This window comes from Anas platyrhynchos, chromosome 3 (assembly GCF_047663525.1).
Source record: "Anas platyrhynchos isolate ZD024472 breed Pekin duck chromosome 3, IASCAAS_PekinDuck_T2T, whole genome shotgun sequence".
NCBI classification, from domain to species: domain Eukaryota; kingdom Metazoa; phylum Chordata; class Aves; order Anseriformes; family Anatidae; genus Anas; species Anas platyrhynchos.
The window spans coordinates 24,489,526-24,633,704 of record NC_092589.1 but is presented as its reverse complement, the minus strand read 5'-3'; the positions used below and the strand labels follow the sequence as shown (position 1 = coordinate 24,633,704).

The window sequence follows — 144,179 nt, the reverse complement described above, 5'->3', positions numbered from 1 at the left end:
CCTATTGAGTTTAAGGAAAAACAGCAGCTCAGGCACTGGAGCACAGAGACCATTGTCATGTTTATGCAAAACTTCCTTCCCATGCCACAAAAGCTGTTTGTTCCTGTCTGTGCTGTGCTGCAGATGTTAGCACAGCTTAGCACATCAGCTGTCAGATGAGGAGTATGGATGAAAGATGCATATCTTTAGCTCCTGTTCTTGGGCTCATAGGCATTCTCAAGAAGAACTCTCAGGCAGGAAGAGCTAGAAAGCAAGTGAACATCCACCCTAAATCCAAGAACAACTCCCCTTGTCAAGGGCATTTTCAGTCCCTTACACATAGTTCCCAAAGGTATTACAAGTGGGGAGACAGACCCTGCTTAGCCTGTCACTTTCCTAGGTCAGGGTGTGCAACCAGAAAAAAAAAGAAAACCAGACAAATCCAAACCAGAAACACGAAGGAAGAAAAAACACATTTCAATGAAGTTCAGAGGGGTACATGAATAAGTTCCCCATATTCTCCGGTAAGAACAGAGGGAGATGTTTTGTTAATGAAAAAGGTTTAAAATAAAAGTCAAGAGTCAGGGAGGAAAGACAAGCTTCCTGTTTTGTAAGGTCCAGAAGCCCTTTTTGATCACATCTCCATTTCAATGGTCAGATTGCTTCTGCTTGCAAAACGGTCCTCAGTTGTCCATGCACAAAATGCTCTTTTGGTTTGGATCCATGTTTTTATTTTACTATGTTTGCTTTCTGTTCCCTCTCTGTTCATCTTTTGACTCTCCTTCTCTTTTTCTAACTGTGACCATTGTTCCAGTTTCATTCTGCCATCTCAGTCATGCTGGGATGTGAAATAAGTTGCTTAATTGCAGTGCAGTACTCAGCAGGCAACATCCGCTCCCTCTGACGAGGTTGCTCATATTTGCCTTCCTCATTTACGTTCTCAGCAGTGAGGACAAGAAGGGACACAGAGCTCCTCACTCTGCTGACAAATGGTCTGTGGAAATTGTTAGAGGGGACACTAAGGGGAGCCCACATTACTACACACGTGATGTATCTATCTGCCTAGGCTCCAAGCCTGTCAGCTCACTATTTTTTGTTGGCCCAAAGTTCACAGGTGCAGATGAATGTCCCTATACAAACAAAATAGCCAAAGACTTGTTAAGGATTAGCTCAAAATGCCAATCTAGATTTTAGAGATTTTAAAGACACCCTCCTTTCCTAAAATGGTGAGCTCACAGCTTCAGAAAATGGGTGCTGATGTACTCCAGTTAGGTAGCACAGGGTGTGCAGCAGGTCACTTCATCTGTCCACTGCCTGGTGCTCTGGTATGAATTCCTGATCCGCAGGATAACTGCTAGAATAAAACAGTTAACAGTTGCTTAGCTGTCGGTTATTTTGGTGTTTTGTTTGTTTGTTTTTTACCTAATTAGGCTAGATTTATTTTTAATGCTTATTACTACCACCAGCTTCTGACTTCCGACTATCTACTGCTGAGTACATGCTGCTCTTGCCAAAGCAAGTGTCGTTCAGCAGCTATCTCAGCCCCCTGCAACTGTCCCACCCTGTAGGAGATGGCACTTGCCACTGTTGTCTCTCCTGTTAATTCCATGGCAGCACATGCTGTTAGTCTGCCTTGTTTGGTGCTCTAGTGTTAATGAGTGTGCAATCAGCTATTTCTTTTGTTAACCATGGATGCCCGTTGTTGATAATTCAGGGTTAATTATTTACTGTAAAGTTTGGCAGAATAATTTAGCTTAGCTTTGCCTGTTCATTGATAAAGACTATAAATACCTGCAGTCTATCACTGACATAGATATTATTGAAGTTTGTTGTAATTGGCTTTTATGAAAGTGCTGCAGCAAAAATGAGGGTTAGCTCAACTACCAAAGTCAGCTGTCTTTTGTTTTTTGTACAACCACTTCAGCAACTTAACAGGTTCACTTTCATCGACATTTACGTCATGGCAAGTTTATAGCTTAGATACAGCCCCAGGAGTGCTGAAGCCCAGCATTCAGGACATTGTGGTAGCTATAAAGAGCAAAACGTTTTAGCTGAGCTTATGTTGTGCTGACCTGTCACAAATGCATCTTACTGGAGATAGATATATTTACTAAAAGACTTAGATGATAATGTTCTCTCCGTTTCCTGGAAAAAGTGGGGGACGAATCACCAAGTGGAGTAGGTCTAAAGCCACACCTGTAATGATGTCTCTCCAGTTAGCTGACTGTCCCAGCAGTCTGCTATTCCCTAAAATTTTGAATGTAGGAGCTGCTGCAGACAGGAGGCTCTGTATATACACACTGCTCTCAACTTCCAGTGAAATGGATGGGAACTGGGACTAATGAGCCCGTTTCAGCAACAAGTTATTTCTGAACATGCACTCAGGAGTCCCAGCATCTTGATTCCCAAAAGCAAAAGGAAGGCCATGTGCTCCCACCCAAGGGAAGCTGGGGTTTAGCATTACACACCTGTAGGGCAAAACCAGATGCCAGATTCTCCACCCAGCTCTCTGATTTCACTTGTGTTACCAGTGGAACTTCGTGTGAACTCCGACCCTGTGTGCTTATTGGTGGGGTGCACTGGGCATGAACCTACAGACAACACTATTTGCAGTCAATTGAGGCTGACTGGGTGCATCATACTGCATTTATTTAAGCCTTCACAGCATAGTGCCATGCAACAGGTCAACGAGAGTCTTCAGCAGCAGTGGGCACCGACAGTTGTTCAGCAGGAAGGGATGGTTTCATCAAACCATTCCGGACCCCAAGGTTCCAGGTGATTTCAATGAAAGCAAGACCATTATCCTCTGAGACACCTTTTAAATTCAGCACAGTGCTGTCTTCATCTTCAGAAGCCAACATATCCTAAATATACCTAATATCTTTGTAAGAAATTATGAGTGAGAAAGTGATTAATTGTTCTGTGACCTTCAGTTTCTTCATCTAGACTGTGTCACCAAACCATATTTTATGTCACTAGGAGACAGCAGATGTAAATCAAATATCTGCCTGCTCTAGAATATCTAACAAGAGAGGAAATTACTTCCATGTATTAACACAGACAGATTTTCATGAGAAGATTTTCTGGCTCTCAAACCCAATTTTAAAATGAGACTTTATACTCATAGGTCTGCCTGTTGGTTCCCAGCACAAAGGGCATTGCCACAGTTAGCAGTTGTGGCAAGAACAACCACCTGTCATTCTGTTTCACCTTATAATTGAGTGTGTGTGTGTGTGTGTGGTTTTTTTTCCTACAATATAATTTCAAAACTATAAAATATTTGAAAAAAAAAAAAAGAAGAAACAAGATAAATGTAGGTTTTAAATATCTTAGGCAGGAAAAGTCATTACCATCCTTTCTCAAGAAATTAAATGATACCTTAAAAAATCAGAGTCTTGCCCCAAAAGAAGACTGAATAAGCAGTAAGTAGAAAGGGACATTATTTTCCAATGATGAGGTATATATAGAGAAAAGACAATGGGACGGTTCTCTGGCAGCAGCAGTGCTTGCAGTAAGCATCTGCACACACTGTAGCCACTCGTGTGTGTGGCACAGGAGAGCTGGGAGGCTGTTACCTTGCATGCAATGGGGAGAGAGCACTGCAGCCCCCAGTCAGCCTGGTACATTTACAGTTTGTGGTAGAATGGGTCTCCCCATTCAGTAGTGTTTCATAATTTCTTTTCTTTTTTTTTTTTTTTTGGTGTGTTGGATTATTTTTTTTTTATCAGCAGCATACTATCAGATCATTGTATCGGCATATTCTTCAGTTCCAGCTGTATGAGGTAGTATTGTCAACACTGATGCCAAAGAGAGTACCATTGAAAACTAAACGAATCAAGCAAATTAAAAAAAAAATCAAGTTTAGAATTAGGTTTGTGGTCATGTTGACCCTGCATATTCATTTTTCTGTTCAGTGTAATCATGTCTTTGGAAAATAGAAAGCCCAAAATAGGGCAGACAAATCTCATGTTCAAAATTAGGAATGTGATAAATACCTCAATAATTTTCTCAGACAGGGTCTTCTGTGCAACTATTTTATTCATGATTACAATGGTAGGCTTTCTGCAAGCAGGAGCGCCCAGCAAAAGCACCCATAACCTTATATTCCCTATTACCCAATGACTGATTCCTCCCATCTTTTCACTGGCTAAGTATTACGGGTTCACAAACTACTCGACGCTTATTACGATGCCATATACATACAATTTTGTTTGACCAACCATCAATTTCTCCTTTTCCTTTTTTTTTTTTTTTTTCCTTCTTCTCTCGTGACTAGAGGGCCTGTGATGTTTTGGAGTTTTTGCTTTGACTGATTTCACACTGCTCATCCTGATTTTCTTGGCTATCCTCCTTATTTTGGGACAGTGGAACCTTCCCCTTATCTGCTTAACATACTCCCCACTGCCAAGCCACTCTTGTGCCTGCACAATCACTTCTGAATATGCACGGTTACTGGAATTTTCCACTGCAGAGACATTCTACTGCAAAAACACAACTTTGTTTCGCACAGGAATCTGGAAGAAAAAAACACAACTGTGTTGAAATCTCAAAGCTTAATTCAAGATATGTTCGTAAGTGCTTTTTCTGGAAAGAAGAAACTGCCTCAGCCATGCAATTACATACTTAAGCTCAGTGGAAAAGGTTTGCTTACTGAATGCGAAAGGCATACATCCCAGGCCACTGTTCAGAAAGAGTCATGCATAGTAATCACAAATTGCAACACAATAATTTGAAGACCTTTGACATTTGATTAGTTTTTTTCTGTTTTGCAGAGTGAAGAGAGTGGTTTGGACTTTAAAAGGAAAATGAGCTAAAGCTCATTTAGTTAGTGGGGCCGCAGAGGAAGAAATGAAGAACAAGTCTGTGGAGAGCAGTAAGTATATGCTGAAAACGTGCAGGGGAACTGATGCCAAGCAGATTGTGATAGATTTTAAATTCCAAATGTAGATGGACCTACACATGGAGATGCCAAACACAGCTGTTCCTGTGTGATTCCAAGAAGGAGGCAGGAAATGCAAAAAGCACAAAATTTTTGATAACCACGAAATGCTCTACTTGAGCACTGCTCCTTAGTGTGGTCATGGCTCTAATTTTATGCTGCGATAGCCCGTCTGTACTGAGCCTTAACCCACACAATTCCATCAATGCCAAGGCCCTGAAACAGGAAAGTTTCAGTGGTCTTTTTCAGCTTAAAAAGAAAGGGGTAAGGTCTGAGGTGACACTATGCAGATGGCTGGGCCCAGCCTGCTCCACCTTCTCACTGCCACTCTTCTGCCTGCTGCCTCTCCTGGCTCAGCCTGTTGCAGCAGCCTCCCACAAGGGATGGTGTGACAGCCGTGCAGGCACATCAGCCAGGAAAAACAATAGCACCGCAAGGGTGACAAGGCACAAAATGTATCTCAAATGTACAAAGTAAAGGGAAAAATAAATAAATAAATAAACAGACAAACAATCAAACAATGAAACAGCAACCCGTGGGGTTACTTAAAATGGCAAGCTATTTTCAGACAAACATGATTTCTGAGGTGATGGTTGCTTCATAAGCAGTGAGTCAGAGCCTCTACTCAGCCTCTGTAGCATCCTTCATTTCCTTAGGCAGCACTTTCCATGGCAGGAACAGGTGTAGATAAGAGCAGTACTTTAGGGCCTTTGCTGATAGCACAAAATGAGCAGAAACTGCTGCCACATCAAAACAGATAGGAAAAATCCAAGAAAAGGCCATACAAATGTGAAAAACATTTCATATCAAACAGAGTGGACTCTCAGGTGTGGACACAGTCAGAAGCGATGGGACATCTGCTGAAGTGCCTCCCATTCTAACACCTTTCTCCAGTTATTCCTGTCCAAGAACCTCCTGTCAGCATAAAAACAGCTTGGTTAAAACAGGCACCATGTGAGGAGGAATGAGGGGAAGAAAAACTGCTACGTTTTTCTTCGCTGGCAGGTAAGACCCCTGACAATGCCATTATCTGCTGTGGGACAGGAAGCTGGTTGTAGGTCACTCTCCAGAGAGGGCTGTGGTGCCACCATGGCAGGTCCTGCTACCTACACATCTTCACAATCTATACATTTCTTAACACAGAGTGCGACATACCCACCCTTCCTTCCCTGCCTGACTCTCCTGTAAGGCTTGTAGCCCTCTATTCCAATGTTCCAGCTGTGTGATTCATACCACCACATTTCCATGACAGCAATTAGATCCTAATTTTCTAATTGCACCATGGCTTCCAATTCCTCCTGCTTGTTTCCTCTGCTGCATGCAGGGGAAAACAATGTAGAGGCACTTCAGCTGGGCTATGGGCATCGCCACCTTTTTAGAGAAGTCCTTCCTAATTCCTATAGGATGATTCACAGGTGTTTCCTTGCTGTTTTTCAAAGTACTGGCATTCAGGTGTTTTTCTGAATCATTTATCGGTGCATTCCCTTCCCTGCTGAGTTTAAAGCCCTGCTAGTGAGAAAGCCAGCTTGCTGCCCAAAAAGTCCTTGTCCTTCTTGAATCTATGTGGATCACTTCCCGTTGATTCTTAGTAGAAATGTGAGCTAGTGTCAAGACTTCAGATTATTATTCTGATGCCTGCAGACATCATTCCGTGTGAAAAAAATGCTTTGGCCCTTTTATCTAGGATATGATGTACTTTGCTAAAAACCACTTTGAAGATCCTAGAAAGAATAGTGTTCCTGGAAGTGTAAAAAGTGATTTCCTGTGCTTTTTCTGATGCTCTCCTTAGCCCTTGTGTTTTTGAATGGCACATCATGACATGTGGCAATTCAGCTGTCATTTTCACGCTTGGAAAAGCAGTCAGAATGGAGCAATGCAGCCATCCCAGTTGAATATGCTGAAGTTAAATGATAGATGTCTTGAGTGCAAGAGGATTCACAAGGCTTTCTTGGAGGTGCCAACTTTTAAATCCTAGTTACATGCAGAAACTTGGCATATTGTCAGCATGTGCAATTTTCAATTTCATGGGACATTTCTTTTGGTGTTAGCAGTGGATTTTGTTTTACCTTTATGTTCCCTTTTTGTTAACACTGCAGGAATTATTTTTTGGGCCTCTCACTTTAACAGCTGTTTTACCTGATGCTGCATGCACCGTGTGATTCCTGGGGCATTTCTGTGGGTAGAGACCGGAGCTTGCATGAGCATGTGCATATGTACGCTCACATACAAACGCCGGATAATTCAGTAACAGAAAAGTCATCACAGACCAATTTAGTACAGTCACAAAGTCTGACAGGCATTTAGATTAGTATAAAAACAGCTTTTATATTATGCATTTATTTATTTATTTGTTTATTGCAGAAAAGGGGGAACAGGATAATGTCTGGCTGGCAGGCGTTGCCTGAATGAAGGTCTCCTATTCTGTGTGGCCAGAGGTGGAAGTTACAGCTACATCTGTCTGGCCTGGCAGCAGTGCTCAGAATAGGGATGTGCCCTGTACAACTGTGGAGGTCAGACCATGTGGGCTGTATAGTTTGCAGGCTAGACACTACATTTTTCCTCTTACAATCTACACAGACCTTTGAGAGCATCAGGTGGCAGAATCGTTTTCAAATCACTATCCTTTTCTACATTTTTTGTGCTATTTTTCAGAATTCAAAACATGGTAAGCACACCTCCGAGCTGTTTTACCAAGATCTGACCATACTAGTTTAAACAGATAAAACTTTGTTCTGCTTCCACTTTTCAACGTGTGTTAAAATGAAAATACCCGAATTTTTAAGCTAAAGTGTAATATGTTGAATTATTATAATGTCATGACTGGTAGAGCACTTTTATAAATCGATCAAACTTTATTGGCCTTTCCTTTTTCTTCTTTGCTTATATTAACATAGTCATACTTGGGATTGAACTCAGTGGTAGCCAAGACTATAAAGGCACATAAACACAAAAACCTTCTTCTCTGAAGTCTTCAGTCTCACTAAGAATGGAACTCACCAACATCAGATCAAAATCAGTGATACCTACAACTGAAAAAAAGCATTTGTAGGGGCTCATTTTGGATCCTTCTGTATGCACAAATGGAGCATAATTATCTTTCTACATGTAGAAATGTATCTTGTCTTATTCTATCCATTCTGTGGATAAACTGTTCAGTTCACTGCTTTGATAAAAGCTTTCTAAAACACTTTAATAATTTCCCAAATACTCAAAACAGCCCACGCTTTGGCTTTTTTTTTTCTTTAATAAAAAAAAATAAAAATAAAAGCTGGAGGTTTACTAAGATCACAGATTTGGCTGTTTGTTGTGAAATCCAGGTGGAAGAAAAAAATCAAATAATTCTTGGTATTTAACATGATAATTCTAACTGAGACTCATAAGGCAAAGAGACTTAATCTAATTATCTATGCAAGGTATGTAAATGCGAGTATCCAGAAATAACGACTTTATTACAGTGTTGATCTTGTGTGGGTGGAAGACTGCTTTAGAAGAAACCTGTGGGAAATGATCATGTATTTCACCTGCATATTATACATTAGAGGAGAGCCCAGAGGTACAATAAGAAATACATTTGATAAGAGTCTTACACATAAGAAATCACTAATTTAATGCATTAATCACTGGAGTACAATTATAGACCTTAATTTAGAAGGCATTAGTCATTCACCGTACATAACCTTCTGTGGCTCTTAGAATTTCATTGCCTGACTTCATTACAATTGGCAAATGTCGTTTGCATAACCAGCACACAGAAGGGCCACATTTTTTCAGTATTAGATCCACTCCATTAAATTTAAGGGAGAACACCTCTGGATCTTACTTCAATAAAGATTAAAACACAGTTGCTGTTTAGGATGGTTTATAAAGATTGTACGTTATTAATACATTTTATTAGCATGTTGAAACCGGAGTGGTATACACTGGAAATGTTACAAGCACAACCACAGAAGACATCATAGTTGGTAATAAACCATAACAATAAACAACCTATTGACCTGTTGAAGTCCTTACTAAAATATGAAACAAACGTCTATTTGTTACAAAACCTGTTAAAGCTTTTATTGGATTTCATAAATGAACTTTCATGTAAGGTATTTTCTTGAAATTACTAATATCCTTAAAATTAAGTATCTCAGTACTTAAGGTCAAGAAGTTGCAACTATCTAGGACACAGTGAAATTTTGTAAGTAATTACTTGTATTTTTGGTGTTTTCATGTGCACAGTGGAGAGAACATCTTTTCTTTTTACATCTTTCCTAATCCGTTATGGTGCCAATGGGATCTCAGTCAGAGAGTTCAGAAGTGTCTGACTTGAGCTCAGCAGAACTGCAGGCAGTGGCATTTGCACATAAACCTGCCTACTAGGCATCTAGCTCACCACGTGTATGTGGCTTGCATAACACAAAGGAGGAGCTGGAAACGTATCCATACATAGATACAGCAGCAGAAAGACAATTTTTGGTTTAGCTTCAGTCATTCCTTGCAAGCATCTGAACAACATGACGTGGTTGTGTAGGTGTTCCTTTTGTCAACAAAACACAACACCTTCATCTGTATCATTAAGAATTACATTCCTCTACAATGAAAGCATTTAAAGATGTCAGCACAGAGCTATGGAAAATATGGTGTGTGTTGGGGTGGGGGAGGGGTGGGAAGGGGACTATGAGAAAGTAACAGGCTGCTTTAACAGACAATTTAGCTGTTTCTTTACTCTGACTTATACAGGCATAGGAGCTGAATATACTGGCATCTTTTACACAGTCGTGTAATTTACACATTTTAAACTCTGAGTTTTTTAATAATAGGATCAGAAGGATTTAATCCAGAAGCAAGATTTCACTTGTAACAATAGTCTGTGAACATAGTTCAGTGATAAATCCAAGTCAATGCATCAACCTAAAAATGTCCTAGGTTGGATTTTCAACCAAACCTTGGCAAGAACTTTCACAAAGTGAAAAATTTGTGACTACTTGTTAGCAGGAACTGACTGTACAACAAACAGCACTGAATACTATGTCACTATGCGAGAAGCTTCTGTGCTGAAACGTACAAAATATATTAAATAAAAGATGTTCAAAGACAACATATCCAAGCTACAGCAAGGGAATGATAAGCAAAGTATCCACACAAGAAACAGGGTGAGGTATGTGCAAACATGACTAAATCCTGTCACTGGGTCTTACTGTCACCACCTGCAAAGAAATGCTGTGGTGGCTGGCTGGGTAGACAAGAGACTTAACTACATCCATACTGCCTTTTCCTATTAATTACAGCTTAGATCAGTACTGAAAATACACAGAACTTCAGGCACCCAGTTCCATCTATACAATTATGAGAGAGAAAAGCAGGACTGAATAGAAAATTAGCATTATGTATTTTGGCATAAGTATCTCAACCATTTCCTCACACTGAAAATTTGCACAAAATGGACACTTTTTTAATATCCCATGTGATCTGACAGAATTTCATAGGATTTTTCCTAAACTGATTTATTTGGCTTTGTCTGATTCTCTGTGTTTCATTTAAATTATTCCAAGTTTAGCAAAATTACTTATCTCCAGATACACAAGTCCTGTTTTCAGTGGCCTTTGAGCTATTGCTTCAGTGCCTGGGTGTGTTGCAGTCTCTCACCTGATTTAACAAGTAGAATAGATCACAGGCAACCAAAGAGCTGCACTGATTAAATTAAAACATGTATATGTATTATTACTCATAAGTACCCAATACAAAAGTGACGTAAATATCAGAAATAATGAGAAAAAACAAACAAACAAAAAAGAGCAGTAAGAAGACAGGCACTTTGGTATCATTTCTGGCCCAATCAATTCCACATAAAGCAGAACAGCTTCATCTGTACAGAGGGAGAACTTCCTATCTAGATATCCTATGATCTGATGGGACATCATGGCACATCAGGGACAGAAGCAGCATTCAGATCCTAGTAGAAGAGAGGCTGTGGAAGGAGTGAGGTAGCCATGGAGTGTAGGTGTAGGCGAGGAGTACTACAAATTGCTGGAAGCTCTGTGTGTAGGCTGTCTTAGACATTCATCTCTAAAACAGGTGTAGAGTTGTGCAAACCCCAACAGAGGTGAGACTCATTTAATTTAAGAGGTGAATCTTAAGACATGACCCTTGGTTCCACTCTTCTAACTATCGAGATTAAGTCATGCTTTGGTTAACGTGATGTAATGTGTATATCCACTGTTTTAGGAACCTGTTTCTCCCATGCAATGCAACTAAATCCCCAGCTCACAGCTGCGGGTATGGCCAGGCAGCAGTGTCTAAAAAGTTAGTTGTCTGGGCCAGTGAAAAACTTAAGAAACAAGCACTTTTACAAAGAGCATCAATTTCCAGATGTCTTTAAGTGAAAAATAAAAACTTAAATTACTGCGTATCTAAATAAGTGATAAAAACGCCATTTCTTTTTTTTAGACCTCTTTTCATTCCTGTTGTTTACATTCCTCTTCACGAATTACCGTAACAGGCACATAAATCAGCTTCGTGTAAGGCAATGAAGGAGGGAGAACAGGCTGACCGTCTGAAATGGGCTAAGCCTGCGAGCAGAGGGTCAGCGGCTTGCAGCAGGCTTTGCTTGGAGGCAGCGCACATGGCAGGGCAAGCAGTGCTGGAGGTAAGAGACGGGGGTGTGGGGGTCCTTCTACTGGCAGATCAGCTGGAACAGCTCAGGCACCAAGCAGCTTGCGCTGTGTAGGCTGAGGTGAGGCAGTGGGATCACCTTTTACGCATTAAACTGCTGCTTCGGAAGAAGCCGGGCGAAGCCGGATCCCCTTCCCGACACCTAGCGGCAGCCCGCAGGAAGCCAGTCGGGACTCCCACCCTCGGAGCTAATTCACCTGCCGGTGCTTAATTCCTCCCGGCTTCTCCTGGATGTCTTTCTCCTCTCTTTTGGGTTTCGACACCCCCGGCCCCCGCTGCTGCTGCCCTGCCAGTGCTGGGCACGGCCGGCGCTCGGCTCCCGGCTCTGCCCCTGCCCGCAGCCCCCGCCGTGCCCGGGACGGGACGGGACGGAGGAGGTGGAGGTGGAGGTGGAGGTGAGTGGGGGCAGCTGGGGACTGCGGGGGTCCTCGCTAGGGGAGGCTCAGCCGCAGGCAGGGGGGCGCCGAGCAGAGCCGAGCCGGGCGCCCAGCTCGGAGCCCCCTTCTGCAGTGCTTTGATGCACACCTCTAGCTGTGGCTGTCCAAAATGAGGCAGTGGCTGCCGATTTGGTTTAAAATGCGATCGATGCTCAGCTGTCACCGCACACTGTGTGTACGCTCCGTGCCTTATTGCTAGGAGCATTCAGCCAGGGCATGGGAGAGTTCACGCAGCTCTGTCCTCTGCCTGAGGACATCTGCCTTCCTTCCTCCTGACTGGCAACAGGCTTTTTGCCATTCTTCGGCTTCTTTTTTAAGCTATGCCATTGTGCAAGAACTTCCAGAAGCTGATTGAGACAGGAAGAAGTAGAAACTAGCTTACATGTAACAGGAAGGGCAAGAAAAGTCTCCAGGCCTTCTGGGTGAGCATTTGTGTCGTCAGGCTGTGCGAAATGTGCTGAGGTCGGATCTCTTCCCCCCTTCCCTCGGCCTCTGTGCAGAGCATCACCCCCCGTTAGACAGAAACATGTCTTCAATGAATCTTGGATGTTATTCACTGAGGTGTAAGAGCAGTAACAGAAGAGGAGGAGAGTGCCTCCGGATGAAACTAACCAGTGCTCACAGTTAATAGGTAGGTATTTGTACTACAGGAAGGGTTGGTGGTGCGGTGTATGATTTGAGATTTGAGTTAGCTCCACCGATGAGTTGGAGCTAACTCAAATCTATTCTAATCTAAGACCTATTGCAAAGAAATTCAGAGGTATCATTTCAACATCCCAATTCCAGGAAAGAGGGGAGGAGGTTTTTAACTTCACTGAAATGCTGGGCAGAGCGGTTGTCTGCCTCTCAAGACGGTTGTGGTTCTTTTGTCACTGGCCATTTGCAGCTTGTTATCTTTCGGTTGCTTTTTTAAAACATAGTTGCGAAAGCAAAAATCTTTGTTATCTGCTATCAACACCTGTCTCCACACTCTTCTAAAACTTCCTTAATAAATACTCCGTCCAGATTGGGTCCCAGGAGTGACAGAGTGGCTACTGTGCCATTTCCCTTCCAAGTGGCCATTTAGTCATGTTTGCTGACTTCAGCTACTTACTGCTGTTTTATGCTTGGCCACAATTTCATTGGCGTGACAGTGCTGCTTGGCTTTATAAAAAGATTAGTTTTGTAGATAAGGCTATACCAAATTCTGCTTGTGATCCTAGGATTTAGTCTGAATGCTGCTTCTCCATTCACTGCCCCTTCCCCAAGGTTTTCTGTCAATTCTCTGAAAGCTGGCCTCCTGTAAGTTTAAAATTGCAACCTCCAACTCAGCTGTCATTCCTGATAGTTACTTCCTATGATCTCTTTGATGTTTTCCAGGAGAGAGTTTTAAATTTGGCTGCTTCTAATTATCCTGCAAGCGTGCACACACACACACACACACACACACACACACACACACAAAACAAAACAAAACAAAACAAAAAAAAGAAAAGAAAGAAAAAGGCTCTTTTGTCCCTGAGCTAAATCCTCTGTGTGAGAAACACAGCCCAAAACAGTAGCTACTTTTCTTGGTTTCTCAAGGGAAACGCTGCTTCACTGGAGTGGCTTCTAGTCTAGACCCGGCAGCTATCACATGTTAACTTTCAAAGAAAAAGAAGTCAAGATGGACTCAGGGTATGAGACAAGAATTCTTGAGCACAAGCACTTTGTGCAAGTGAGCAAGTGTCCCTGCTGGGAAGCAACCATAGCAGTGAGTTGAAAAAACAGGAATCTTCACTGTCCTCATTGAAGCCTTGAGAAGTTCATTTCTTTACAACCTGGAAGAGAGTAAGAAGCCTTGCTGGTCCTCTTCTCATGGCTATTTGAGGCTCTCTCTGCCTTCGTCATCCCCCATCAGACACAGTGACAGAGCAGCCTGGGCTGCCTGGGGTTGACAGATGGGCCAGTGCCCAGCACTGGGTCCCTTTGCTGCAATAACCACCCAGCTGGCTGCTCAAGCACAGAAAAGCAGGCTGCCTCTGCTCAGGAGGGAGACACTCAAAACAGTTCCAGGAGCTGGAGTCTGGGGCTGCAGCACCCCCTCTTCTGTCTATCTGGTTTGCTCCTGTCCCCCAGAGAAATGGAGCAGAGCATGCTTTAGTCTGTATGTTCAATTTTTTCCCCTGTCCTTCTGGAGACCACATTGTTTTAAAGAACTGTAATAGCACAAGAAGAATAGAGGAATCACGCTCTCTGAAGTGTGCATGCCTGCATCTCATCATATAATCTGAGGGGATATCAAAATGAATCTAAATGATGAATAGGATCTAGATAATTACATCCAATATGTAGCTTCTGATTACCCAAACCAGTGGCTGGTTTTTATGGCCCTTCTGCTCTGTCAGATCACATAATGCCTTCTTGCCTTAGGTCCCCCACCTGTGAAAAGAACTGTCTCAGTACTCACTTGCCTTATAATATGCTCTCTGATTTTAAGTTGGAAAATGCTGTATTTGAGTTTAGTGTCCTAGCAGCTTAAGGGAGAGGCTCAGGGGCTTCAAAGGTGCACATTCATTAATCATCTAATGAATTATTTTTTTTTTAGGTTGTAATTGACTAGACAGGTCCCATATGTAGGGTTTGTTTACATTGCACAGTTTTTATGCGCACAAATGCATATATTGGGATGGCTTAGAGCCTGGACAAAAGCTTGGGGATTTATTTATTTATTTTTGTTTCAGTGGGTAGATTTGATCTAATTGGATAACAGCAATGATACATATTTTCACAGTACCAGTTGTCCTTTATCTGGTCAATCTAAGAACAAAGGCTTACTGGTTGTGATTTATTTTTTAAGATCTCTATTATGGCCTAGGTGAGTATTGTACACAAACTCCTTTTCAGCAGGCTTACCATGAGATTAAAAGAAAGAGGGTGCTCTTTGAAGGTCTTTTGAAGGTTCTGAGAAATTTTACCAATTAAAAAATACAGATAGCCCTTCACAGTTAGTATGTATAACCAGTCTCTTAGAAAGATGTCTGTAAGTGTCGCCATGAGTGAAGAAAATCATGTAAGAATATTAGATAAGGATATTTAACTTGTTCTGCACTTCTCTGAGAAGCAGAAATGACTCTCTTTGTGGAATTGTGGCATGACTGGATACAGAGGTATAACAGAACAGAGAGGCTCTTTCATTTGTATGGCAGGAAGGGACCAGGAATTGAAGAATGAGATTGGGAAAAGCAAATTTTTCTGTTCACGTGAACTTAGTAGCATATAGGCAGCCAAGTCCCCCAAAATCTGATCCAAAAGGCCCTTCCTTCAGCTAGTCAACCTGCACAGCACCACCATGTGTCCTTCTGCTACTCCCAGTACGTGCAGCCATTGCACAGGTGCACCTCAGGGTGAGGAGCCTTGCACAGCAGTTACAGACCCTCTGGAGACCGATGTGAAAAGACAACAGCTTTATATCCTTGGGGGAGCCTTCATGGAGCACTTTATTGGTACCTTTATTATATATACACAACACTCACCTGTCATCCAGTGGCCTACAGAAAATGGCCTAGATGTTTTTGTGAAAGTTAGCATGAGCAAACAATTTGCATCCTTCTTGTGTGTGTGTGTGCGTGCAGTTAAATAAAAATTTACCAGCTTTACCTCTGTCTAGTCTTTATCTACTGACCACATCCCACAGACCTAAATTACGAGTATTCTTGGTCACAAGACTTCATCTGTATAGAATTACTTCAGACAGTCTGTTCTTGTGGTGGGCAACACAACTTCTCTCACTGACTGAGTCATCATCTAGGGAAATCCTCCATAGGAGGATATCAGGGTCACTGCAATGAGTTACTGAAAAAAATCTTAAACTCTTTAAAGCTTGTTGTTAATTGTATCAAACAGTTCTCTAGAGCCTGTCCAGTTAGCCAGCACTTCTGATGTTTTGTTCCCCAAAAGCTCTGGCTGAAAACACAGAACTATTTAGGTCAGCTGATTATTTTCATGAGTACACGAGTGCCTATCAGTTGAGCCGGCTTGTGCTGGTTCATATTTGACCTAGGTTATGTGGCAGAAACAGGAGGTGCTGCTGAGGAGAGTAAGCATGCTACTAAAAGCTGTGCAAAACCACTTCGGAGACTGAAATTTTCCTTTCGTATCACTTTTTAAATAGCAAGTGAACATTCTCAGCCATCAACAAGGAGAAAAATAGGGTACGTAACCCATTCTTTATTTATGTGGACTCAATGCGTTTTTGCTGGGGACAGGGAAGGGGAAATGGCGAGTGCTTTGCAACTCTCCATGGAATAGCTTTTATTTTAACTTCTTCCTGACTTCTGTACATGAAAAAGGTGACAGTCTTAGTTCCTCTTTTCAGCTATACTGCAGGCCCTGCTCACTGACCGCTTCTGTCAATGTCCTAAGATGTACACAGCTGTGCTGAGAAGGACAGGCAGCACTACAACATCCACTCTCAGGTACTGTCAATTCCCTTCCTTTTTTGCTGTGCTAGGGAAGGTTTCTGGGTGATTTAAAACCATGGTAACAAAAATTAGTTTTTTTTTAAAAAGGTAGTGCAATGTTATAAGTCAGTTCCAGACTACTCTAAGCAGCTGAATCTGCCTTCACTGATCCAGATGCACACTTCCTAGGGAGTCCAAGACGCAAACTACAATATTTGCATTCTGTGTGCATTTGCTTGCTGCTTTTAGATCTAGATTCACCTTGTATTGTAAAAGTTCTTTTCATTGCTTAGAAACTTACCTGCTAAGGGCTTTCCACCCCCAAAGCATTTGCTGTGTTTTTTCTTCCTCTTCCTCCTGCTACTTTTCTCTTTCCCCTTTACTGCTTACCCCTTCTGACATCACTGAAGTAGAAAGAAACAAAACCCCACATGCAGAGCTCTTGTTCTCTAAACTTCATTGCTCCATTTTTCAATAACAAATTAAGCATTTATACAATCCTTCATCTCCAGGAACATGCATATAACTGAATGGGATGATGGCCATTTTGTAGGAAAAATACTCTTCCCAAAAGGTTGTAGGTACTAATGTACCTATATTATTGCTATTAAAGTACCTAATGGTGAAGGGTTGTACAAAGTACTAGATAGGGAGATTCTATTAAATTAAAAATTGTTGCTGTCTTCACAAGCACAGTAACAGGCATTATGCTGCTAGCATCCTGCTCTTCCTCATGAAGAGCCCAGATCTGTGGGGAAAAAGTAGTAGCCTTTGCAGAAAACATTGAGGGAGCAAACAGTTTACAAATGAAACCTTCCTTGTCACCAAACCTGAGCTGAGGTGAAGTATTAGGACTGTTAAGAGATTGATAGAGATTTTTAACTTACAATAACATAGAGAAGCAGATAAAATGTAAAAGCAGAGGTGGTTAAAAATATTTTACCTTTTTTTATAATTATTTTCTGATAGTAAAAATCAAGATAGATTTTTTAATTTAAAAATAATAAACAATGTGTTCTCATAGCTCCACTCTAAACTTTTTGAGCTTTTTCTTGTGGTAAGTTGGTATACATTTATATTAAATGTTGACTTCCAAAGTACTTTCTATCTGTCATCAGTTTTGCTAATGTTATGACTTTGCCAAAACTCAAAACAAAACAAACAAACAAAACAAAAAACAAACAAACAAACAAACAAAAAAGCTATAGCATTTGAGCAGATACCTGGAATGGAATTTAAACATCTGTAAAATAATGATCTGCTTGCTATATGTTTAGCTGTGTCTTCTTTTAATAACCTACAATATCTTGTAGGGACTTAAATATTATGGAGTTGGCTATTTATAATGTCCCCTTTCAACAATGCATGTTAAGTCAAAAAAGAGGATAAAAAGTATAATTATTTTGTAGTATTATGGATAATTTCCTGTAGATGCAGTTAAAATCTCTTAAAATAATTTTGATACTTATTGCCTACAATTTGCTTTTATTTGGAGCAAATCCTAAATATTTGCTGAGACAAAATGAGAATGAAATTTGAATGCCAGAACTTTGGAATTTAGCACTCTATCCTCACCATCTATCATCATCTCTTTCACATTCAAGAACAAGGTCTTGACTCAAACCACAAAACTGTCTTAAAAACTGACAAGATAAAAACATGAAATACAAAGTTGTAGGGTGTGTATTTCCCACTTGAAATTTGAGCCCTTAAGGTGGAAATTTACGGACTCATCTTAGTCATCGTAATGGTGAGATGCTTGCAAGTTCAAATTTCAGTATAACTTGATGACTTTGAAACCATCAACAAAAAATGTTAGGTTCTGTGAGATTGTGTCAAAGTTAATGAGATTTAACTGTACTATTATAACCTTGTAATTCTTATTTGTGGCGTCTATAAAAATGGCTAGGTCTTTCCTTTGGTATTTGAAATGTGAATATCAAACTGGTTTCTACTGACATACTTCCTCATTTCCTAGAAGTCTGTGCACTTGGTATGACAGAAACAAGCATAAGATGTTTTTAGTTCAAGTTCTAAATTCTGCACAGCGTTCTGTACTTGTGCTTTAAAGAATCAGTGTGCTTAAATCATAATAATAATTAATGGGATTTACCTCTTTTCAATTACTGGGTAAAAGCCCAACTCTCTTTCCCCATCTTACATTGGATTGTCAGTCAGTAAATCAGTTCAAATAATGCTGTTTAAAAAGGAGAGGCAGATGGTTGCAACCTTAGCTAACATTGTTTGTTTTGTTTTGTTTTTTAACTACAGTACACAAACAACTACTTTAGTGCTAATAATTTGATTTATTTTGTAACATGCTCAACAAAAAAGACTTTCCTTTCTTTGAAGAGATTTATGTCTGAGAGAGACAGGCCGACAGATGGTATAACGCATGGAAAATCCAGTGTGTGAATAAATTAATAAACGTATTCACCATCGGGTTTCATAAATTATGTTATCTACCTTTTTGCAATAACTTAGCAATTTAAAGTTCAGCAAATGTATTTTTTCACATCTTGCAGCACTGTTTTCAGACTGCCACATTTTTCTTTTCCTTCACTGTTAGCCTTGCACCTGCCTATTCTAAAACTATTTTACCACTCTTTCAAGAACAATTTCACATTGCAGGGTTAATCTCAGAGTTACGGAGCCCCAAATGAAGTTCCCCTTTTAGGAACTTCATGGCTGTTAGGCACTACTGTGTTAGAGCAACCTACACTCCAGATAGCATCATTGTCCTCACAAGGAGAGAGCTGAGGGAGAGGGCAGCACTGGCCTGCCCTGTTCTGATGACTGGACTAGGCATTTGTACTTTAGTAATCCAAACTGTTTAAACCTGTTTGGATCACCAATTAAGGAATTAAGCTAATATACCAGTGTTGTCACTTTCATGATGCAAATTAAATTGCTAGACCAAGACATTGTTACTTAACTATTGGGGTTTTGGTGCTGACCTTAAGATACAGATCAGGAGAATTACTTTTCATATCAGAGGTGCTCGTGTCTCTTTAGGATCCGTTTTCTGAGACTATCAGATGATGCTTATTAGACTTCAAAGAAAGGATAAATCCAAATCACTAGTAATTTTTAGCATGACATTAGTCTTCTATTCTATTATTAAAAACCTGCTATACAACTTATTGCAGATAGTCAGTAGCAGAATTAATGCTTACTATTTTCACTTCTTTCATACAGATTCATGATGTTACATCAACAGCTAGTACTTGTTTTTGGAATATCACTAGCTAGAGATATATTTGCACCTAGATGTTATTCAGAAGCCCAAGTTGCCATGTATAATTCGTGCAACCTCACAGCTATTCCACCTGTGCCAAAGAACACCATGAAGTTTTTGCTAAATTTCAACTATATCAGAGAAGTGAATGCATTTTCATTTCCACTGCTGGAGCATTTGTTGCACTTGGAAATTGGAAGCCAATATGTCTCACCTGTTATCATAGGAAAAGAAGCTTTCAGGAACCTGCCAAACCTCCGTGTCTTAGACTTAGGACAAAATGAGATTCTTCAGCTGGATCTTGATGCTTTTGTGGGCTTGACAAGTTTGACTGAACTCCGGCTGTTTCACAACAACCTTGGAGCTTCCATCCTGGAGGAGCATTACTTTCAAGATTTGATCTCATTAGAAAAATTGGATCTTTCAGGAAACCAAATAACAAAACTTCAGCCTCATTCCTTGTTTTATAATCTAACAGTCTTGAAAAGTGTGAACCTGGCATTCAATGACATATCCAAACTGTGTGAAAGCAATCTTACCAGCTTCCAAGGAAAACACTTTTCATTTTTTAGCCTCCGTGATACTTATTTGTATAAGATTAATGAAACCGTCTGGGCCAAATGCCCAAATCCTTTCAGAAACATTACCTTTAACTTACTGGACGTTAGTCATAGTGGCTGGAGCGCAGAGAAAGTCCAGCATTTCTGTACAGCCATTAAAGGGACTCCAATCAATAATTTAAGTTTTAGCTTTCATACAATGGGCTCAGGATTTGGATACAATAACTTAAAAAATCCAGATAATGATACATTTACAGGGCTAGCAAAAAGTGATCTTCGTGTGCTTGATATTTCCAATGGTTACATTTTCTCTCTCAATTCATTAATCTTTAAAAGCCTTGGTAATCTGGAATCACTAAACCTTTTCAGAAACAAGGTGAATCAGATCCAAAGGCAAGCATTTTTTGGCTTGGGAAAACTAACAACTCTCAATCTCTCAAGTAATCTTTTAGGTGAGTTGTATGATTACACTTTTGAGGGGTTACATAGTGTAATGTACATTGATTTGCAGCAAAACCATATTGGTATGATTGGTCAAAAATCATTCAGTAAATTAGTAAATCTGAAAATAATCAATCTGAGAGACAACGCCATTAAAAAACTCCCTTCCCTTCCACGTCTGACATATGCCTTTTTAGGTGAAAATAAATTAATGTCTGTATCTGACACAGCAATAGCTGCCACGTATCTTGAATTAGAAAGAAATTGGTTGGCAGATCTGGGTGACCTGTATGTTATTTTCCAAGTTCCAGGTGTGCAGTATATCTTCTTAAAACAGAATCACTTCTCTTACTGTGAGAAAAGTGTTACTGTTACAGAAAATAATCAGTTAATTTTTATGGATCTAGGAGAAAACATGTTACAGCTTGTGTGGGAGAGAGGTTCATGTCTGGATGTGTTCAGGCCACTGTCCAAACTTCAGGTTCTATTTCTGAACAACAACTACCTTAATGCTCTTCCACAGGGAATTTTTAGTGGCCTAATATCTCTAGAAGGACTTAATTTGGCTTCCAACCTCTTGTCTCATCTCTCTCCTGGGATTTTTCCAAAAAGCCTAAGACACCTAAACTTGTCTGGAAACCAGCTTTTTTCCCCTGAGCCTGAAGTCTTTATGTCTTTGAGAACTCTGGATATAACACATAACAGCTATGTCTGTGATTGTACTTTAAAGAGCCTACTAGTGTGGCTAAATGAAACCAATGTAACTCTAGCTGGCTCACAGTTTGACAGGTACTGTGTGTACCCACCTATGTTGGCAGGGGAACCACTATCATTTCTGACACATGATTGCGATGAAGATGAACTCCAGCAGGCACTCAGATTCTCAGTATTCATCTTCACGTCCACCACCCTTCTAATGTTTTTAATGGCAGTCATCATTTTTACTCGCTGTCGTGGGATTTGTTTTGTCTGGTATAAAACTATCACAAAACAATTGATAGACAGACATCCACCAGCAGCAGGTACAAGTGAATACAAGTATGATGCATATTTGTGCTACAGCAAAAATGATTTTGAATGGGTCCAGAATTCTTTGCTAAAGCGCCTGGATTCACAGTATTTTGATAAAAACAGATTTACCTTGTGCTTTGAGGAACGAGATTTCATGCCTGGGGAAGAACATATCAACAATATTCGTGATGCCATTTGGAACAGCAGAAAAACAATTTGCATTGTGACCAGACAGTTTCTCAAAGATGGGTGGTGTGTGGAAGCCTTTAATTTTGCCCAGAGCAGGTACTTTAGTGATCTGAAAGATGTCCTCGTTATGGTAGTAGTTGGGTCACTTTCTCAGTATCAACTGATGAAGCACAAACCAATTCGAATCTATTTACAAAGGAGTCAATATCTGCGATGGCCTGAAGATTATCAAGATATAGAATGGTTTTTAAATAACCTTTCTTACCAAATTCTGAAGGAAAAAAAAGTGCAAAGGAATGTCGATGGTATAGAGCTGCAGACTGTAGCGACACTCTCACATTGACAGTGTATGGGTTGTGGCTTTCCAGATGCCCTTTTTCTAGCTGTGCCAGGGCAGGAAGAAACAGAAGCTTTGCTTCGTTCTTCCATGAAGAAGCAGGTAGAAACAAAACTGTTTCAGTTTTAATCCTACTAAATGTAGAAACAACTTGAAAGCAACCAGCAAATACGAGGAAGTGCAATTATTTTATGGACTATGGCACCCATTTTCAGACAAATTAATGAATCACAAATGCCTCACATTTCTCACATTTTGGATGCTTAGTTTCAAACAACTTAATACTATTTACAGACTGCTACATACTTACAGGTCTCTGTTTCAGTGAGAGGAGGAAGCCCATTTTTTTTTCCCCCTAAAAAAAGAGTCCATTATACTGTACATGACCCGCGTATGTTTTCATGTATAGCCTAATGTGATCATTGGTTTATTGATTACTTGCTCCTGTGCTTTCTCAACTCAGTAAGTTTTCATGCCCTATTTCAAAGTAGCATTAGTGTTTTACACCTTTATGCTTTAAATTGGTGATGCACAGATCTTATTTATTTGTTCTCTATTAAATTATCCACAGCTTCTCAACTGCAATGTACAACTTAAGAATTTCATTCATCCCCTTCCCCTCCACAACTTCTGTTTGGTGGTAAAACTACAGTCATTGGGCTACTTCATTTGCTGCTGTTTCAGTCTGGCACTTTCTCAGTTGAGCTGCCTCCAGCCCTGCAGAGAGAAATGAGCATCACCTACAGATCTGAAGCAAGCCTGGAAAACCAAACAAACCATCTTGAAAAACAAACAAGAAACTACCTCAGCAGCCATGGGGGCTGTACACCAGTGATATGGCCAATAGTACAGTATCTGCTAGGCAGTTTTCACATTCTGTGGGTGGAAAATGAAGATAACTTTTGTGTGTCATTTGGGTTTTTCTCTGTACATCCTGTGTCCTGATCAACTCTAAGATTTTTTTTTTTTTCTGGTTCTTATTTAAATGTTTTTTCTGGAATCATAATTGTCTATTTACCCTCTAAATATTTTATCACTGTTTTGCTCAGGTGTGTATCTTCAGGAGGTTGCTCAGGATCATTTTAATAAAAGTCTGAGCTGTCACTAATGTGGTGTAACCTCAGCAAGCAGCTGAAGTATCCCACAGCCACTCGCTAACTCTCCCCAGGTGGGTTGGGGATGAGAATTGGAAAGGTACAAATGTGATACTCATGGGTTGAAACAAAGCCCCCTGAAAAAGCAAAAGCCACATACACAAGCAAAATAAAACAAAACAAGAATTTATTTGCTACTTCCTATCAGCAGGCAGGTGTTCAGCCACTTCCAGGAAGTGGGCTTATCACGCCTGACAGTTTCTGGGGAAAACAAATGCCATCACTCCAAATGTCCCATTCTTACTCCTTTACCCCAGCTTTTGTTGCTGAACATAATATGGTGAGCCTCACCTCTGTGCCTGGCAAGATCATGGCACAGATCCTCCTGGAAGCAGTGTCAAGGCACATGCAAGACAAAGAGGTGATCCGAGACAGTCAGCATGGCTTCATCAAGGGCAAATCCTGCCTGACCAATCTGGCGGCTTTCTACAATGGAGTGACTGCATCAGTTGTCAAGGGAAGACTGACTGATGTCATCTACCAGGACTTCTCTAAAGCCTTTGGCACAGTCCCACCTGACATCCTGGTCTCCAAATTGGAGAGAGAAGGATTTGATGAGTGGACCATTCAGTGGATAAGGAGTTGGCTTGAGGGTCGCACTCAGAAGTGTTGGTCAATGGCTCTGTGTCCAGGTGGAGGTTGGTGACAAGCGATGTCCCTCAGGGGTCTGCCTGGGGACTGGTACTGTTCAATAGATGGTGGGATCGAGTGCAGCAAATATGTAGATGACACCAAGCTGAGTGGTGCAATTGATACCAAAGAAGGAAGGGATGTGAACCAAAGAGACCTGGACAAGCTTGAGGTTTGGGCCCATGTGAACCAAGTTAAACAAGTCCAAGTGCAAAGGTGCTGCACCTGGGTTGGGGCAATCCCAGGCATGAGCACAGACTGGGAGAAGAAGTCACTGAGAGCAGCCCTGCAGAGAAGGACTTGAGGGTTCTGGTGGATGAAAAGCTCGACATGAGCCAGCAGTGTGTGCTTGCAGCCCAGGGATTCATGCCAGCTGCATCCTGGGCTGCATCAACAGAGGAGTGGCCAGAAGGTTGAGGGAGGTGATTGTGCCCCTCTGCTCTGCCCTTGTGAGGCCCCACCTGGAGTGCTGCATCCAGGTCTGGGGCCTGCAATGCAAGAAGGATGTGGGGCTGTTAGAGGAGGATCCAGAGGAGGGCCACAAAGATGGTCAGAGGGCTGGAGCACCTCTCCTATGAAGAAAGGCTGAGAGAGCTGGGGGTGTTCAGCCTACAGAAGAGAAGGCTCTGAGGTGACTTCATTGTAACCTTTCAGTACTTAAAGGGGGCTTATAAAAAAGATGGAGAGTGATTCTTAGCTCAAACAGGTAATGAGAGGACAAGGGAGAATAATTCCAAACTAAAAGAGGAGAGATTTAGATTAGATATTAGGAAGAAATTCTATACTCAGAGGGTGGTGAGGCACTGGCACAGGCTGCCCAGAGAAGCTGTGGATGCCCCATCCCTGGAGGTGCTCAAGGCCAGGCTGGATGGGGCTTTGGTCAACCTGGTCTAGTGGGAGGTGTCCCTGCACATGGCAGGGGGGCTGGAACTGGATAATCTTTGAGGTCCCTTCCCGCCCAAGCCTTTCTGTGATTCTATGATCATATTGTATGGGATGTGTCTTTGGCCAGTTTGGGCCAGCTGTCCTGGCTGCATGCCCTCCTGTCTCCTTGTGCACCCCCAGCCTCCTCACTGGCAGGGCAGCAGGAGAAGTAGAAAAGTTCTCGGCTCTGTGCAAGCACTGCTCTGCAACAACTAAAAACATCAGTGTGTTATCATCGCTATTTTCATTGAAAATTGAAAGCACAGCATCATACAAGCCTCTTCAAAGAAAATTAACTCTATCCAAGCCAAAACAATGACAATTGTGCACTGTTATAAAACCTGCACCCAGTTTTTTTGATTGTGACACAGTCTTTGAAGGTATTGTTCGTCTGATTTTATACATGTGTTCAATAAAGGCTTACCAAAACAAGTTCAGTACGGGTTGGGTGAATTTTTCACTGTAGCGAAGAAGCAGGAATGGACTGGTTTATAAACTGGCTGTCTTGATCTTAGCTGCAAACAAATAGTACCATCTTAACTATTTTCACAGAAGCAATAAAGTACAATATGCTTCATGAGAACGCAGCTCTTCAACTAACGAAGTGCCTGTGACTGATATAATTTACTCTCAATGTAATAATATGCATGATTTCTATTCATACAACTGCTACAGCAAAATATTACTTTTTTCTCAGTCGGTGTAGTCATTCAGAAACAGAAAAGGGCTAAACTTTGGGAAAAGTTCCTGTTCGCATGGGGCAGGGGGATTAAGAAAAGGGACGGGACTGTGCTTTTGAAGCCCTGGGTGTCGCTGTTGGCTTGGGTAACAGCTCAGGCTGTCCTAAACTCCTCCTGCCTCCGGTCCTCTGCAGCTGCTGACATTATTAGGGACGAAATGCTGCGGCACAAAGTCAGAAAAAGAACTGGCAGCCCCGGCTTCCCAGAGACCCCGTGGGCTGTAACGAAAGCCACCACTCCGTGCATTTCTTACAGGTCTCTGAAAGCATCCAACTTTTTCTATTTTCCCCAGCCAGTGCAAATATTTAAAGACATTCTCTTCAGTCAGAGGTTATATATATATATATTCAATAAAAGCTTACCAAGCTACTGACAGCCAAAGCAGGAATCAATCTGTACAATCAAGATCACGTGCAGGTCTAGGTGATGGATCTGTATGCAGTGTAAGAGATGGGAATTTTAAAAGCATGTTTAAGAAATTATATTTGAATGACTGTCACAAAACTTTTTTAGGTCAAGTGTTAACTGAGAGCCCTCTCCAGTAAGGACCTTATTGTGTACTTACCAGACACTCCTATCACTTCAGGTACTTAAAACTTATTTCAGCTAACCTATGTATGCAGGAACTAAAGCCAAGATGGCTTTAACAAAGTCTTTGCTTTTTTGTTTGAAATGCTACTCTCTACTGCTTATGGCACTGGTGGAAGGTGGCTAGATCAAACTTGCATTTACTTCAGTCTTCTGACTTTTTACATAAAGGTAATGAAACCTTCGGATGAAATTTCATTGTCTGCCCCATACCTCCATATGATATATATACCATTTTGGAAGCATAAAGAAAGTAAAACTGTGTTAGGAGCAGCTGGGAAAACATCCTTATACCACAGAGGCATCTTAGAAACATGAGTAGCACAGCCTCCATCTGCTCCTTGCAAATTCTAGTGCAAGGGATTGGCAAAAGGAAGTAAAGAGATTTTTGGAGAACATGCTACTGAACCGTTCCTGATTGTGGAATGGTTGATAGGCATATGAATAATTCCAGTGTGAAATTTTCAAGAAATCTGAAATAACTTCGGTTTTTACTCACTGTGAAACCACCCCAAGCCTGAGACACTCAGAACAAATGCAGTCGTCCCAGCTGGTACAGTCTGTCCTATCCAATGAAAAAAATGACTTCAAATAGATCATAGGACTTCAATCACCACTGCTGTGGAATCACCTCCTCTTAAATGACAAAGCCTGGGGAATTGTCAAGAAAGGGCTTGTGCAGACTTTGTACTGCTCTGCTCAGCAGGAATCACAAAGGTGTCCTGTACAAAAATGGAGAATGACTATGTTTGATGAATTAATGTCATGCATTGAGCCTCAACCTCATAGCTATTGCTCAGATTCCCTTAAGGCTCACCGGGAACATTACTGCTCTATTAGAATTTTATGGCTCTTTAGTTAAGGATACTCTCATTGGTTTTATTCACCTTCCCCAGTGAAAGACATTAACTTGTTGTTGGAGAGTGTCCAGAATAGAGTGTGAAGTGTGACACTGGCTCTAAAATAAGCTATTAGGATGGAAGCTGGTGAATTTATTCGCAGTAGGAACACATGGAATATTCAGACAGTGACTTAGTGCCACATGCTATCAGCTGAGATATTTGATAGTAAGACCCTGCTTCAACCATTGCAACATGTATTATAAACATTAACTGGGGAAGCAGTCAATGCAGTGGATCAAGAGTTATAGCTAGCAAACTTGTCAGAGTCCAGTGAAGCCAGGCTTCTGCTTCCCTTCCCATCCAATATGCACACTAGGCTTACCAAAGTATTGTCCAGTTATATTTACTAATCCCACTTGCTAATCCCTCCTCAGACACTGTTCAGCATGCTGCTGGAGCTATCACCTTGTTCATTTACGGTTAGCATCCATTGTTGCTCCCACCGCAACAGCTGTACAGTAGCTGTGGAGAATGCTACCACAGATAAGACTAGAAGAGAATTCATTCTCTTGAGTGGGACACTCATCCTTACGTTGCTCAGAATCACACTGCCTTTCTTTTTCTTGGGCAATATCATTAATTCAGCTCATTTTTTGACTTCTGAGTCTCTCTGAGCATTACAGCTCTCCTACTTCCCACTGCCAGAGACCATCTGGGTTTCAGATTATTGTACACCACTTTCTCAATTTCATGTGGTACTGATTATTTTACAATGGCTTTAACATGTTCTCTTCTCACTGGAACTGTGAATTTCAGCAGTCCAGTTAAATCACAAAGCAAGACCCATACATGGCAAGATACTTAGAGATGAGGAGCAATACACAAGTGAGTGGCAGGAATGGGAGGAGAAAACACTGCAAGTGGAGCAGAAGCGGCACATGTGAATCTGGCAGATCACCAAAGTTAGGAAGGGCACATATAGCAGTCTAAGCATCTTGCCATTAAAAAGGTACTTCCATTCAATGGAAAGTGGAAACTTGAAGCAAGCAAAGATAAGACAAGGAACAAAATCTCTTTATCATGAAACTTTGTATCAGGAAGTGTATTGATAGAACAAGGAATAATGATTTTAAACTAAAAGAGGGTAGGTTTTAGATTAGACATTAGGAAGAAATTCTTTATTCATAGAGTGGTGAGGTACTGGAACAGTTTGCCCAGAGAAGCCGCATCCTTGAGGAACTCAAGTTTGTGCCGCATCCTTGAGGAACTCAAGGTCAGGTTGGATGTGGCTGTGGGCAACCTGACCTACTAGATGGTGTCCCTGCCTATGGCAGAGGGATTGGGACTAGATGATCTTTGAGGTCTCTTCTAACCCAAACCATTCTATGGTCCTATGATAAGATCCATCTTTAGGGTCTGGGAATCCAAACGTGATTAACCAGAATTCTCATACAACAAGCAGATTGAGTGGAATTAGCACTAGCACTAGCTATATTTGCAAGGTTTCTTTGCACTATATATTGCTGCCAACAACAAGCATGCAGTTATATGAGTTATATGAGTCTGATATTCAAAACAAAAGAAAACAAAACACCACAGGTTAGAAAACAATTATAAATGTCTGGTATTTGACCCTATAAGACCACATTTTAACACTTTTTCTATGATAATGAGGTGGAAATTCATGTAGTCATGAATACAAGAACTAATGCTTTTAGAAATTACTCAAGTACTTCAGGACCTCCATTTAAATGGGAAGTGTGAGAAAATTAATCAGACTTTGATTAATGAACAGCTTAAGGAAGGTGGTGAAGATGACACAGGCTGGGCTTTCCAGATCAATCTTGGCCTCGACTGCAACTAAAAGACCTGAAAAAGTGACAATATGAAAGCTTCAGAGACAAACTTAAAACAGTAGTTCTTACAAGGTCTCTGATGGTGGCTATTTCATTAGGCTGTTTGTCGGTCTCCAAGAAGGTAGCTGTGGGATGACAAACAGGTTGTTCTGCTTCTGGGTACAAGCACTTTTGCACACGCATCTTTTAGTTACCTGTTTTCTGTTTTGTCCCTTGTAAAGATAAGCTGAGCATCTTGGTCTTTAGTTTCACTGTGCTGCTCCTGGCAGCCATCTGGATTCCACACAGAGGAGCAGAACTGCAGATGCTGTTCAACCAGTATCTCTTTCAACAAAATGAAGTTGCAAAAGCAAAGTTTAGGAGCTGAGATTTACCCAGAAGGCCACTGTGAGCACAGACACAAACCACAGAGAACACTCAATGCCAAGCAAGTACCAGAAATATTAAATTTAGCCTTGTTAGTCAACCATGTATTGTATCTGTAGGCATTACTGTTGGGCCAATACAACTCCTCTCTGATTCTCTCTTGCTGTTTGCACAGAGATTGACAGGAGGATTCGCTTCCCTTTCTAACTTTGCCTTTGCTTTCTGAATTGTGTACATACAGATGCCAAAAATAAATCTACATTTCCTTTCCTGATATGCAAAAGTCAGTATATAGGTGTGACATGAATTATTTTGCAACGCAAAGACTATCAACTGTCTATTCATAGCAGACGATGTTTGTTTCAGACATGCGGTTTTCCTTCCTTTAAGATAGCCTATTGTTTGTCTTTTCCATTTGTATTAAAAATAAAATCTTTGAAAGCTGCAAGTAAGAGAGAAAAATGTATTCCTTTTGAAACTAACAATTCTCCAAACAGGAAGGTTAGTTTTTCCTGTTTAGACATGATGTTCAAAGAAAGGAAATCAGGATATTCAATGATAATAATAATTACATGGTATGTAAATATCAGTAAATACCAAAAGAGGTTTCACTCTATTTAGTGTCTCAAATGCTACAGTGCTGTTTAGAGTACCTTAATCTTTACCAATTCACCAGCTTCTTGGAAAAAAAAAAAAAAAAAAAAAAAAAAAAAAAAAAAAAAACAAGAGCAATGAGCAGTCATTGCACTGGGTTGATCACCTATAATTTTGCTTTTTGCAAGCTTCCAGAGTATAAGAACAGCATTATCGGCTGTGTCAAGCCTGCATGGAGAGCAGTGGAGCAAACACAATCCTCATATAACACAACAAACTGCAAAGAGAGCACATTCCAACTCGTGATGAAAACATCTTGCAGTTCTCAGTGTCAGCTTCTTTAATTTCAAACTTCAACTGCTCTGCAACTCCTTTTTGTCTCCTCTCTAGTTCCATACTGTGGACCATCTTTTACTGTAAATGGATTTGCACCAACCCAACAAAGAACTATTCTGTTCTGCAAGCCACTTATGCTGCATGGCAGGAACATGTGTATGGTGATTACGAGCTAGGAAAGATCTACAAGCCATTTACCTGGGTATGTCTACCATACTAATTACCCAGATTTCTGAGAAAGCTCACGGATTCATCATAGCTCTTCCTCATGTCTCAGCTAGGAAGTTTCTGAAGTCTGGACTATGCCTTTCCTGCCAGAGGCCTGATTTCTAATGTGTCAGCACAACCTTTAACTGTAGCAGCCAGTGTTGTCCCTGGCAGAACTCCTGCCAGGAGGAAAAATACAAGATCCTGTGAATAAAGAGAAATCCAAAATGATACCTTTACCAAGACCCCTCTGTACTCTACAAGGACATATCCAGCAAGAGCAGGGAGTTGGTGGTAGATGCGTATAAAGCTAGTTGAATTTCACTCACATTTATACAGTTCTTTGTCAGGAGTAGTTTGGAATCTGACTTGATGGAGAGCAGACTCTAGCTGAGAATGACAGAGTTTAAATAATGAAGGAATTTCTTCTTTTTTTGCTCCTAAAACTGGAAGCAGGCTTTAGAAAAGCCCAGTAAGATTTCTGCCCTGTTTCACATTTTTATGCAACTCTCCTAGCCTAAGTCCTGGCTGAAGAGGGAAACAAATCACTTAATGCAAGGAAAGACAGCTTACATAAGATCTGCAGTCTGATCTGAGAGCTGAAGAACCAAGATAAGGAAAAGCAAGCAAGAAAATTGTATCTGAAGCTAGTGGAAGTTTCCAGTGTGAAGGAAGAGGGGAGCTGCATTACTACAGAGGGCACAGTCCCTAGCAACTCACTATCCTTTCATACTGTAGATGCAAGGACTAAATGGAAGGTAGAGAATGGTATGAGAAGCCAATAACCTGAAACGCAGGTGACAAATTCAACTTTGAATGCATCCTGGGCAAGTCACCATCTTTATTGCCTTGTTTCTTCATCTTTTTCATGGGGAAACTAGCACATCCATCTATCCTGGGGTGCTGGAGTGGTAAATAAATTAAAAATTGTGAAGCTTCTAAGTATCATAATGATGGAGCAATGTAAATAAAGATGACAGACAGAAGCTTAATTTTAAAAAATTATTCCCCTGTTAAGAGAGTTCTGCTTGTCCTGCTGTCATGGAATTACATTTCTGCGGTACTTATCTTCACACCCAGAAGAACTTTAACTGAGGGCAGGCTTTATTTCAGGTGAGTTTTTTTGTTTCGGTTTGGTTTGGGTTTTTGCTAAAACTGGAAAATCTTTCCTATTTAGAATGACTTGCGAAAATAAAATAATGTAGTTCACTAGAAAGTGGGAACCCGCTCCCCCTGGGTGTTCTTCCTTTCGAGTATTTGCTCATACTTCTGTGGTCATTCTCGCCAACAGTGTCCTTTTCATCAGTGTTCTACTCTGAAGAGACTCATTCATAATATTCTCATTTGGGTATATACACATTCGCCCCCTTGACACTTGAGCAATCCGCAGTTCCATTCATACCCCAACACACACATCAGAAGGCTGTTTAAAAACAACAAAAAAACAACAACAAAAAACCAAACCCACAACAGGAAGTTTGCTCAGACATGTGCTATTTTAAGAGTCTTGGACAGGGTCTTGGAATTTTACAATATTTAGAGGATTTGGCAGTTTCCACACTAGGACATGTGTGCAGTCAGAATATGTACCGTACACTTTGTGGGAGAGGAATAAGCTACCTGCAACTAAGAGATAGAGAGGAAGGCCTATAAAATGCTTGAGAGCAGCTGTAGTAAATCATTTTGGGAAGACTGATCCAGTCATCCGCTAGCTTGTCCCTGCAGAGAGAGGCAGGCCGGGTTGCAGCTGGCTGACCACAAGGTGCACACTGCCCGTACTGTGTCTTGTGGAGGAAGGGCCCACATATACAGAGAGGGTTAGCGTTCACATTACAGCATTATAAAATACACAGATACCAAGCCTGTCTGACACTTCCTCTGCATGACTCCACTATGCCAGCATATGTGACACAGTCCTAACGTTATCAGAAGAGAAAAGGGCTGCCCAGTCACAAGAAACCTGAGGAAGAAAAACGTATAAGATGCTGCAGTCCTTACGCAGCTCCAGCATACTTACTGGTAGCTGCCAAGGGCACCTTTTTAGCACAGATAGCCAGGGTCAGCTTTTCCTGCTGATACTGTAGTTGCTAGACATAAGAAGCTACTTAAATAAGAATTTTAAACAACTTAACTAGGAGGTGAGAGTGGCCACTCTGCCAGCTTTATCCTTCTCGCTCAGCATGACACTTGCTCAGACACTGCCGACTGACTTCATGTAGCACCGGGGACACTGTCCTTAGGAAACAGCAATTCCTGCCATTCAGGTACCCTCCACAGGCTACTTGCAGAGTCCAAAGTTTAGGAAAGATCCTGGGACTCACCTCAGGTTTCCATGTACTCATTTATTTGCAAGCTTATGAAAGTGACTTGGCACTAAAACTTAGGGGTATACCAGGAATAGCTACAGAAAAAATATTTTAGAAAGTAGATAGTTGCACCTAACCACACTGGCTGGGTTGTTCTCCCTTCTCATTTTCCAGAGGAAGGTGATATTTCTCATATGTCTGTTCTCCACCCTGGGAGTGGGCCATTTATCAAAAACATGGCCCATACTTCACATGCATGAGGTAAAACAACAAGTGATGAAATCCACAAAAAAGCCCTACATTTTGCAGAAACACAGCAGTAATTCTTCTGGACAAAGCCTCACCCTTCCTTCTGCCATTCTACAGGCTCTGTTGCTTTTCAGATGACCGCAGAATACTGAACTTCTTAACTTAATAACACACTGCTCTTTGACCTTGGCTTTACCCCTTTGCCTAAGATTCAAGGAAGAAGCTGAGGAGGAGCCCCTCTGGAGGGATACAATCTATACTTCATGTATAGAAGAAATTTCCAGTGACCCTTCGGTAGCCCTTAAATTCAGGTTGGAGTATTTTCCATATCCTGTTGACTATATTTCATCGGCATGACAAAACAGCATATCCTGCCTGAACCTCTGAACCTTCAGCCAGACCCTCATCTGCAGGGCTCCGGGATACGCCCATTGATAATGCTTGATGAGCTATCACAAAATATCATTCTGTTCTCTCAAGACATGTATCTGAAGCCAGAATCTTCACTGAATGCTGCTACACCACCAAAACACAATCCACAGCAAAAAGAGCAGGCATTTTAGACATCAGTTTTCAAAGTAGGATCTGGGATCAATGCAAACTTTTGTCACACGTGGCAAGACTTAGGCTTGCCTCCCACAGAAACCCAGCAGTTGCATAGATTTTTGTGATGCTGATAAATATATTTGCAGTAGCAAATATTTCCATATTCAATCTATTCACATATTAACTTCACTTATTCAGAAATTAAATATACGTATTTGTATGTGTTTATGTATATCAAAAAAGAGACTAAGCAGGCTACATGATTCTGTGTGTTTCTTCACAGTTTGATAGAGAAAACATGACCTAGGAGGTTAAGAGTCTGAGAAGTGAGATGTAATGGCTTTAGCAGGAAGGTTATCAAAATAAAATTCCCAAATCCTAAAATTCCTAAAAGGACAAATCCCTCCTGTCTAGCTCCCACTTGTCTTTTGCCACTACTCTCTTTGTTTTGAACTACCCACTGAGTAGTGGCTGCAGGGGATAATGGTTGCAGCCCACCTCCACTATATCTACTGATTTTGAGGATGGGAAGAGCATGTTTGAACAACTTTTCTTCAGTACTAATACACGTACCAGAAACAAACCTAATCAACATGGTGACTGTTTAATGAGTGCTTTGGCTTTGATGAGTCACCTGTGATGAGATCCAGAGAAAAATCTTGATGGATATAACCTGGATGAACTGGAGAAGTCTTATACAATTTTGTGGTAGTAAAATAAGAACCAGGGACCACAAAGCAGAAAAAGAAAAAAAGAGAAGAGAAGAGAAGAGAAGAGAAGAGAAGAGAAGAGAAGAGAAGAGAAGAGAAGAGAAGAGAAGAGAAGAGAAGAGAAGAGAAGAGAAGAGAAGAGAAGAGAAGAGAAGAGAAGAGAAGAGAAGAGAAGAGAAGAGAAGAGAAGAGAAGAGAAGAGAAGAGAAGAGAAGAGAAGAGAAGAGAAGAGAAGAGAAGAGAAGAGAAGAGAACCACTTGAGAATCAGAGAAAACTTGAGAAAAACGCAGAGAAAAAAAATTTAGCTTTTTTTTTTTTAGTGATCCAAGATCTGACCCAGTTTCATTAATAGAAAAATAACCCAGAAATTCCATAAATCTTTTAGTTTTAGAAAAAGGCATTTTTACTACATCTTAAGTAAATTAATCCCACAGCAAGCTATGAAGTAGTATAAACTTTATTTTCCAAAATCTCAGCCCTGAGAATCTGATGATCTCAGCCCTAGACCAGCTTCTGATTTACAATATCCACAATGATAAGGATGACTCTCCTGCCAGTGTGGCTTTAAGCATTTTTAAAATATGCAGCTGCCTATGGATTCAATATCTGAAAAGAAGAATTTACCAGAAAGAAACCACCATGGTGAGTCACCGCTCTCAAAACTCCCTTGCAAAAAAGATGTCTCTGTGCCTTCCCAAAATATGAATCACAATTTTTCTGATGTGGGCCAGAAACCTGCCTTCCAGTTCTCAGAAAACAGTCTTTATAGCATTGCACTATGATTCAGGAATTACAAGGACTCTTTGAGAAAGACAAATTGCTGCTACACCCAGGTTACAAGCAAATATCATGACCCCTGGAGAGAGAACATCTTTGTCAATGACTGTGTGGATGAGAAAACAAGGATCCAAGGATTGCTCTTGATAAGCCACCGTCTCTGTGTTTTCCCTGTAGCAACCACACACTTCCACATTCATAACTGGAATTCATATGGTCACAGAAGATTATCCCTATGTATTTTAATATTTTTTTGTATGCCTCCAAGAACTTCTTCAAAAGGCACCTTAGCAAATAGCTCTGTTTGTCAGTAAATCAGAGTATCAAGCACACAGGAAAATTGACTACCCAGGAACTGCTCTCAGCAGGAGTTATGAGCAACATCTGCCCTTGTTCACTACCTTCTCCATTAGCCTTTTGAAATTAGATTTGACTTTGCAAAAAGGAGTATGCAGGTACCCTTGTCAGCTACAGAGGGATGAGACAGGAATGGCACTTTAATGACCCACTTAAAAGTAATGAAACAGCCATTTATTCTAATTGGAGGAAGACTAATTATGTTAGAAAGTGGCACATTCATATATGGCAAAGCGTAAATGCTATCTAATCAAACTTAATGAACAGGTGAAGTATCCCGACAGAGCATCTGTGCATCACTCATGCATTCCCGCAAACAGAAAAATTAGTCTGTAGGGAGCTGATCTGGAAACTGAGATTTTAGAATGGAAGGTTAATTATGGCGGCTGAATATCTGTGCTTTATCTAAAAACAGGTTTGCACCATGAGCCTCAGGGGAAGTTTTCCTTTCAAAGTAAATGAATGTGGCTGACAAGTGGCTGGAACATGGGGGAACATCTGGCGTGGAAGGGCCTGGGTACTGAGAAGACAGGAGGGACTCCCACTCTTCATTCATGTAGCAGGAGAAGGTTCAAGGCAGCATGTGAATAAAGCTTCCACTGATACCACTGCTGCTAAGTCACAGGGGTAAATCTGATGCTAAAATGTCTTTGTTTTCTCTCAAATTGGTTCCCAGCTAGCTCTGGCACTGCTTCTGGGATGGAAAATCTCATTGCCAGTATCTTCCCTGCCAGGCAGTCAAGAGTGCAGCAGTGTTCAGCCCTGGGCTGACACAAGGGCTTCACATTGTTCAGCACCAGCCCTTAAGGACAACAGAGGGGCTGCTTATGCCAGGCTCAGAATGGGATCCCATTTGCTCTGAATTAGCCAGGAGAAAGGTGTTCGAGATGCAAGGACTGAGGAGGGATATGAAGCAGGGTTCTCCAAGCACGTCCTGTAAAGCACATTGGTGTCCAGCACCCCTGGAAGAGGAGATTATTATTACAGCAGGAGCGTGGAGGTTCAGCAATGACATGAATATGCTAATGCATTTCTAGGAGACCAAGCTGGGCATTCTATAAACTGTTCACTGACAGGATCTTAACACCTATGGAAAAAAAAAAGATTAAAAACGTTGCCACTTATTTAGAAACATCTTAATGAGGAATAGCAGTGAACTGACAAAACTGAGACTTCTGCCAATGAAACAACAACAACAAAAAAAAATCAAAACTCATTCCTGCAAGGTAGAATGTTAAAGTCAGAAAATATTTATTCTCAAGCTGCATTAGTCAGAGCCTTAAAATATTAGCAGAACTGGCTACATGGAACCCATGTGAACAGCACTAGTTTTATATTCTGAAGAAGCCAAGTAAACACACAAGCCCTGACCAAACAAGTACTGCACTGACAGCACAGCTAAAAAAAAAAAAAGGCCATGAGGGATGTAATAAAACTCCAAGCAAAATGTGTTCCCAACCAAAAAACAACAACAAAACAAACCCCAACAACTCAGGATAAAAAGACATTTGCAGACTCTGAATGCTTACTGAGATTAGACATAAAAGCCTCTTCAACTTATCTTGAGTTGTACTTCCCTCTTAATGTCAAAGGGTACCCTGCTGCATAGGGAGATGTTTATACCCTTTCATGGGAAGCCAGAGGCTTCAGATAAGGGAGTGTCTTCGGAAGAACAGAGCTTTAAAGTCTTGGGAAGATAGCCTTTATTATCAGCCAACCCTCTATTAGGTTGGTGAGATTCCTGTTTGATTTGGCTGCAGTCTCTAGCCTCAAGTTCCTGCCCTGGCTTTTAAAATAGTACACGATCTCCCTGCAGCTGAAAAAGGGCAAAGGGAAGAATGTGCAAATAGCAATTAAAACAAAAAAAAAAAAAAAAAGAAGATACCCTGTGGTCTTCCCTAGTGGCCGAAGTTGGCAGGCTGACAAAACCAAACATGACACACAAGACAGTTGAAGTTATATGCAACTTGACCAGCTATCTCCGACTGTGGGCAACAACTCAGTTGTGACATCACCCTTACTTGCTCTCACGGTTAGGTACCATTCAGCCCAAAGGACTGACCTCTGGGATGGAGCTCATGATGCTGCAGGCTGTCCCAGCTCCCCTGCAGACCTGCTAGTTTGGTTATATTTGGGCTTCTCTGTTGATTTACCTTTTTGAAGTACTTTTGAGACCTCTAAGTAAGAAATTCTGGGTGAGGTATTATTATATATTCTTACTATTGGTAGTTTTCGCTCCATATATGCTGGTAAGACTACACAGAAAAATAAAACAGCTATGCAAACTAGTCTTGATTTGTGGAACAAGAACTCGTGTCCTCCCTTACCACACACCATATGATCACAGAGCAGCCCTGTCAGGCCTGTGCTTCGCAGGAGCTGAGCATGCTGAGCTCCCATTCACTGATCACATTTTGTGGCCCTACCTCATCTGTTTCTCAGTTTTCCACTGTCCTGCTATAAATCATGAATTTCTTGCCTCTCAGAGTTTCAATCAATATATAAAATATCAGATCAGATAACTGGTACTCTCTCAATGAAGACTAATGTAATTTCATTATGTGACTTCATTTTTCAGAGAAAGAATCAGAGAAGCTATTATTGGAACAGGAAGAATCAGGCAATCGATCAAGGACACTTTAAAGGCAAAATTCTTTGAGTTTTGAGTACCATATTTGGCTTTGGATTATACATTAATAGCTTCTGTTTTTGACATACTACAAAATTTGTACATACTACAAAACTTTCTAACAGCTAAACACATAGGTATAGGAAAAGGTAGATTCACAGGATAATTAAGTGCCAGTACCTGGAGAGAACAGTTACGTCCTGGAAGGGTTTCAGCACCTATAATTTCTTTTTATATAGCATTAGTATCGTGTAGAAGAAGTCAGACTCCAGCCCAGTGGTTTCTGTCCGAGACGAGACAAGACGAGACGAGATGAGACGAGACAAAATGACAAACCTCTTCAACCCCCATGATATTGGTTTGAATGCTCCAATGGAAGTCAAATGCAAAGATGTAGTCAAAACCAAGCTTAGTCCTGATGACTCTGGGAACAAAACTATGCAATAACAAGATGAAATTCTGGTCACATCTCTATACATTTCTTCTCCATTCCTTCATAGCCACATCATTCCATTTGTGTGATAAGATTTTGGAACTTTTCAGCCTGAGATTTTTGGTAGGTTGCCTTCAGTAACTAGGGAGTGTCTGGATGATTTCTGGATGAAACTATCAATGATTTGTGCTATATAACAACCTACAGTTCCAGACTACTTTTTAAACTTTCCTCAGTTCTCTGAATTGTCAACATTGTCCTTCCCACTGCTCAAACTTGAGAGGTAAGGCACAGAGAAATTAAATAGTGCAAATCTCTGGAGAGGCCAGGATCCAGGCCAGAATTCACAGACCTTCTGATTCTTCTGATTCTTGCTTTAACCACCCCTTGGACCATCCAAACAAAAAGAATTTGGAAGAATAATCCAATAATTTACTTTTTGCGTCACTTAGTCATTGAACTCAGTTTTTGCCAAGGACTGGGTGGACACACAAAACACATCAGTAGGGAATATAATTTTCTCTGATAGCAGTTTCACTGTATGGTTTTCATGACCTGTCTTTTCTCAAGTTCTAAAAGCTTTTGCTTCACAGGGAAGGAGGCTTTGTTTAGAGAAGAAAAAAAAAAAAAAAAAAAAAGGCCAAAAAAAAGCAAGTTTTTCTTATAATGTCTCAAATTTCAAAGTGCTTTTGCTAAGCAAAATATCATAAACAATTTTTGTATGAAAAATGGAAATTAGCAAAGTAGCAGACCTACTGCTACCACAGGGATGGTCTAATTTTAGATTAGAAAAGATGGTAATTGAAAATAAAAATGCAGGTATAGGGAAAACAAGAATACAAGGAAAATAAGAATACAAGGGAAATTGGCACCATGTTCTGAACATCTTGATGAGAATAAAAAATTCCAGATAACCTCACTAAAACTGCATAGTGATCTATGATTTTTTGATAGGCTGTGGGGATGCCATAACCTAAAAGAAGATGCAACTTTTCCTGAGGAAAAAAAGAAGAAAAGAAGGTAAAGGATTCTGGAGATTTAGTCGTCTCCACGTACAAAGTTCATCAGTATGGTAGAAAGAAAGATATTGTTCTTCAAATCCTACAGTGCTAAAGTTGACATGAATTCAGACCTCACCGGAGCTGTATTTCACCTGTGGTCTTGGTTTGTGGGGACTCATGTTGCCACACACACAGCAGAGCAGTCTGGGCAGATACTGATTTTAATCAAGCTAGCTGAAAAAAATCATCTTAGAAGGTGACTTTACACTTAGAAGAGACAGAGCTAAAACAGATACCTTAGGCTTTGTGACACAGAGGCAACTTAGTGCCAGTGTGAGCCTTAAAGCTGCGAAGGTTATGTGGACAATTTGACACAGGCATACCTGACATTCTTCTCAAATTGGAGTGAAAAGACCAGGCTGTGATTTATACAAAGGGGAGACAAAGCTGCACAAAGGCCAGGGGCAGAAAAGAGATCAAAGTTCTCAGACAGAACAAGCTAACCTTATCAGATTGAAGGTTTTATTCATTTCAGAAAATGTGTAAAATATTACTTTCTACAGCAACAATCTGATCGTTATAATCATCTTCCTATAAAACTAAACATGTTTCAGCCTTATAATCCTTTTTTGTTCAGCTGTGTTTTCTTAATCACTTTTCCTTTCTTTTACTTTTTCTGAGGCAAAATGGAAGATTCAGGAAAAGAGACAAAAAGAGAAAATGACACACAGCCACACAGAAACCTGGGCATTTTCTGTGAAAATGTTGGTGAAAATTTTGAATTATTAAGGTGCTTGTGCTATACACAAAGGTCTTCAAAATTAAAACATTTTTTAAAAAACATTTTTCACCTATCATTATTTTTCTACTTCATAAACACTAAAATAACACTCTGAGTTTTACAGAGCATTTCAAAATTTTCCAAGCTGTATTTGAACAAAATCATGGTAATAAAAGCTTAAATATTAATTCTGGAGGTCCAAGTATCCGAATTTGAGTATCACTCAGCATTAGTTTAAAAACCAAGTGGGTAACAAGACTTGTATTTCTTATTCTCTCTTCAGCTTCTCTTTTTAAAGGCAACATTTACAGGAGCACAGGGCTTATTGTATTTCTTATTAGTGCCCAGTATCCCATGCTGAATGGCAACCAGACTAAAACTAGCACTTGCTACTGCCAATCTGTGGCCAGTTCCACTGAAGTCAGTAATTTCTAGGGCTGATGTACAGAGTTAATTTCTCTGTCATCAAGATTTCAGTGTTGAAATTTCTTTTATTTGTGCTTTCCTTAAGAGTTTTCTACTTCAGTCATTGTGCTGGGGTTTTCTCTTACAGCTCAGACCTCCCAAATACTGAGATTTCTGACAACTCTATGCACATTCCAGAACTTTGACTCTGTTAATTCTCTGCAGGCTGATGGAAAGACAAGGTAGAACAGCAGTCAGTCAGCAAGACACACTTATTTTCATCTCTCATGCAGCTGGTATCTGAGAGCATCTCAGTGAGGCCCTAAGGGCAGCAAGGATTTTGATTTACTCCAGAAACTGCTTTATTAGACAAGTGGCTTTCTTGGCAAAATTTAGAACAATCTCTTAAGCTATAAAGGGAAGCTCAGGGAAGGTTTTGACTTCCTGTGTCACTCTAGCAAATATTGCTTGCAGTGTATTTTGTATAACCTCCCACAGTGACAGCACTTAAAATTTCCTGATGGAATGTCAATATCTTGCGTGTTTAAAACCTTCATTGTTCGTAATATCAATAATCATTACACAAACACAGTAATGACTAATTATTTCAAATCTTCATTAACTTCAGTACCAACAGGAAGGGGAAACCAGGGCAGGAAAAACCTGCAAGAGCTGTTACACATTGCCCATAACATCAGTCACATCGCATCAGTACACTGTCTTCCTTGTTCTTCATTTCTCTCCAGCTCGGATATCCTCTGGCAGAACCAGCTCAGAGAACAAAAGCTGCGTTAGACATTTGTATGAATAAGAATAGTATCTAATATTATACTAGCTAATGAAAAATGACCAAAGATAGCAGCTGTCATGCTTCAAGGGGATAAACTGATCGCCAGCTGAGGTCAAGAAAAAATAGCTTCCCCACCCTCACCCCCACAACACTTCAATGCAATTACAACAGGAGCACAATGAGAATTTAAACCTTTTCTGAGGTAGCCACAACTGGAAGCACTGGAATTGAAAACATTTTCTCCTTTGCCTTGAAAATTCTTATAGCAGAACAAAGAGTAGAGATGGTGGCAATTAAGGTAAAGAAGATTAAGGTAAAAGAAGGAATTTTCTCTTTCCTCTTTAAGTGCTGGCAGATGAGACACACGTGGTGGTTTGATGTAATTCTTGCCAACACATTTATGAGTGACTGTTAATGAACTACAGGTAATTCCCAGCATATTGTCTGCTTATCCACCAAGAACCCATAATGCAGTTCCAATAATTTTCTGCACACACTGTTTAATTCTAACTGTTCTAACTGCAGGTCTTGCAAGGCACCTTGTGAAGTCTGGCTTCCTAACTCAACTTTAAAGCACTGAAGCCCACTACTCAACAAGGTAGTAATAAACACTCCCAGAGGCACATGTACAACTCATGATCTCATGAACTCATCTGCCTCTGCATACACCCATTTTATTCCTGTTCAATTAAACACTCCTCTGAGCAGCTAGTTCTGTCTCTACTTTATTTACTGGGCAGAAGAAAGATTCTTCTCTCTGCCAGTGCTGTAGATTTAACCCATCATCTGAAAATTAGACTCGTCTTTCAATTTCTTACATAATTTTTAATAAAAGTAGTCTTGCGATCACAGTTAAGACGTAATTTAACTCCAAACCTTCTCTTGGAGCCATGTAACTTCTGAAACAGGAGTAGTAAATATGTATATTATTTACCTGGCTCTCCTTACTGCATGTATTTATGCCTCTCTGGTAATATCCTTGCCTTCCATAGTTGATCTTATATTTATGTTTAAAGTCTAGAACTACCACAAAGAGCCGTAGAAGCAATGCAGAACAAAAATGCTGGACAACCAAACTACCAGCCTTATTTTGGCACTCTTTTTATTGTTGTTCTATCCATAATAATGCAGAAATCAAGCAAATACCATTTAGTGCCTTGCAGTCTTCCCTCTTGAGGGACAGCATTCTTCTGTGCTTGGGGTGAACATTTTAGTAGAGAAAAGGTGGTTTGGAGATTTAGAAGTACTAGGAAGAAGTTCACAGTTTAAGTACCCAAGTATGAAAAAGCTTTCTAAGGAAGCTCTGAAACCTATCCTCAAGGAGTTCTGAATCTGGATTCATCTGATATCTTTTGAGAGGTTTTTCCTCTTCAATCATCAACAAAATGCATACACCTGGGCTGTGTGCTTGGTGTGGTCCTAGAAGAGTACAGCAGTTGCTGTGCTCAGAAATAGATTAATGTTCACCTTCTAATGTTGCTGAAGCTTGAACCATTTATTCATTTAAAAACTAGACCAATACCGTATGTTGGTATTGAAATTAAATGGGAAGAGACCAAGAGCAGGCTTTAGGTGTCCACTGTGGCTTGAAGCCTAGAGAAGAGGGACAAGCAAGCACATGGTTTCTCCACTGAAATCTGTGCATTGTCCTCAAATTCAGCTTTAGATAAAACAAATTAGCATAGCACAAACTGGAGGTAATGAATGAATTGACATACTGTGGCCAGATCCGCATAAGGGAAAAAAGGACAAACTTTCGTAGAAAGCTGGAAGTAAAAGATGACATTTTTAGAAACTGATGTAAACCTAAGCTTCCTCAAGGAAAGTATGCTGATGTCTTTCAAAGCTTGATCTGCATAGGCACTTTAAGTAAACACCATAAGAAAAGGATTTTTTTTAACAGCTTCACTTTTATGACCATATCTAACCTTTAAAACAAGCTGAGTTTATGCCTGCTTATTTATTTTCTATTTTTATACAGACATTCACATCTACATATATGATGCTAGAACTTTACAAGAACTGTTTTTGACTTGAAATTGCTCACTTCATCCCTTGTTACAAGAAAAGATGACTGTAAATTCTGTGCTCAGAGAAGGTTTGTTCAAAACCTAACTTATTAATCTTGTCTTGTGGTGACAAGAGGAACAGGGTGAGTATCCCAAGTGAGAATGGCAACCCTTTCCGTTGCCTGTTCAAATAAAAAAATTCACAGAAATGGAGTAACCCCTTTGCCAAGCTTGGTACCTCAGAGAGGAAAGAAAATACTTCACCTGTTCTTCAGCTTGTTCAACTTTCCCATGTTACCCAAAATCCAGGTTCAACCCACTGATACATTAGTTTACGGGACAGAAAAAGACTATGTCACACGGTTAGTCAGAAAGATGCTGCAAGCTTCTGGGGCCATTCCAAGGGAGATGTTCCACATTAGGTACAATTCACTGCTCCTAAATTAGGATTCTGGGCTCCCTGGATCATCTCTGGGAAGAGACACAAGTGTTTCCAGAAGGTTGCACCTGGACTGGATGTCTGAAGAAGACAGTGTGAGTACATCTCAGATTGTTATGGCATAGTCAGTAGCTTCTGTTCCACCTTTAATTTGTGTGTTTTCTACAGTGAGAACAGGGGGGTTTCAGGAAGGACATCACAGCCCAGGATGCACACCCACATAGCAGCAGTAATCAGCTCTAGGTGCTGGCATTCTTTTTGTCTGTACGTCTTATTTCATTTTACTGAACTATTTCAGCATATAGCAAAAATTCCTACCAGGGAGCCAGATCTGAGCTCAGATCACCAATTACAGATCAGCGACTATCCTATAGGAAAGGAATATCAGAGGCTGAGAACAAGAGTGTTTTGGCACAGTTCCAGTTTGTGTTCCCCATTTCCCCTCAACTGTAGGAGAGGTTACAAATGAGGTTTGTCTAGTTAGATACTCTGGAAACAAGACTTCAGACCTTCTAAAGAATAAAATAAAATAAAATAAAATAAAATAAAATAAAATAAAATAAAATAAAATAAAATAAAATAAAATAAAATAAAATAAAAAATAAAATGGAAAAAGAAAAAAGAAAACATCATTCTGAGGGTTGTGATAGCTTTAAGGAAATCCAAATTCAGTTAGGCACATCTAAATGTAAAAACACAAAGAGGCTGTGGCTTCCTTGCTGTCTGGGTTTCCTAAGGAAGGGTGGACCCATTTCCAGATAGCATGAACTTGGGTGGAAGGAAGGGGGAAGACACTGGCAGTGACATCCGACATGGATCTTTGCTCTCCTTATCTTAAAATACAACAATGTGAAACAAGAGCAAGTGTGAAAGCCGAAGACTCCAGCAGGGTTTCACATCAGTCAGGCTTTTCAGGCTAAAGTGTATCAAAAACCAGGAATGAGACAACAAATGTTAGATGTCAGGACGATTTCTGAGCTCTTGCATAGTGAGAAGGCAAAACAGATTTAAATCTGCAGCCTTTTAGATTTACAGTCTCTCCCAGAAGCTCATGCTGCCCCTGCTCCATTCCCAGTCCCCAGGTGGCAGAGGAGGTTACAATACAAACAATAGCCATCACTGGGGCAAGGACACTTAAATAAATGAGTCCTGCCAGCTCTCCTCCACTGACAAGAGGCTCCAACAAGGCTGTACACAAGTAGAGGGGGAGGCTTCTCCTGCAGCAAGGCCTTTTTGCATGCATCACGACTGCAAGGATTTGAGGAACACACGCACCAGGAGGGAGCCGCTCTTGGATGCCCGAAGGAGGGGGAGTAACACACAGAGCAGCACAATGACAGTGGACAAAAGGCAAATTTAGACCTAATATCAGGAAGATAAATTGCTGAGAGTTCTCAGGACTGGAGACTAATCCTCAAGGGGGCACAGTGCCCTCCCTCCCCACACACACGGCCCCATTGCATAGGCTTATCACACCTGCTCTGCTGCTTGAGATCAATCACTCTCTCATGGTCAGAGAACCAGGAGAGAGATAATAGTGCCGTATTCAAGGTCTGTGTCTGGGAACGTATATTTAAAAACCAGGCACACAAAGGCATAATTGCAGCCCCTCTGAACGAGTTGGCCCCTCGCGGTGTGATAACCAGCTCGTGGCCTTGGGGCTGCGTGGTCAGGCACTGCAAGGGAAGCTGAGCTGGGCCGGGAAGGAGAAAAAAGGTGGAGGTGGTCCTGACGGGAGGGCTGTGAAAAGGGCAAGTTAGACATGAGGCACGCGTGTAGACACTCACTAGCAATGAAGTATATCGTGCTTTTGTTTTACTGCTATGGGTCAAGTTGTTATTTTTTCTGCCAGTTGTTCCAGGGAGTTTTAAATCTAAATGTAGATACTTTGAATCATCTGTGTGTGCAGACCTGGCATTTACACTTTTTTATTTTAAAGGCATCATGAAATACAATCATGAAGCACTAAAAATGGTAAATGCAAACAGAGTTTATAAGTCCCTGCAGTGCTGGGCTATATATAAAAATACTGAAGTAATGATAACAACTTTAAACATAAGTTTATAATAATAGGAGTTTAAGACCGGGGAATATTATTTTAGATTTTATATATTCAAAGTAAATATGAATTTAAACATAAGAGCATAGTATTTCTCTTAGCACACCAAAACAGAAACAGATCAGGACACTTTTTACATGTAACCTGGGTGAAGTGAAAAAATTGGACAATCAGTTTAAAAGCCAGGAACTTACCTATGAACATCCAAGTGTGTATTTGGACCACCAAGATATCCAAGCACTTAGACGCAGTTTCAGCTACATCTACACAGCATCACGAGGCCTTTTGACTTTTGAAACATCTGTGCAAGTCAAAGTTATCAGCTTCTTTCTTCAGGGGATAAACACAAACACAGATTTCCTCTGCCCTCCTACACTGCCCATAACAAGTAATCATTGTTATCATGCTATTATTAGCTACTGTGTTTAATGCTTATTAATCTGAGATCATAAGAGTTCTTGTAGTCTTAAATATTATGGCTTATACACATTTTCAAGTTATTTAGTCCCTCTGTATTATCTACAAGAACATTTCAATGCAAACAAAGATTTGGGGTACCTCTCTCTGCGTCTCCCACTCCATCTTAGCTAGAATAATTGAAGGCTATCAATCTAAGCAATTCAGTGCACCTATGGAGCTGTCTCAGACTCTTGTGTACAGGCTTGAGCACCTTGCAGTTAAAATATATTAGTTCAAGTCCCACATTGCTTTTCAGCTGCAAAAAAGGGAAATACCAGGCAGAGCTACAGTTGAATTATAGTCTTCATTAGGACACCTTTTGGCAAGGTATCTTTCTCCAGTGATGTTAAAATTATTTCACATATTCTTCTCTGGAAAGTGATACCATCAAGAGGTGTCAGAGGAGAATTTCTTGAATTCTTCTTCTACAGCAGTATGCTGCTCATCTGGGACATATTAAGCAAGGTCCTTATAGAATTGAGAAAGTAGCAGAGCTTATCTCCTGGCAAGCCACTGTAATCCTAGCATTTTTCAATTTTATGATGTTTTGTTTAATACTTCTTGAATTACTTTTTTTTTTTTTTTAACTTTCTTTGTGTGAAAATAAGGTTACACAAAAGTATATGAGAGTAAGTCATTATCTGTCATTTATGTTACAATTCATAATGCTTTAGAACAGGGACTCATCTCTTTTTGAGGATTATACCATTTCAGTGCTATGCCAAACAAAGCACCTCCTAATCATGTAACTATGACTGCTGTAAGTATTCAAACTAGTGTCAATGTAACACTGCACTCTTTATTTCTGCCTGTTTAGTGGTGAAATACTGCTATGAACTGTTAAAAAAGCTGAAATTTTGTACTCCCCAAATGTAAATAAGTTTCTCTAGTGAAAAAGAAGCTTATGATATACAAACTGTATTTCAAAAACTTCAGAAAAAAAATAAAGGGGAATCAACAAAAGGAGAGGAAGGCCTGCTACATGCAATTTTATCAGTACAAGAAATAGAGAAAAAATACTTGCCATCAGTGTATAGTAATGTCAAAACGAACTACATTTGCCACTTAACAGATTCAGTATTAAGTCATGAAAGAAACGAAGCTACTAATGCATGTAAGAAAAGGCAAAAATTTTAGTCAGATGAGACAGATCTATAAGTAAAAACACAGAATAGAAGAAAGGGTGAATAAGGACATCGGACAGCCTTGCTTCTATGACAGCCATGAATTTAATTTTTGTCAGATTGGAAGGAACATATAGTAGGAAACGGATTGATATTCAACCATGCCATATCAGATCACTTGGAAAAGATCTGGGGCAAAGTTCGAATGTATTATAAAATAGATATTTGAAACAAGGATTGAAAACATAAATAAAGTACATATATGAGCACAGATTATTCCTGTAAGAAAAAGTGAAGGAGAGTATCTAACATTGTATTGCAGGATGGCACTGACAGAACTCCCCACTGAAAGCACTGCTACACCCATTCTTTCTGTATCGTGAATCTTTTCAGCACTGAATTAACGTGCTGACGATTTCTATTCATTTTTGCATAGCACAAAAACATCTCCCTTAGAAAGTGGGTTTAGGCCCAAACATTAAAGTGTACTAAGTTTTATGAGAGCCAAAACCTCAGCATAATCATATTCAGAAAACACTGTTTATGATTTTGCTTAAAACATAATGTGTTCGGAGGATCAGGGCACTGTAAAATAGAGTCAGGAATGAATGATTTGCTCCTTTCCTAAACCATAGAGAAATACGCTAGAAATGATACTAAGATGAATCTAGGAACAATTCTTAGTTAAGTGTTTACAAGGGTTTAAGAAAGTTTGTTTAACCCCCAAAGAAAAACCATCTATCTGCTCTGAAGACCAATTGCTGGAAGAGTTCATCTTATAACACTACAGTCATGGTGGCCAGCCCACAGCAAGAGAACAAATGCTATCCCTGTTGCTTTTAATACAAATCAGCACAAGTTTTAATTAACAGTAAAGGTTTGGGAACTAGAATCAACACACATTATCAAACAGCACAATTTCAATAAAAGCATCACCACCTGCTGCTCTGAAATGTGTTTACCTATTTGCAGGTAAATTGACATCTATCAATACCTTAAAAAATCAAATCCAAATACAAGTTGGGCATATTATCTTTAATACACTTCAGGAATCAGATGAAAATTTCGTGTCTTCAGAATCACAGAATCACAGAATCACAGAATTTCTAGGTTGGAAGAGACCTCAAGATCATCGAGTCCAACCTCTGACCTAACACTAACAGTCCCCACTAAACCATATCCCTAAGCTCTACATCTAAACGTCTTTTGAATACTTCCAGGGATGGTGACTCCACCACCTCCCTGGGCAGCCTGTTCCAGTGTCTAACAACCCTTTCAGTAAAGAAATTCTTCCTAACATCTAACCTAAAACTCCCCTGGCGTAACTTTAGCCCATTCCCCCTCGTCCTGTCACCAGGCACGTGGGAGAACAGGCCAACCCCCACCTCTCTACAGCCTCCTTTAATGTACTTATACAGAGCAATAAGGTCACCCCTGAGCCTCCTCTTCTCTAGGCTGAACAAGCCCAGCTCCTTCAGCCGCTCCTCGTAGGACTTGCTCTCCAGGCCCCTCACCAGCTTCGTCGCCCTTCTTTGGACCCGCTCAAGCACCTCGATGTCCTTCTTGTAGCGAGGGGCCCAAAACTGAACACAGTACTCGAGGTGCGGCCTCACCAGAGCCGAGTACAGGGGGACGATCACCTCCCTAGCCCTGCTGGTCACAGTGTTTCTGATACAAGCCAGGATGCCGTTGGCCTTCTTGGCCACCTGAGCACACTGCTGGCTCATATTCAGCCGACTGTCCACCATCACTCCCAGGTCCTTCTCTGCCTGGCAGCTCTCCAACCATTCCTCTCCCAGCCTGTAGTTCTGCTTGGGGTTATTGCGCCCCAGGTGCAGGACCCGGCACTTGGCCTTGTTGAACTTCATACAGTTGACCTCAGCCCATCGGTGCAGCCTATCCAGATCCTCCTGCAGAGCCTTCCTACCCTCGAGCAGATCGACACACGCACCTAGCTTGGTGTCATCTGCAAACTTACTGAGGGTGCACTCAATGCCGTCATCCAGATCATTGATGAAGATGTTAAAGAGGACCGGCCCCAGCACCGAGCCCTGGGGGACGCCACTAGTGACTGGCCTCCAACTGGACTTGGCTCCATTTACCACAACTCTTTGGGCCCGGCTATCCAGCCAGTTTCTAACCCAACGAAGTGTGCGCCAGAAAGTACTTGAGTCTACAAAACTTTCTAAAGTGGAGACCTTAGAAAAAAACCCCTCAGAACACAAGCTGCCACATAAAGGGAGACAGCAGAGTCCTCAGCCTGTGAGACTACTTGGTGCTCAGTAGTTGTGGCACAGTGGTACCTAAAAACTGCAGTCAACACCAGGGCCTGTCTGAGCTCTGCATCATCTATTTTATGGGCTCTCCAGGCTTCAGAGACCTTATTCTGATAACGTAAGTGAGAAGGTGAGATATAGGAGGAGAGTGGAATGACTGATGCCAGGCTGATACTTACTATGAAGTAAGCAGCCAAAGGATAATGACATTACGTGAGGGTGGCTTTGTGATAGTGACACTGGATCCAAATTCAGAAGTCTGAGCAGGTATATTACGTGCTCAGAAAAGCTATTGTCTTTCTTGCAGTCTCTCTTACTTATTTAGACTGATCTTTTTTGTAAAGGCAAGCATGATTTAACACTCCGGGAGTACTCAATACTTAGAGAGGTACAGCATCCCAGCTGACCACTGTAAATCAACCGCTAGATGTACAGGCACTTCAGATATTACTGGCAGAAGTAAAATTTAATATAGTTTGCCAGCATGTGGAAAAAATTTAAGGTCTGATTCAATGAAGTCAGTGTGAGTTTGGCTTGAATCAGCCATCTGCTACCTATATTAAGTAGTATAACATTGTCTGTATAAAGAAACTCAATTCTGATCACATTTGACATTTCTTACAGTGCTAAAATTTTGTCATTTGTCAACTTGTATTTTTAGACCTCTCTTGGACTGACTGCCAGGGCTCCATATGGCAAAATTAGAAGTGTTCCTAATCCAAAGCATTTTAAAGGAACACCACCACATTAGTTAATAAAGAACAAATTAAAGCGATTGCAGATGGTTGTAAATTGATGGATTTTTTTTTTTTTTTCTTAAAAAACACGATGGAATAATAACATAATAATTCTAAAAATCCTTTATGTTAGTATACTACCTACTGACCCATCTACAAACACTTTGTATGAAGTTGCTGCATTCAGAGTGATTTTGACTATGGTGTAATATTTTAAAGGGCTTACTTTAAATTACCATATCTTTTGTTGTTGTTGTTGTTAAACTAATCAGCCTATTACCCATACTATAAATGTTATTGTAACCTGAGTAACAGAGACTAAGGCCAACACAGACAACTACAGTGTCTAATATGTTAAATAGTTTCACGGAGGAAATGCTAGGTAGTGACCTGGCAGCACCCTTACCCCAAGTGAGCAGGCTGCAAGAGAAGCACGACCACACTTGGGCACCACACCGCATGCACATCCAGATGCACTGCGAAATCCCAGCAACAGCAAATCAAATCCTGGAAATTAGAGTGCCCAAAGCTCATCAGCTTCACTTGGGACTTGGTAATCTTTGGCAACTCTTAAAAAGGCACGTCCTAGCAGGATACAGTGCTCTTTGCTAAGCTTGCATGCAGTGGAACAGGATCCCACCTATCCTTGCTTGCTCATAAAACCTATAAAAACTTAATTATTTTTTTTTCTCTCATGAGTTTCCGGGTATAGGGTAATACATAACATCACTAGCCTTCCCTGGAACCAGCTTCTCTTCTCTTCTCTACCTTTCTCCAAGAGTCTTGTGCTGGCTTGAATTTTGAGTCTGTGCATGAATGGACAGAGACGACACATGCACACACACACACAAACAATTATTAAACTTGCTCTACTTCATTGATTGCTTCTTGTCCAGCTATGTGATTTAGAAAGATAAAGAGGTTAGTAGGGAGGCAATGGCAAAGTCACAAAAGACAAATACAACAGTGATAATGTTCATTAGCCAAGTACACTAGCTCATTTTAAGCTCTTCTTAGAGTACATCACAACTCCTTATCTGCCCCTATTATTTTTTAACTATATCAACCTTTAAGAACCTATAAATTATAATGAAAATACAACATCAACCTTCATTGCTTACCTCACCATTATAAAAGCATTTATTAAAATAAGCCATAGGAAGGGGTCTCCTTATGCAGAACGCTGTTATGGAGAGCTCACCCAGAATAAATCTCAACTTTGAGCTCCCTAGCTCAAAACGTCCCATGTTCTGTAGAGGTAGTAGCTGGGATGTCCCTAAGGCCCATGTCTCAAAGGCACAGCTGTGAGTAACAGCTGATGTGACAGGCACTACGTGAGTGTTAAACTATCAAAACACTGGTTTATTTGCGCCTTACTGTTGTCTAATGGATTTATTGCCCAGCATGTTACATACACCCCTCACAGCAATTGCACTCGGTCAGGTGCAATGGTTAAGGAGAAAGCTGGATAATAATGCATGGCAGCAGCACAGTTTATTTCTTAACCTTTTTATTTTCTTTAGATTACTAGCACTGCAAGTCTTAGCTCTTGATAATTAAAGGCCTCTGTGGTGCACAGAAATCCTCAAATTGCTCTCGTTACAAGCATTTAGAAGGAATCTGGCTCTAAATTCAGTTAGGAGTTTTAAAAGACCTAAAAAATATTTCATTATATACTTAGGAAAGAATGCTACTCTACTTAAACCACGTAAAATCAGTTTATCTTTTTCTGTAGAGTTCAAGCTTTTACCCTCTTCCAGTCACTGGGATATACATGTAGAAGCAGTAACATCACTACCCTCAGACAAACCGAAGTGGTTTGATAGTCATCTTCTATGTCCCTTCACTATGAACATCAGAATAGAAAAAGCCAGGCTTTTCCTCCAGTGATTCATAGCACACCCAGTATATGATATCACAACACTCTATGAAATCTATCTTCTGATATCTATGTCACATAAATTAACACAACCAGCGTAACCGAACCATTACACAGATTCGGCACAAGGGTACATACCAATTATGACATACTATACAGTTCCACCTCTCAAATTCAGTTTCTCTGAATGATGATGTAGACCAGCTAGCATCTCCATGACCAAATGGTTATCTGTCATTTGAGTAAACACTGTAGTTAGACAAATACAGTGTCTGAAACCTATTTTCTCAGTAACAGGGTTTAGATCAATATTTCTAACTACATCTTGGAACTTCTCTGGGTAAGCAAAACTCAGAGCACAATGCTTTACTTTATGCATTTGAGCCTTCTAAACTGACTTTGTCTGATACTACTGAGAGTAAGCCTGGAACTCATGCTTTAACTATGCCTTTCTCTACACTATTACTTCTCATTTATATGCTTTGTGGGAATAAGCACAGTATTACAAGGCACTTTATGCCCATTTTTATAACTCCTGATGTTACATATGTCATATACATGAATTATTCATCTCTCGTCATCATTGAGATGTAAATAACTTTCACTTACTGCTGTTTCAATCCGTATTCTCTAGTATTTAATAGTAGGTCTAGAGAGTAACTGGCAGAAAGAGCGGTTTAAAATGTTTTACTGCACTATATACATAGATTCATAACAATGGCAGTGAGAGCACAGCTGACCTCCACAAGAGTTTATTTTTGTTAGGATTTGGATAGGATTAATAGTTAAAAATATTCCCAAAACACGCTCCACTGCTCCAATCCTGAATGAACAGTTACAGCCCTGCCGTTGTTCAAGGTTCACACAATGGTCTGAACTAAAGCCTATAAGACAACAGCGGAATAAGGGAAATGCACTTCAAAAAAGTGGCAACCACGCTTCATCCCAAATGTTAATGACCTGGCTTCAGCAAAGGGAGAGTTTATTTGCAATACTTTATATTCTGGAGATGGTTTATATGGAGAAAAAATCTAGACAACATCACGCTTTACAACATGTAATGCCTTTATGAAATATATAAAGGTTACTCTTCTATAAAATATATCTTTTTCATTCCAAAATGCAAATTTTAATTCATATTTACTCAGGACTTTCTTGTTTAATGTTTAAAAATTACTTCTATAAGAAGGACACAGTGGCCAAAATAAAGATTTATTATAGTGTTTTTATTAACAAACTTTCATTGGAAAGTTCTGGGCGCATTAACATAGGAGGCACATTGGCTTCGATGTTTGGCATTTGACAATCAACAGAATTGCACTTCACTGTCACAGCCTTGCTACAACAGTGTGAATTTTCATGGCAACCTTCACAGTGAGCCTCTCCCACTGACCTATTCAGCAGGTGGTTTTCATCATTTTGGTCAGCATTCGAAACCTGGTCATTCTGCAAAGAACACTGATCTATCATCTTGCTCTCAGCTTTCTTTTTCTGCTTTGACATAGAGGCTTTCTTGCTTTCAACCCCGTTTGCTTCTGTGCCGCCCTTTTCATCACACTTGTCTGTCTTCTGGCAGAATCCCTTGTGGTTGTTGGATACGCTGTTCTCACATTCGGAGCAATGCACAAAGAGGGGACCTACACTGCGGCAGAGAAATTGCGAGGAACTCATTACCTTTGGAACTGTTCTAATGTTTTCCTCGGGGTTTTGGTGAGCGTGTGAATCTGTCCTGTTTATTCTCTGTTGTGCCTGAAACTGTTGCACTGACTGGAGGAAAAAATTTTTAGGCAGCGAGTTCTGCGTCATCGTTCTTTTGAGCCTTCCTTGGAGGCAGCTGCAGTGGAGGACATGCTGGACTGGGTGCACATAACCTTCAGCAGCTTGCTGTAAAGCATTTATGGGACCCACAGGGTTTGGGAGCTGTACAGTTCCAGGTGAAGGAGAGCACTGGTAACAGAAGGGATCGCTTAGCTGTTGACAGGAGTGAGGACTCCACTTGACTGCTACTTGTTGATACGGATCTGGACAGCTGCACTGCCTGTTTTGAGAGAAAATTGGGCATAGAGCATGTTGGTCGATAGACGACTGTAACACAGCTGAACCAGCAACGTTTTTTATGCTTTTGCTCACTTCACTATTATATACCGAATGCATAGGCATACAGGTGTTTTGGGGCATGCTACCGAAGAGTTCTGAGCAAATATGAGTTTCCTCATATGTCACTTTCTCTGCAGGGTTACAGATACCAGCTTGTGATGCCAGCGGCTCAAGCTCATAGTGCTCATGCTCCATTTCTGGTTTTTGACTTCTGGAGTCCAGCTGATACTTGCTAATGGGATGCGATTTATTTTGACCTCTGCCTCCTTGGGCTCCTGAAAGGGTCTGAGAGAAGGCATTACACCGCAGTTTTTTTGGTAGCGGGATTTGGCCACAAGTGCCCTGAGGTCCAAGGCATCGGCACATGCACTGGAAGAAGAACGTTGCAAAAGCCCAACTAATGCACATTATAAGCATCATGAAAGTGCCAAGCTGCGTGTATGCCAACACTGTGGAGGGCATCATCATTGCTCCAGCTACAAATGTTGTCAATGCAGCCATTGCAATAGCAGAACCCATACGGCTTAAAGAAAAAATCACTTTTCCCTCTCGGTCAGGGTCAGGAGCAAGGCGATAAGCCACTCCATAATGAACAGCAAAGTCTACCGATAAGCCCACAGCCACTGAAATAGTGACGGATTCTAGCACATTCAGCTCCCATCCAAGAAGAACCAGAGAACCTACAGTGACAAAAATAGTTCCAGCTATTGAAACTATTGCATAAAGGCTTATAATTATATTCCAAGTTGTAAGAAGCATTACACTAAATGCAACAGCAACTGAAAGACCCATGGCGATAAGAGTACCATCAGAAAGACTGTCCTGAAGATCATAAAATTCTAAATTGCTCACAAACCAGCCATTGCTAAGGCCTTCAGGAGCAGAACTAAGCTCATTTGAAATCCATGAGTCAACCTCTTTGTAGAACTGATGCATTTTCTCATAAGCCAGTGTGAAGAGGTAGGTGCTTTGGAACTCCAGCACCACTGCCCTGATGGTGTCATTAAGGTCGAAGCGAGGCCCTGGGGTTTTGCTATCTAAATGGTACCCTGTGCTTCTTTCTAGCTCCATTATAGCTCTCTTGATGCATAACTCAAAAACTTCTTGTTTGTATGGAAAGCTCCAGTGGCTGCAGCAGGGGTAAAGAGATGGCTCATCACAGTCCTGATTTTCCATCCACTGCTTAAATGTTTCAATAAAACAGCTTGTGAAGTCTTGTTCCTCAGTCTGATAAAAGAATGTTTGATTTCTTAACTTCTGACAGAAGCGCAAAATCCAAACCTGTGAAGCGGGGCTAGCAATATTAAAACTGCTATCTAGCTGCAGCTTTCCTTTACTTTTAGGATTTAAAGGGTCGCCATTATCTTCAGGAGTGACACCCCAGATTACTGTAATAGGCATGTGGAGCTCCTCTCCGTGGTGGACACGTTCAAACATAAAAAGTTTTTTGTATTCTGCATCATATCGTTCAAATGGGTGAGAAGACCTAAATACCTGAAACTCAGAGAGCTCCAATGACGGCAGTTTCATCTTTGGATTTACACACACAATATATGCTCCACCGATTGTTAAGGCAAGGAACCAGAAAAGCCAAATGTAACGGAATTTGATAACAATGCATGGCAAAACTTTTTCAAAAAATATCCTGGATGCTTCTGAGACTGCAAAAATAATCTTGTGGAACATTTGGCACAACACTGTCCAGCAGTTTTTGTTGTTGTACACCCTCTGCTGAGGTTTTTTAAAGCAACTGAAAATATTGAGAAGATACCGTTCATGTAATACAACTACAGCAGGTAGCCAGGTAACCATCAGAACATAATTTACCAATATGGCAGTGCCGGCATAAACACCAAAACATCTGATTGCTGTGATATTGCTGACATAATTAGCATAGAAGGCAGCAGCGGTAGTAAAACTGGTGACAAACATGGAAAGAGCAGCGTGCTGCAATGTGATGCTCACTGTCTCAGAAGTTCCAGCATGAGGTTTATCAAATTTTGTGTAGTTCCAAACATCACATAATACAAAAGCATCATCCGCTCCGATCCCAACAAGAATAATTAATGCTGTGAGATTCATGAATGGAAAGAACTCAAAATTAAATACTACCCGATAGAGAAAATAAGAAACAATCAAGGAACTAATTATTGCAAACATAGTCATCAGCGTGATAAACATGGACTTCGTGTATACACACATAACTAATAAAACAATTACAATGGCTATGGCAGGATACACAGTATCCATCAATAGGTAATCTTGAAACAAACTATGTTTTATTCCAAACTCAATCCCTGTGACAGTTGTTACACCATCAGAAGAGTTCCAGTTCTCGAAGTTGTCTAGGTAAATACTCATCATGCTTTCTCCTTTCTCAGTTGGAGAGAAGAGCATGCTATATTTTAAAGCTGGTAAGACATAGTCAGCTGTCTTTGGGCTTAGGAAATCCTTGTCCACTAGATAGTGAAGGATCTGGTAAACAGCGTTGTACTTGGTACATTTGCGAGGCACGTTTGTACACTTGAGTTGGTCCTTCCTTTTGGCATTCATATCCCAGCAGTCCGGCCCCAGGGTCCCATTGTAGTAGTATTTGGCACATGTGCGAAGCAGCTTTAGGGTGTGAGAAACATCTCGTTCTACGATTTTTTGACACGATGACCTGTTGTTTAGAATGGCAATATAGTTGCCCAGGGTCCAGCTGGGACAGCACGAAGCAGCAGTGGCTCTCTGGCAGAGATCGCCAAACTGGGAATGGGATCTGATCTGTATAAAAACAGGCAGAGCCAAAAATTCATTTTAAAGTAACAATCTGAATTTTTAGAAACACTCAGACACACAAAAAAATCCTTAAGTGATAAAAATTCAGTTTACAGTCCTTTCGTGTTAACATTTTAAATTCCTATTTCTGCATGCATTGGTTTTGATCAGTGTCCTCCTATATATACCAGACTGAACCAGCAGTAATTCAGTGTTCTGACTTGCTGACGCAGCACAGATTTGGCAGAAGAGTTAAGAATACTGTATTTCTATTGTTTGAAGATGTCTTTTTTCCAGACTGAGGACAGTTAATTCTCTTCTATTATCTCATACTATAGTCCTGATAAGAGACCATCAGCTATACCTTAACAAAGCTTCATTCTGCTTTCAATCACATACTGACGTTCCTAGCAGAAGCAGGGATTTATGATCCAGAAGAAAGGATATGACAGCTTTTACAATGACTACCACTGCCTGACCTATCTTCTACAATCCTCACTTGAGTTTTTTCTTGCTCTCATATAGTTGACAGACATTTCTCCCGAACAGGTCAGCGTGCTGCTGCTTAGGCATCGCTTGTCCAAGTCATGCAGGGATTTCCAAGGTGCAACATAATTCACCTGTGGCATGAAGCCCCGTAAAGTAAGCGCTGTTGCACAGAGATGGCAGTTGTGCCTCTGAACATTGCACCCACCATGGGATTCTTCCCATGTCCCATGGGTCAGCACAAGAGTGAAAAAAACAGAGAAAGATGCAGCAGGAAGGCCAGAGAAGTTACAGGAACAACCAGGCACCAGTGGCAAATGCAGACAAGGCATAGAGCTAGGTCACAGTGAGGGGAACTTCTGTTGTCAGCTCAAGTGAATGCCCCATGCCATGGAACTTCTACCAGAGTTTTATGAAAATGATAGCAATTTTAACATCTTGGTTAAGGAACCTCCTTAGCTAAATGAGTGTTAATCTGGTATGTGGATAGCTTCATTTCACTTTAAGAATATGTCAGATTTAGTTGAAACTACTAAGTGCAGGACTTAACTAAACTGCCATATGACGCTTTTGGCAAAACTAAAGCATCTTTAAGTAAAATTGAAACTGCTAAGTAACAATGTTAGATCATGAAAATTTTTTCAAGTTGGTAAAACTCGTCCTTTATCCAGCAGAGGGAATTTAAGTCTTAAAATTTTCATGTCTGTTGCTACACAAAACTTTCTGGCTTGTTGTATGTGCTGAACTAGAATTAATCCTTCAAATACTTAGATATATGTAAAACTTCAGTCTTAATCAAGTTGCCTATAATGAACACATTTTAATAAAGTTACTAAAGCTATTTGCTAAAGAGTTTACAGGACTGGGACCAGAATTAATTAACCATGTATATTTTAGATCACCTCAATTCAAAACATTCTACTTTGCTTTTCTAACAAAATTGCATGGGTTTATTATTAGCCATCATTTATAATGCAGACAAAACCTTGCACTTGGGGATTCTCGTGATGGTTATAAAAGCTCTAATATGGACTTAATTTTGTCAACCAATTTCTGAACAATAACAAACTGGCATTCCAAAAAACCAGGATAATTCACATTTGATTGTTTCCAGATAAAAACACTCACACATGCAAACACAGGAAAAACTGAACAACCTATTAAATAAAAGGAAGCACTGGAATAGCCTATCTGTGTTTTTCATGGCACACCTCCAGGTTTATCTTATGAGGATATAATAGGCAAACCCTTGGGTCAGGCAGGCAAATTGGTAGGAAAGGATTGTATTGTCTTCTCTGCATACTCGAGTTCAAAACAGGACAATGAGGGTTATATGCTGTTCTTCAACACTTGCTGCAGGCCATAAACATTCACCGGTAAAGTAACTGCTGCCAAAGATAAAGTAACATGAGCTGGCAGCTGGAAATGAGAAATTAAAATGCAAAATTTAGCTTGGGATAGCTTATTAAAACACTATGTAAAATGTTAATATATTGTAGCACTGGGCTTTGTTAGCGATCCAAAGGTATCGCAAAGGCCATTTTGCTGTTGCCAAACTTGGTCTGCCACTGGCAAGACTTCCATTTATTTTGGAACAACTAAAGAAACCAAGCAGTGCAACCTGCGCACATGCTGCGTCTGTAGGCAGGTCTGCCCAAATGGATATATGCAGTGACGGAAATCGCAAATACATGTTTTGGGGGAAGCAGTCTGAGGAGATAATTTACGGTCTTTGAAGTTTATAAAATAACTGTTTATGGTTTATAGGGAAAACATCCTGCAATTACCAGGTGAAAGAAAGGGCTCTTCTCATTCAAGTAGTTACAACGTTTCTTACAGCTATTTTGTATATAGTATTTCCATGAAGATTATAGGACTATCATATGCTGAGCAGCTGTACAATGAAGCCCCTGACTGTCAGTAAAATATACAGTTGAAGTAGATACAAGCAGATGGGAATAAAATTATCACATGGGGTATATTGTTAGCTCATATTAAAAGCAAATACTCCGTGGTGCTGAAATCCCACTTATCATTCAAAAATTGCATAAACACTAAGGTTCACATTTCCAGAAACCACTGTCCAATATTGGAATACAGAAGGTTTTGCCACTAATTTGAACAGAAACAGAATTTTGACCCTCAACAGTGATGAATTCAACAACAAAACTGACAACAGCCAGAGGAGATTTGGTAAGACTGGAAGGCCACGGGAAGTGTCAATTTCTTCTGATAGCTACAGTGCAAGTCAGCCTCCTCTCTAGAGACTGGTTGTTAGCTGAACTTCACATTTAGAAGTGGGACTTAAGTCAGCACTTCATTTGAGTTCTAAAAAGTGTTAGAAATGCTCAGAAGTTGCTAGAATTGTTTAGAAATGTTACTTGTAAATAGCAAGCATTAAAAAAAAATAAAGAAAAAAACTTCAGGCTTTTCTCAATCCCAAGTCTCTTATTTTTATTACACATTTACATATATAGACCAGCAATAATTAAAACACCTAACCATATCAGTTTATCAACTACCTAGCTAAAAGACCATACCACTATCATGCTGCACTACTGCTGTCCTCAGCTGATGTGCCTGATTATTCTCAAGTAAATACATAAATTACAACAAAGATCCATAGAAACATTATCTGCAAAAAATACTCTTTACAAAATTTACATAATTCTGGATATAGCTGGAGCAGACAATATTTTATTTTCTCAGGTGTTCTTATTCTGAAGGATGAGCTACTTTCATGGGTCAAGATGTGTGGTGCTTGGTTTTTTACTTTCATGCTTCCCTCAGAATGTAAAGCCATACTTGAAATAACATTTTACTATAGAAGTATGTGTATAGGGAGGCAAAAAGTCATCAGAAGTAATGAGAGCATTAAAACAGTATTTTCCAGAGGTAATTAACTGTCTTTATTTTCTTACACAGATATATTATTTTTTATTCAGACAGCAGTGTTTTGCAATGATCTCTATCATCTGCAATTTGCCTGCATCAGCTGTGACTGAACGTCTACAGTGAAACACAAAGATTAGCATCTCCTCCCTAACTCTCAATTTTCACCCTTGCAGAAGGTTATTCTCAACTATACCTCCTGACTGAACCAGCCATCTGATTACTCCCTAGCTCAAATTATTCAAAAATGGAGCTGGACTAATTTAAGTATTACACTTTCTTCTCCTGGCTCATTCTGACCAAAAAAGATAATGGCTAATCACACAAGCCATCCTGGTAGTGCAATGATCTCTGATGGGGAGATAAAGAATATTTCACAAGCATGTGAGGACAAAAACCGCTTACGATAACAGAGGCCAACCAGAACAAAATGCATGTCAGCAGACTTTTAGGGAGGTTCATTATACAACATTTCACTACAGCTTTACATCTTAAGCAGACAAATGCGAGCTATTAGTGAAAGCAGTTTGGGAGATTTGCTGAATTAAGACAGTTGTCTGAGGTGCAATCATAAATTAATAATAAGTATTAATAAGTATTCCTCATTGAAGAAATCTGGTTTATTAATTGTTATCATTTTTGTTCTGGAGGAGAAAAAAAAAAGTATCTTACCAGGAAATCAATGCATTATTATTAACAGAAGAAAAACTTATTGCTTAATTTCCATATGAAATCACCAAAATTTATAGTTACTCAGCAGTTCAAAGAAAAAATGTACTCATATCCAGCAATGACACTTACATTTTACAAATATATCACCTGAATGCCTACTTTATTTCAGCCTGTGTCAGTTAACTTCTATCAGTTGAAACCAGACATTGATTTAAATCAGTGTGCTAAATTATTTTCTAACACGTGTTAACAGAAGCTATGGTAGCCTCTGAACTTGGTTGTTACAATAGTTATTTTGGCTATGCAAGGCACTGAGTACAAGAAAAGCCATACTTATACTGCCCAAGAAAAATTACAATGGAGCCAGACAGACAAGTCCAAAATATCTTTGTCCTCTTTCTAAATTTAAAGAGAAAACTATTATTACAGTATCAGTATCAAGAGGTAATTAACTGGGCTATATTTCTAGCTACTGTATCCATGTTCTTTGATGTCCAGATGCCGACATCTTTTCTTTTGACCCCATAAATCTGAGTGACCCACTGGCTGCATATACTATAAGGATTTGAGAAATAATTTATGGGAAAGAAGAACGAAAATCCATGGAATAATACTCTAAGAGGAAACACAGAAAAGGTTATGATAGTCCTTCCTGCACAGAAACTTCTAAAGTAATCCTCCTCCACCCCATTCTGGATGGCATTAGTAGCAAAAACAAATTCCTCTGTATAATCTAATTGTAGAGATCGTTTGATAGCTTCCTCTGTACACAAACTGACAATTTTACAAAGATGTGAACAATGTCAAATGCTCTCATATACTGCTGGATGACAATGAGCAGCAAAATAAAGCTCAAATAAACACTTTCTATCTGCATATTAAATAAAGGTACAACATCTCTACTTACCCTCAAGTTATCTACATTGCACATTGACTTAATTGCATTCAAATTCCATAAATTCTCTCCTTCTGTTGATGTAAACACCACTCGTGAATAGCGATCACCTGAAATTACAGAAGGATGGTTTATGGACTATTTGGTTGTGTCTAACATCAAATACTGATGTAAAATCCCACCATTCCGATGATGCCAATGAATTTTTTTTCAGGTTATGGGAATCCACCTCCTTTTCAAGATAATATATTTATCTGTAAGACTTAATCCACATGAAAGTTTCAGTTTCCTTAAAGTGCTGATAATAAATATGGCATCTTAAATATTACATACCACTTAGAAGCTCTACACACTACTATTCAAGCAAGCTATCTTCTGAACTATGACAAACAAACAAACAAAATCCAACAACAGAAGATCTAATCAGCAAACTACAAAATTCTTGGCACAGCATAATGGCAGTGCATAGATAACAGAAATCAAAGGCTGATTTAGTAAGACATTCGGGAATATAAATAATAATTATAAAGATGTTTCTATAAGACTTTTTGCTTTAGAAGCAAATGACTGCAGTGGAAATTGTGCTATCTGTAAGGCCATTTTAAATAATTCTACAGTTTAGATACATACAGCTTAAAATAAAAATTAAATCATATTTATTAGAAGACAGCTTTTAGGAAAAGAAATCATTACTAAGTGGCAGAAGTCCTTTATGCATAGATGACAAGGGAAACGTATATTCATGGACATACATATGGTGCTGAGGAACAATATATGGTACCTTGGGTTAAGAAACATTATCACTTAATTATAGTATTTCCAAAAACAAAAGGCTAATTTTTTCCCACTGCTGATAATATGCAGAGTTGTTGCCCTTCACAGAACTGCAATGAAAAGACTCAGTGGTAGTGCCTTATGATCTCTGGCTGTGCTTTAGGATCAAGGAAATGGAAATCTGCTGATCCTAGAGCAGACATAGAAGGATACCAATGACCAATATGGGTCAAGAGGAAAACAACTGTTTTCTTTACATAACAAACTGGAAACTCCCATAGAAGCACAATTCCTTCACAACTGACACAACTGAGACTATGCAGGAACAGTAATGGAAAGAATGAGACTATACAGAAATAGCTGGCAGGAGTTAATTCTGCTTCAAGCTGTAGTTAGTGCTCAGTAGTGTTTCTAATACATTTCCTCTTCCTTATGAAATAACTTTTCAGTCTAATTTGGTTCTGCTCACAATGATGACATTGTTCATATTGTCTCACTTTACATGTAAAACCTCAGTGTAATTGAAAAATAAATAAATCTGGTTTTCACCCGTTTTTACTGCTCATTGCTCTCTCTCAGGTCAATAATATAAACAAATAATTTTGTAACTATATTTTTGTGCTCTGTTGTCAATCCTGACATATACAAGTACCAGCAACAGAGCCCATGTAGGCATTCTTTGAATAAAGGTGAGATCTAGATGACATTGTTTTGTCATATGCTTTGTAAAAAGTTCAATAAAGACTTCTTTGTCCTCCAGTTTAATTTAAATCTTTTCAAAAGCCTTTACTACTTTAAGAATTTGTGTGATTTTTGATTGTTTTTGCGATCTTTTGGTTTTGTTTTTATAAATAGCCTAAATTCTGGGCAGGATATGACCTGTGGATGTCTTTTAGGAAAGAGTCTCATATAAACATCTAGAGGAAAAGTAATTTGTTTTAGGTGTTTTTTTTAGAGTTGATGGCACAGACAAAACACAACTTCTTCCCCAGTGTGAGTTAAGTGCTATGTCTATAGGCATACATAAAACACTGCCCTTACAGTGATTACAGCATTATCAACAACAGGATATCTTTACAGGAAATGGAACCACTTTAAGGATGTAATTGCTTCCTAGGAAGAACCAATAGAATATAAAATTTTAGCCCAATAACTTCAAAGGCTTCTGCACACATAAAGAAGGTGTTTATCATGAATATAAGCAAAAATATTTTCCTAATCAGGCATACAATAGACAGAAGAGCTCAGATATGATTCAACTGTCAGAAGCTTATTCTCCTTACATTATTTCTCCACTTACTTGGAATATCACAGAAAAAGGTATCCTTGTGAAAGTTCCATTCTGCTTGCCTCTTTTCTCTTTCGTAGTGATCATCTGACCATCTGTCATCTTGATGACTGAAATGGAATAAATGGCTTTAACTTACTTTCCCAAAGAAACTGTTAAAAGACGTATCCAAACAAGTTACACATCTCAGTAGCTCTTCTATTACAGTGTGACCTCTTTATTCAGGAACTGAAACATTCACTGCATTTTTTGTTATTAGAGACTTCAAAGGTTGACACAATATTTCAAAAAATCTTACCATGGGAAGTATCTAGGTCCTTGAAAATTGTAGACGACTAGAACCAGTATGTATCGAAACCACTGACACTATATACAGTAAATTCAGTGGGTATTAGAGCAAGTGCTATGTACACACAAAAAAACATAATAGAATAAAATGAATCTTTAATATAAATTCTTACCTTTTAGCTTGCTCATCTGCATATTTAAAAGGATAATTTGCAAGCGTTGCTTTGTACCCTGTGTTTTTCACCATATTGTTCCATGTAACCAGTCTCTGTCCTATTGCTGTCCCTCGTGGTTCAAAACCCTAAGAAAGAGTGTTATAAAATTCCATTAATACTTTTCATTGTTTAGCTTAAACAGGAAAGTGGAAACATGACCAAAGTGATGCATAGTTTTCATTACAAAGCATAGTTACTCCGGGCATCTGCTCTAAATGTAAAATGCTTTATGACAGGCCAGTTTGACAAAATAATGACCAACTATATAAACTGACAAGGGATTATAAATTCTTGCACATATTACTTATCTCCCCAAAAAATTGTGATTATTTAGTCTACTAAATGTTCAACTTACTTTTCAGAGTAAGGGAATTCTGTAACGTCCTCTTCTGTATCTTAATTACAACTCTTTACTGATTTTTATGATCTTTATGATCTTTTTTTAAAATGATATTTATGATTAAAAACTTTCAAATATACATATTTCCCCCAAAACTAGGCAGGTCTTCCATTTCAAAAGTGACTTTGAAATATAATTAGAATAACTTGACTGTTTTCAGTAAACAGCCATTCCATATGGATATGTACAGATACATGCTACTAAAATACAACTAACAATAAATTACAGGAGTAGTATAATCATATTTGAGGATGGAAAAAAATGTATTTTTTCCATAAAGCTACTCATGGGTAAAATAGCTGAAGAAAAATAAGAAATGAGCATAGTATTTAACAGAATCTGATATAGATTACTTTCAGTCTTTCAATATGGATATCATTTCATCCCCAGAAGGCACTTAGAATACCCTTTCCTTTAATGGATTCTGGCCCTCACTCTTTGAAACTTGATTTAGAACGTATGGTCTGTGTTGTACTGTGCTGTACATCTAAAACTGGGATGAATTTACATTATTCAATGTACAGCAGTTCTGTTGTGGGGCACATGAGATTCGAATGACAACATGCAGAACTAACTGAAACTCATGGATAACACACACTGATGGCAACTGCATCTTTGTTATCACTCTTTGTTACCAATGTCAAAATCTAATACTTTGAATATTATTTAGGCTCTTTAACATTTCATTTCTTTCATGGATCTATTAGACAGCTTGATTTTGCAAGCTTACTGCTGATGGAAACTCAATGGAAATTGGTTCCCAACGAGATCCAAAGTACAGGGAATCTTTTCAGGCACATTAAGTGTCAGGGGAATATATCAGTTGCTGTACTTGCATCCACTGTTTACCGCTAATATTGAAAAAACAGCAAGCCAAAAATACTTATTGGACAGTACAAGTGACTACTATTCACTTACCAGCAATGGATCAGAGAAATCTGGAAGATCTGGAACTAATATTCCAACCAGTGCACACACCACTATTAACACAGTACACATGCCCAGGACCACCACGGGCCAGTCAGCTATCAGCGCAGCATAGCTACATGGAGAGGAGCAGAGAAAAATATGTTACATAAAAGAAAGTCATGCACAAACAAACCTCCTCCCTCCTGAAGCACTCTACTCGTATATGAAAAAGCTTTTCACATCAGATCCAGGAAAAATGCAGTCTTTATCTTAGATTTTATTTATATTGCTACAGAGGTGATTAATTATGGGCTACTGAAATAGATATTTCTGTTGTTCAGTACCCGTTAGGAATTTAAACTGCCATAGGAATCATTTATGTAACATTTTTATATTAAAAATGAAAACCAAACATATGTGAAATTAAACCTCTAAGTCTAAATACAAGTTTTTGAGATTAGTATTTCTTCCTTAACATTACACTTAATTTCTGGCATGGATATTATCCTTGTTCGGGACCACTAGAAAATGAATGTTTTGTTAAAAAATTCAGGATAGAAAACATCAATTTCTTCTTTGAAAGTTTAAGCTTTTTTAAGAAAAAATATCAGAGGAAAAACAGATTTTTAAGCAGAACGCAAAAGAAAACATTTCCTCTATATTTAAAACTACCATTTAAAAACTATACTCAAAACCTATATCCTAACTATCCACGAAATCTGTTTTAAATTCAAAGATGAAAGGAGTTGCAACATGACACAAGCTAATCAGCATTAATGTTTTAGTCTTCTAGAATAACATGTATCCTTGGACTTTAACTCCCAGTATGTTCTCAACTTTGAGAGTGCAGGAGTTTTACAACCAAATCTAATTTTCACTATTTTTGGAAGATATTTTTATTTCTGTTAAGTTGACAAAAGGTATCAGGAAAGAAAACAAAACCCAGAAACCTTAATTCCTTAACATTTTTTCTTCAAGTGAAGAGTTGAACTCATACAGCTTATGTTTCAAGAGTAACATTGTCTAATCTGGGGATCAAAGAGTACTGAGAGTCCCACAAAGTTTAAAAGGCATTTAAAAAAAGAATTGTAGGCTATGAATCATTCTGCACTGATTGTCTCTGTACACGCTAAATATTGATCATGAAGATTTATACCCCATTTCCTCCTCAACTTGGCTGCAACGTAACATGAAAGCAACTTTATAGCAGAGCTAGATTATTGTACTACCTACTACTATTGTATTACTATCTTAAAAGGTTGTTTCTTTTTCAGTTTTAGGCCAACCCGTTACCTAATCACAATTTGATCATCTGCTCTAGAGAAATTTCCATCCCATTCCTAAAATGGGATGTAATGCCCAGCTTCTCGCTCCAGCAAAAGCTTCCCATTTTTCTAAGTGTATCAACAGCAACGAGCAAGCTCATTGCTGACTTTCTGTAGCATGTGGAAGTCAGTATGCTCCAGGGGTCTAAGCACAGCTTTAAGGAGCAAGGGAGTCCAAAGCACTGGGTGTATCCCAATATCCCATTTGGTAAATGTGGAATCATTCTTACATTCTCACACAAGAGGTTAATTAGTAAAAGCTTGAAAAGCAATCTGAAGCATTAGTTTTTATTAAAGTGAATCACAAGGGGGCAGCTTGCCAAATGAGCAATTGTACAAAGTAGGAGTGAAGGGAAGTAAATGACCTAATAGAATTTTCCTATTTATAGGATTAAATGTTTTCATAAACACCAACTGCTAGACTGACTGGTTATTACAGACATTTGCTCTGCAGTCATAAAATTCTACCTAATTTATTTATATTTTCCTATTCACTAGAGCCAGATATCCCTTTGTCATGTTGTTTCTGTGCTTCCATTGTCACCTGAGCAGCCCTTTGGACACTAGCAAAAGAAAATGTGTCCTAGGTGAATTGTTTAGCAAGTTAATAAGTCACATACAGAAGACAGCAAGTGTTTGCTTACACTTGTACAACTGTCCTGCTTCTGACAACATGCACTGAAATTCAGACAAACTAGGCTGACCTGAGATGGAACATTAAAAAAGTCCTAACCATGCTACGTTTTGATTTTATCTGAACATAATTCGGTGCCACTGAGGGCTCTGGTTCCAACCAAGGTGCCTACAGGCAGCCCAGATGTTGTCTCCCTCTGAGTGGCTAAACACATGGCAGTTCCTTTAGTTTTCACCCATTAAAAAGCCAGAAAATTAGTCTAATTACAGCAAAGCCAATGCCCTGAATTAGATTCTGTGTCTGATAATTTTCAAATCCAAGAGAAAAATCTCTTCCAAATTTATTCCTCAGTTAAGGCATCACTCCCATTCAGAAGGCACATTCTTAGTGCCACGCATGTGCCTTAGCACTTTGCCATATCATTGTAACGCCTCATGCTTTTTGATGCCTAATTAAAACTACTCTTGCACAACAAATCAGGCATATTGTGACATTACTACACTAGATTTTTTTTTCTCCTTCTAAGTATTCAAGCACTACATGACCAATTTTTTGTATCTATGATGTTGACTGAAATCTTTTAGGCCACTCATTCACTGCTTTCCATCTAGTTGTTAGAATGGCTGTAAATATGTGCAGTTTCCCCTTATTTCTTTCCTCCTGATATTTCACACACATGACGAAGTATTTCTTCTTCATGTTTTAAACAAATACAAATGCTCAGGAGATTCAGTAAGTAATTCAATCTAGGCTAATTTCACAATTTTGGCACCACTAAAGACTAGTTTCTAGCACTTTACTCCAAGGTGATCTAGACTCCAGGCATTTTCTTAAAAAGTAGGAAAAAAATAAAAAGCATTTTGCTTTCCCTTCCATTTTAAGCAAAAGCATAAAACTTGGATAGTGTCAAGCTTTTCAGTTCAGCACTTATATGCAGACATACTCAGTTTAAACCACTGCTCAGTCTCACATAGAGAGACAGAAACATATCACATACAAATTCAATACAAGTAATCACGAGCAATGGCTGTTTGTGTGACTGCACTCGTATTACCACAGATTTATGCAACTCACACTAGATAGTCAGTGAACAAGCCTGTTTTTTACTGAAGATAAATTCTACAGGTGGATTATGTTTTTAACGTATGTTCGCTTGCAATGATTTCTTGTTGCTATTACTGATACGTGAACAGTTTAGGTGAGTTGCTCTACTGTTTTCTAAGATCCCGCCATTCCTCAGAGCACATGCTGTCCAAACCCAGCATTCTTGATCGTGTGGGTTTTCTGCTTTGGTTTTAGGAAGCAGTGAAGATCGCTACGATGAAATTATCTGAACTCTTCTGTCAGGTTATCATTCTCGCTGACACAACTAAGCTGCTTCTCAGAATAACCCTTCATCAGAACAGTAATAAGCCACAGAGTTTTTAAGCTTCTGCTGACAGTGTACATGTATAGAACAAGAATGGCATTGACTGTAGTAAAAATTACAATAAGATATTTGCCAGAAAAGCAGTCTGCATAGTTTTAAAATTCTGGCCTGGTATTTTGTCTCTAAAAGCCTCTCCCAAAGCAGCTATTTACAGAAAGCCTACTTAGGCCACTTTCTGTGGTCTATTCTCTTCCTGCTCCCACCGGATCCACAGCTGTTTGATTACGGATGTCAAGGGGCAAGTCCCTGGCTACACCTTTCTGTGTTTATGTAGGGACCCGTTGAAGACCAGTTCTCCTAAATGCTTCAGAAATCCACTACCCACTGTGTGAAGAAATACTTTCAATATAAATGTTTTTAATTTGATGGCCTACTATTTTTCTCAAATGAACCTCATTCTTGCATGGGGAACAACAACTTCATGATCACTTCCTGTCTTTATGATTCTGTAAATGTCTCAAGTGATGGTATTATACCTTACCTTTTTGGTAACTTGAATGGTCTGGCTGGCCTGGAAAAGGAGAAAAAAAGAGTAATTGAAAATATATGAAATATATGTGCACATGCCAATTTGGTTAATTTTTCTCATACATGGATAAGCAACTAAATGATAAAAATCAGCTGTTTCAGAATATGAATTATTTTAGAAGGCATACAATCATACTCAATTGAGCCTTTGCAAACATGTAATTCAGAGAATAATTATAGCTACAAAGACAGCTGGGTTTTCAAAAGTGGAATTTTATGCAGCTGATTTTTGGGATTACTATTTAAGAGGCTGTTCCAGTTTTCAACAAAAGACCAAATAAACAAGATAAAAATTCAGTACCATTAAAAATCATGAGAAAGTTTGCATATGATGGGAAAGGACAACCAAAACACCATGTTCTGACACTGCAGTTCATGGACCTTCTTAATTGTCCTTCATAATTCCATTACAGAAAATGATTTTGGCCAGGATTTTTGTCTTACCATAATACAGAGAATAGCATGACAAAAAGTACCTACATAAAATAACTTTTCTATGCATGTTTCTGTTTTTTATTAAAAATGTAATATAAACAACTTGATGAGGAGACTGCAAACCCAAATGCAAATTATTTAAATTATTTGTCAGCTATTGATCAGCAAGTCCAGCATACATTTCACTTTTAAAAATTCCCATGAAGTCCTTTCAAGATTTTCCTGTCTATGAACATGACATACAATCACTCTGAAAATGTAACCATGCTCTAGCCTGATTTAGTTATGAACTTGCTTTACCGTCATGGCCATATTTAATACTATTTCTTTAAAAAGTATAGAGAACAATTTAAGAAACAGCTGCTTGCATAAAATAGGGCACTTGGTACTTCTGCACTGTGGTCTCCAAAAGAGTGAAGATTTGCATATTTTCATACCACTGGATTAATAGCTCAAACTTTGGATCCCCCAAAGGTTTTCACACAAGTTTAAAGCTGAATTCAGTGCTCAAAATTTGCCATCATGTGAGGAATAAGATTTGTCACATTGGGTTGAAATTGTAGTCCAGGGGAATAAACATTCTGACATAAGCACTCTGAGGTAGCTACAACCATGCCTGTGCTAGGTGACAGTACTGCTTAGGCTATTTCTAATTCAGAGCAACTATAAGGGTCAAGGGGAAATAATTCATATAAAACTGAGCCTCCAACTCTACACTCTGTTACAGCAAATAAGAAGTATATGATCATGCAAAACAGCTCCTAACACAGCAGGAGGTCACTTCAGACATACATTCAAAGTGTTGCAAAATAACATGATAGCAAAAGGTATGATAAAAATATAATTGACAGAGTAATATAAATTCTGCAATTCATGTTATCCTTTTCTTCAGCAGAGATGATGGAAGAAAAAGTGAAATTAGCAAAGGTAACACTGATGTTAAGCCCTCTTTTATTCTATATCCTCATTCATTGTATATCTCAGGCAATATAGCACAAATACAACTGCGATGTAACATTTCATCAAGATCCTGGTCTGTATCAGGAATGGTGCAGCCAGCAGGAGCAGGGAGGTGATCGTCCCCCTGTACTCTGCTCTAGTGAGGCCGCACCTCGAGTGCTGTGTTCAGCTTTGGGCCCCTCACTACAAGAAGGACATCGAGGCCCTGGAGCATGTCCAGAGAAGGGCTACGAAGCCGGTGAAGGGCCTGGAGCACAAGGCCTGTAAGGAGTGGCTGAGGGAACTGAGGTTGTTTGGTCTGGAGAAGAGGAGACTCAGGGGAGACCTCATTGCTCTCTACAACTGCCTGAAAGGAAGGAGTGGGGAGCTGGGGGTCGGCCTCTTCTCACAGGTAACTAACGGTAGGACTTGAGGCCATTCGCTCTAGTTGTGCCAGGGTAGGTTCAGGTTGGGAATGAGGAGACATTTCTCCTCAGAAAGAGCAGTCAGGCACTGGGACGGGTTGCCCAGGGAGGTGGTGGAGTCACCATCCCTGGGGGTGTTCAAGGAAAGGTTGGACGTGGTGTTTGGGGACATGGTTTAGTGGGTGATAGAGGTGGTAGGGGGATGGTTCGACCAGATGGTCTTGAAGGTCTTTTCCAACCTTAATGATTCTATGATTACATATATATATATATATATATATATATATATATATATATATATATATGTATTTCCTCGAGAAAATTTAACTTTGAAAATAAATAAGAATTAAAACAACAACAGATTTCTATCAGTTCTAACCCACTGCTGCCTGGAATTGCTCCAACCTGCCAAGTAGTGGAGATGCTAAATGGAACACGAATGTAGGGAGCAGAGTAATACAAATTGCTCCTAGCAGCCAGGAGGAAGCTGGAGAAAGGGATAAGGAAAGCAGAATACACAATTTGCAGTTACAGTAACTCAGTTTGAGGAAGTGTACGGACAAGAATTTTCTCTTAAGTTTAGCCACAGAAATGAAGGCTAAATTTATGAAGTATCACCAACCTTTAGTTTGTAGTCTAACATGCACTGATCTCTATTTCAGAGATACTGAACACACTAATTCTAACAACTAATACCAAAAAATTTTCTGGTTCTCCTGGTGCCAAGAGAAGAACAGCATACTTGTCAGAAACCAAAATTCACAGAAGCCCAAACAAACTGATTTCTGAAATGATTTTGCAACAGTAAGTTACCTGAGGCTGAAAGAGAAGCTGTGGCAGGCTCATGAGGCTTCTCATCATCCTGACTAAACCTTTAACCACAAAACAAACTTTTCTCAACAGAGGCTAGACTGGACAAAAAGAAAGTAGGTATTGGGGTTGGAAACCACTAAACCTGAACCTTGAGGGAGTTGTAATGGGACTCTATATGAAGAGAAATGCTTAAACAGGGAAACCTTTCACGGACAAATTCAGCACCAGTGAAGAACATTAACTGAGTCTGTGCTTCCAAGCCTGCATGGAAAGGGATAAAACGACAGAGTCAGAAAACAGATTTTTGTAATTACAAGATATGCTTTTTGGGTTTCCAGATTATAGAGGAACATATCCACACATTTACTGTTAATACAGTGACCCAAAGATTAATTTCTACCTTTTATTTTTTAAGATCTGCATTTCCACATATGCTCAGTTACTTGTGAAAGCAAGTCTCTTTCTCATCTGTGCCGTAATGCAGTTCACCACAAGCAACAATACCATGCAATTATTTAGCACAAAGAACAGCCAAGCAAGGACCACAGCTTCAGCACTAGTGGCCATAATTCAGGTCTCTACTGACCTGTATAGAAGTGTATACGGCAATTCCAGTTTATATGGACAGATAAAATTGCCTTCTGTATGCTTGGATTCTGTCAATTTTAGTGCCGCTTTTCCAACAAAGTTAATCTACAAGGCTGAAAAAAACCACCAGGTTCTTTAGTTGATTATTAACTCCCACAGAGGGAATGTTTTCCTCTGCACAGACTGTAGCACCGCTCTCCACATCACCTCACACTATGCTGTATGATTGTTCAGTGGTCTGCATGAGCCTGTAAAGGGTTATCCGGTTCATCCAGAGAGCTGTGTCCACATCACGATGCAATCCCCCAGATCTGAGGGTTTGCTCAGACTGGGAGGTACAGATCAGCCACAGAACCATCTGAGCTCCTAAAAAAGCTGGTGAGATAAAATATAGTTGGAAAGGACCAACATGTAATTGATCCTGCTGTGGGGATGATGCAGGCACCTTCTCAATGTATCTTTGTGTGTATTCTCTTTTTCCACTGCTCTCACAGTCCCTTCTGCATGCAAAATCTTAGTAAACATGCACATCTTAAATCTTCACCCAACTTTATCCCCCATTTTAATTATGTCTCTGTAACTATACGGCAAAACAAGTTTTCTCAACAGAATCTAAAATTTGTTTTAGATAGGACTTCCAAAATTAACTTTGGCTGATTTGATTTACATAAAAAGAGTAAAAACACCAACATAACTGTTTCCTATCCTCTCTCTTTCCCATCAAAACCAAACTACATTTCCCTCTGTTTCCTCCACCTGCAAAATGTATTCAGTGCTGAACAAATGATGATGATTAAGTTCTTCAAAGTTAGGGAGGGTTAAAGGTCACACCTGCTATCAAACTGTTTTGTTTCGAAAAGCGTGCATTAAAAAAACCTGTGTGTACTGGAGTGAATTCCAGCAGTGTAACCAATCCCTTGCAGCTGTTGTGATGACTCTATTGTATCAGTCAATAAGAAAAGTTATCCCTGAAAACTATGCACAAAAATTCTTTAGTTATGCTCTAAAATACAGAAATGCATGGTAAAACCAGATCTTTCCCACTTAATTAAAGCTGCTGTGTCTAATTTTTGAAGTATTATACTTCCACTTAGTTTAAATAACACCCCCAAGCTCTAAAAAAAGTCTAGACAAAAAAAAAAAATAATAAACAAGAACAGCAACAAAAAAAAAACAGTTTTCATGAGAAAGAAATGGTGAATTCCATAACTGTATTGGGACAAAAGCCAAGCTGATGTTTGTATTGAATTACCCTTGTAGTTCTCACAAGTTTGATACCAGAAAGTGACAATTGCATTTGTTTATGACATGACTAGCAGAACAAAGGTATTACATAAATTACACTCGCTGATTAAAATCCAGTATAAGCTATGCCAAGGGGAAATAAAAGGATGAGCAATATTCTACTACCATTACTGCAAACCTCATCTCTACTCAACTGACACTTTGCTTTAAGCTTTTCTTTTCTAATGGCTAGTTTAGCTTGAGCATCACACAATTAGGAAGTACAAAATGAAAAGATAAATAGATTCGCTAAAAAGCTCCTAAGTTCTTCAACATGAAACTCATTTGGTTGACCAGCATCCTTCTGTGCGAGATGGTGAAAAGGAGTGGTGTTTTTAAAAAGTGTTGCTATAATATTAGACTGCTTATTAGGCAAGCATTATTGTCTAAAAGCAACGTGTCGTGAGCGTGTTCCTTCAGCATGGAACTTCTCCAAATTAATTTAACACTTAATAAAATTGTGGATGCCTTATTGTTTACATAGTGCATTTGTTTTGCTTGTCTAGTGAGATTCAGAGGAATACAAACCTGGATGTAACAGATGACAGTACAATTACCTAGATATGCCAAGGCATTCTTTTTGCAGTCCTCTCTCAACAAATCTCAATTGTGAAAAAACTATCAATTAAAGTAACCACTTTCACCTCACACCAAAAAGAAGCAATGCCAGCTGCTTCACGAGTGGATGCAAGAAAAGCTGCAGGAAGTAGCTATGACAGAAAATTACAAAAACAGACTATGTTTTGAAGCATACTTTGATGAGAGCTTTTTACCTACTGTGGAGTAAGCAACATGTAAAAATGCATTGGTGGCTATCAGTAAACTAAAAGGTAGAAAAAGATACTAATACAATTTTTGACCACAAGCATTCCTGCCTACTTGTTTTAAGTGTATTAACTTGTTTATACAGTAACTTGTTTTATCAAGTCAGTTAAAGAGGGTCGATACATTTCAAAACATGCTTTTGTATTAACTTGGCTAAACGGGGTACTCCTAAATCACATTAAATCCCTATTATAATTCTGGATAAAGCCCTGGTTAAATATTTGGCTTCTGAGTTATTTCATGACACTTACACACAATTAATTTCTGTTACACTGTGTGCAGATAGAGACTGAAGCTCAGATGTAGAGGCACTTTTCCCCTTTGTTCCTTGGAGGAACCACGAATGAGTCAGACTAAGCTGAAATGAATGCCTGTCGGGCTATCACCCCAGAGACGAAGCAGCACAAAGGCACCGACTGGGACTGCTGCACCCTGTTCTAAGGAATAAGGCAACAACTACAAGAACCATAGATAAAGCTAAAAGAACCATGGATAAACCTGAAACTGCCAGGGCAGGTGCTTCCTGGGTAAGAGAAGCAGGAGAACTTCCAGCCTTGGCTAAAAGGTGCCGTTGTACAGAACCACACAACAGCTGAGGCTTGAAGGAGCCTCTGGAGGTCCAACCCTCCCTGCCCAAGCAGGGACACCCAGAGCAGGTTGCCCAAGACCACGTCCAGGTGGCATTTGACCATCTCCAGGAAGACTCCGCAGTCTCACTGGGCAACCTGTGCCAGTGCTCCATCACCTGCACTGCTAAGAAGTGATTCCTGATGTTTACGTGGTTGCTGCTGGTACAGGCATTTCTTGATGACGCACTGTTCTTCTTCATCCCGTTACCTGCCATCAAGCAGTTCATTGATGACTTTCGGATGGATGGGCAATAAGCATCTCAAAAAGGTAAACACCAGTATTTGCAGCCACTTTTCCTACTTCCCTGTGGAAACTGGTCTCAGATGAAAAAGTACCAACTGCTGAGAAATGCAGCACATCCAGCAGAGATCCACGCTCAGCTGCTTTTAAATTACAAACAGCAACAGTGGACCATAATTCCAGGGTTCAAACGTGTGTCCAAGTGTAGCACACAAACGGTCTCTGACAGAAACTTGGCAGATGAGGAAAAGCCCAGTTTTCTAAACAAGAAAACTAACTGGTCAGATTGCCAGCCTTTGTCATTTCGGCTCTGAGCTCCATAAAGTTTTGAAAATAAAAGCTTAGCTTGCAGCTATTTATCATAGAAGCAACTGAAGAAATTGTCACAGGGATGCAAAGTGATCCCCAATGGTACTGCAGAGTGCAGAGCCACAGGGGCAACCACGACAACTGCTCTAGTAAAATGGGATCCGGAGCAAATGCAGCAGATCTGTAAGAACTTACCTTCTGGCAGCATGGACAAACACCGAAAGTTTGCTTAGTCTTAATTCTGCTTTCCTCATGCAGCTATTCTTAAAAGGCTTGCATTGTTTTTCTCAGTACAAATAATAGCATGTCCATAAAAACACACAGCATATTTGTGAAATAGTGTACTCCACAGGACACAAACTGTACCTTCGTTTTGAAGCACCATGTATATACCACAGGTGTCTAAACATAGTGATACAAAAAAATCATTAAAAAATAATTTCATCTTGTATTTAATTTAAAGAGGAGTCCAAAATGTTAAATTAACTGTGCTTACTGAAAAAAAAAATAGTATCAAGAAATTATCTGTGGAAAAAAAAATGAATTTCAGTTAAATAGAAAAAAAAATAGAATGGAGAAATTAGACTTTCCTTCTAGCAAGCAACTCAAGAAGTTGAAGAAGCTTTAGTTTACTGAACTTAAATCATTCCTGGCTGATCTGGAAGAAACTGAAGATTTCAGGCATTTCATCTAAGCACAAAACATACTTTTCAACAACAAAAACAAATCATTTGCGTCGGGGCCAAGAATTATGAGGTGCCTAACCTCAATGCTTTGCTTTGCTAGAGGGACACTATTCCATTTGTTTGTAGCTCTGGTTACAAGAAGTGATAAAACAGCCTTTTGTCATTATTACACTCAAGAATAAGCTAAATCCCTGCAGGACAGAACGAGATACGCATCACGGTGTACAAGCTCCATTAGAACATACAATACAAAGCAAATTTCTACAAAGGAAGAAAATCCTACGGTTTTTAGGATGTTCTTGACCCATGAGAACCATTTCAATTGCTCTAAAGTATCGAGCTAGCTTTTGCCACTTTGTGAGGTAACAACACCTACCTGCTTTATCATTTTAACAGTCAGTGCAACCACTCAAACAAATGCAACTGCTTAAGTTGCCAAAAAACTTTCTGTAAGCCTCCAAATTAAGTTTTTTACTATGATGTGTGGTTTTCCCCAACTCTAACCATGAACTTTCTCTAGATATTCTTTAAACATGCAGTATTTATTGTCTTTGCATGTAGTTAGCTTTACTTATTTACATCTGTAAAGGAAACAGGACAAGCCACAGCAGAGGGATGCTGTTAAGATGGAACTCTTTTTTTTGATGGACTATTGGTTTTCACATCTTACCGAAAGTGAGAAAAATGCAAAGAATTTTCTTGTTCTTTCCCACATAAAGTATCAATAAAAACCCATAAGGATTTAATTTTATCTCTAGATTATCAGGGAGAGATGATCTGAAACTAACTGCTATTTCATCCCATCAAAAAGCGTAAAATCCCAGTGTTGCATCTTTGCTTAACGTTATATTTACGAATTATGTCTGCTAAAACTTTATTCTTATAAATTATTATAAATTATTATGAAATATTCTTATGCATAAATTTAAGCAAAACGGAAGATGTAGAAGAAACCAAAAATCAATAAGCTGTCAATTCACATTTTTATAGTTGAGGTATCAAACTTTGTAAAGGTTTTGTCTCATCTTCTTGTATTCTTACGTACCTCTTCAGTCCCAAATGAGGATATGTTCTATGTTTACAGAAGTATGAGCAAATAACATTGCCTTTCTGAAAGGAAAACAACTATGAAGGAAGGTGTTACCAATAATAAAATCATTGTCCAAGTGATTCTTAAACTGAATCATAGAATGGTTTGGGTGGGAAGGGACCTTAAAGATCATCTAGTTCCAATTTGCCTGCCATGGACAGGGATACCTAACACTAGATCAGGTTGCTCAAAGCCCCATCCAACCTGGCCTTGAGCACCTCCAGGAATGGGGATTCCACAACTTCTCTAGGCAGCTTGTTCCAGTGCCTCACCACCCTCCGACTGAAGAGATTCTTCCTAATATCTAATCTAAGTCTAACCTCTTTTAGTTTAAAACCATTACTCCTTGTCCTATCACTTCACTCCCTGAACAAAGGGACCTCTTCAGCTTTCTTGCAGGCCCCCTTTAAGTACTGGAAACTTGGGATTACCCTGAAACATGTGCAGGACCTTCCAGAATTTCATGAGGTTCACACATGCCACCCCCCTGGATGGCATCCCTTCCCTCCACCATGTTGACCACATCACACAGCTTGGTGTCATCCACAAACTTGCTGAGGGTACACTTGATCCCACTGCCCATGTCACTGACAAAGATGTTAAACAACGTATGTCCAAATACAGACCCCTGAGGAACACCACTCGTCACTGGTCTCCACTCGGATGTTGAGCTGTTGACTGCAACTCTTTGAGTGTGACCATCCAGCCAATTCCTTACCCACCAAGTGGTCCACCCATCAGATCCACGTCTCTCTAATTTAGAGACAAGGATATCATTCAGGACAATGTCAAATGCTTTGTACAAAATCCAGGTAGATGATGTCAGTTGATGTTCCCCTATCCACCAATGCTGTAACCCAGTGTAGAAGGCCAACAGACTCATCCTCCTATGGTAGAGACACTGATTTAAATTTACCACAAAAGTGCCTGCTCTGCTGGCCCAGAGCATGCACGCTGTGCAAAACCAGACTCTTTTAACATCAGTGGCAAAACCCTACATAACGGAGATGGATTTTGCCCACTTTCTGCTTTGAAAACATCATTAAACTTTATGAACCTACTTTGCAAAAGTAAAAGGTAGTTTTGGCATCTCCCAATCACAAGTTTCCAGCTAATGGCAGCATACAACAGATTGCTTTAGTGGGAAAATGCACTTCTGTCAAGTCAATATATGGGGGAGGTCAATGCAATATTAACATCTTATCTGTATGTGCTTTAATTTGGAAGTTACTTCTTGAGTTAAATATCCCAGTATGATTTATTCTATGCTAAAATTATAATACAATTTTTTAAACATAGAGATGACTTAAAATTGAAATGCTCCTACAAATATCTTCAAGGTTTGGGGTTCCTGGCTATTTTTTTCCTTTTCTTTTGCTGCTCCATAGGGACTAATACATTGCAGGAGCCTGTGTTAACTGAAAACCTATGTGTAAAGGTTCTACAGAACCTCATTTTTGCAATACTGACTTCTGATTGCTTCCTTCTTTCATCTTGAAGAACTGACTAAATATTATCAACTGCTAAGAAAGCTGGCTCTGTTCCTTAATAGAGTCCAGCTTGTTCACTTGTCTTCAACAGGACGTAAATCATCTCCTCTGTAGGAAAATCTGACAGTCTATGAGGGACCTAAATAACATACACCCTAAAATATTTTTTCTTATACTCTTCTTTCCCTGAAACTCTTCTCCAATGAGTGCAGCCAGTTTTGAAGAGTTCTCAGTCTACCAAAAAGAAAATTGCCAAACATACTTAAAATGGATTGTCCCAATTCTAAATGGCACTGTTAATATACAATTTAAAGTATATTCTTCTTCAAAACGTTTACTTGAAGCTATATATACATAAATATATATTCCTTTAATTTCTGAAGCAATAAAGGCACGTATAGTACTGCTTGGCAAGTTAAACAAAAGTTCTGAACTATTCAAGACAATAAAAAAGCATAGTAAAATACCACCATGAATCATTATCTGAAAACAAGCCAGCAGCTAATTTGGTGCAGACTAATATTATTTCAAGATCCTTCACAAGTCTAAAACCATTAGTCTTTTTTCTTTTCTTTGAAATCACAGTGAAATTAATAGATATGTTCTGGGATTTAACTGATGACTAGAGTAGTTTTCAGCAGTTTAACTGGCAAAAATTTCCTTCCTGAGAAATATTCTATTTCAAAGCTGTTTATATTACACTCCCAAGTTGAATGGAGCAATGCAGGGTCATGGTCACATCTTATATTTCTCTGACAGATGGGAAACTAACGTGACCCAACAAATCACAACATACATACACAAAAGGCTCCATCAGATGATACCAAAGACAATGAGAGAGGTGTACAAGAGCACCTATTTTCATAAAGGTATTTCTCTGCAAAGGCTGAAGCCTGTGTTTTTATAGGCATTAATGATGTTAAGCATATATAAGTTTGACTCTGGAACAGGGAGACTTCAGACTGCTGTATACCGTGCTTCAACTGGTACATGCTTCAGTCTTCCTTCCTGGGCAGCTACAAGAATTTGTGACTGCAAGTCACCAGAGGGTTCATTTTTGCTCTCAGAAGCTTGAAAGATACCCTTTGAACAAAGCTTTTTTTCAAGACATTTGTTTATTCAACAGATATACTGAGCAGAAAACTCATACCAGAGTAACAAAATTAATGTCAAATTGCTCGGGTATATTCCCCCTCTTGCCACACCCTCCTCCCCCCCATCTGTGTTGTTTTTTTTTTGTTTTGTTTTTGTCTTTTGTTTGTTGTTTTTACTGCTCAAGCACAACTGATTACTTAAAAGCATGTACATCGATTATTACTTCCTAGGAGATGAAGAACACATTGAAATATCATCAAAGAGGAAGGACAAGTGATTTTAGAATGACCTACAGACAATTACGGAAGCTTACAAAAACCTTTGAAAAAGTCCACTCCTCATGCAGCACATTTCCTCCCATTCAGGAAAACTGAAAGCTTTCAAGAAACAGGAATACTCAAGTATTTCGTTTCTTTAATGATGTGGAAAATGAGGTAACTGGCTATGTTTAGTTTAGACTTCTGTTCTTCATTGACTATTATCTTGTTTCACACGTGAACCTTATCACAACCCAGTATTAAGTTAACGGTGCATGAGAACAACTACACATGGGCAAAGCACTTCAATGAACTGCCGCTGAATTTAGCTGTTCTGCTGTATTTTTTCTAAATATAATGTGTACATAAATGGTCAGTTTTAAAAGTTGTCTCAACACACAGGCTAGTCCTTTTCAAGAGGAAACACAGCTGATGCTGTTTTTCCACTCAATTTAATTCAAAAGGAAGGACTTTTTTTTTTGTATGTTTCTCTCACATTACCAGCTAATTACACCTTCTGAAGACTACAGTTCAAAGGCCCAGCAGATTGCTAGTTTAAGTACTAGCTACCCTATTGTTCAAGGAAAGGTGAGGGATGCAGGGCACGGGAAATTCATTTTTCAAGCACACCGAACCTGGAGTCGGTAAGTGGCAGGGACTAAAGGTCACAACACTGCCCAGCTGGTACTCAGCTGCACTCGGGGCATAGCACAAGCTTTAGGCATCTTTTTTTGCTGTTGCATTAGTGCTTGATTCAAAGCAATGCTTGGTAGACAATTACTAATGCTTAATTAATACTACTAAAAGCCTACAAGAATCCCTTAAACTGCCTAATGAATTTGATTTTAAGTGCACTTATTTTTTTCCCTACAGATGTTATTATTAATGTGGTCTGCCAGTAGATTATAAATAACATTTTTTATTCTCTGCATGTTGTTTTTTGCTTTCAGCTCTGTGCAATATTAACCAAGTTATTTCATGTTTGCAGAACTGACAATGAACAGTAATCATCATGGGAATAGTAAATGAATTAACAAAACCACCATAAACCTCTTAAGTCATTGGTGAGCACGGTACCTTAAGGCTAAGGAAAACTGAATAAAATAAGTCAAAATGAGAAAGCACAGCTCAAACTGAAAGCAAAATCCAGATAAAGAATGTATTTGGTCACAGGCAGAGCTCTTCCTGCACATCTGCACAACAGAGAACCTGCAGTCGGACTCGGATTCAGAAAGATGCACCAAATTGCTATACATTCCCTTTCCGTTCATCAACTGTATTAAAATCCAGGTACGCCGCTGGGCTGTTAATACTGAGACACAAAAGGGAGCACCTAATTTGTGGTTCACATTTGCCTCCATCCTCTTCATTCTGGGAAACCATGGGATAAAGAATTCCTATTTTACCATGGAATAAAGGAGAATAAAGTCAGAATTGGAGTGTTTCCATGCAACTTACTAACAACGCAGGTATTCCCGATCTACAGCATGAATCACAATATTTGTAACATCGTGTACCTTGAACGAAACAACAGGAACAGCTTCTGCCTTTCAGCTAAAGAAGGTTGATAAAATGGTTCAGAAACAACCTTCAAAAATCTCACCTAGAAGATTTTTTGTTTTAATATACATATTTAATCTTCCTATGGGAAGGAAGTTAAGCTTTTAATTAATCTACAACACAGTACATGCACACTTATTATACAGAAGACATTAATGCACATTATGCGTATATATAAACATATACATATACATTATGCGTAATGCATATAAATTAAAACAAAAGAATCCTTGAATGTGTTGAATATAGTAGAAGCTAAGAATTTTCAAAACAGAAAATATTTATATAGGTGGAAAACATTTTGTTTCAAAATCTCTATGTAGGAGTTCTCATGAACAGTTAATGTTGCTGAAATGAGAGACTATATTCAAAACTATTATATACGCATGTATACGCATAATCAGCTCTGCGAGCCCTGCAGAATGTACCAGATAACAATTATCCTTTTCCTGGAATCAAGCAGGGAGCTGTTTCATAACAAAGTCTTGTTACAACGATTGGTATTTGGCAAATATTCCCTTGCTTTTTGAGGAAAAAAAGAAAAGAGCTTTTTATTTCTTTCTGGTTCTAATATTTGTGCCAAGTAACTAGAAGCAAAATAGAAAATGGGTAATTCTACCTTCACTTCACAGCCTTTTCATTTTCATAGCATCCCTTTTTAAATTATCAAAATAAAAGTACTGAAGTGTAGCTGCAGTAATGTTTAAACAGTGTGTGGCACACAACCCTCTGAGATACAGCAGAACTCAGAATCCCAGAGCCTAACATAAATCCGCAATGTCAAAACAGTTCAAAAGAAGGCTTAAATCTAACTGGAAGGAAGATGCGCAAGAAAATCTTAAGATACCAACACTTTACCGTTTTCCTGACTCTGCAGTACCATGTTTTTGCCTTGCTCAGTCTTGCAAGTGAAAATTTGGAATCCAGCAATTCAGATGTGAATTGCAGCCTGGTTATTTGTGCTGCTCTGCTCACCTCACAGGATTTTGGGTGCTCAAAGAATTTTAGTTCATGAAGACAGGAAATTACATGAGCAGCTCCACTTCTCTCATTCTCTGATGATTCTCCTCATTCTCTGATGGAGGATGAGGAGCAATTCACAAATGTCCCAGTTTTCAATGTTAGCCAAACTAATGATTCTGTAAGGCTTCAAACTGATTTTATTTTCATGTTCTAGCTTGATATGACTATATGGTCACGGAGAGACCATTCCATGTGTCCTTTCATCATGGTCTTTTTAAAAGAGATTATTCAGATGTTTCACAGAGCAGTTTTCTTTACTTATCTGCTTTAGTCAAAAGCATTAACATTATAGTCCTGAAATGTAAATAATGGTAGATGATATAAAGCAGGTCTACTCTAAGAAAAGAGAACTTGTGTGAATTTATGGGTCCAATACTGCAGAACTGCAAGCAGTACATGCCCTGGCAGATTGGAGCCATTTCCTTATCACCACTTCTTACAGCTCCGTGACCTTTTCTCCCTTACCTTTTGTCTCTGAGTTCATAGATTCAAGTTTTCTAAATTGTATCACAAAACACAATTCCAAAAGAGTTATCATCAAGATTAGTAAGGATACAGTTACTTTTTAATTAGTGTTTTCCCATCAAAAAGTGCACATACAAATCTGAAAGAAGCAATTTAATTGGGTAGCAGACACAACAGCTATAGACAGCATTGTTACCACATGCTTTCCACAAATCTGTGACAACTTACTGAACCATTTCTGCACATTCTTCCTCTTCTGCCCCTATTTACATGTATACATTCATATATAAATAACAGATTTTGAAAAAGACCAGGAATGCTCAACAGTTTTCTGGTTAGACATTTCTGCACTGTTTAGATCTGCTGGAATATGGAATTGTTCATTATTTATTTTATCCTTCTTTCATCCCAATAAACATGCTACTAGGCTGCATGGTTTCACTCTTCCCTAGTGACTCCTAACTCGGTCCTTCCAGTTGTCAAACATCAGTCTTCATGATTTTTCCACTTCTTTTGGGTAACAACAGATTAACAGCCTTGCTTGGATCCTCTTTCTTATTTCTACTGCCTACCCGGTGAAGGTTGCTGATAATTACAGAAGCAGATGGAAGCAAAGGAGAGGCAATAACCACCCACCTTCCAGGGCCACACATTTGTTGATACGTAAGCACTTTCAGACATAAAGGATTACTTCAACACGAGCCTTTTTAAGGGACATGGTGGAAAAGTCTTCCAGTAGTACCTGAACAGAAGAACTAATCACACCATGTTCCCAACTGGTAAGTTGAGAAACCATTTGTTAGAAAGCAAACCGAGCCCCTTCGACCATTACATTCTGATATGAACAGACAGCTGGAATTTCACAGGGCGTGTTTGTGCTGTCAAGATATTCTGCCTACTGGAAAAGAGGTATGAACATGTTAAAATGCATAGCACCTTAAAAATGTACACAAAATAACACAAAATTTTGTTCAGTATCTTTCAACCTCAAAAAGATCTAAAAATCAGAATCATTATGGGCAACAGTTACCTACTTTACCTGCTTTCATAATAGACTTAGAGTTGTTTGCCACCTTTACATCGTATACCACCAATCACTACAAATGTTTTGTTTAATTTATGTTACAAGCCTTTTTCACCCATCTGAAAAACTACCAGTTGCCTAGACATTCAAGTTATGGTGCACAGTTGACATTTCTATTTAATTTAGTTTACACTTCAAAGCTGAACACTACAAAATTCCACATCTAGTCACCTTTAAGAGGACAGGACAAGCGTGGCATTATTTCAATTTGTCTTCTTTATATACTACAATCCCCAATGATACACCAGACCCACATTCCTTTAACATTAGGTCACTAGCAAATGTTAAGCCTTGGGCTTAAAAACCTGACAAAACCTGTCGTGCTGAAATAATTGGTTACCTGCCCGGAGCTGTAAGCATTAGTGATATAGTTTGCAGAAAGCATTCGCCCCCCTCTATCAAATCACACCCCCCAGACCTAAAACTTTAACAATACTCGAATGCATATTTTTAAATTATGAAGGACCAAAATGAAAGCTAGTTTGACTGCATTCTGAATTTAGTTAATGTATCATATGAGAACCTGCATTTTAAATAACCATGTTAAAACATGCACATATTATAGAACTGGATGATTTCCAGTTAGCCTAGAAAAATTAGGAAAAATATCTAGAGAAGGAGATGTTGTGCAGATTATAGGCTCAAAATATAATAATATCAGAGTGTGGAACAAATCATTTAAAAATATGTCATGTACAGTGTTAATCTTCTCTTTAGCACTGCAAAGTAACTACTGATGAATAAGACTGCTGCTTCTTGAGCATAGAGCCATTCCTCTGCAAGGCTGCATCCAGTTGCAATGCCCCCCCCCCCTTTTTTTTTTTAACATCTACCAACGTACTTTCATTGGCAATGGTCTTACAGCATGATAAACTGGATTCACAATGCAACAGAAGGCTGTAATATTCAGACACACTTTGTAGGCTGTTCAGAGAGAAAAAGTGGTTGGTTCCATGCTAATAACTGATGCATGCATTTTCCATCAGTGTAGATACTGCCAGTTTAAGGCGGTAAAATGTATGTGAAAGTCCAGTTTTCCCAGCATGGCAAGAGACTTGAGTCCTATTTACCATGTTTAGAGCTAAAAACAGGTGACAGCAACTATAGGCTGGGTGGCATTTAGAAGACTGATGAAAATATTTAATTTGCATCTTGCAAGCATCTTCTTGATGACAAGATTCAGTTCTAGAAGGAATTCCAGAAAATAAACAAACTTTTGATAGCGATATGTAGAGTATGCTAGTGCAGATAGCTAATAACTACTAACTACAAGTGCTTTAAAGGCCAGATTCTATCCTTATTTTGACTGTGTGACTGCTAACATTAAGACGAACATTTATCAAATGATAAATAACGTATGTACATTTATGTACTAATGTATGTCATGGTAACGTAGTGCAAGATTAAAAAAGCATCTTGGTTCAAGATCCTAATCAGAATAGCTCAAACAAAAACATAGTATTTCTGAAATACTATGGAAATCATTATTCTATCATATCTTAATTAACTTTTCAGTGCTCTTATCTGGAGTAAAAACAGAAACACAGATTCTGCATCAAATTTGTTCCCTTCCTCAAGACCATGGAATACAGATGAAGTTTAACAGACCTGTTTCAGAATGAGAAAAACAGCAAAATTAGTGCTGCCATTTTGACACTAGAAAGTACAACTGACCGATTCAATAATAGTTCAACTTCCCTCCATACCTCTGCATACAGAATTATATGCAAGTTTTCAACTTTTCTTAACAGTTAAACACATATGGAATGGGGGATTGAAGCAGTTCCAACAATAAAGATTTTTTCCTTTTGTAAGAGGAACGACTGGCAGGGGAAAGCTGATTTATACTTTGTATTATCCTTATTTTCATCTGCTTTTACCTTAAGGAAAAAAGCTTTATTCACTTTGACATTTTCCACATTGGATATCTGTCCCAGTCTGTCCCACTATTCTCAGAAGTTTAAAATTAGTCCATACATTCCATTGAGGCAAAATGCATATAACTGTCTGAGAATAACTTGTAGCTCCAAGTTTTAGAGCAAGGATGCAAATGTTGGACAACAGGAAGACGGGTAGCTTTTATTGCTCCTGTGAAAAATCATCCAATCTGGCTTAAGTGCAACTCAGAAAAAAATAAACTTGCATAAAAAGCTTAGAGGTATCTTACTGCAACAGGGAATTTGATTTTTACAAACTGCCTCTTGGACTGACAGTGATCTCCCCCAGAACCAGCAGGCTGTAGCAGATTTTCCTTGTGATCGTTGCTCCCCCTAGCTAGGATTACTGTCACTGGATCTCCAAAACTAACAGAAAGGGGCAAGTTTCTCTAAAGTGGAGGACAGAAAGGTTCAAAACATGGAACAATCCAAAGTTTCTCAGTCCTAGCGCAACTTTAAAGTTTAGCAGATAAGCTGAAAACACATGAAGGCAACTCACTGAGAAAGCTGATTTGACAAAGAGAAAAAAAAAAAAAACAGCCAATACATTTATAAATGGTGATGTTGAAAATAGTTTCTAAAGCACCTTTTGAGGTAAATATGGGTTTTGTTTAGACAATGTAGATATGCCAGTTCTTTCCGTGCTGTCTTAGCTATCTCTGCATTAGTTCATTTCACATAACGCAGGTGTTTATTGTGTCTTCGAAAAGAGTTAAAGGGCTTCCAAACAATCCCCAAGAATTAAAAACAGCTTTTTTTTTTTTTTTTCCAGAAAGAACTCATTCATTTCAGTAATATCCATGTAGCAAAACAAAATTATTTTCCTGACTTGGATACTTCCAAAAAAAAACATGCTGTTAACAAATAAAAGATTAGCTTGTAAAAACACTAGAGAAAAAATTTTGTTCATCTTCCTTTTCTGATGTGTTTTTTTTTGTTTGTTTGTTCTTAAGAAAATGACATATTTATGGAAACAGCTACCCACCCAAAGAACTAAAAACAATCACAAACCTGCAATCTGCTTACCTTATCCTGGCTATGTGTTGCTGCACGGGCTGATGCTGAAAATGGTCAGGCCACTGATGGTGAAGGCAGAAGGATGGGGAGGGCTGAAGACAGCAGGCAGGTTGATATATGGGTGGGTGTTTTTGGCAAATAGATGCTGAGTACTCAGTGTGTGGCTGCATGCAGCACGAAGTCATAGGAGATGATGCTGAGCTGCCAACCACCGAATGACATTCTTGCTTGTTATTATGGCTACTTAAAGAGTGATGGTATGGGCATGGGTGGCAGCATTGCGACAACATCTGCTGAGTTCTTTGGTTGTCTAAAGGCAGGAAGGAGGGTTTGATTGTACCGTTGAGTTGCAGGCAGCCGTTTGGACTTGCTTTTGTTCTTGGTGTTTCCTTGGAAGAGAGCTGTTGGACAGCAACGTCTCCATCATTAGCTGCAATGATGCCTGGGCCAGAAGCATTTGACAAGATGCTGCCATTGCTCAGAATCACCGACTCGCTGACATCACTCATTGCCATGCTCCAAGTTCTTGATGGATAGGAGATGTTCCTGAAGAAACAAAAATAAAGCTTACAGAGCTGCAGTGTTTTCAGACGCTCAGAAATAGCTTTAGCTTTAAATTAGTAATGCTCTTCTCATCTCTCTTAACACAGGGCAACGGTCACATGTCATCAGGAAGGTTTTGAAGGACATTCTTGTTCAACTAAAAGTTACATTAAGTAATTAAAGCAAAACGCAAGTCAAATGACAGTCTCTGGGTCACAGCCAACAAGTAATGGCTGAGAAGCAGGGGAACAAGATCATTTTGTGTAAGACTAAGTAATGGCCACTATTTATGAAAGCAGACTTCCGTATAAACTGCCTAATGATCCACAACTTCGCACTGCAGCTTTGCCTGTGTGCTTTGAAAGCCAGCAGGAGAGAGGACCACACAGTATAAACTGTTTAATCACCACTAATGTGTGGCTTTGGTAGCTTTCCTTCTTATCCTCCCATTTCTGCTGAAAACCGGGCATGTTCATATCTTTGAAGATGTTCTTTGAAAAATCCTTATTTAAATAAATCAAGCATCTGTCAAAATTGCTGGGTGGTAGACTACCTCTTTAGCAAAAGTTCAAAATGAACTACTACAAATAATAAAAATATATAATATGACAACACGCTTTTCCTAAGCTTAAAAAATAAAAATCCTAGCATTCATTTATGGCGGATTGAGAAGCTGCTCCTTACAAGTGACGTATTCTATAAGCAATCAAGAAATGCACTGTGCTGAAAATAAAGGATATTAAAGATTTTGTTCTAAAGTTTTTTTGTTTGTTTGTTGAGGAAAACATAAATAAGTGAAAACTATTAGTTTTGGAGAAGGAAACTATTGATTTTGAAGGAGCTTGTCTCAAACTCAAAACTGACAATAGATAATTTCCCCATGTTATCTCCAGTTGTATTTTACTAAGATTTGGAAATAAGCTAGAGATGATTTTGATAAATAACAAGAAAGTTCAAACATCACACTTATCTAGGGTAAGAATTTGTTTCCCAAGTTACATGGCTTTCTTGAAGGGGAAGGAAGGAGGAGTAAGGAGAAAGAAGAATGAAGGACAAACTAATTATATGCTATTTACACTAACAACCCAACATTTGCTTAAAAATTAGGATCAGCTCATTATAACTATTTTGGCTAGTCACATTAACCTTCCAGTACAGAATTCAAACAGCAACATTCCAAGTTGAAATTACAAGGCTTGCATTACAGAGGCTGAACTTTGCAGAGAGACACAACACAAAGGTTAAGACAGATAAGCGAGAAAGTTTCTAACTCATTTTCTTCTCTGTTACCTTTTCCGAGCGCTCAGAGCTAAGCCTTCCCAGCCAGCTGAGCTATTTAATTGCCTGAATGCTAATTCTGAGCAGAAAGCGCTCTGCACAGAGGAATGCTGCCCCCAGCAGCCCCCCTGCGCAGGATCTCCCTGAGACATAACTAAATCCTTCGCTGCTGAAACAAAAATTAATCCCGCGCTATTTGTTCTAGATCATGTGCGGAGTCAGATTCCCTGGGAAGTCACTTTCATTTAGATAAGCAGTCAGAGCAGGAGAATATGTGCTAAACAAGGTGATTTTTCCCGAGTCCAATTCCACACATTCCTGCCCGATACCCCCTCCCGGGGCCAAGTGAGTCAAGCCCATTGAAGACTTTTCACAGAGCACAGAGAGTAAATTCAAGTGCTTGGCTAAAGTTTGGTTCAGCCTGAAGAGATGCATTAGTCATGTGAAATGGTGCTGTGTTTGAACAGTCAAGTTTTGTCGCAAACTGGAGGCAGCTTCAAAGGCTGCTGGAGTGGACGAGAGCAAGACAGAGGGACAGCGAGGCAGAGAAAGCTCCCATTGAGTCGGCTGGCAGCATTTTAGGAATTTCTGCCTGATTGTTTTCATTCGCTCGTGTAACAGATTCATTGCATGCTGGTGTTGTCGCATTTCTTTTTCTATGTTAGTTGGACTAAATATCATTATTTGAGACTGCTGGAAACTGCTGAAAGCTACAGCTCTGCAGGCTATTATTGTAATTGAAAATCAGGTATGGAGATCCTGCAGATACTGAGTCCTTGGAGATGAAAGACCACATTCTTTTTGCTTTAAACCCAGGACATCTGTGCACGCAGCAACTGAGATAACACTGCATAATTTTTAGTGGCTGTTTCGAATCACTTTATGAAGGAATCACTTTACGAGGTGTGCCTGCAGCACGGAGATGCAAGTGTTACAACTCACACCCTTGGGAGCTGGTGCTCTCTGTGCAGAGACATTCGCAGTGTCTGTGCTGCTGAACACCAACGCAGGGATTATGACTTTAGTTTCAGACAGCGCCACAGCCTGCATTTAATGTGATGAAAAATAAAATGTCTTATTTTCAGTGGATGTAATATCTACCTGCATCTTTTTCAGTTTAAACTCAATTTTCAGAAAATATAACTACAGATACTAGTAAATTCCAAGAAATGCCAGAAATCACCATCAGCAGTACAACATGAGCGATATAACTCTGCCTTTGTTCCCCTGGTGAACAGATCATCCATGAACTATTTCAAGCTATAAAAAAAATAACAGGTTAAACTGATTCTTCCTTCAGAAGCATTGAAAAGCGCTTGAGCTCTACCCATTTTCATCGAGTCTGATCAAGACGTGGAAGTATCTGCTCACCCTGAGCCTCTTTCCATGTTCTCTTAAAGTCAGCAAAACTACTTTGCATGCTTAAGGCAGTCCCATGATTAGGTGTTTTATTCCAACAGAGCTTAGAAGAATTGTTGCTAAAACTAATCGCCAAAAATCGGTTGAACCGCTTGTTTTCATTTGCTTTGGTAACATTGTGTGCTCTGCTTTTTTTTTTAAACGAAATGTAAGATGGCTGATGTTACTTGACAAGTCCAGTGTTATCTCAATTCGTCTTGCCCATTTGAAGGTACTATAAATTATGTCCTGTGATATTCCCTGTGTCATGCTTTATACAAGTGTGCTGCTCCACTGGCACCAAAATTTCACCAGCAGTTGTTGTATCTCTGCTGCGTTTTGTCTCCGCTACCCCAGCTGCAATGACTGGGAAGTTTACTGTGAAACGGAATGGCCCAAGGAAACAGGTAACTGAGAATCTCGCCTTTAGAGGATGCACAGATAGGGAAGTTAAATGCACTATGTAAAATAAGAATTTATTAACATGTAGACTTGGGAAAACAAACCTCTGCATCCAGGGAGGAAAAAAAATGGAGCAAGAGTACTTTAAAACAGTCTCTGAGAATGAGGGTTGTGGATACATTGTGGATATAACATCGGTTTTAATATATACAGCCCTACTTAACAGAAGAATACGTTCAATTAGAAAAAAGCATAAACCTTGATGTTTAGTATACTATACTTGGTTATCCACCCTTCTCTTCACCTCTCCAGCTGGACACACATTATTTTAAACACAAATGTGTATTGAGAAATTATACCAGCTGGACTGCTAGGGAAAGAAAAGCAGAATTACCCACTACTACTGGATGCTTGATAACAGTAACTGCTAAGAAAGCACTTCAGCAGTAAGTTTGGAAGAGTGTCATATCTGGAAAGTACCACAGTCTGCAGAGGCAATGTGACATAGTGACAGTTTTATGGAGTAATCCCTCTATTATTTGTAGAGCTAACAACGAACACAGCCTACATCTGCCATCTGTATTGTGAGCCCTTCAGGAAATAAAGTAATGCTGTACCATGCTGAACTATGTAGGATTTGGTGTTCCCTAACTAGCGTGTTCATTTGAGACTTGGATTAAGTTCACCTGTTCCTTTGGCTTCAACTGAAAGATTTTTTCTTCACTTTAAAGACTTAAAAAAACATTGGTTCAACAAATCCCATCTGGCCTCATAATGCCTGCAATTGAGAATGACAGAAGTGCAAGTTCAAGAAGGAATGATGTAGTGGAAATTTAGTATAGCCTAGCATATTAGTATAGATAATGTATAGATTGTTAGAAGATGAAAAAAGTTCACTGCTGTATTTTTGGTATTTTTAACCACTTAAGATACGTAATCTAAAACTCTGCATCTTGCACCAAAATAAAACCGACTATAAGACTATTTTCTTTTCATTTAAGGTAAGACACAACTCAAATCTCTTTTTAAAGTTATCAAAAGCCTTGCGGCTCTACCCAGCAGCATGCCACCTAGCCCACCAAACTGGTCTGGGTTTTCTGGCCCTTCCAGCCCTGTCAGCCACAAAGCACAACGGTTCTGACGTGAGCTTATGTCTGGAGGGAAGCCGGGGGGCAGGAGTCTTTTCATGTCAAAAGTTCATCTGAAGCAGTTTCACTCCAGAAGCAGTGCGTTCTCGAAATAAGCAACGTTTAACAATCCCACTGCTACCCATTAAGTCTCCTTCCAGATGAAATATTATAACGGGCTTGCAGTCCCTTAAGCAGCTACAAGTTTTTTCATGTGGCAAATGGGTTGTGCAGTCCCAGTGTAAACCCTCTCCAGACTGGGTTCTGTGCCAGTCAGTGCACAGCCACCCGAAGGAGGGTTTTCTCCTCCTTCACTTCACCAGCATTCCTCGCAGCTTTGCTTTTTCTCAGCGTTCCCAGAAGTAACAGGTGGTGCCTGGTGTTTGATATTGGTTTTTATGGGAGACGTCTAGTTATCTATCACCGCAGTGTTCTTTAGCAAGACAAACAGCTTTTTAATGTTTTATGGTTGTTGATCTCCAGTTTGGCTCTCAGCTAGACATTTTTCAAATTCTCCAGCTCTTACTCCTATGCATTCATATGTGGTGCTTGGTTTCTCTCAATACCCTGCCTCCTGCTTTTCTATTTCAGCTGTTAACCACTGTGTCTTCCTGAAAAGCTGTCGCTATACAAAATACAGACACTTACTAGAAAACAAGCACTCTCTGTCCTTTCCACTTCGTTTTCAGGAATTTAAAGCATATTTTATATATACACACATATGTAAGTGTTTTTATCTTCTGGAACAATCTCTAAACCTCACCACGCAGGTTTATGTAATATACTTACTAACAAATCTACTTCACTTTGAGGATCGATACAATGCACTTCCCACTTTTGAGAAATGCAACTACGGTCAGTTTATTTGCTGAGCAGTCTATAAATATAGATTTTCTCAATGTCTCCCTGTTAAGCAGATTTTCAACCACCTAAGCATTTTTGCCATGCAGCAGTAGTTAGAATACAGTTGTGAAGCAGAAGAGATTTGCAGAATGGAAATTTCTCCTCCTCCATTTTCATTTTGACTAGGTTTTGAAACCCAGTGATTCAAAAAAAAAAAAAAGTTAATTCTTCCATTCCTCCCGACAGCTTGACCTGCTAAGAAGCCATCCCGTCTTGAACCTGAGACACCAAGATTTCATTTCCTGCATCGCAGGCTGGCTCAGGAATTGCAATTCCCGTGACAGGGAGTTTCCAGATGTCCCCATGCCAGCACCACAGCTCACGCTGCAGATGGGCACCGGTGAATCAGTGTTGCCGAGCTGGCACACAGCATGACCCCCCCACCAGCTGTGGGGGAGGGAGCTGGAAAAGACTGCCGAGGGTGGGAAAGATTTTGCAAGGACTTCAGAAATACACTTTGCTTTTAAGCTGAAGTTACTTTTCCTGGCACAAACAGTAAAACAATATTTACAGAAATCATTTGCCAAGCTGTGTGTAAAAAAAAATAATCAATTGCAGCGCTTTAACTACAAAGTCGTTCTAAAGTCAGAGTTCATCGTGAAGATAATTCAGCTATCAGTAGAAGTAACAAGGAGCCATGAAAATTCTCTTCCACAAGTTTTGTGCAACCTTTAAGTTTCATTTAAAAACTCGTAAATATATATGCACAGGGAAAATGGAAAAAGGTATTAAGAAAATGAAAAGAAGAAAGCTCCACATACGTAATCAGAATTTTGGAAAGGGAAAGAGAGAGCTACAGACAGACGTGCTTAGAGCAAAACACAGTAAGAAAGGAATGCACAGCTCTGGAAGGCAGGTATACCTCAGCACGGTTTAAGAGCACGGAAATCTGTTAAAAAACCCCAAACATTGGTTACAACTGGTAGGCTCTCATCACACTAAATCTTACTTACTTGATTTACTGACTTGCCATTACCACGTGAAAGATATTTAAGTTTCTGTAGCTGCAAATATTCTGAACCAAAATAGTTCTGATTCAGTTTACAAAGAGAGGGGAGAAATATGCATCCTTCTGTGTGTAGAAGGTATCAGCTGTATTGAAAACCTTTTTTTATTTGTAACTCCTCTTGCTGTGGGATTACCATTCAGGATACTATAGGATGGCACAGCGGAGACAGCCAGAAACGCTCTTCGGGCACAGCCGGGGCTGCACGCTGTCACCCCCTGAGCAGGCTGTGCCATTCTGCACTAGCTTAAGAAAACTCCTGGCCGTCTATTTAGAAACAGGGCTTTTGTTCTCCTGGTTGCAAGCTGTGCAGGAGCACCCGTCAGGGCTGCCACCAGCGCTAACCCGCACCTGCCGGCAGCACGGGGGGGCTCCCATGCGCTGCCCGGAGAGCCGAGGCCCATGGCCGGCGGCACACCTGGCCGCACAACGCGGCTCGGCGGCCCTGCACGCCCAGCCCGGCCGCGGTTGGCTTCGCACGGCTGCCTCGGTTTTACTTCAGCGCAGGCACGGGTCCCTGTCTGTCCCTCACAGCGCAGGGGGCTATGAGGGACAGAGCACAATGGCGAGCTGCACCCGCGCCCCCCCCCGCTCCCCGCCCGGCCCCTCACGCCCGCACTTACCGCCGGGGAGGCTGAGGCGGCCGGGCGGGGAGCGGAGCCGAGCGGAGCGGAGCAGAGCAGAGCGCGGCCCGGGGCGGGCAGCGAGCAGCCGGCGGCCGCCGCGGCGCTGAGGGGCCGGGCCGGGGCCGGGGCGGAGCCGGAGCCGGGGCCGGGCCCCCCGCGGGGCGAGGCCTCCCCGCGGCCGCCGGCTCCCCCCTGCCCGCCCCGGGAGGCGGCGTTGGGCCCGGCGGGGCCTGCCCGGAGCCGCGGCCTCCGCCCCGCCCGGCCCTCGGCAGGCAGCAGGCAGGGGAGCGGGAGCTGCGCCCGCTGTAACTTCGTTAAAGCGGGTTCTGGGCTGGCCTCGGCCCTCCGCGTCCTCCTCAGATAGGTTTGGTGGTGTTTTGGAGCCCCCGCTGCCATGCCCAAATGTAGGAAGCAGCGTGTGGCGTGTGGAAGGAGCTCAGCGTGGCACTGGACGCACAGAGCTGTAGCACCGGGAGCTTCTAAAAACAGTGCTAGGGGAAATGCCAGGGGCAGGCTGCAACCTGCTCTACCAGGGTACGCTCCTATCGGCTGCAAAGCCTCAGATGGTGCCAGGCAGCTCCCATTTTTTCCTCAGCTCTGGGTATCTCTGAAGCAAACCTCAGAACTGGCATCCTCCTGATGCAGATCTTACAACCCAGCCGCCCATCAAAAAATCTTCCTGAAAGAAACATGGGGACTCAGTTTCCCTCACAGTGACCTCAGTAGCTCTGGTCCAATTCTGACACGAGACAGGTCCCTCCGGCTCATTGGATCCAGTCTTAAACAGGTGGTGAAAGACTGCTCTGCTTCCCTACTGTTTTGTTTTTTCCCCCTAACAAAATTGCCTTCAATGTTGCTTGCCCTTCTCGCCTTCAAAAATAATTTTACTGGCATCAGCTGACCTTTCTCCACCCCCCACACCCCATCGGGATTGTATAGAGAGCATTTTTTCTGACGTTAATGGATTCTCCCATAGAAAACTTACTTTCCACCAGTGTAGAGTCACTCAGTGCTAATGATGCAGGACTGTCTGTACAAGGAATTCATATTTATTAAATGAAATACCCAATACTGAAAGACATAGCTTGAAATCAGGTCAAAATGGAAGTAGGACTACAGAACTGTATTTACTTTCTGAATATCTGAAATATATAATAATTGCTTAGAAGTATCACAAGAATTATCTACTGGACAAAACTACTTCTCCAAAGTCAAACTTCTACATTTTTTTCAAATCTATATTAATGAAGTTCTTAATTATGCAAATATTACTGTATATCAGTTCACTGCTGATACTGTGTCATGCCTAATTGCTAACTACCTCGAAGAAGTTACAAAAGGCTCATTAACATTTTCTCACTGCCTCAATATCTGGAAGAGTACTCCAGAAATCCACAGGATCACAATCTATTAAAGTTCTAAATATTTTATGTACTACACAAAATAGCATTAGTATATCTTGGCTCATCAACTTTCTGCAAGCACTTTGTTCCCCAGGATGATAGTAAAGTGAAAATATGATGCATGTTCATAGGTTATGCTTAATAAAATGTTTCCTGTACGAACTGGATTTGAATACTTTATCATATATTTGAGTTACAGACCTAGTCAATTATTGGCTTTACAGCATCTGAAAGGCAAACTCAACACTGTGAGTGGTTACAAGAAGAAATCTTTTCCCCATATATTACACTGTGCCCCCAGAACCTTGTTTAACGCCTGCCGGCACACTCCCAATTTTTGGCATCACCATACACCCTTCATCATCCACTTCTGTGCTACGTTAATGTTGCTGCGTGTCCCTCTGTGCATCTCCAGTGACATCGAGTGCTTACTTCATCACTTGCCAATGAACAATCAGGAAATAAAAGCAAGCTCTGCACCATGTGGAACACAGGCAGAGGAAAAAAACAGGGGAGGTGGAAAGGATGGAAGAACTTCGGATGATTAAAGACAGATCACGGATGTCAGATTTGATCTGAGGAGGCCCAGAGAAGATAAATGAGTAACACCGTGCCATCCACCATCTGGAAATGCATGGATGCATAGAATCTACACGTCGTCTGCAATACTAATTCGGTCTTGCTTTAAGTCAACATAATGCTCCTCAACCCACCAGGAAGTTCTTACCTATCTAGGTATCTGTCAAGACATTTTACAAGCAACAGCTTCTATCAAATACAATGAATTTTTAACTCCTCACCATGCACAAATAAGAAAATGAACAAGAACTTTGACTGAATTAATCTTCAAGATGGTATAAGTCTTATATAATCTCTTACAATGTTATCATTCCAATCTCTTATCAATCTAATCATCTCTTATAATTTGCCATACGGATCCGTTAAAAAATATGATTTAAAGTAATGTTTTTCATTGTATGCTTAACTTCAGTATAAAATCAAATACTAATGAAAATAATAATGTAGATCCCAGAATTCTACGTACATCCTTCAAAAATTAAAATACTGTTATGAGGATATCCACATTAGTGTCAACTGAATTATAGTATAATATATACATATATATATATATAAATATAATATATTGTGTAATATATAAAAAGATAAGCCTAAAGTGAATTCTAGCTTAGACTTGTATTTACAAAGCATGGCTGAGCCTGTGTCGCAGGGTAGGAAGTCTGATCACTCTTCTATTCAAACAAGCTACAAGGAGCTGGCAGTCTTGATCACACAATTCTTTCCTGAAGACATCAGGCAAGGCCAACAGGCACCATCCCCTCCTGCTAGCTTGGGCTGCCCACAAGCAAGAGCTGCTACTGAGCTACCATTTTTCCAACACTGAAGCCTCAGCTGTTCCCTGCACCTTCTCTTGGCTGGGTATCTTCACATGCCTCCGAGCTTAACATGACATTAATCACAGATGTGTATTGTCACAGCAGGCTCTTTTAGAGAGATTCAGAAGAGGCTGAAGGACTTCGACAATGTTAAACTTTAATAGGAGAGCTGGTGGCTTTTTCTGGGTGCTCTGGGGACAAATTGATGCTGGATTACGCAAGTGCTCAGGGAAAAATCTCAGAGGCTTTTGAAATCCTTGAAGGCCAGACAGGGCACCACAGGTGCTGCAGAAATTCTGCTGAATTGCTAATAAATTGGAGGGAATAATGGAATAGAAGAGCTAATTAGAGGTTAAAATGACAGCACTAGTTCTGTATGTGGTACATGCACTCCACAAGCATTTTATTACAGCTACAATGATTTTTTTATTACAATTCTTATCCATTTACAGAATTTCCTGACTAGCGATTTTTCTTGGACAAAATATTCGCTATTGCACCTCAGCTGCTATGGTCTGGCACTGCAGGCAGCAGCTTACCAAACAGCATTTAAAACAATCAACACCTTTGGGAAAGACATTATAGAGCCAACCCTATACTTTTCATAGTAAAACCCTATTCTTTTCACACTAAAGTATGTTTTTGTGCAACATTTGAGGTAATACTGAAACAGCATCAGCTACCTTAATTATTCAGAGGCACCCATTGGGAACTTCCAGATTACAGCACTACCTAGGGGACATGCTAGGAGCACAGTACTCAGGAAGATGATCAGTCTGTGGCAGCTTAACCCATCAGAGATTACTAGATCAGCTCTGGCCCCGTCATACCATACAATTTTACAGAGATACCCAACTGCCTACACAGTGCTCCCAAATGCTCTTACGTCAACCAATTATGTGGCAAAGAAACTGACTTGTAGGGCTGCAGTCTCAGACAAGTGCGATGGCTTCTAGACCTAAACTGAGCCTAAAAACAAACAAACAAAAGAAATAACTGTGTTCAGACAGTATTCCTGCGATGGAGACTCAAAACTGGCATTGTGAACACACAGCGGAGCTAACTCACCATCTGTGCTACCCATCCACAGACAGAAAGAGTATTTTAAAGAGAAAAAGCAGACAAGTGAAGAAAGTACTTAAATCTGTGGGTTTCTTTGTTTGAGATACAGGAATATACAGGATGAAGGGGATGAAATTCAAAGTACTAAGTATCTAAGTATAAGAGCTCACTTCCTCTTATGCTGGCATTGTTCTATACATTTTATTTTTCCTCAGGGGGCAGAGGAGATAAGCTTTGATATAAATATAGGTTGCAACATAAGCAAAGTGGATTCAGTATCATCATATCCCTATAGCTGAAGCTTTAAGTACTGAGCCTTCCCTTCTGACTGGTAATTCCACAAGGATGAAATACTGTCTGATCAATAGATGACGTGAAGTAAATTGTCCGTCCTTCTCCAGTTTCCACTCATCCCTGAGTTCATCACTCTTCCATAATTGATATGCTTAAGAAAGGCTGAGGAGGAAGCGAGTGTAGACAGCGAAAAGCTTTGAACCCAAAGGGGACAAGAGGAAATGTCAGATGCTATTGCTGGGGTGTGGGGGGTGGTTCTTGGGTGTTTTTAAGCTTTCAAGATAAACAAAGAACTTCTGACTTGTAACTGTGTGTGTGTGTGTGTGTTCGTTCTTGGATGTTTTTACACTTTCAAGATATCAAAACTTCTGACTTGTAATTGGGAGATTTAAACTCTACAGACTTCATTCTATGAGACAGATACCAACACATCCTTTCAATGTTCTGGAAACTGGATGCTTAAGGTCACATCATCTCAAATAACACTGAAAGTCAAAGCACAGAAGTAAATTTCTGGGGGCAAAGAGTGAGTTTCATTGTCCATAAAGCTCTTAGGACAATATCATCTCAGTCCCTTGTGTAATTAAAACGTCAGTCCAATATGATATTGTAAACAAAGTGGGATTCTTAAGTATTTTTTATCGATTTTTTAAAATGTTCCTAAAGTAGAATGGTGACATTTTCCAGGCTTTCCACCCCCCACTAAAAAAAAAAAAAAAAATTAGACTCGCTAGCAGTATTTCTTAAAACTCAGTATCTAAATGAAAAAAGTATTCACAATGTCATGTTACAGCTGAAGTTTATGAGATGTAAAACCGTCTAGTTCTGTCTACTTACAGACTAGAAATACTAACATGAATTAAATTATTTTTCAGTGAAGATCTAACAGAGGCAAGTCTTTTACTTTGCATGTTTCCAAATCACCACACTTGCTCTGAATTGAAATGTGTATCTGAGGCTCCAAAATAACTAAAGTCCCATATCACACGATCTTCAGAAGCTAGTAAGTTTGTAAGTCCCCTACACTGACGTGAGCATTTAGGCCATTTATTTACACCACAAAGAGTTGTGTATTAATCATGACAGATTTAATACTCTGCAAAATGCTTTAATATGGAAAGTTCACAAGCTAATTGTACTACCATCTGAAAGTTTCCAGATACTACTATGAAGACATCTTGTTCAAGAAGTACAACCACATCTGGAAGCAGAATTGGAGATGCATATTTTCTGATTTATCTAAAAACTTACAATGTTTCTGAGAAATTTTTAATAGCTTGTCTTCAGTTGTACAGTTTTATCCCATAAAGAGAGCTCTAATAAGTTGCACTAAAATGCAGCTGCATAAACATGTTTACACAGTTCCATTTTCTCATCCACATTCCTTTCCCACAGGTGTACCTTTTCCACTACGAACTGCACTGAAGTGTACCTTACGTAAGTGCACACATGCAGAATGTCACTTGTAAAATAGGCCAGACTGACCACGGAGGGAAAAACTAACAGGATACTTTATCTGAACGTAAAATACACATGTGACATAAGAAGTAGTACTAATTCCATCACTCTCACAACACCAGTATTTAAATTACAAGCACCATCTTGGCATTGCAGTGAAAGTCACTATCACAATATAAATTTTCCCAAGTGACAGGAGAAATGCACTTTGCCAATGTTGTTACAGTAATTACTACATTAACTTGTCTGTAATCAAATAATGAAGCACTGCATTTTTCCCATCGTTTGGGAGAATCCATACAGCTGTAGTCCATAAAATGTTTTTCCAGTTAAAATAGAAATAGCAGTAACAACAGAAAGGTTGCTTTTTCAGATTCATGTTCTTAGTTCAGGGAACAGCAAGGTATTGGAATTAAAATGATTTTTTTTATTTTTTTTAAAAAAAGGTATAAATTGCTTTTAACATAGGGATCATAGTTTTGCAGTTGTCTCACGGAAACTAAAAGTGTAACATTAGTATTTATCACAACTGCAAAAGTATTGCTAATTCATAAACACCAAGATAGCAGAAAGTTACTCAGCCAATGAATATAGAAAGGTACTTATTAATTTAAGAGCAAATTTGGTTATTGCAGTTCTGAAGTATTTCTCCCACCTATTGAAATTTTAACCTAGTGTACTGTTCCTTTGCTTCGTAAAAGGTGAGAAACATCTACAAACATATTGATTTTTTTCCAAAGGATTTTCAAAAGGAATTGCCTAAACCTTTAAATAACATAAAAAAGCTCCCTCTCCTTTTGTACACAACCTCTATCACACCTTCACCTCTCCTCATTAGGAAAGTGAAATAAGCGCTGAAGTTTTTTCCTTCACAAAAAAAAGATCCAAGTGTTTTGAGTAAATGAATATTGCTGGAGCCCATAGAGAAGGTTTTATTTGATGTGAGCTTTTCTGACACGCTAATGAAGGCCTGACAGACAAGGCAAGAGAAAATGTTATTTGAGCACAAACTCAATGTTTGCTCACTAGACCGCTTGCCTTTCAGAAGGTTACCCAAACACAACTCATGCAATGTGAAGTCAATCTTTTCTTGCTGTCTTTTGGCAAACAGATGTGAGCCTGGGAATTTCTCATACATTCAGATAAATTGAGAACCAGACCTTTCACTGCATTAGCCTTCATACCTTTAGAAGATGTCAGATTTCTCTGGGACTCTCTGATTTCACACTGTTTAGACTAAACCCCAATTACTGCCTATCGTACACAAGTCACATCAGTTCCAAAGCTGCTAACTAAAGTTTGAGACATGTTTGAGACATTTTTAATCTGCTTTTCAACGTTGGAAACCTTGAGACAAGTCTAAAATATGAAACATCCGTGTAACGTTTTTCTACATGCTTTTTCTAATGCTATCTATTCCTCTTAATATTACAACGAAGGATGTTGGAATGTATCTTAAAAACCTGATTTGGTGTTTTCTGTAGCAGACAGATTCCCTGGAGCCAAACAGTCCTGAGCTACATTCTTGTCAGTACAGAACTACACTTGTACACCCTCCAGATCAATTCTCTACTCAAAAAAAAAAATACTTTGGAAGAGTGCAGGGTATACAAGAAATTGCATTCCAATTGTATTACAAACCAAGAAATCTTATTTTTCCATATGATGCCATTTGACAAACTCCATTTTTATATTGAAGATGTCCAGTTTTGACTGGGTATCTACAATGACGTACCAGCAGACTTTTCAAACCCAATGATACCTCTTGGGATTTACATTCAAGTGAGTATGGTTAGATAGCTATTTAAAGATTGAATTCAAGATCAGGCTTCAATTTGATTACTTCTCCTACAGTGTCTATGATGTATGTCACCAATTCGCTTACAATACATTGCTTTTTCCTGTGACTACAGACTACCCATTTAAAATGCATTATACATGCTCTGTTTCTAGGAGATTTGTCAAAACAGTATTTGGCTCTAATGATTAGACAAAACTGTCATATCACATTACCTCTCTTCACATAAAAAATAAGGAATCAGAAGGGGATTAGTTGCTGAAATATATTTATGAGTATTGTTTCTTTCCATAGCTAGGGTTTGAGGAACATGAAATACTCCAGGACTCTGAAGCAACAGGGCTGAGCCTGGTCTTCTGCACAGGAAATGGGGGTATGGGAACTAAGAGACGACTAATAACTTTTGGTCATTACAGAGTAAAACTGTGGAGAGCTTTTTATACTCTGGCAAGCCAGAATGGCTGGGTATATGCCAGCTGGGTATACGCCACAGCTGCACAAAGTCACCACCAGTAACCCACCTCCAAATCCAGACAGACAGGCATACAGCAGCTGCTGAAGACTTCTGGCAGCCTTGTGGTGCAGCAACAGCTGCAAAGCAGCTCAGCAGCTAGGAGAGGTTCGGTCCCTCTGCAACTCTCTCCCTTCCAGCTCACTTAATTGGGCTGCGTACCAGTCCCAGGGCATGGGCACTGCTCATTTTAATAAAGCTAACAAGTCTGTTTATTACTCTGCCATTGAACCTATATATAGCAGTGTTTTAAGTATTAAAACCTGAATCATTTTTTACAATTTTAAATCTTATTTAACAGAACAGACTTGTTTAGTCTACAATATTTAACAGTCACCAGTTAGATCCTACTTTAATCTGAGCAACATCACATCAGGTAACTCACCTTCCCTGCAGAACTCAGGGCCCAACCAGGTACTGAAAGCTGATGAGCTTCAAGAGGAAGATCACCCCGTTTGTCAGAAGATACTCATCTTTGTATACTATGCCCTTTCCAAAAGGACTTCTGTATAAATGTACCAGGGATTTCTATAAGCTCAGAAAAGCAAACCAAAGTTTGGACTAGTTGATCCAAGTGCAGAGCAAATTGTTATTAAAAAAGCAAGAAAATATCTGTCCCAAAGAGTCTGCTTTAGAGACTAAGATAGAAAACAACCTTGAGGAAAGCATCTTAATCATTTTGGGATGATTTGTTCTTCATACCTGTTTAATACATACTTAGTTTCTTCATACTTGTATGGCATATCCACTACCCTTTTTCTCACCACAAATAAAAGGCATCATGTGGATCTGGTAATACATGTAGGAGAGCCTGCAATACCCACCAGTGTTCTTCCCAGTTTTCCAATACAACTGAGAAACATAGGGCAGGATCAGCACCAATACGTATGGGAAATGGCAACGGGCTCCTCAGTTACTAGCATATAAGCAAGGAGTGAGAGCAAACCACGCTTTTCATGGGGGTAGGGCACAGGGAAGGAGGGAGAGAACGGAACCAGAATGCTTGTGCTAAGTTAGAGCAAGAAATTATAAAGCTAGGAGATAATTTGAAAGGCAAGAGCCTGCCTATCATGCTAACATGCTAAAACACTCACCCTTCCCTCCTCACAGATTAGTTTTAATCCCAGTAAATTTCCCAAATTCAACTCACCACACACCTGCACAAGCATGTTTGCTGGTGTAAGGACAGTGACTATTAGGCAAGAATGACCAGCAAGGGGGGTTAATTTTTTCAGTGGCACCTGCTCAGTGGCTTTGGTGACTGAGGTCCACTTAAAAGCATACGTGCATACAGTGTGTACATTATGCATACAGTAAGAGCAATAGCTTTAGAGTTGATATTTTTCACTTAAACTTTACATGCACTTTTGAGCAAGTTTTTAGTAAACAATGCAACTATAACGTGACTGCAAATGGAAAGGATAACAATAAGCAAGAATCACAACTACTGGCTTTAATTTTTCAGTAAAACAAGTTACTGCTGAGCTAGCTTTGAATTCTCACAAAGTAACAAACCAAGCCCAAAAGGCTGTGTTTCAAATGTTAACAAACTGAAGGTCCAGTCCCCTACATGCAGGGATTTCTGTCATTAGAACAAGATGGAGAAGAACTAAATTATTCACAGTCCAAGTCAATACTAAAAATAGTTGGGGCACAATTTGTAAGGCCACTGAAAGGATTTTACACCTCATTGCTTCCTTGTTGAGTGATTGCACTTTCCCTTTCAAAGCTCACCATTACAACAGCTCAACAACAGCTCTCTTACATGACTTTTCTTCACAAGTGTGGCATTACCATCCCCTGGCACAGCTACCACAAACACCAACCAGAAGCATCAGTACTCTTCAGACTACCAGGCAGAGAGTGATTAACATGGTCAGGATTCTTATTCACATGACACATCTATAAAAGATACCAGCCATCACAAGCCAGTTTGCAAGGCCGAGTGAACATGTGAAAACAAATGGTATGGGTAAAAATCACAGCGCTACAAGGACCTCCATCTGAAGTTATACAAGAGACGTGCTGTGTGTTACTGAGTTCTGTACAGTACCTAAGAAGCTCCCCACACTTCAAAAATAAAAGAAAAGCTACCTCCTGTTAAAGTTACTACATTCAACCCCCTTACATTTTAAGATGGAAAGAAATATTCCCCTCAGGGAAAGGGGCCCAGCTCATAATTTCTGGATTAAAGCCGTTGCTATTAGCTGCAGGATGAAATTATTAGTGACAGGTTCACTGAATTACCTCTTTACAGAGGTCACTAGAGCTTCCTAGAAACCTAAAACTGCCATTGTAAATTTAGCTAATAACAAGTAAGTTTTTTGAACTATCAAAATTAGAAGTAAATATAACAAAGACCCTGTTTTAACACCCAAATTTAGTCATGCACTGAAGTAAAATACTTTCTCATTTCTCTTCACTTCAAAGTTACAAACTGGAAAATACATGACTGTTGGCATGCATCACTAGTAACTCCACATTTTACATCTACAGATGTGGACACAGAATGCATATTGGTTTTCAATATGCTCATTTCTCTCTTAAAATGATAAAACAGATCAAGAATAATTTCTGACAAGAACTGCAGCTTGATCGGCACACATAGAGTAAGATTAAACAGAAGTTACTTTTTCATAACTGAGAATTTTGCATGATGAAATAAAACAAATATATCAAGAACTTGGAGGGGAAAAACATCTACAACATCTTACTTCCATTCTGCATTCATTAGTCCCTTTCTAAATCTTTGCACAATTATTTACAAAGCACCTTGGACAGAAATTGTTCAGCCCATCATTTTGCAGGCTTTACTTAGTTCTGTTTATGCTTGCAAGACTGCTAATAAACTCTGCACTGTTTCATGTAAAATACATACACAGTCCTTAAAGTGCAGCCTGTGTTTCCTCCCTCATAGGTAAGTGACCTCATTATTGGATTACAAAGTCCTGTTTCTTTTGCTTGTGCTCTCCCTCACCCTGGTCCTACAAATTTTGCTCTCCTAATTGTACAAAGGATGCTCCTGATCCCAATCCAGTGAACAGCTGAATAGTCAAGTCTCTGCTGCTTGGTGAGAAACCTGAGCTAGAAGTCCTTCAGGTGGAATTGGGCATAAAATCCAAGTCTCCCTTGTTTTGGAGGCGTCTACAGTTGTTTATAAGGTCATATGAAAGTGTTAAAAGGCATTCAGAGACACTTCTGTTGCAACAGGACTTGGACACTGGAGCACTGGTAGGAAAACCACCAAGCACAGCCTCTGCTCTACAACACGACAGGATACCTGGCTGCTGACACTTCAAGGGTATTGAGTCATATAACTCCTTACCGCAAGCTCTCCACTCCTCCCCAAATCCCCCACGTGATGAGCACCTTTGTCCCTGTTGGTTCCCCTAAATTCTGACATACCTTGTTGGATGCAACCAAGAATCTTTAGAGACAATGTTTTATCCTAGATAAAAGCATTTTGGAGTCCCCACTTTTAAAATAACCACTTTTAATTCCACTGGTTCATAAGACTGGCTGGTAAAACGTTGTTGCAGCTGAATTACTGGGGAAGAAATGTAACCCTCCCCAAAATGGTCACAGTAAATCCCACCTCACAATGAATGTCCCCTTTGCTATCACAACTGTCCCATGTTCATTACCACTGAACAGGAACCTATTGAAGTTCTGGTAGTTCCACATGCCTTATGTAAATCTAAAGTGTGCTCTTAGTTATTGGTGAAAAGGTAATGTGCAAAGATACACAAATCCCACTGACCTTGGTCACAAGATCTCTGAAATACAACCAAAACTCAACTGTTGTCATATAGATCCTGTCTGTAGAGTAAACTTCGCAGTCAAGGCTGAACTACCACAGGGTGCAGAACTCAAAGTCTAAATTCAGTTTACAGTTCCTTTTGTAATTTCCCTTTCTTCTGCTTAATATTTTAAGGGGCATTGTTTAAACAATTAATACATCTCATGCAATAACTAAAGATACCCCGTAAGACAAAGTGACTGGAAAAGTGCTTTATTAATCAACTGTGAGATTCGCCATCACCTTTTGTGCATGGCACATTTGTTTCTGAACAAAGCAGGCAAACAACCTCTTCCGTGCTGTGCCAGTTTCCATATTGCTGTAGCAAAGAAAACCACATTGTTAGTTTACCTCTTAGCACCAAGTGTAGCTCTTCAGATCTCTAGGTTGAGCAAATGACCTTACTGAAATAAGAATGAGTTGTTCCACTGTGGAGAATTTAAGAGTAAATTCAGTAAGATTCAGGCAAAATGGGACAGGCACTTACTTACCGAAGTGTGTTATTGCCACAAAACAAAAGCAAAACAAACAAACAAACAAACAACCACACCTTACAGATAAAAAATAATCATAGAAGTAGATATCTAAGATACTGAGAAACTCATAAGGAAGCTCAAGCCCTGAAGTCCTGGAGTGGTCTAAATTACTCTGTTACAGATATTTCACTATAGTTGCATTCTGTGGGTCTAGCTCCCCTTGCAGCAACTGTCACCTAAATCTCTGCTAGCCTTCAAGACATTAGGTGATCTGAAACTCAACAAACTCTGTCAGGGGCTGCATTGAATTACCTACCATCTGGAAACTGTAAAAATCAAAATTATATTAAGGGTAATGAAAAAATATTAAAGCACAATGGTAAAGTTTGACAGCCTTCCAAGAGAACTAACTAGAAACCTGCCTCTTCTGATGCCCCACACTGCTCACTGCGATACAAGTGAGAGCTATGAGCCCTGAGGCATCAGAAGACTGAGTAGGGTCTCCTACATGCAGACAGTTGTCAACCAAGCACCTTGAAGATAAACTAAAAAATTGTGGATTTCTTTATAGAAAGGAATAATTTTAACTTCTAAATCAGAACACCTTAAAAAAAATGAAGTTTCAAAACATATAAATTCTTTGCAAAAGCAGTTACCTTTCTCCAGCCAACTCTATGGTCTTTTTCTGAAAAGAAAAAAAAAAAAAAGGAGTGTAGTTCAAAATGAAGTTAAAGGATTATTTGGAGTTGTCTTGCATAAACACAAGCCAAATATCAGCTTAAGTTATTATAATGGTCTTTATACAGGCTCATAAGTCACACAGCAGATTTTGGCAGAAACAGAGCTCAAGTCTTTACAACATGCATGTTCAGTTATTTGAACACAGTGCCAGAAGTTTCCCAAAGATAAGTTAAATATACCAGGAAAAATGTTTTTAATATCTGAAGAGTTACTCAACCTGAACCGAATGCATCAAGATAAAGAAAAACATTTTTCTCTCTATTCTGAGGACAGACGAATCTTGCTGCTCAATATCTAACAGCTGCTGCAAACAACAGATGCTGGAAGTTCTCTAGGACTTAGAAATCTTTTAGAGTATAAAAGACTTTGCAATCTTAAAAAGAGTTTCTGTAACAAACTCTTACAGTTTCTGTGCCGTAGTTTTGATTTCGCTCTGCTTCATTTATTCGTTCATGCTACAGCCTCTGAACCTGATGCCCAAGAAGTACTCATACCAACAATAGCTGTCCATAAAACTTGTTCATTTCACAATACTGGCCTTAACTCCATGAAATACCAGCTCTCATGGCTTGTCACAGAGTAGCTGAACAACAACATGCTCTACACTGGCAGAATCTAAAGAAAAAAAAAGATGAAGAATTAAAAATGCTTCCCTTTCAAAACATACTTCTTGCCTGGGAAACTGCACTTGATTCTACATAGAACAATTCTGCTTATTCCTTAATCCAAAAATGAAAATCATAACCTTTAACCGATTTACTGAAAAGCTTTTTTTCCTACCCACAATTTAAGCCAAATGCATCTCAGCACTGGATCCCAAACTTTAATTTCCTTCTACTTCTGCTATTGTTATGCCAGCACTTTAAATATTTACCCTTCCCAGATTCCTAAAATGGAAGGAGACATGGCCCTTTTGTAGTGCAGATGATTTGCACAGACCACAAGTAGTGGAGAAATTCTCACGCTTTCGTGGGAGGGAACTGGATTTAGAGGACACTTTGTTCATGACAGGGTAAACTAATCTTTAATAAATTTCAATTGAAGGCTCTTTCTAACACAGAGGGATTATGTATACCTTCCTTCCTCACATACAATGACAGGCATTGAAGGTATTAATAAACATTCCTTAGAGAACTGAAGAGCCACATTTTTCATAAAGCATAGATGCGAGTCAATTGCATTTGTATCTGGAAACACTTAGCACGAAGCTGATGAAAAGTTATTTTACCGTATATGCCATTTCAGCTTATCTTCAAAAACACTAAACTTATTATAAATAAGGACTCGGTAGAAGTAAAAGCTGTACAAAAAAATAAGAAACTAAACACAAGCATTAAATAACAAGAAAGAGGAAAAATAAGTTCCCGTTTCATGGCTAATGAATGTATTGGAATCTGCAGAGGCAGCTTAGCTACTGCTACCAAGGTGGAAAAACAGCCAGGTCTCTGCTGACACCACAAGCATTCAAAGCTATCTACAGGAGAAATGCTCCATATCCTATTTATTAAATCAAATCTAGCATCTAACAAAAGTAAAGCTACAGTAAAATCTAAAGGAGATGTAAACAAAGGATGCTGTGGAGTAATACGAGACAAAAACAAAGTCAGTCTTCCTTTTCTTCTTTTGTAAGCACTGAATTACCTTCTACTTCACAGAAGTCTGTTGCTAAGGCGTTTATTCCCCCTGCTGCAATGTAACAGAACATACAGAAGTCAAATTAAAGCCTGCTAAAGCCATTGCTCATGACATCTTAACTGAAACTGAATACAATTTTAAAACAAAGAATGCTATAAAATATTGATAATTTTCACGCTGTGCTTTAACTAAAAAGAAATCCCTCCAGAAAAATCTTTGATCGCTGAGCCTCTTCATTATCCAAGTAAACATTTCTTTGCCTCTCTATTCCATAGAATGGAGTTGGATTTCTCTTCCCTCCGTTAAGGCTGCAGAAAACCTGGGGGATCAGAAAATCAATGAGATCATGACTATAGATCCCAGAATTCCCTGAGGACCTATAGAAATAGAAGCAGTAATTGACATGGGGAAATAATAAAACAAACAGTTTTCTGCAGAGGGTGGACATACCATTCCTAACTACCCAACTCTGAGCACTACTGGTGTCGGAGTGCTCTGTGCTGGAAGGAATCTGTATGGCCAATTCAGAAAAGAGAAAAGAAAGCAGAGACTATCAAAACCTGCTCTTCAATTTAATGGAGCAAAACTATGGAAAAAGTTAATTTCTGTGAAATCTGCAACAAAAAAAATCAGAGATAGTTGCCGCCACCTAGCCCATTTCACACAGCTCTGACACCCTACACACCTGTCTCCGTACTCTCCAGGTAGGGCACCATTTCTTTCACTTACACATTTCTCTGTTTTTTTCTGAACTCCGCCTGTCATTTCTGTGTTTAAGCCCTTGGTTATTAGGAAAAATAAGGAACAAAAAATAAGGAAAAAAAATAGGAAAAATAAGGAACAAAGTCTTCAACTTCAGTACCAGAAACTCAGAAAATTAACTTATAAGCAGCAGTATTTAGATAAAGAAAGAGAAATCTCTGCATCTGTCCTGCAGGCAGTCTTACTCTCTGCACAAACACCATTTGTCATTGCAAAAAGTTTACATGTGCAGGAGGGTTTAAACCTGGAACCAAGAACATCCTGTGTGCGCCCAGGTCCTCTGGATTCCTGTGACCAGTCTCACCCCCTAATCATTGCAGTGAACTGCACTGCATTTGCATCTTCCACAACAGTGAAGCGTCAGGCACCAAAAAGCTCACTTACGAGTCACGTCTTGAGTTTGGAAATAGCTTTAACCTAAATTGGCAAACTCTGCGTCCTCCTAAGTGAAACAACTAGGAGATGAAATCAAATTTTGTTAGTGAGATTAGGGAGAAACTAACATTCTAAGTAGTCATTAAGTCTCCCATCCTCCCCCCCCAACTGACTTCACCATAAAAATATTCCAGAAAATTGTTTCTAATTTATTCTCATTCAATTAGTAACAATACAATTACCTTCACCAACTCCAGATCGAAACAGTCAGCTACTTTAAACTGTCAAAAGACCACTGCTATTCCTCACTGAAGCCCCTATCTTTTTGAAAGAAAACAGGGGAAACCAGTGCTAGAGCTTTAAGCCCACGACAAAAGAACTTTAAAATAGCAGCGAATACTGTGAAATTGGAAGTAAAGTTCTTTCTCAAATCTTTTTTATATACTTAAAAAAAATGTGTTGGAAGATGAATAAAAAAGGAGCAGAAAAATTCTTTCTACCATTTAAAATACAGAGCTTGACAGAATCCTGTACTTTAAGCTTACTGAAGGGGTAAAGGCCTAATTGCCCAACCCATCTGTGATAGGATTTATGGCCAACTGTGAGTACCAGAATTCAAACTGTCTGGTAATCATGAAAGATTTCAGATTTTGCATTTCTTTCAATTATCTCAACCCCGCAGCCATGTCAAACCCTGTTCACAACACACCGTGGCTCAGAGTCACAGAACAGCTGAGGTTGGCAGGGACCTCTGAAGTTCATCTGGTCCAACACTCCCCCGCCAAGCAGGGTCACTTAGGCAGGACAGGATGGCATCCAGACAAGTTTTGAGTATCTCCACAGAAGGAGACTCCACAACCTCTCTGGGCAACCTGCGCTCTGACACCCTCACAGCAAAAAGTGCCCTCTCATTCAGCCAGAACTTCCTGTGCTTCAGTTTGTGCCCGGTGCCTCTTGTCCTGTCACTGGGCATCACTGAAAAGAGTCTGGCCCCATCCTCTTGACACACTCCCCATAGATATTTAGACAAATGGGTAAGATCCCCTCTCAGTCTTCTCTCCAGGCTGAACAGGCCCCCTCAGCCCCTCCTGGTATGACAGATGCTCCTGTCTTCTACTCAGCTTAGAGAATGCCGGTAACCGTACGATTTGGAAATAACTCACATGCATTCACATGTTCCCTAATAGCACTTAAGAAGCCTTTTTTAAACCAGGTTGACCTTGTATTCTTCTAGCTTGAGGTCAGAAAGAGAAAGGAGAACAAGCCTAGACATTGTCAACAGCCATCCTCTAAGCAACAACAAAAAGTGATGTTTACTATAACTTGGTCCTAGGACATAAGCATAAAACACTGGTCGACTCTCACTTGCCTTTGCTTGAAATCAGAAACAAAGACATCACTTGTCTTTCAGTCTCTGAAAGACCACGATGGACAAACAAAGGGAAGTTAGTAGAAAAATCAAATATCCCCTCTCAATTTATCTCAATTCATGAACAAGCTACAGAAGGTAGGCTCTTATCTCAGCTATCTAGAGGAAAAAAAATAATGCTTCTTAATAGCATTCATGATTGTGATTTTTCTAAGCAATCACTAGGATGGAAACAGTAGTTACTAAAGGTTACACGGAACAAATTTTTAAAACATTTGTTGTATTCAATGATGTGCTTTCCCATTTACTTGGTGTAAAGGGGAATACTTCAACCACATCTGCCTTAAATGCAGACAAATTAAGGCAGCTAGCAATACTGGAAAACTGTAATAGCATCAGTTATGTGGATACATGACAAAGAAATATGCTTCTAACACTGAATGGCAAGCTAAACAAATATGTCTTGTCTAAGCTGAAAAGCAGTTTTCAAGAGCAGCACAGAAGAGCCAAGGTTAATTTGCATAGTAACAATCAGCCTTAAAATGGGAGATGTTTAGATATAGTTAACAATCCTGTATATATTGTGAGTAGTAACATCCCCAAACCAGGCCACATGATTTGCTTTGAAAGGCTTGTATGTCTGATATTCTCTGGAACCTTGCCCTCTCTTAAGTGGACTGAGAGCAGACTCAAAATGGGACAGTAGAAAAGACATCTGTAAAGAGGTATCCTAGTCCTAGGCAGGGTGATGCCCTTCTGAAAGGGGCTGCATCAGCAGAAAAGCTATTTGAAATAGCTCTGTGTTACACTTGAAGTTTAGATTTCGGTGATACTGAAAATTTTCAGTATTTAGTATATAAAAAAAAAGCAAGCTTCAAGATCCATATAAAAAAAAAAAGCATTCACAAGAAAAGGTGCAAATACTTCACTGTTATTCCACACATTACTACAAGCCAACACTATGCACAGATTTCCTGCAGTCTAACTTCTGTGGATACTAGGATTGTCCCTAATGTCTAGAAAAGATGGCACTCTGGCCCTGGATTAGTTACCTTAAGCACAAGTGAGCTGACAACTGTAACAGAAGCCTTCCGACACAGATGAATGTGAATTAGGAACTTCCCAAAGGCTGCACAAAGCAGTCTTCACCTTCCTTGTCCAGCTCAGAGTGTGACTCAGGAGAAACAGCTGACTGGGTGCATAATGAAGTCTCCATTGGAAACCACATTCATGTGTTACATTTGATGTACTTCGGGCAAGTGAAAAACTTCATTAGAGCATTTTGAACAGGTTTCCAGAAACAGGGGCACATTGAATTAGGGGCTAAAGGAAGAGGAGCTGTCAGTTGTAACTGCATCAGAAAGAAAAACAGGAACACATTTCCTGGGGTTTTTTAAATTACACTTCAAGAGCTATTGTTACTAATAGCTGCCCCAAGCTGTAAAAACTGCAACCACGAAGGGCAAAAGTCAAAGAAACCCTACTGATTTTCCCCCAACTTCTCACAGAATTAATAAGATCATTTGTGAGCCAGCCTTGAGGTTATCAGAAATCTCTTCATACACCCACAGTATACTTTTGCAGCATTTCTGTTTACAGCTCCTTAATGAACTGCAGCACTGAAGCGGAAATCCTCTTGCCTGCTGGTAGACAGTGCTGGAATGCAACTTGGATATCTACATATTTTGTATTTCCAGTAGCAGTCTGCAAGAAAAATGAAGCAGATTGGTCTTTTTAGTACATAGTCCTGAAGTATCTTTACAAAAATACATTCCCCACAACTATAAAAACTTGCATATTGATGTGATTGATAATACAAGCAAATTGTCACGATCATTCATGATATCAGACAATGCTCCATTTCAGAGTGCCGTAGAAAGTTTTCTAAGAAATATTTTTAAAAGAATGAAGTCTCAGGCAGATAGAAACAATGCAATCAAGAATTACATAGTTTAATTGAGCATCGTTGTTTTGACACAGGCTGAGAAAACCTAAATAGCATGGGAATTGGATGAAGGTTCAAACATGTTCTTGTCAAGAAGGAACCATAGTTTACTACAGGTATGCCTTCACTACACTGAATTTAGTTACTTACAGGGTTCTACCCCAACCACCACCATGATTCAAGCACAAGTATCCTACCTCATATATGAGCACTTGGTTCCCCACATTCCTACCTAGCCAAAGTAAGACCGACACCGATTTGAGTATCACCTTCCAGCATCAAAACATGATTTGCCAGCCAGAAGCTCAGACATCCACTGCAAATTCATGATGGGAAGTCAGCAGGGTTCACAACCAGAATCTGTATGCCAAAAGTCACCAGCTACAGGATGGCCTCTCAATAAGGTGAGAGGAATGAGCCAGAACAGAGCAGAGAGTAATAAATCTATGACAAAGCAAGACCTCACCATGCCCTTAATGTCAAGGGCTCAAATATTCAGCACTGCCAGACGTGTTGCACATCTGAAAGTGTTATGCATTTGGAGAAGAAGTTCCCAGAAGAGAACAAAAGGACTTGAAGAGACTTAACTGACATAGGAAGCAGAGTAAGGTTACAGAACAGCAGAGAGACTCATCATCATCATCATCAGGTTGGAACGCAAGAATCTGGCCAAGATACGGGCCAGGGAATAACAATGATAAAAAACCTTCACTCCTTAAAAGAGGGAAACATAACCAAGGCAGTCAATCACAGGTAAGAAGTTGGCTTTCTGTTATTAACTCGAAAGAAGTTACAGTATTTGTGGAAGGCTTCTGTTTGTTCAATCAGGGCAATAATCATCGCAGAGCATTAAGATAAGGCTTTCACAGTCACAGCTTGAAAAAACATTTTGGAACATTTGATTTGACTTCTCTTCCTTCCTACATATCAGACAATCCAAAATGGATTCCAAGCAAGCAGAGAAATTAATGCTTTTCAGTCAGCTCTGCCTGTTTTACTTGAAACAAGTTGAACAGAACAAAGCCAGCACATCAAGAGAGGAAACACAGATGTACGCAAACTCACGTACATTTAGTGTCTGAAATGAAAAGTTCAGCCTGATCATGGGCTGGGGTGAGGGGTGCACACTGGAACTAGCCTTAAAGCACAGAGACATCCGAAGTCATAAATCTTACTGCATGACGTGCAGTTTTAATTCCCAAGATATTGCTGCCAGTTGTTATCTAGGCACTGCTGATTCACCGTTTGCTTGCATGTGTTGAAAAGACCGGTGTCATGTGCAACATTCTGCATCCAAACTCAGCATCTTGTTTGCATTAGCGTGAACTTTCACCCAGTCCTGACTGATTGTGCTTTTTGCACAGGAAAAGCTTCAGATGGGTTTTAGAAATTCCTTTGTCGGCAGATTCTCCCTCCCCTTCCCCTGATGTGTACATATGCACACAATCCATTGTACTTGGGGGGGTGGGGGACAAGAAGAACAAAGCGTTCAACTGATTCTCAGGACAACAGATAAACACGGCTGCATGGAGTTTTGATAACTACCAGTTATCTACACGTTTCATCCCCAGGACTGGAAGAACAAAGGGTATCTGTTATTTCCCCTGTGCTTCGACATCACCCAGCTGGTAGAACTGCTCCTTCTGCCTTGAAATCAGCTCATCTATTTGAGTCCACCCCGAAAAGCAACTTCTGGATCCCTTCTACTGTGAACTTGACTTGCCATCTGAACAGGAGGGCAGCAGCACAGTTTGGCTGCCAGACATCACTACCTTCAGCTGGCCCAACATATTTTTTACAACTGTTCAGTCCATAGAGTATTTGGGTATTGTTCTGTGATTTAGAACAGCAAAATGTCAGCCAAACCCCCTAAGTAACGGGACGTACATACACTGGATAGAGCTACCTATGACTGTAGGGCTGAAACAGACAAGTTGTTGGTTATACCTTACGTAGATTACAAAGTCCACCAGCTCGGAGAAGAGTTGCCTCAAGTGGTAAGATGAGAGGATAATTCCCATCACCTGGCAATGACATGTAACTTTTCTCATCTGCCAATCCTGACAAACAGATAAGAAGTTCTTAGGGTATGGAAATCAGGCATCTGTCCTGGAGCTACTGGGACTGACATCACAGAAACGTGTGGTAAGAAGGGACATTTTCACTGCCTGGAAGCCTTATGGCTGGTAGCATCTGGAGGAATCTATCAGCTTTCTACATAGTTTTTGTAGACTTTGCTTAGGTGTGGTGACCACCTTGGCCCCAAGAAACAGCAATTTTTCTGTGAAAGGAGAAGAGTTTGGGGTTGTAGTCATTCTCTTCACATACTTCCAAGTGAACCAGTTATATCCATAGTGTTTCAACAGAAAAGTCCCATATTCTTTTGATATTTTTAAACCAACTGTACAGTTGCAAGTAATTTCACCCTGTTATCCAGAGTTCAACTACTACAAGCTCAAGAACTTTGAGTCCTTGAAATCTTCCTGCAAACACCTCTATCAAACAGGTAACACTGACTTCTTCCTTTTGTGCTGATTCACCAGTAACCTCTTCTTTCAGTTTGCCTAAAACATTTTAAATCTCACTTCTACTTTCTTTGGTTGATGGCTTCTTGTCAGAACTGTTTTAGTTAAGACTAAAGTTATGCTAAGGTGAAACTTTTACATGGCAGGTTTAGTAGGCATAATATTACAGCTTCCTTCTAATAGGAAACTAGCAGAGATTTTTTATTTCACCTACCATAACTTCAAGCAAAAAAATTTCATCAGATCTCCCAAAAAAACTATAGAGGACCACATCTACTCTGTATTGTTTTGACAATACTGACAAAACAGCAATTATCAACAAGCAGTTATTTAAATACTAAATATTGTGGATAACAAGAATTTTAAATGTGTTTCTAACTTGAAAACAAGTATTGAGAATATAACAAGATACCAAACCACTAAATACCCAAACCAAGGGTCAAGAATTCCTAGGCACCCAGGAGGCCATTTCTATTGCAGTTAACCATATGTGTGTGTTTGTGCGTATATATGGTTAGAAACCAATACATAGATCAGTAACCTCATTTTTGCACAGAAAAAAGTTCGTACTCCGTAAAAACCTCAGAAGTGATGGGAAGGGAGTAGACTTGCTCTCAAAACAGCCTAAAATTACTTTAGCACACTCTGAAGATAATCCCTAGGTTAGAAGGCTCCCACGCATACTCCAGTGAGAGTCACTTGATGCATTTTGCACTGGGTATAGAAAGCCACACGAATTGGCAGTATGAGGAACCTGCAACTGTCACGCTCATCTCACCTACCACATGAGTATAAAGTTCCCTACTCAGCACCCAAAATGTAATCCAAACTGTAATTTAAATAATCAAAAGGTAAATGTTTGTGTGTAAGCCGATGACAAATTTCTAATAGTCTTAAAACTAATTTATGTCGGGAATGTCTCTCTTGTTTATACGTTCTTGAGATGGAAAATCCAGTACGAACTGTTTGTGAGCATTTGTCAAGACCACATCTCTGTAAAGGATACCTAGGGCAACAACAGAGGTTCAGAACAAAGCTTCTCATCAGCACTATCGGAGCATCATGCCTCCTAACATGTTGTAACTTTCTCCTATAAAATCCAATTTTTCTTAAAACTTTGGAAGAGCAGTAGTTTTTACCTGGCTTGACAATAAACAGAGCCCGTTTTATCAGCCTCGCAATGGCAGGGAGGGATCCCAAGGGAGTTTCTCAGTGGAACTCTGCGTGGAATTTCAGCAAGGTAATTAAGTGTAGACCACTTCAAAGGGGGATGTGTCTACACTGATCACTGTAACGTGCAGTACTGCAGAAGGGGAAGTCAGTACTTCAAACAGCATTTGAGTAAAATATGGATTTAAAAAAAATGTCCTTTACATGAAAAGGCACTGACAGAATATTCTAGCAGGCCTGCTTTTCATTTTTCAGTTAACATTATTTATGCCCGTGTAGAAATATTTCTACAGACAGCAGAACTTCGCTGTTAGCTCCAAATACCTAAGCATAATTAGAATGGTTTTAAAAATTAGTTATGCCATGGCTCATAATCTTTCTGTGCAGACTGCAGGGCAGAGCAAATTCAGTTTGTCTTCTCTCTAGGTTACCTTAAGTAACCACACCTGAACTAGTCCCATTCAAATTCACAAGCATTTGTTTAGTGTCTCCAGCTCACATCATACAAACTACTTCTGTTGATGTATCATGCATGCCAACATCCTGGATTCTTTGTTTGCTAATCTTCTACTCTAAAATCCCAAACTTCTGCAGACAACCAAGAGAAAACACTTTTCTGTGCAGTACATATACTACCCTGAATGTTGATTTCTCCTAATAAAGCCCTCCTTCATGCCCACTGCCTCCCCACTAAAGATTTGCAAGTCAACTTCTCTCCACAAAACTAAGCCATCAGGATATTAACTTTATCCAGTTTGTCTGGTGCAGAAGTTAGGCTTGCACCATTGTTTGTCCTCAATCTGCAAGCACAAATGAGAAATGTTTAAATAGCAGTATCAGAGAAATGACAGTATTAGAGAAGCTGAAGTTAGCTGATGCTGCAAACTATTAACCAACTTAAGGAGTAGGGCAACTGACCACTATTTTGGCAAACAGGGGTTCCAGTCCTTTACATACAATCTGGAATTTCAGAAGAAGAAATGGAAGTTAACTTACCTTAATCCAAAAATGGATTTTTTGCTTGTTTAAACTAACGTGTACCTCTGAATTTATAGCAACTACATCCCAACATCTTACAGACTGACAAGAAAATATATTTTGGGGACTGAGGTGTGAAGGCTCAGTGAATTGAGCCTTTGCCTAAGATGACATCATCCAGTTGCAAAACAATTCTAGGTGCAATGTCAGAACTGGAAGTACAAGCCAAAAGGTCTGGCTCCATCTCAAGAGATCTAGACAGAAGGCAATATTCCGTTTGTAGGATGGAATACACAGAAAATATACCCGTCTTCTACAACAGGAAGTCTTTGATGGATGACCAAATAGGTCACGTCTCCAATATGTATCAACAAGATTCAGGGAGGTGTTTATTTGGCTTTTTTGTTTGTTTTTAACACATTTCAGTCGTATTTCGTTCGATGAGCTTCAGACAAAGTATGCTATACTCTGCAGATTTCCAAACTTCAAACATATGCTAGCATCATGTACACCACAAAAAAAGAGAATGCTGCCTGTTCAATCGGATATCTCTTCCTGCACTTAAGTACAGATGGAAGCAAAGCAGCTGCTGCCACTAATATCACAGAGCTGAAACACATTTGAGAAACTCTGCTCTGTTCTCTAGGCTGGGTATTCTCTTACAGACTTCAGCAAAGCCAGGCAAGGTAGAAAGTAAACGCAAGTAGTGACACGTTTTGTTGCCCCCCCAACTTTAAGAAGTTAAGATTTATGCAATTACCACTTTGTCCCATAATTGTTAAATAATGCATTATAAGTGCACGTTTTGTTTTACAGCACACAAAAAGTATGTTCCATGCAAGGAACCAATGAACAATGTAATTTGCCAACCAGGTCACTAAAAGAGTAGTTGAAAAGAGTCCTGTCTGCAGCAGTGGCTAATATTGAAAGAACAAGGAGGTGGAAGGATGAGGTAATGGAAATAGGGAAAGCAGTTTATCACTCCTCTCTCTCCCCCTTCCCTTGTAGAGGGACTTTAATCTGAGCACACAGGAACAGTAGAAGACTATGTTCCTACTCATGACCTTTCCTTGAAAAAGTGCAGTACAAAGTGTCAAGAAGCAACAGAAAAGTTGGGGGGTGGGTGGGATGAAGAAGTCTGGCATTCCAACACTCCCACTCCCAGTTTAAAACTAGGAGGCAGACCAATTGCTATTTCACAGTCTGATGATTTGCTCTACTTTCCACGAACCAAGAATGTTTCAGAAGATTAAGCTTAATCTCTGTTTAATGTCTCAGGTTAATCATGTTAAGGAATTGTTTCTGGAATCCAATGTCATCAATGGCAGCAGTGGACCTCTTAAAGTGAACGTTCAGTAAGAAACGGAAAACTAAGAAACTCCTCGCTTCAGAAGACAAGCCAGAAGTCTTTTTTCCTTGAGGATTTGAGACAGGTTAGCTTTGCATGTTTTATACATGCACATGTACATTCAGAGAAGTTACAAATCAGGACACAGATCACATACTTCTCTCCAACATCTATCAATAATGAGAAACCATTAGCAATTGTACCAAAGCATACTTATTTATGGATTATAAAAAGTATAGCTTGCTCGCATTGATTATAAAAAGTATTGCAGCTCATGAAGTAAAGAAACTACAATATCATACACAGTTGGATAGACAGCCATAGGCATTTCCTTTTTTGTGACTGAAATACAGGAATGATTGTGCTGAATCAACCCACAAGATAATGGATTTCCTCAATCCTCAGCAATGAGGAAATAGATTATTCTTCAGAGAAAAGCATACAACTGCCACAGGATGGACAGTTTCCCTATGGGAAATTGTTTCTCCATCCTTTTTACGTTATTTGAGCCATCAGCACCTAACTATGATGAAGGTTTATTTTTGACTGTTTGAGAAAAGTTCCACATTTGGAGTCCATGACTTACTTGCATTTAAGTCCCCGATATGGCAGGGGCCCTACTTCTGCAACATCAACTTTGCAGCCATACAGCCAAGTTTTCTGATATCCAAATAAATCACACCACTTATAATCCCATACTTCCAAAAACTGCAATTTCTGCATTATAAAGCAAGTGCATTTGTAGAAATAGTTGGTGTAAGTAAAGAGGAGACATCATTAAGGGGATAACACTTCAATAACAGTCCTGAAATACTGCCCTCCTACATTTCCAAGCAAAACATGCCATTCTGAAGCTCCACATTGCTGTGGGCATCTAGTCTATAGAGGAAGAACTCGCTTCATAGAACTGCAGAATTAAGAAGTTGAGGGACCCCTGGCTGAATATCCAGCAGAACCACACCAGCAGGGCCAACTCAAGGAGGCTGCTCAGAGCCAACACGTGACAGGGCAGTGCCATCTCCTAGAGTGAAGACTACACGACCTCTGAGCAACCTATTCCAGCGTTCATTCACATGCACAGTAATAACATTTTTTCTCTTTCATTGAAATGGAATTTCCTGTATTTCAATCTGTGCTTGTTGCCTCTTGTCCTTTCACTGGGCTGGGATGAAAGCAGCAGGAGAGCCACAAACGGAACTGCTACGCATCCAGGCAATGAAGCAAATGGGGAAAAAGAAAACAAATCCATGAGTCATGTATGTTAATTTGCTTTCAAGGGCAAGATCAATGTTTAAATTAAGCACTGGTGCAACCTTAAAGGCACACCCTGCCCTGTTACAGAACCTCATGGGCCACAGCTCCCACTGAACTTCCATCCCATCCACCAAGGGAAAAGGATATTCACTGAGTTTTCACCTCTGCAGGAGGATGCACTATATTTAAAATTTGTATTTGTTTTGCTTTGAAACTAAGTCATTACCTGATCAGATATGGCAATAATTAAAAGCAAGGTAAAGAAAAGAATCAGTAGCCCTAAAAGGTAACACTTTATTTACATAATTGCCTTTTAAATCTACTTCAACCAACTTCTCCACACTCAGTTCTTTAGATACTGAAATGTCTCATTTGAACAGCTCTTAGAGATGCAATATTGTGCTGTAAAAAGCAACCACTACCTGAGACCTCTTCATCGTTAACTGATTTTTCAGGTCCTTCAACTCAAAGCAAAGTTCTTGGTGTTGCAACTTCATTTTCCCAATCTTTGCTTCTATTCTGACAATCAGCAAGCTTCTTCCAAGTCACAGAATTTCCATCTAACCTCCATCCCAACCCTCCCTAGTAAAACCACACTTTTGCCTTCTGATTAAGATACTTCCTTAGAAGACAAGAAAAAAAGAAACAAATTATAAGACACTGAAGATACAGAAAATTTACTGTGAAAAGAAATGGAACTTGCCATGACAAGAAGTAGACAAGAACAAGCGCAAGAAGAAGCTACTCAAAGTGGGGAATTTCAGTACTCATTGTCTCAAAGAGTTAAAGCTCACACATTGATGAGATCGCATGTTATATTCCCACGTTGTATCATTTCCCCCTCAGTTGCCTGCATCTCCTGTGTTTGTATACATGGCCTTTGTTTTCTTCCCTTACCTCACAATCCTATGGGCAGTTAGATAAAGCCACCAAGATACACTCAGCATGTGGAAATCACAAAGCAGGAGAAAGAGTTCAACACCTTATTACAGCCAGATGTCATTGCTCTTAGTGGAGCTCCATGCTCAAGTGTCAACAGGAAATATTGCTCCCAGTTGCAGCCGAACAGTGGAGAGAAATCTAACAGAAGCAAAGCAAGTTGTTTGCTAAAAGCAACAGAACATCCAAAAAATCTGTATATGGCACCTTGATACCTTTGAAATCAATCAGCTTTTAGAATTCACTGCTACACAATAACAAACATGGATTACAGCGAGATTTAGTGCACTACAAATTTTTATGATTCACAAGAACGTTTACCTGCTCATACTGTTAATGCCAACAGAGACTACCAGAGGAGAGAGAATCTGATGTGTAATATGTTAAGCTTTTCATGTCTCTGGCTCAACTCCTAACAAGTAACTTCACCCTCTCTAAAGTGATAAGATTCCTCGTGATAAGATTCCAACCTCATTCCTGCTCCACCAGTCCTAGCGGCTTCTGCCCCCGAACTGAGTTGCTTCTATTGGCAGAGATCACAGAAGATTTTGCCCTTCACATGCACATCCTAGGTTAGGTTTCTTCCTGGTTGGCAAACTTGAACTGAATCAAAGGTGGATCTGACGCATCCCAGAGCTGGTTCAGAGACGAGGCTGTCCCACATTGACTTTGCTGCAAGGTACTGCTTTGCCCTCAGAACAGTAAGAGAGTTTAACTGCTTGCTGAAACATCTGTCTTAACAGTCTTTGAACAGGACATTTTAAAGTTCTAAGTCCTCCATTTATTATAAAGGGTGCCTGGATGACTAGCACTGACTGCGTACTTAACCTTTCAAACAGCTAGATTTATCCAGGATGAACGCAGTCCCAAGTCATTAGGACAAAACTGCCCCTGCAAACAGATTCCCCCAGGCACCCAGCACAGAACCTCCTGCAACAGCCAGATGGAACAAGCTGAACTCAACACAGCCATTTCTATACCCATTAAGTGCCTCTGTTGAGGACCTATCTTATTTTCTCTCACTACTGGTCCTCAGACATCCATATACTTTGTTCTTCCTAAACTTGCTCTTTCTTCAGCTTTTCAACTTTGCACTCTTCCAATTCATTTTGCTCCTCTGTGCTTTCAAGAGTGTTATTCCTCCTAAACATACTTGACATTTCAACAGGCCTTTCTAAAATCAGAATTTCCATTCTGCCTACCTACCACTATTAATGCTCACTCCTCTGCTAACTCCACTCAAACTACCAGAACAGTAGAACAACGAAGTGAATAAAGTGGCATAGTGAAGGGGAACACCTCTCCCCTTTATTAATAAACCTCTTCATATCGTAGGGTAGATTTCATGTCTCTTTTCATGCTAGTACCAGCATCTAGTCCATATTTATTTTTACTACCCAGATTATGGTGCTGCCAAAACAGTAATAAGTACCAACTCACTCTTCTCAAGAAATTAACTTCTAAATTTCATCTCTTAGAAATACTAATTCTTCAAAATCCTCTAATGACTATTAGAATGGGAGAAGCTATGAAAAATGAAATCTGGCTAAAGCAGTTTCGAAGTACCACATCATATACAACTTCCTTGCATTTCATAATCACAACATTAAATTTTTTTTCTCGCTCTGAATTATGAAAAACTACCTAATCCTTTGGTATTCAAATTATTCTCATATGCTGAACAACATACACCTAGTACTACCAAAACCAGAGTAGTGCTACTACATCTACCACATTTGCCCAGGCAAAGCATCTCCAGTTTAGCCTCAGTAGATAACCTGAGCACAAGATCATAACAGAGGTCAAGATTTTTATTACTATGTGGCCTAGCTAAATAACTGAAATAAATATGCATACGCTACTGGTTTTATAAACCTGTAGCTAATGTTACTAAATACACGTGTATTTGCATCTGTTCCATTGTTTCCATGCACAGAATGTGAAGGTGGAAGTACACAATGTTTTTAGTGCTGCACATACAAGAAACAGGCCATGCATTTAATTTAATTTCAGAATTGTGGCTATTCCTTACAAGCTTTAACAGAGCGGCTAATTCAGCTACAGCATCCCAATAGTAAAGCCACAAGACAAATATGCATCCCAGAGACAGAATATGGAAGAAAGGAAAGACCATACTGACTACCAGACCCTTGCCAGAAGAGCAGAAACTCTGCATTATTTCACATTTGTAAAGATCTTTAATTCAGGCATTCATGACTTCCATGATGCGTTTCCAACAGTCTGCTCTAAAACAGAGGGCCACTTTACTACTGTGTGAAGTTTGTTGTAAAATGCTATACTTCTGTTCAAAGCTTACTAGAACTTACACTGGCTTTGTAAGGATTCTGTATACTGTATGTACACAATATACTGTATATACATTGCATTTCTAATACTGTAAGTTGAAACAGAACAGGAAACAAAATAATAGTTGCAGGAGAGCCTACAGTAAGCTGATTTAAGTTCAGCTTGGCTATACCCATTCTACGTAAAAATATTAAAAGGTGAATATATAAAAATCAAGTATTAACATAGTTGCAAAATCAGGAAGAAAATCCCAACTTTCAGCCCCTCTCAAATCACTGCTTATGATAGGTGGATTTCTGTCAGCAAACTTAGTTATGGCTAAATCATTTCACTAAGGTCACATTGTGTAGATGAACCCATCAGAATCTGCATCTGTTCAGACAACTCAGTAATTCTACCCAATTAATTTTTGTTGTTGCCACCAGAAGTGCTATTTACCCTAGCTATCAATTTCTCATGGTCTACGTGAAGTCAGCTGGTCTTATTCTAATTGCTACTTAACCCCAAGTAACACAGAAGAAAAAAATCCACAAGCAACAAAACCTGAGATTACTCCAGCAAACACCACGACTGGCGCCCTGTGCCAACCATGGGGATCTCATTCCGAACTGATGAAGCAGTTCCTGGATGCCAGTGACTGACTCCTGAAACACTGGGGGTTATCAACAACCCCAACAGATTTTCATAGGATATTATATCAACAGATTAACACAGAACAATCAGTTTTACAATGCTTTCAATCACCTCCAGCTTCTCCCATGAATAGAAAACTACAGATTAATATTTCACTTGTCAAAGTCCAAGTCTGTATGCTAATTTTTTAATCAGACTATTGCCATCCAGTCCCAAGACCTACTCAAATATTCTTCCCAAAAGTATTTTTGACAGAACTCAAGCCTCTTACAAGATCTAACTTCCCTTAAAATCAGGGAATCCCATTTTGTATATTTAAGATACTAAAAACCCATCCAAAAAGCACACAAGCTCATTTTTTATTAAGTATTAAAGCTTAGATTTATATATCTATTCCAAAGAACTGAGACACCCTTTTTTTTTAAAAAAAAAAAACAAAAAAACAAAAAGCAGCAACCTGTATTAATTATAGTACAAATAGCGTCACTGCCTCCTTTTAGTAAATAGTTTCATTTCACCAGGGCAAGTTCTACTGTAGCTATTTCTCCCCTCTCCAAGTTTTCCTGTTCCATAACACTATGGAAATTCAACCTCTTGCTGTGAAAGGGCTTTGACAAACTGGCATGTGGCCAACTTGCAACTGATACTACAGTTTAAATACCTTCCCAGCAAAGTTGCACAAACTTCAAAATACTCTGGGATCAGTCATTAAAATGTTTTTGTTTCAGTTACAACGCTAATGAAAACCAAATGTCTAAATTTATTTTAGCTAGCTTAACGGTCTAGGGACTTGGCTCAAGAGAATCAATCCTCATTTACCCAACTGAATAGATTAGTCACAACATCGTACAGTGATACGGATAATACTTTTAGAAGATTTAATTATAAAGTGTTTCAGCCACAGATTTAATTAAGGAGACCCAATTAATTGTCTCAATTTGATTCTTCTCTAAAAAGTCTTCAATTACAGTGCATCTCAAACTGGGCATTTTAGCAGCAGGTTTACAAGGTTCCATTTGCAAACAGATTCAAGACCCAACACTAATGCTACACTACAGCATAAGCTCTTGCCAACTGCATGGATTTATCTGTCCAAATAGTGTACACGATAACAGATTCTGCCTGAAATTTAAGCTTTCCTAAAGTTGCCTGTAAAACTCAATGCAGTGAAGTCTTTTGCTAAGCGTATCTGTATGTTGTAGACATGACACATTGAACAAACGGGAATATTCTGGGTGGGAAATGCAGAACGCAAAACAAAATGCTTTGTACAAACCTTTCACCTCCGAGTCATGACATTCTGCTGCTGGTTTAATCTCTACCCTCTATAGTTAGGCCAACAAGTTACGTTGTTTTAATACAGGCTTCACAATTGATAACAAACTGATGCTTTGGCAACCTTTCCCCCGCAAATTCACTTTAGAATACTTTGTACAAAATTCTGTCCAAAGCAAACAATATCAAAGCTCTGTTAGAACCAAACCAACACATGCTGACAAGTATTTTTCAAAAGGCCTGAAAATGCAGAAAAAAACATCAACGACAACACTATTGACCATCATCAGCATCTCAAGATATTTACATGTGCCACTGATTTACCACTCAAACCATTCAACCACACAATTAATGACAACAGCTAAAGAGCCCAAAGCATCTGGGAAAAAAAATAAAAGTTTAACTGCAAGGTTGAATTGAGGAACAATAGTCTCTTGCTAAATATGAGGCATTACAATGCATCCTTAGAAGGAACACCCACCTCCCGGCGCCCTACCCCAGCTTCCAGAAGGCTGTCACACCCTCTCTCCACAGACAGGAAACTTGGAACTGAAGTTTTAATCCTAGCCTATTCTTTGGGACCAACTTCTCAAAAACCAATGTACTGAACAGCTATCCACATTCATCCATTTCTGTAGCAAAATAATTGCATCAAAAGCAGATTACTGAGCATCAACAATATTGAAGAATGAAGTCTCAAATTTGCAATACTAACACTGAATTTTATGCCTCATAGAAAAAGCCTATTTTTCACATGAGAAATTTGTGAACACAATGTAAGAAGGGAAAAAATGGTAACAATTAAGTCTTCCCCAGTGAAGCAAAACTCAATAGTTTCCATAGATTTGTCATTCTCCTTTTACCTCTTTTATCTCCCTCAGTAGTTGGTTTAAAGTGTCGTATCACTTGAGCTGCCCAACGGTGGTAATACAGAGAGAAGTCCAGTTTAAGAACACGGTGGCTGCTCAACTTCCTTCATATCGACACCGTCACAGGAGCTGTCACCCCTTTGCAATAAGAAATGAACACTGAGTTAGCATTTCATATTTTTTACTTGACTGTGCATCTGAGGCTTCTCACCAGACATTAAAGGAAATCTGAAAGCATTTCATAGGCTTTGCTCCATGAACATTCATAATCACAGAATCACAGAACTGTAGGGTTTGGAAGGGATCTCAAGAGATCATCAGGTCCAACCCTCTGCCAAAGCAGGTTCCTTAGAGCAGGCTGCCCAGGTAGGCATCCAGATGGGCCTTGAATATCTCCAGAGAAGGAGACTCCACAACCTCCCTGGGCAGCCTGTCCCAGTGCTCCGTCACCCTCACCAGGAAGAAGTTCTTTTGCATGTTGGTGCAGAACTTCTGTGCTCCATTTCGTGGCCATTGCCCCTTGTCTTGTCCCCATAAACCACTGAAAAGAGGTTGGCCAAAACCCACATCTCCCACACTAAAGGTATTTGTAAACATCAGTAAGATCCCCTCTCAGTCTTCTCTTCTCAAGGCTGAAAAGGATCCTGATGGCTGGTAGCATTGGCTTTGGAAGCTAGCCAGCTGTTGGGTCTGGCCAAGAGGACTGATGCAAAATGAGGTAATCCAACAGATGTACATAGCTCTTGGGGTTTTCTTCCCCTGTCACTAGCCCAAGTGGCTTTTCTCACCATAGCACTATTTCCAAGTATCAAAGACAGACACATAGGATGATCCAAAAAAAAAAAAAAAAGACAAAAGACACTTATCTAGAAATACACTTGGAGAAGAGGCTTGAAATTGAACAGCCAGAGAAGCAGACCAACCCAAGAGCATTTGGTCACTGATGATTAGCAGCAGATAGTTGGTATTGCTGAGCTACAGCTTAGTATCATGAAATAAGCATGGACTGCACAAAGCAAAAATCTCCTATTTTAAAACATCTTGCTGAATTGAATGAATTTGAATGAAAATGCAAAGCCGGGAAGCTGCATTTCTCAGTAATTCCAATAATTAGTACCTTCATTTAATTCTATACGTGTAATACGGGCTCTTCCAATTCATATTCACTGTCTTCCCAAAGAAGTAGAGCTTTGTCCAAGAAAACTGGACTACATTTTGCCTCGCTGCTCTGTGAAATAAAGCTTTCCCCACGCACTGGATATTTGGCTAAGAGAAGAACTGCACTAGGTGTGGGAAGCAACTGGTATCCAGCACTGTGCTACGCTTGTGACACGAGATCATGTCCAAGCTTATCCCGGTAAATAAACTTTCCTTTGCCTACAAAGAGGGATGGGACAAAGCCATCCCAACAGTGGAGTTCCAGAACAATATGTTTATCTTGACATGCACACAGGGCTCAATTTTACCAAGAAAACTGCAGTTAATTATTTGCCTCATTAACACAGTCAGCTATCTTTTATGGGGCTGCTTCTTTAATATGTTTTTCTTCCTTATTCTTCTTTCACTTTTCACATGACATTCACCTTTTCACTCTTTTCCACTATGTTGCCTCTTGACTTTCGGCTTCTCTTCCAGCTTCTTCTGACAAGGAAACTAACCATGTGTCCTGTAGGAGTTGTTAGCCTTGTCCTTAAGGACTGTACAGCTTAGAATAAGACATTAGCAGTATTTAGTCTACTTGTATCTTCACTATAACAAAGATGAGGTTTATTTCCTTCAGCTTTCAAACATATCTCCCTACGTCTCTTCCAGTGTGACCTGGGAGATGAGCAAGTTACTATTTGGCTCCTTTGTTAAACACGCACTTTTCCTGGTGGGTACGTAATAGCAGGGTCTGGCAGGCTGTGCAGGTAGTTTGCATGGGCTTGAAAGTCAGCACACCAGTCTCTGAATCAAGATCTGAGTGCTTGCATGAACACATTCGTCTTTGTCATACTTATTTTGGAAGAGGAGAAAAGTAAAGTGAGAGTTAAGAAGAAGCTAAGCAGATGGTTTAAAAGGCAAAGAATAGACCTGAAAAGTACTTTGAGTGTTGTGTTATGCAAGAAGGCTCTCCCAGGCATTTAATCTACGTATGCAGCAGATTTATGGTTCAATTCTTGTTATGCCAGCTGTTAGCCAGGCAGAAGTCGCCACCCCCTTTTCCCAGATCACAGGAAGACTTAGACCTTTCCTTGCTTCATGAAGATGCATAAAACCCAGCAGGTTTTGCAGTGGCAATGCTCCATTCCTTAGTTCTTGGGCTCTGCACATACGTTGTCTACCTATTTAAATACTAATTGACGTGCCTCCAAAGTACCACAGGGCACACAACTTTGCTTATTTTACTGCAGAGCAAAGAACCAACCTAGACACACACCTGGACAACGAAAAAGCTAGTACAAAATGAAGATACACACGTGGACATCTCTGCATTAACTCATTCCAGAGTGAACTTAATCTATTTTTCAAGTAGACAGAACTTACGTTCACCATCCAGTTAACTCCCAGTGAGAACGGCATCATTCAAACGCAGAACACTAATTTGAGAACAGCTAGCACGAACCTTCTCCCCTTCATTCCTCTGTAAACAAACATTAAGATCCTGACATATCCATGGCAACCTGTGCTGTGGAAACCAGACTTCAACATAACCTTTTAAAAAATGATGCCAGTTCTTTCACACACAATACGCTGAAGGAATTATAAACCCCGTAGGGTGACACTGTAATAATAAATTTGAATGCAAATGTCAGCGGAGACCTAACTTAAAACCCACACCTGCAGAAAGAAGCCCACAGGGATTTCAGTCTGATGCTACCAGTTTTAGAAAGCTATTTCGTTGCCCTAAAGACCCTCCACACCCCCTCATTCTTCAACACTACTGGTTTGTCTAAGTAGCATTAAGTCATACCAGCACGTCCCCAAGTCTCTTAAGAAAGTTCAAATTAAAAAAAACAACATAGGAAGTTCTTGTTTTGTTTTTGTTTGTTTTTTGCTACAAGCGGCATCAGTTCATACAGATACAACCAAAGAAGGCTAGGCAATATAATAGAACTGGGATTCCAATAAGACTTCCGTAAGCTTTCTGTACCCTTATAAATCTTGAACAAAATCAAGCCACTAACATACAGCTGAACTCTTTGAGAAAGGAGCTATCTTTAGCAGTAGTGGGGAAGAACAGAGCAAAAGAAGAAAACAGGCAGCATTTTCCATATACAAAGATTAGGGGAAATATGAACAGTAACTCTACTGTGATGGATATTTTTAAGCTACTAGAATTTTAACTAGTTCTTCTTTAACCCAAAAACACCATAACAGACGAATTCAAACAACTTAAGAATCCAAGAATGAAAAAACCTTTGAGCTTACATACTAGCTTTTAATGCAAAGAGATATAGAGATATATATCTGAAGAATTTTCATACCTGTAGCTACAGAGAAAAATTAATCCTTAGAGCACTACATTCTTCGCGTGGAAAGCAGGGCCAGGAATTAAACATGCCCTTCAGCAAATCATAATTCAATGCCGTATCTAAGATGAAGATGCCGATGCTGACAGCTCTGTCTCCTATGCCCCAATTCCTGGTGCCAGGCTGCACTGCCCCTTATTCGTGCACCGTAATTGCTAATTCTAAGAAGCACATGCAAGATAAAGGCTGGCATCTGCTAATGAGGGAATGTTTTTGTTTTATATCTCGATTTTAACTGAGTAATGCAGTCTGAAATCTGAGTTTGGGATCAAACTTACCATGGGGTTTGATGAGTAATTTCTGCCTTATCCTCAAAATTCTGTATGAAGTTGAAGACATTTTTCTGGAAGTCTGTAGCCACAGGTACACGCACTCAGCATATCAATTTGATATTTACAGTCATGAAGTGGAATTAAGCCAGAAGATACATAAACGTATTTTCCCCATTATGCAATATTACTTTCTTTGAAGGGTAGGGAGTAGAAATGAGGGAGTACAGATGTGCTATTTTGATAGCAAGACGCATTAGCACAAAATAAGAAAATGATTAATACAGACCCAGTGCTATTAACCGCTTGGATACCTTTTTAATTTGTATGGCCCAGCTTTCTAGAAACTAGCCAGGATTTTCTAGGGCTATAAAATAAAGGTTGGAAAGAAGTTCAATAAATCAGCTAATCCATGCTCTCAAAATGGGATTAGAAAAGCATGGTCTAGACATAGTTAATCCATGCCTTGAAAGGCACTTTACAAATGGAAATAACATAGCCTCCCGTACCAATCTGTTCCAATGATTCACTTTTTTTCTAGTATCCATTTACACATCTTTGTTGCAGTTTAAACCCATTACTGATGGTTCAAATCTTCACAATGACTATAGTGAATACTTTTTTTTTTTTTTAATATCTCAGTTGAACACAACTTTTCCCTATAGGCTCCTGTTATAGAAAAGAAACTGTTCTAATTTTTTTAAAACAAAAAATATTTTTCAAGACTACTTCTAGAGCATAGAAGCAAGTAAAGAGAACAAACTAGCTTTTTCTGAGGTAAAATGCCTAAACTCCGAGTGAAGAACTGTCACATCATTTATAGTTACCCTGCTTACGTATTACAGTATACCTGGCTTTACTTGAAACATTTATGGTCACGGAATCACATCCAGTTTAATTGCAATATTCCCCAGACCCTTTGCACAGAACTCATTCTTCCGCTGTCTAGTTGTATGGAGATCATCAATAAGGACAAGATTCAAGGTTCTCTGTTTAATCTGAAAGGCATATTCCTCCCCAGACTACTTTTCAAGCTTCTTCAAATCATTATGAACCCAAAATGTTTTCCAATACATAGGCAGAGACCCCCAGCTTGGTATCATCTGCTGCTAAAGTGAAAAGTTAAGGCTTTGTAGCTTAAGTCAAAATTAGTGACAGAACCCTGCAGAGGCCGTTCAGTCTAGACAACCTTCTGGTCTGACATTGATCTATGGAACTATTGAAAGTTTTCCACCAACTTCACAGTACTTAGAGAAACACCTCCCTGCTTTTTCATGTAGGTAATATCATTAGAATAGCCTCATTAAACTAAAAACACATTAGTTTCTCCCAAAGCTACAAAATTTGATAGCATATTAGGGAAGGAGATTTGACTGCCTGACTATTTGGTTTTGAGAAAAATCCACATTTATATTCATTTACCACCTTTGTACTCCCCCCCCCCAAAAAAAAAAAAAAAAACTTATAAAATAGTTAATATTTATTTCAGTGTTTTCACAAATAGTCTCCCATTCCCTGGCAGTTCTTGGCCATCTCCTTCGATGCAGGTACTTTTTCTTTTTTTTTTTTTTTTTTCTTTTTTTCTTTATCCTACCCCTCTGGAAGGAATTCCACCTGTCTATATGGAAACTAATACGTCTCTGCAGCCAAGAGCCACATGAAGCAAAATAACCTTGGCTGAATTTCTCCCCCTTTTCAGATAAGCACTTTTGTAAGTGTTTTTCATTATTTTCCTTATGCGAGGAAATTTCATACTTCTGTTTCTGGAGGAAGGTATAATTGCAGTTTACCCCAGCAAGCTTATAGCAGGCCACTTCCTTATTACTCGTGCCATGAAATAAACTGTTCTAGAGGTACACTGCCTCGTGCCCTTGAACTGCAGTACACTGAAGATGACGTCCTGGGTACCAAATACGGCGAACAGATAGAGACAGCCCATAGAAGAACACTTCCTGAAGACACAGCACACGAGTGTAAATAGCTTAGTTTGAGGTGTTGTACAGAATAATGCCTTTGTATCATGTATCTCTATAATTTAACCACATTGACCTTTTAATCTTGATTTTAAAATTAACTTGTCTTTACCTCTGTGTCAGAGCTATGACCTCAGCCAACATGTGCTCTTAATCAAGTTTGTAGTGAAAAATCTGTACTTCCATTACAGCATGAAAACATGATAAATGTATTTTTTTGGATGAAAGAAATAGTTCACCCAAGCTAACCTTTTCCAAAAAGGTTGCAAACAAATCATTTCTTCAAATACTTGCAGCACTCAGCTGTGCTATTAGTTGTCTGCTTCCTAATTTAACAGTAAACATCCAGCACCATCTTATATTCAAGTTATCAATAGCTCAGTGTGGTAAACTGGGAAAACAAAGCCTTATGTTAGACAGAAGTGATCTAAGTGGTCACTAAGTAGTTTACGAACACTAAATGACATGGTTTTGCCTCTTGTTCTGGTTAAGCCGCCCTGATCACTCTTGTGTACATCTGACCACGTGTAGAGTTCATTCAACTTGTGAGCCATAAAGATAACCAAAGCAGGTAATTTTTTGCCATCTTAGCAAGTTGTGTGGTCTTCAGCCATGAGCCTCTCAGCATTAAGAATCTGCAAAGAAGGAAGCAAGACCACACTTCTGGGATGCGTGCTCTTGCAGAAGTTTCTGATTTGTACTTCCCAACAAGCGCTGTCATCACAACCCAGAGCACTACCCGCAGTAAGAGCGCAGCTGTTGCACGTGGCAGCCGTATCTACAACTACCTGACTTTCAAATTATAGATAAGAGACCCAGCAAGCTAGTCTACACAAGTCTTAAGTTCACTGAAATACAAGATAGCAGTGAGAAAGAAGAACTTATGCAATGGCACAAAGTGGCTGAATCGGTTCCACCACCCAACCTGTCCTGCCCCCTCTAATAAACACAGGTGCTGCCTTTTGCCCATGTTTTATCACACTAAAGAGGCAATTGCCAGAGACTATCCAGCAGCAGCTCATACATAAATGAATACTTCTTATTAAGAACTACCAACATAAATATTTACTTTGTTCAGTCTTTTTGCTTACTATTATTTGTTTTCTACTCTGCCCTGGTCATTCTGATTAGTTAGAGCTGTAACAACGCAGAAAGTCTGTAACAAAAATACAAATACATACTCCCAGGGAAGGCAAAGGAGATAACACAGAATATTCTCTTAACAGCATTCACAAAAAAAGCTTGCTTTAAGCCTTGAAGCACAAAGTGGCATATTCGCTTTGGGCTCTCATTCAGACCCACTATTTCCAGTTTGCTACATTTCAACTCAGAAGCTCTGACACTAAGGTAGTGACTGCCTATCGCTTCTCTCAGAGGGAGGGCAATACTGAAAGGTAAGGTAGGCAAGCTGAAGCTCAATTTTTGGCAGGCCTCAAAAATAGGAAGAAGCCTCAGTATCTCATAATCCCACTATTACAGCGTCAAGTTATGTTCTTCACAGATTTAGCAGCCTAAGTTTGGAACACAGCAAGGAACTTGGAACAATATATTCAAATAGCCTTTGGGTGTTAGAGGAAAAGATGCCAATTCAATAAAAAAAATGTTTGACGCAAGCAAACAGAAGCTGGCCTCTCCTGTGTAGATAAAGAGAAAAGTTCATTTATTTCTGAAAGTCAATAATCTCTGTATGCATACATTATCAGTAAAGCTGCGACAGAAGGTAGAGCTTCTGCAAAGTAAGAGATTTTGAAAAGCTAAGGAGGACCAAGTCCCCACAACCATCCACCTTCTTTACACTTCGGTAATGAAAACCTGTTTCCAAAAAACTGTTTTAAAACCCCTCTGTTTCACCATAAAGCACTTGGGTTTGTACAGCTTAGCATTGAAGGCAGTAACAAACAGCCACGTGACCCTCTTGTGGAAAGGCCACAGGAAAAAAAAATCTGTCTGGAGTTTGTGTTGGCTAGGCAAATCAATATACTTAGTCATAACTCGGCAGCACTACTTACAAAGCGAGTAATTGTTTTCCCACTGATGCCATCTCCACCACTTTCAGACAGAGAACAAGTTGCCAAAGTCCTGCGTTCACAGGGATCTTAAACTGGCTTTGCCTCCCAGCAGATTAAGCAGAGAAAGACAGCTCACTGATGCAGCCGGTCAGCAGTAGTCCTGGGAAGAGAGTTACAGGGCCTGGCTGACCACTACACTGCCTTCTTCACCAGCCTTTATGTATAAACACCACCCAATGATATATTTGCTAATACTATACTGTTTCCCTTGATGCAAATCCTCCTCCCCCCACCCCCCCCCCCTCCACCCCCTATAAATTCTCACTGTCAAAAACTTACATGACAACTAATTCAGGTCTACAAAACTTGTATTTTTAGGGCCTCAGACTTCACTTTTACAAAAGTGACTTCTAACCTACGTTAATAATTCTACTTTTAATTGCTTTTAATTCTAGTATGTTTTTATAAGGGTATCAGCATGACATACAGTTCACATGATTTAACTTCAAAGAGTTCAGATTAAGTTACTGAATTCTTGCAATACCTGCTGGAGGTTTTTTTATGGTATTAAAAGAAACTATCGACAATAAGTGAGAACACATGTTTCAGACTAGGGTAAAGTCTATTCCAAGAAGAAAAACTCCCTTCAGCTTTAAATAATTGTTTAAAACAGCATACATATTAAAATATTTTAACTTACGTATTCAAATTATGTGACACAGCACTATGAAGTTTTCTAAGCTCAAAACATCGTAACCACAAGAATCTTTAATTACTCTTAGTTCTCAAAATCGCCCTCCTTCCTTCCACCCAAAGGTAACGCACTTCGCCAAGTTCTCATTCAACTCCAAAAACTGTTGCCCAATGTGGGTGTTTCGATATTAACTATTTTTACCTTCAGAAATGGCTCCCATCAGCCACACTGCTGAGCAAAGTAACTACTTTCAGACAATAGAAATGTGAAAAAAATCTTAAGGCTTTTGGGCTCACTTTAAGTCTTCACTACCTTCAGAGTGAACTTATCTTCATTTCCATCTGTAGGCATCAAGCACCCGCAATATCTTACAGTTAACAGCAATGTGTGTAACTCAGAAGAGCACAGATGAGGCCCCACAAAAAAATGCTTCAGTTCCAGCACTCCCTGCAGCACAACTGAAATCTGAGCTGCACCATTCCACTCACATTCCAGGTAGAATAGATTTTATGTTTACAAAATACATCTTCTCTAATCTCCCTACTGATGCTCCATCCTGTATATAAATATTTAATCGCAGACAGGCACTTCACAAAAGGCAGCTTGAACACATAACAGTGGAAAATGCATCGTCCCTAAGTTAAAAATGTAGAAAAGTGTGTATGCTACACATACAGTTTAACGCGGCACTGGTTCAGATGCCTTAAAGAGATATGCATGGAAAGAATCAATTTCTTACATTAGTCATTATTTCCAAAATATTTTTAAAGAACACTAATTGATTAAACACGTACAAGTCAGAAGATGATCATATTGTACTTGAGCATTCAAACCTGAAGTCATGCTCATCAATTCTCTTCAAATGCTCAGGAAAAGAGTAAACACAACAATTTTGAAAAGCAAGCAACAAGCACAGTGTTAGTTGTAGGAATAAGACTTACTGCCTTGGAGATTCACTCCTTGCTACAGCTCCAACAGGCACGCTTTATGCTTTCATAAGGATGGCAGCAGCACAGAGACGTATCAGGAAGTCTAAAACAGAAGACTGTTTACAGCCCTTGACCAACCTTAGTCACATAAAGGTAAAAGATAAGAATCTCTGGCCCTCTAAAGCTTTAATTCTGTAACAATGCAGAAATAACAGCAGTTCAATTCCTGAACGCCGAGGCTCTGCACAAGAAGGCACTATTGCCTAGAATGCAGGCTTCATCTTGGAACATAAACGTTTTCAGATGACAAGGAATACATTTCCTCCTATTAAAGCTAGAACCAGCTCATTACCATTTATCTGCATGTCAAGATCATTATCAAGGGGAGACTACAGAAGAATAAAACACAGTATCCATCTGCTAATAGTTATGGCTTAATTCAGTCATTTTTATTAATTTGTGCTACAAAGCACAAGAATTATGTCGTGCCAGAGACAGCACAAAAATGGTTTTATCATGCTGCGTTTGCCTGTTTCTACAAAAACAAGTTGGTGCTATAGATTAAGATACACAGCAAGACCTTTCTTCAGAGGCTTGAAAACAGAAGGCTGACATGATTTCCAGACGTAGGCTGAGTCCACCAGTCTACCAGATTGCAAGTTTTTCCACCTTTACCAAAGAAAGACGTGGAGGGAGGAATGAGAAGAGGGGGCAGAAAGCATTTCATTCTCAGCTTTTGGAAGCTGAGCACACTGCAGCCACCACTCCAGGCTCTGCACCACCAAGGACACCCTGCTCCAGGGGTACCCATGCAGTTCCTCTCACCCTGGGCCACACGGTGTGTGCTGTCTCTATGCCACAAGGCCCCCAGATCCACACCTGGTGCTGTGTTTCCCCTCACAGCACCAGGCTCTGCATGCCCCTGCTGTCACTTCCACCACCATTCCCAAGACCGGGCATCTTACAGGCACCAATTCTGGTGCCTTCCCCTTCTTTCAGATCTATTTCTACCTAATTTCAACTTTCCTGCCAATTGGCTTCTCCCTGTGTCTCTCCTCAATGCCATCTTCCCTCCCCACAGACCTTTATTCTTGTGACGATGATTCTGTGATTTGTGTTAATACTGCACACTAGAGAATCTCCCACAGAGAAAGTTAAGCCACATAGATAGCAGAGGATACCCTACAAAAAACACATAAAACACACCTTTTACTATTATAAAGTTTCTTAACACATAGCTCATGCTTTCCTAACCAGGGCATCTTCTCTGTCACTCCAGTTTTCACCAAGTCAGATGGATCATGCTCTTTGACACCCAGAACATTTCTCAAAAGCTCTTGATTTGTCAAATCCAGTGTTTCAAAAGTTACTTGATAGATAAACGCACACCTCTGACTACTGCAATACCCAAAATAAAAATTCAGATGGAAATTTGCTGTTCTACCAACATCAAGACCAACAGCAGCATTGGTGTATTAAACCTTATTAAAAAGGGATCCCCTTAGAAAGGTAAGTTACTGTAACAGAGCTTTCATTTTTACAGTACAGCTAAAAAGTATTTTGTTTATAACAAAACATCAATCCACCAGTAGCTATTTTTATTAAAAATCTCTTCATCAAGCACGCAGGAGTTGAAAGTTTTTGCTATTTTAGCATTATGGTCTCACCGAGCATATAATTTAGAGGCTACAGTCTACTCTCACACCAAGCAGTTAAAGCAACCTGCTTTTTCAGGGCAGGAGAAAAATCCCTCTTTTTTTTCTTAAATCAAGAAGAGAATTTTCACACCTTCCAAGAGTGTTTAATTTTTGTTGCACTTCACACCAAGGCACAGCTGACTTTGTAAAAGCTGCTCACAGGAAGCCACACTAAACTCAGAAATACCATATGGTCACTGAACAAGAAAATAGCCATGGTTACCAAACCAAATTAATTCCATTGATCACTTTGAAGAGAGATAGCAGCATGCTTGCTAATTATCTGAGGTGCTTATTATGTATTTCAAAGTTTGAAGGTAATTCTACACTTCTATCAAAGCTAATAAATCAGTCATCTCTGTTAAAGGCTTAGAGGAAAAGTAAAGCTTACTGCTCAAATCTATGGCTAACATATGAGAAACATTACTATGAAAGCCATTCAAAAAGCCTCCTCATGGGAAAGGGTAACATTATGAGAACTAAGTGTTTTCACATGTTCTTTTTACCTTTGTTCTTTTATAGTCTTATTTTTCACCTCTTCTATGGCAAGATTTTTTTGGAGGCTACTAAGCTGAATTCCATCTCTTTCTCCTCAGGGCCCTTTGGGACTGCTCTCCCCCTATCAACATCTTTTGTTCCTGCTACAGTAATGCTCTGATCAGTCAAAGACAGCTTCACAGGGCTTTTTCCAACAAAATGAGGAATCGGTAACAGTAGCAGATTCAGAAGGAAGAGGTAAGGGAAAAAGAAAAGTCAGTTAAAGGAAAATATAACTACTTTCTCAGCAACGCTTTAAAATGAAGAACAAGCAAGCTTTCTCCTGAAGTCACGTCTCATCGACTAATTAGCCAGAAAAGGCAAAGTCACTGGTGTACCCACAGGAAAGCCCAAACCAGCACGGCGCTCCTCCAGGCTCCATGCAGGTGAACAGCCACTGGTGGTTTATCAAATTATAACCCAGAAACAGCCTTAAGTCTGCTCTAGTGAGTTTCAAAGGCAGATTTAAAAAAAAAAAAAAGAAAAGAAAAAGCCAATGGCCGCATTTTATTTCCTACCTACACACAATAGCCCCAAAAGGAAAAAAAGCTTCCTGATTTATGCTGTAGTCTCTCAGATCCTAATGTGGCCTTCCATATTTTGCACTACAGTATCCGGCCTTAATTCCAACATCCACCTGCTTTTAACTGATGCGACACATTTAAGCTTTTAGCCCCAAAATAACAGTATTCTCAAATTAGGCCATTATATTACCACAGGATGTTACTGTGAAGCAGGATATCTTCCTGTACGATTCAGGTTTGCCTTTTATTTAACGATTTCTAGAATAGCCAATACAGCAACCATGGCATACGTTTTCCCCCCTAAATAGAATGCTTGGGGCAAAGGCTGCCGTGTTGGGTAAGCTGCCAGTTAAAGATAATTACTAAAGCATCAAGTTTCTTTTTGTTGGTGGTGGTTGAACTTATTAGTTTGTATCCCAGTTCAGGTGTACCTTCAGCAATCAGCACAGCAGCCTCTCAATACGAGCTGCAGCTGCTGGAAAAGTGAAGTAACAAGTTATATTTATTGTATGTTTTCCTTTGAGTAAACGTTTATAAACATTGTTTGTTACAGACAGCAATTTAGTTACCGCAAACTTAAACAGGCACAGCAACAGCCTATAAATGCTGATATTTTAAGTATTTAAGCTTTCCCAATACACATTTTCCCCCTGCAAAGGGGAGTTATCCCCTCGGCTGTCTCCCACAGTTGCTTCTGGCTCCCATCCCTTGGGCCGGTTAAGGATCTTCTCTCAAGCAAATCCAAAAGTCCCAACTTTTTTCTTGCCCCCTTCTCCTCCAGCTCTACCAGCCGGCACATTTAACACCAAGCCCGTTGGTGCTCTGGATGCAGCAGGACCCTCAGCGCCCCGTTGCCGTTCCCCAGGTCTGTAACAACGGCAGCTCTTTTGTTCGCCTGTCACAGTCCCACAGCTGCTCAACAGGCTACCGGGAGTCCTGACCGGACAGTCCTCGGTCACTTAAAACACAAACACGCCTCAAGTAACTACAGCTGGCTCCTCACCCCGCTCCTGAAGAGAATCGGCTCTACCGGCTGCCTGAGGGGGCCGGCGGAGCTGACGCGGCCATTACCGGCACGGCCCCGGGGGGCTCCCCTCCTCACCCTCCGCGCTACGGGGAGAGGGCGGCGGCAGCGCCTACCTGCGGGCTGCCCGCGGCGGGGTCCCCGAGGCGGCCGCGGCCGCCCCGCCCGAGCCCGGTGTGGCGGCAGGAAGCGAGCGGGCTCCGCGGCGTCTCGGCCGTGGCGCAGTTACCATGGGACGGACGGAAGGCACCGCCAGCGGGGCGGGCGCGGGGCGGGGGGACGGAGAAGGGGCCGCGGGCGGAGCCATGTTGAGCGCGGCGCCTAGCGGCCGCCATCTTGAGTGCGGCGCAGAGCTGGTGTCCTCGGCCGGTTGGGGTTCGCGGCGACCCAAGGAAATAAAAATAAAAATAATATAAATAAAAATAGGCCGCGAGTCTATCAGTTCATGGGCTGCCCTCAAGGACTTACCCAAAACCTATAAAAATGAAGGAACGTGGTTCAGACACGAGTTTTCCTGTCAGAGTAGAAGTGTAAAGCCCCAAATAGGAACAGTGTGCTGCAAGGTGCGCGCAAATGGGTGTTTTTTAATGTTCTCCCCAGAAAGGGTGTTTCAGTGTGATATAATATTCACAGTTTTAAGCAGAGATCTAAACAGATGGAAAGTCATACCGGAGGTTAAAAGAATGCTTTTTCAGTAAGACAATTACCACGAGGAAAATAATGCAATTTTACCATCTGAAAACACGGGATCTTCCTGAGGAATTTCAAGTAAAGAAATGAGATCAAGTCACCCAGACTGGGGTTGGTCTCAGAGGAACCTTCACACCATGGCGATATAGGGAACATGCCAAAGATGTCGGGAAGAGCAGGAATATAAAAGCTGTGATGAGGACCCTTGGTTAGCTTGGGCAAACCTTGGCCATGGCTCCAACAGCCAAATCCACAACCACAGGGCTGTTTCCTTCCAGATATAACTCATCTTCACAAATCCCTTCTCAGCCCACCACAGCTGGCCTGCAGTATCACACTAGGTACTCTTTCAGAAACAACAACAACAACAAAATATCAAGAAAACAAAACAAGCAAACAAAAACACACACACAAACACCACCTAATATTGTGTACGAAATTACAGATAGCCAGGAACATCTGGATAAACAAATCAAGTGCTGAAATCCCAGGAAAAGCTTGTCACAGTCATAATTGTGCTGCCTTGCACATGTGTGTTGGTTTTTAATTGCATGATCACGCCCCATTTTGTCCAAAATGATCTTTTCCTCATTTAGCACACAGAATGGGCTGAAATACAGTTGCATTCTTACTCGCAGACATGGTATTGCCTAAGCTTTGAGGGCTTACATTTGCAGTTTATGTAAAGCTACATATTCATGATTTTTAAGACCAGAATAAAATACTAGAAAACCTGCAGTGATCCCTTGCACACAACAGGCTGCTAGGGTTTAATCCCTTTGTGAGAATAATTGGTTCTTCAAAGGTCACTCTGAAGCATGTGAAACACCCAGGGTTTGGGAGTCAGGGTTGGCAGCCTGAGTCAGAGACACCAATTCCCTCCCTCTCCCTCTTCACTCAACATGGTTTTTATTAAAGGCTCATTATAATTCTGCATTCTGGCTCAGATTTCATCCTAAATGCCAGCAACATCTGCTGTATCAGCCCAATAACTTGCGTTTGATCAGACAAAAAATGCTGTGAAAGTTGACATATTTAACTCTGTCAAGACTCGGGCTTGAAGCAGCATGCCAGGAATGCAACAGTAAATGGGAAAGAGCAAGTGAATTTAAGAAGAGATCTTCCTGTGAAGCAACAAGAACAAGTGGAAGAGTAGAGCTCAGCCCCTCCTGCTCCAGAGGGACCCTGCTGCCAGGTCTTGTCACTTAATTCCGCATTCTGGTACTTAATCTCTAATTGTGCTGATTTCTTCTCTAGGCTCAAGTGACTACTCAGTCATCTGGTATGATTCTGTAATTCATGTGACACCTTCCTTTTTTTTTTTTTTTTTAACCACAAAATATATCTGCAGAATATTATTTATGCCTCAGTGAGCCTCCATTGAAGTATAGGAACCTCGAGAAATTTAAATAAAAGTTACACTTCTCAGCTCCTGTCTTCCAGTGCCATCTAGTGTTCAAACTTAGAAAAGAAATGACTAGGATTCCTCGTCAAATCAATTTGCCATAACTAACGTATTTTGGAAACTGAAAGATGGCTCTGATAGAAAGTATCATTATCAATTAATAACCTATGCATATATAAAAATGTATAGATATATCTGTTCATATATTTATTTTATAACATTACATTCGAACACAACTTTTATATAATTTAAAATCAGTAACACAAATCATGTCTATGTGTATATGTATCTATATAGCAGTTATTTATTTCTGGTTATTCTGTTCTTGGTAACTAATTAAATCACTTCATCAAACAACGGTTGCAAAAGAGAACTTTTGCAGGAAAAGAAAAGAGAACTGAGATAACCCTACTTCATTTTCAGATCCCACCCAAAAAGGAGTAGCCATCCATCAAAATCCAGTAAAAAATTTACTAACAAAGTAAAATTGCAAAGCTTGGACTGACTGATCATTTAATGCATCTGCAAAAGGGAGTGAGCTGCTTTTTTGAAACAGGGAGACAAAAAATGAGGGATTATCCAGAGACCATCTGTCTTTATTTTCTTATCATTCCTCCCTTGATATTTTTCTCAATACTGACATTTGGTTCTTACCTTCAAACCCCATCCACGATCAGTAGTTAAATAGTTCATAACCATTGAAAGTACCCTCGATCCCTCCTTACTATTAAATGCATAAACTTAGGAGAAAAACACATGGATATTAAAAAGTCTGACCATGTTTCTATGAAGTAAGTGTTTATCAGGCAGTACAGATAACTCCCCCTTGAAAACCAAAGATTCTAAGGTGAGATACAAATTTTAGGTGGAAAATACAATAAAAGGAATATGAATACAGAATTTCATACAATAGTTTCTTGCAGGGTTTAAGAAAACCCTACTCTCCTACCTACTGATGAAAGAATCCAAAACTAATTATTATCTGAATTAGTCTAGTTAGAAAGGAAACAAAGCAAGGTGCTTAGCTACTTTCATTCCAGTGAAAATTTAATTTAATTAGAGCAATTTCAGATCACATTCCTGGCAGCTGTGTTTATCACATTTTCTTCAAAGGAT

At 39.7% G+C, this 144,179-nt stretch overlaps 2 protein-coding genes and 1 long non-coding RNA gene across 14 annotated transcripts in view; 2 read left to right on the top strand and 1 right to left on the bottom strand.

Annotated features, from left to right (window-relative positions):
• Positions 1–4,562: 4,562 nt before the first annotated feature.
• TLR5 (toll like receptor 5) lies at positions 4,563–25,354 on the top strand. 6 transcript variants are annotated; one of them, XM_027452956.3, is made up of 3 exons: positions 4,563–4,852; positions 16,349–16,448; positions 19,632–25,354. In XM_027452956.3, exons 1-3 carry the CDS (start codon positions 4,828–4,830, stop codon positions 22,213–22,215), a joined length of 2,709 nt encoding a protein of 902 aa, XP_027308757.3. In that variant the 5' UTR covers positions 4,563–4,827; the 3' UTR covers positions 22,216–25,354.
• A 28,264-nt stretch (positions 25,355–53,618) lies between these two features.
• On the bottom strand, positions 53,619–141,219 carry DISP1 (dispatched RND transporter family member 1). Of its 7 annotated transcripts, XM_027453082.3 has the most exons (10): positions 141,085–141,218; positions 127,795–127,938; positions 108,332–108,360; positions 88,207–88,743; positions 69,959–69,988; positions 66,099–66,222; positions 64,739–64,866; positions 64,290–64,387; positions 62,228–62,325; positions 53,619–57,276 (listed from the first exon to the last, which is right to left on the bottom strand). In XM_027453082.3, exons 4-10 carry the CDS (start codon positions 88,710–88,712, stop codon positions 53,629–53,631), a joined length of 4,632 nt encoding a protein of 1,543 aa, XP_027308883.3. In that variant the 5' UTR covers positions 88,713–88,743; positions 108,332–108,360; positions 127,795–127,938; positions 141,085–141,218; the 3' UTR covers positions 53,619–53,628. The 7 variants fall into 7 exon arrangements, with proteins under 7 accessions (XP_027308883.3, XP_027308882.3, XP_027308878.3 ...); XM_027453081.3 differs by lacking the exon at positions 108,332–108,360; XM_027453077.3 differs by lacking the exons at positions 108,332–108,360; positions 127,795–127,938 and having other exon boundaries at positions 141,085–141,219.
• A 2,942-nt stretch (positions 141,220–144,161) lies between these two features.
• LOC106015715 (uncharacterized) overlaps positions 144,162–144,179 on the top strand; it is a 906-nt gene continuing 888 nt past the window's right edge. Inside the window, exon 1 of the long non-coding RNA XR_001187926.5 lies at positions 144,162–144,179. This exon is cut by the window's right edge and continues 239 nt beyond it. This is a non-coding gene — a long non-coding RNA (uncharacterized lncRNA).

Coding starts and splice junctions, on each gene's coding strand:
- TLR5 (XM_027452956.3), top strand. CDS start 4,828: ATGAAGAACAAGTCTGTGGAGAGCA. Junction 4,853..16,348: donor GAACAAGTCTGTGGAGAGCA/GTAAGTATATGC, acceptor TCCTCTTTTCAG/CTATACTGCAGGCCCTGCTC. Junction 16,449..19,631: donor ACTACAACATCCACTCTCAG/GTACTGTCAATT, acceptor TCTTTCATACAG/ATTCATGATGTTACATCAAC.
- DISP1 (XM_027453077.3), bottom strand. CDS start 141,200: ATGGTAACTGCGCCACGGCCGAGACGCCGCGGAGCCCGCTCGCTTCCT. Junction 66,223..69,958: donor CCATTCAAGTTACCAAAAAG/GTAAGGTATAAT, acceptor CTCTCCATGTAG/CTATGCTGCGCTGATAGCTG. Junction 64,867..66,098: donor ATTTCTCTGATCCATTGCTG/GTAAGTGAATAG, acceptor ACTCTTTCTTAG/GGTTTTGAACCACGAGGGAC.